Raw genomic sequence first — 109,987 nt, forward strand, 5'->3', positions numbered from 1 at the left:
GAACATTTTCTTCTTTCTCATATTCATTGTTGTTCGCCATGTCCTCCCAACATCCCTTGTCATACTCTTAGGTAATTGTTAATCCAATTACTGTCTCTGTAGATTTACCTATCCTGAATTTCATATACAGAAAATCATACAAAACAAGAACAAATACCCCCAAAAATATGACAAAATAAAACATAGAAAATCCTAAATAGAAAAGAAAACAAAATATTTAAAACTGAAACAACGCTTAAATGAGTCAAAGTAGAGATCAAATGATAAGGTATTTATTACATTTTAACCTAACTACATCTGCCATAAAAGACTTTCCAATGCTTTCTGTCTGAGAGCAAGACTAGTCACATCCCTCATCTATGGTCAGAGGGGATTCCCTCGAGTCTTAATCCCTGTGGGGACCCTGCAAGTGGATTTGTGGCATCCGCTGTCATCCATAGCCTTCTGCAAACTTAGTGCTCAAAATTTATGTTCTGACACTGCTTGATGCTCCGAATTTGGATTTTACTCCTTACAATCCTAGATCACAGGCTGATGTGCTGCTTCTATGTGGAGTGAGTTAATGCCTTACTTAGATGACTGGTGTTTTAAGACAAGTCGTTAGAGTCTTTTTGCTCATTCAATCTGCTACTCTGTTTTTTGACTGGTGCATTTCATACACTAGCAGTCGTTTTCATTATTGATATGTAAGAATTTGCTGCTCTCATTTTTAAAGTCTTTTTTTGTCCAAACCATTAGCTAATCTAGACCTCATACCATTCCATAGTTCAATCATATCAGCAGTGTTTTGCTATGAGTTTCAAAACATTTTCTTCCTTCTTGAACTCCTTAAATCAGCGGGTAACACTCCCCACTTTCCCTGCTGTATCCCCCCAGACCACTTATTCTAATCATTGTCTCTATAGATTCACCTATCCTGGGTTTGATATACTGAAAACCAGAAAAATACATATCAGAGAGTCAAGAAGGCTACCAACAATGACAAAATATAACAGAGACAAACTCCAATACAAAAAAAAAATAACCCAGGATGTTTAAAAACCACAAAAATCCCAAAGTGTATCAAAATGGAGATCAAGTGACAAGATTTTGACCCATCAAGTCAGAGTTATCATTTTAATCTACTATAGTCATTTTTCCAGTATTCTTTTTCTGAAAACTGGGTTCTTCCCATCCCTTAATTATGGCTAGGGGGAAACCAACAGAAGCTTATTCCCTGTGCAGATCCTGCAAGTGTATTTTGGGCTTCTAGTGTCATCCATAGCCATCTGCACAGCAGAATCTCACAATTTAAACTCTGGTGCTATTCCCTCCTTTGGATTTGGATTATGTAATTTAAAATCCCTGAATCACGGATGTATTGGTGTGTTTCTTCCATGTGGATTTAGTTGACATCTCACTTAGATGGCTGCTTTTTTAAACAGGCCTATAAGACCCCAGATTCTATTGTTTCTGATAGCCAGACACCATCTACTTTCTTTACCACACTTTGTATAGTACCCATATCTTCTAGGTTTCCTTCATGAGGGCAAGTATCGATGTCACTCTTATTTTGAACTATGTATCTGTGTGTGTGTGTGTGTGTGGTGGTTCTTTTTTCTTCCAATATTTCAGTGCTCTTTTGTATGCTGTTTTCAGTCTGTTGATTTTTGGAAGGGGTGGTCTTGTGTGTTAATATCAAGTTTGTGGGCTGTTGTTGATTATTTGTCAATAGTACCCTGCTTAGGTTTTTTTTTTTGTAATACTGGTCTTGTTTTTAAAAATCCTTTAATTTCTCCATGTTTGGAATTACTCTTCTTTCTCATATTTGAGATAATTTTCCTGGATATAAAATTTCTTATTGAAAGTTTTGGATTTTGTTGGTTGTTGTTTGTTTTTGGGTTTTTTTTTTTTTTTGCATTTTATAGATGTTATTCCATTGTCTTCATGCCTGCATAATTGCTGCTGGAAAAAAATATCCTAGCTTATTCTTACTGGTTTTCCTCTGTGTGTGACAATTCTTTTGTCTCTGATTGATCTCAGAATTCTCTCCTTGTCATTGATATTGGAAATTTTGATAACAACATGTTTACCTGTTTTTCTTTGAGGGTCTATCCTGTTTTGGGTTCTCTCCCCTTTTATGCTGTTAGGAAAGATTTTTTTTCTAGGATTTTTTATTTGTATGTTTGTTTCTTGCTTTCTTCTTGTTCTGGAATCCTAATGAAGCAATGAAGTATAAATTGCTTCTTTTGGAGTCTATCCTCTCTTGGGTTTTCTCCCCTTTTATGCTGTTAGGGAAGGTTTCTTCTAGGATTTCTTATACTATTTTGCTCTGAGGGGTTTTTTTGTTTGTTTGTTTGTTTCTTCCTGTTCTGGAATCCCAATGAAGCCTATGTTGTTCCTCTTGATAGTGACCCACATAATTCTTAAGCTTTTTTGAGACTTCTTTGTTCTTTTAGTTGATCTCATAAATTGGAATAGAAAGATTTGTTCTCAAGCTCATTAATTCAGATCTTAATTTCTTCAAATCTATCACACTGTCCTTTTACCCCAAAACTCACTACCATGGAGTCAATTATTCAGAGCCACCCTATAGGACAGGGTATATCTACTCTTGTGGGCGTCTTAAACCATGAATCTCTATGTGAGTAAAAAACCTTATCTTTCTCCCTCGGTGCAGATGGTGACTTTAAACTACTGATCTTTTGGCTAGCAGCCCAGTGTGTAGCTCACTACACCACCAGGACCCCTCTGTTCTGTTTTGTATTGTGTATTTCTGTTATCTTAATGTTCATCTTTGGGGTATCTGTTTGGTGTTTCTCTTATAATTTTCTTCATTTAAAAATTATTTCTTTTGTTCTCTCAGACTCTTTCTCCATTCATTGAAAATATTCAATCATCATTCTTCGGAATTTTTTTTTCTGGTGGTTTCAGATTCTTTCTATCTTGAGACAATGGCCATGGGCATTGTTCACTTGTTTCTATCTGCTTTGCTTGTTTATTTGCGTGGATAAAATTTTCTGATGTTAATTAGGTTTCATATATTTTATTATTTTGGGGTTTTTCTTTTTTAAAACATTTTTTTAAATTAGGGGCTCATACAACTCTCATCACAATCCAAACATACATCAATTGTGTAAAGCACATTTGTACATTCATTGCCTCATCATTCTCAAAACATTTGCTCCCCACTTAAGCCCCTGGCATCAGGTCCTCATTTTTCCCCTCCCTTCCCACTCCCCCCTCCCTCATGAACCCTTGATAATTTATAAATTATTGTTTTGTCATATCTTTCCCTGTCCAACGTCTTCCTTTACCCACATTTCTGTTGTCCGCCCCCCAGGGAGGAGGTCACATGCAGATCCTTGTAATCGGTTTCCCCTTTCCAACCCACCCTTCCCCTACCCTCCCAGTATCACCACTCACACCCCTGGTCCTGAAGGGATCATCTGCCCTGGATTCCCTGTGTTTCTAGTTCCTATCTGTGCCAGTGTACATCCTCTGGTCTAGCCAGATTTGCAAGGTAGAATTGGGATTATGATAGGGTGGGGGGGAACCATTTAGGAACTAGAGGCAAGTTGTATTTTCTTTTCTCTTTTTTTTTTTCAAATTTGTAATTTTCATCATTGCTACATCGCACTCACCCTGACTGGCTCATCTCCTCCCGGAGACCCTTCTGTAAGGGGGTGTCCAGTGGCCTACAAATGGGCTTTGGGCCTCCATTCTGCACTCCCCCCCTCATTCACTATGGTAAGATTATTTTGTTCTGATGATGCCTGATACCTGATCTCTTCAACACCTCGTGATTATACCGGCTGGTGTGCTCTTCCATGTGGGCTTTGTTGCTTCTGAGCTAGATGGCCGCTTGTTTACCTTCAAGCCTTTAAGACCCCCAGATGCTATATCTTTTGATAGTCAGGCACCATAAGCTTTCTTCACCACATTTGCTTTTTCACCCGCTTTGTCTTCAGTGGTTGTGTTTGGAAGGTCAGCATCATAGAATGCCAATTTAATAAAAGAAAGTATTCTTACACTGAGGGAGTACTTGAGTGGAGGCCCAATGTGCTTCTGCTACCTTAATACTAAACCTAAAACTATATGCACATAGATCTTTTTCCCCATCCTAATATATAAATATATTTACAAATGTACATGTCTTTATCTAGACCTCTACAAATGCCTTTGCCTCCCAGCTCTTTCCTCTATTTCCTTTGATTTTCCTCCTGTCCCACTATCATGCTCGGCCCCACCAGGGTTTCAGCAATTCCTCTTGGTTACATTACCATTAATCGTGCCCTTCCAGGCCTCCTACACCCTCCTCACCACTGATTTGGGTCACTTGTTCCCTTGTCCCTGGGTTTGTTAACACCACTACCTTACCCCCAACTTTCCCCTCTCCCGTGTCACCCCGGAACTGTCGGTCCCATTGTTTTCTCATCCAGATTGTTCATCCAGCCTATCTTATTTAGACAGACCTGCGGAGCTAATAACATGCACAGAAACAAAACAGAGCAAAACCAAGCAACAATATACAGCAAAACAACAAGCCAATGACAAAAACAAAACAAGAAAGAAAAGCTTGTAGTTAGTTCAAGGACTGTTTGCTGGCCTTCAGGAGTGCTTTCCAGTCCAGTCTGTTGGGTTGTCACGCCCCGGCCCCAAAGTCTACCTTCAGCATTCACTGGGAATGCTGTTCTGTTGTATCCCCTCAGTGCTTTGCCTCGGTGTGGCAGGATCAGATTGGGTGCAGTTCCCACGCTATGTCTCTGGTGTTGTCCCCTTTAGGGCTATAGGTCAGTGAGGGACGTCATGTCTCATAGTGGGACTGGCCATGTGGTCCTCTCTGTCTGCTGGATGCTCTAATTGGGAACATCGTCCTTACGGCCTGGTGGGCCAGGATGTGCTCCACTCTCTCCTCCTCCCCCTTCGTCTGCTCCCGTGTGCTCTGACCAGATATGTCCCTCTCCCAGAGCTGCAGATTCAGTGCCCTCCTTTGAGATTAATTCTTCTGGGGGGAGGGGCAGGTGTCCACTTAGTAGACTGTGGATCAGGACTACATTAAATCTAAAGATTGTTTTAGGCATATGTTGCCATTTTCACATTGTTATGTGGCCCTATCCATAAGCCTGGTACGTTTTTCCATTTATGTAGATCTCATTTACTTTCTTATATTTGTAGTATTTTTCACTTTTCTCTATATGGTCTTTTGTAGCTCTAGTTAGATTTCTTCCTAAGCACTTCATATTTTGAGTGGCTATTGTAAATGGTATTGTTTTCCTGATTTCCTTTTCAGAGTTCTATTCGCAAGTGCATATGAATATTATTTTTGTATGTTGATTCCATATCTGGCCAGGTTGTGGGATCATTCTTTCAGTTCTAGTAGTTTACTTTTTGAGTTTCTGGGATTTTCAATGTTGATCATATCATCTACAAATAGAGATAGCTTTAACTCTTTACCAGTTGTTCTCTCAGACTCAATTGAATGCATTTTATTTCTCCTTTTTAACTTATTTCTCTGGCTAGGACTTCCAATACAATATTGAATAACAGTGGTGGTAAAGGGTATTCTTATCTGGTTGCCATTCACAAGAGGAATAGTTTCGGCCACTCTCCGTTGAGAGTAATTAGCCATTGGTTTTGTGTATGTGCCTTTAATTATGCTGAGGGATTTCCCTTTTATTTCTACTTGGCTGAACATTTTTATCAAGAAAGGGCATTGGATTTTTTTCAAAGGCTTTTCTGCATCAATTGATCTGATCATGATATTTTTTTCTTTTGATTTATTTATGTTGTGCAGTATCTTATTTTCCTAATGTTGGACCATGCTTGCATACTTGGTATGATTTCCGCTTAGTCATGATGTATTATTTTAGATATTTTGTTAGACTCCATTTGCTAGGATCTTGCTGAGAATTTTTTTTTTAAATATGGAACGCTTCACGAATTTGCGTGTCATCCTTGCGCAGGGGCCATGCTAATCTTCTCTGTATCGTTCCAATTTTAGTATATGTGCTGCCGAAGCGAGCACGAGAATTTTTGTATCTATGTGCACGAGGGATATTTGTTTATAATTTTCATATATATATGGTGTGTTTTCCTGATTTTGGCGTTCAAGTAATGCTTGCCTCATAAAATAAGTTCAGGAGTATTCATCCCTTTCTATATTCTGCAATACTTTGAATAAAATTTGTGACACCTTTTCTCTAAATATTTGGTCGAATTCTCCAGTGAAGCTGCTGGGCCAAGACTATTTTTTATTAAAAGTGTGTTAAATAATTTTATCTATTTCTTCATTTGTAATTAGTATTTTCATATTATTACCTCCAGTAGTGTTAGTTTGAGTAAGTATGTGTTTCTAGAAATTTGTCCATTTCTTCTAGGCTTTCAAATTGGTTCATGATAACTCTTCATAATATTCTGTTATTATCCTTTTCATTTCAGTTCGTTCTGCTGTGGCATCTCCCATTTAATTTCTTATTCGTTTTGTTTGCATTTACTCTTTCTCATTGCTAAACTTGCCTACCATGTTTCGGTTATAATAATCCTCACAAAGGACCAAATTTCTATGATGTTCATTCTTTCTATTGTTCTGTTTTCTATTAAATCATCCTCTGTTTGAAATTCTATTTCCTTTCTATTTATGAATGTAGTCTTTTTTTGACAGCCAAAAATACTTTTTGAGATGGTGGGTTATGTTGTTGATTTGCTTCATTCTTCTTTGAGGGGTGCATTTGTTGCTATAAATTGTCCTCTGTGTACTGCTTTCGCTGTATCCCACAGATTTGGGTATGTTGCATTTTCTTTCTTATTTGACTCAAGAAATTTTTTAATTTCAGTTTTTAATTTTTTTCTATTACCCAGTAGTTTTAAGCAGGATGTTACTTGATTTCATATATGTGATTTCTTTTCTCCTTGGTGGTTCTGTTATTTTATAATTTTATAGCTTGTGAGCTGAGACATTATGGTCAGAGAAGATATTTTGTATTATTTAGATTTTTTTAAATTATGATGCTTGCTTTGTTGTCTAATATATGGTCTACTCTGTAGAATCTTGCATGTGCACTGGAAAATAGTGTATATTATGTTGTTGAGTGGAGGATTAATTGTGTTGTTTGAGGTACTTTTAAAAGCTTTTTAAATTATTATTCTCTTTATCTAAAGTGGGGTGTTAAAGTTTCCTACTGTTATTATTGAGTTGTTTGTTTCTCTTTCAATTCTATTTAAGTTAGATTTGTGTATTTTGATGCCCCTTCACTGAGTACATAGATATTTGTTATGGTTATGTCTCCTTATTGGGTTTAATCTTTAATCATTATACAATGTCTTTCCTGGTGTCTAATGCTGGTTTTTACCTACATATTTATTTTTTGATGGCTAAAATGGCAAAAAGTTTTATTATATGGATATTTCTACAAAAATAACAATAGAGTAATAAAAATATTTCTACCTCATGGAGATTTGGGTGGAAAAGAGAAGAGTGTAAAAATTCTAATGTGATAAAATTTTCAGCTGTTTTGGACAAGGTGGATTGTTAATAGGTAAATAAATATTGTGGTGTTCCTAATGTTTCTCCACGTGAGCAACTATGTGGAATCATATAAAAGTCAGGCACAGTGAGAATGGAATGGAGTTGACCTAAGGTGCAGCTATGTGGGAGTCTTCTTTCAAAGATTTGATAGGGCCCCGAAACATTTGAGCTCTGCTTATTATCTTTGGCACTCTTCTCAAAAGAGGACATAAGAGAATTCTAGAAAAGGATCTGTTAAGTTTTAGCACACCCTGGTGTATTTCATGTTGCTGTTGCTCTTAGGTACAAACACGTGTTAGATGCCAGCTGTGTGGTAGGTACAATCAGGTGAGTTCCAACTCACAGTGACCCTATTCACAACACAGCAAAACAAGGCCTGGTTCTGCAACATCCTCACAACTTTTTCTATGTTTAAGCCCATTGTTGCAGGCACTGTGTCAGTCCATCTTGCTGAGGGCCATTCTCTTTTTTGTTAACCTTCTACTTTACCAAGCATGATGTTCTTTCCCAGGCACTGGTCTCTCCTACTAAAATATCTAAAGTACACGAGACAAAGTCTCACCATCCTTGCATTTAAGAAGCATCCTGTCTGTACTTCTTTCAAGATAAATTTGTTTGTTCTTCTGGTAGATTGTTGTATTATCAATATTCTTTGCCAATACTATAATTCAAATGCATTTCAGGCATACCTTAGTCCTCCCAGTGCTCTTTAAGCCGTTAAACAGGTCTATTTCAGTAGATTTGCTCATAACAATGTGTCATTATATTTCTTGACTGCTGCTGCCATGAAAATTGACTTGGTATCCAAATAATACGAAATCCTTTACAACAGCGGTTCTCAACCTGTGAGTCGTGACCTCTTTGGGGATCAAACAACCCTTTCACAGGGGTCACCTGATACATAACAGTAGCAAAATTACAGTTATGAATTAGCAATTAAAATAATTTTATGTTGGGGGGGTCACCACAACATGAGGAACTGTATTAAAGTGTCACGGCATTTGGAAGGTTGAGAACCACTGCTTTACAACATCAGTGATTTATCTACATTTACCATGATGATGTCTATTGGTCCAATTGTGAGGGGTTGTATTTTCTTTACATGGAGTTGTAATCTACACAGAAGGCTGCAAACTTAGATATTCCTTGACAATTCCTTTCAGCAAGCAAGGTTGTGTCATCGGCATATTTCAGGTGGTTCATGATCCTTCCTGATGCCACATTTTTCTTTAAATAGTCCAGCTTTTCAGATTATTTGCTCAGCATACAGATTAAATAAGTATGGTGAAAGGACACAACCTTGATATATACCTCTCCAAATTTTAAACCATGTAGTATTCCTTTGCTCTGTTCGAATGACTGCCTTTTGCTTTATATACAAGTCCCATATACTCCCAATTATGTGTTCAGGAATTCCCTTTCTTCTCAATATTATCCATAACTTGTTATCATCCAGTCAAATGCCTTTACATAGTCAATAAGACACAGGGAAAGATTTTTTCTGGTAATTCTCAGCTTTCAGCCAAGATCCATCTGACCTCAGCAATGATATCCTTATACTACATCCTCATCAGAATCCAGCTTAACTATTTGGGCTCCCTGCTAAAGTACTGCTGCAACTATTTTTAATTTATCTTCAGCAAAATATTAGTAGCATGTGATAGTGATGACATATTGTTTGACAATTTCCTTATTCAGTTGGGTCACCTTTCATCGCTTCTCGGCCTTTTGGCTAAGATCAAGTGTAGTATCAGTTGGGTCACCTTTCTTTCTCATGGGCACAAATGCGGGCCTCATCTACTCAGTTGGGCAAGTAGTTGTCTTTTGAATTTCTTAGTATAGACTAATAAGTGCTTCCTGCACTGAATCAGTTTGTTGTAACATTTCAAGTGTATTCCATCAATTCCTGGCGCCTTGTTTTTCCCTAATGTCTTCAGTGTAACTTGGATTTCTCCTTTCAATTCCCTTAGTTCTTTATGGTATGTTACCTTTTGAAATGAATGCGTGTAGAACAATATTTTTGGTATGGTCATTCTATGTATTTTTCTATCTTGTTTTGATGCTTTCTGCATCATTTAAGATTTTGTCCATAGAATCCTTCAGTATTACAATGTGAAACTTGAACTTTTCTTCAGTTATTTTCATTTAAGATATGCAGAGTGTGTCCTTCCTTTTTGGTCTTTTTTGTTTTTGTTTTCTAACTCTAGGATTTTGCACATTTCACTTTCTCTTCTTGACCTGACTTTGGAAATTTTCTGTTTAGCTCTTTTACTTTATTTCTTCCATTTTTTTAATTAAAAGAATTATTTTGGTCATACTCCCCTTCCTCTTCCAGCTATATTGGATGGTTATATTTCTATTTTATAGCTTAAGTTGCTTTTTCCGTCTGATTTAAAAAAAATGATTACAGTAAATGAGACACAGTTGTCTATGTGATATAGAATACAAAAACAGCATCTTAATTTCTATGAACACGCATTTCCTAGCAAGTCCTGAATAGTTCCAAATTATGCTGAGATCATCAATGTTTTCACTGTTAGATTTAGTCTTTGGAAGGAAAATAATGTGTTCTAAACCTTTGCCATCACCGTGTGTATTATCCACCCTCAACTTTGTGAATAAGTTATTCCAATTTAGATTTTTATCCTGGTTTCTCTCTCACATACTCAAGAATGAGCATGTTTTCCTTTGTTTACTCCCATTCAACTGTATGTTTTATATAGGGCATCATCTAGATGTTACTTGATGTCATGTAATAGCTACTGAGTTCAGACAACCCAAGGCTGTTATTATGCTAAAATTGAAGTTACTTTCAGAAGTTCATAGCCACTTCCAAAATTGGTTTTATCTCCTACTTGGGAACATTCCAAGAAACCCAGAATGGGCTTAATGGTCTGATTCCTTTCATTCATTAATCCTTTATTCACCGGTGGCACAAACGGGTTTTTTTTAAAACAATGCATTATACATAATGCCTCTACCAAACTAAATATAACCTTTTGGGGGTAAGTTAAACGCAGAAAGACAATTTTTCCCCCACTCCCTTCCTCCTATATATAACAAATATAGCTCCCTGACCGCAGAGTAGCCACTGTCTGCCAAACTTTGGTCATTGAAGAGGATTCAGAGAAAAGAATGCAACCATCAATCAGAAAAAGGAGGGATGGCAAACTGAAATAATTAAATGGCAGCCTCGACAGTATATTCAAAACCTCAACTACAGGGGAAAACGGCGTTTCTTTTTCTGTCAACTCTGGGAATTGTTGCTTATCATATGTCTTCCCCAGGGCATAGGAGTTTCTCAGTGCAGCAACTTTGGTTCCAAAAGGTATTATGTGCTTCTGAAGCTTCTTTCTTTCTTTATGGTTCTGAGGCCTCTTGTGTGAGTGGGTGAGTGTGTGTGTGTGTGTGTGTGTGTGTGTGTGTGTGTGTGATTTAAAGTTGTCTATTGTCTCTGAGACATTGACAGGCAAGCTACTGTGATTTCTAGTTTGGCAGCACTGGGGTGCTCACCACCTGTCTCTGGTGGATTTGGTAGTGGGTGGGAGCTTGGGTGTGATTCTAAAATTGCTCATTATGTAGAGCAGATGAGGTCTGGGTGGGTGGGTGTCAGCTGCCATGTGTTCTCAATCCAGTGGTGCTGCCATCTGTTATATAGCCAATGGTTGTGGCACTCATCCAGTGGGCAGGGTAACAGGTGTGGTAGGAAGGGTTGATGGCTCCCAATAATGGGGAACAAAACAAAAGAGGAAGATATTTTTAAAAGAAAAGAAAAACTACAAGGGGAGAAATAAGAACAACTGTAAATAAAGAAATAATAAATGTAGAAAAAGAATGAAATGGTAAAACAAAGAAGAAAGAACTGTGACACAATACCAGCATAAGTGCTGGCCACCAAATGCGATTCTTCCCATAGCAGCGCTACATCACTGCATAGTTCAGGTGCCATAGTCCCCATGACAGTTTCCCTGTGTGGCCCTGTCAGATATTCTGTAAACACCAGCGACTGTGGGTATAACAATACTTTAAAGTGTTTCTGGCCTCTGTCTCTTGATTTGTGTTTAACCTTGCCATACCTCAAACATTACTATTATATCAAACTAAAACAAAAACATCAGTCAGATTCTTCTTGATGATTTCAAAAATAAGGTTAGGCACAACAATAGGGAAATAGTTATGTACACTATGGTACTGGTATGCAATATGAAAAATGGATGCATATGAAAATTGTGGTGAACTAAAATGAAAATTTTTATTTTAAAAAGATTAAAAATAGAGCACAGAGACCAATTATAGCCATGGATGCTGTCATTGTTTTTGACTCATGTGAGCACAGTAGAATGGTTTCCTAGGGTTTCTAGGCTGTGACCTTTTAGAATATCCTCAGCATCTGTGTTTGAATCGCCAGCATTTCGACTCCTAGTTGAGCAATTAACCATTTGGGGCTCCCAAAGTCTACAAACCATGGGATTCATCTTTATAACATGCAGATAGAGATTGGAAAGGCATATGATAAGTAAAAGTAGTTTTTAATTTTGTTGGGAATGTATTTTTTCTTTAAAATAATTGTATAATGTAATTCTGTGCTATAATGCTTTATTCCTTAAGGTATTTTTTAATTATGAAGAGTAAATTCATGTTTGTGGCAAAAAAGTTTAAAGAGTAAAGAATTTTATAAAGGTAAAAATAAACATTACCTATTCATTTTTCACTTACATTTGTTTACAAATATTCATGCATATAGTACAGAGGTGAGCCCAGACAATTAAGGGATCATAGACTCTTTTTCTTTTCTCTTTTAACTCTCTTGTTTTTTATCTATTTCTCGGGCTAGTATCATACAATGATTTAGCTGCCAACTATGTTTTAACCACTCTCAAATCTTGACAGACCAGCTTGCTATCCTGAGTTCTATGCCTTTATTTATACCCACCAGCAAACCATGCAACCCCACCAGAATATTTCATAAACCAAAACCAGCTCATTGCCTTTGTGTTGATTCTAATTCATATCAACCCTAAAGTATAGAGTAGAACTGTGATTTAGGATTCCTTATGCCAGAAATCTTTACAAAAACAGATTGTCACACCTTTCTCCTATAAACCAGTTGGTGGGTCCCGACAACCAACACAATCTTAATCACTGTGCCACCAGGGATCCAGTTGAATATGCCATAGACCCCTCAAACCCAACATTTTTATTATCACCCCACCTTCCAGATGAGCTATTCCTCCATATTTAGTCCCTACGTTAGCTAATCATGGTTAAATAAGTTACGCAAATTACATCATCCAGCTTCTTCTCCCTGACTAGCAACACTTATTTGCTGATTCTACCCATTTTACTTCCACAGTATTTTTGTGATCTAGTTTCTTTCTTTGTTTTTTATTTTTAATAATTTTATTGAGAGCTCTTACCAATATCATCACAATCCATAGTTCAATCACATCAAGCAGTATTGTACAAATGCCACCACAATCTGTTTCAAAACATTTTCTTTCATCTTGAACTGCTCCCACCTTACCTCCAGGAACCCTTATTATTTTTTCCCTATAAGCGGTGGGGTTTTTTTTTTTAACTCATATGCTGTTAAGGCCCACAGAGGGCTGGGGAAGAAAAATAATGGCAATGGGGGATCAGGGAACTAACCCACCCAAGGGGAAGGTATTGTTTATATCTCTACAGGAAATGGAGAGTGAGAGTTGACCTCATTCCGATGTGCCAATCCTTAAGGGCAATGTTCCTGCTCAGAGAAACTCATCTCCAGAGATGACTGCAGGACAAGACATCCTCTCTCTAGATGACAGCACAATAGAGGACAGCCCTGAAGATACAGCTCTGGCAGAGCGGCTGGTCTGACCCTCCTGCAGGGGCCAAATCAAAAGGGGAGTGCAAGAGACCAGCAATGGGAACAAAGCCACAAAGTCCCTGAAGAACCCTGCTTGAAGACTTCTGACTCCATAGTAAGTCTGGGTAGACTAGAGAAACAAATTCATAAACACTCATATGTGCATGAGAAAGGGCTTTACATATAAGAACACTTGAATATTAAGAAAGCATCCCAGCCCAGTCCAGATCAAGTCCATAAGTCTGATATTAACCCTTATGTCCAATACCAATCTATAAAGTCCTCTTCAGACTCGGGAAATACATGCAACGACTCCGATCGCAGGTCAGTGGGTGGGAAATCTTGTGGAGTCAGTGGCATTATAAGCATCTCAGCACTGGCAGGGGTTTCCACACGGCTGTTCCAGCTCAGGACGCTAGCATAGTTCCATGTGTCTTGTCAGTAGAAAGTCTCTCAGAGAATGAGCAGAGATAACGTCTCCCACCTCCAGGAAGGAATTTTCAGAGTTCCCAGAATCCTCAGAAGACCATGCTCACACAGAGACCTCATTGGCTATGACCCAATTGACAGACTAGACTCCACCCCTTCACTCGTAATCTTCTCAAGTCCCAAATTGACACCAGATTATGTAACTACCATATTTAGTGAGCAGCACTTGACACCCCATCTGAACTGGTTGAAGGGACTTTCAGGATGCTTGCCTGTCAGACACGAATGCTGAAGACTAAAAGGGAGTATGAAAAAAAGAAATTAAAAAATAAATAAATAAATAAATAAATAAAAGGGAGTATGAGTTGTTAGGCAAGTGGGACCCGGGATATGCAGCTCTGGAAGAGAGGGGGACTGGACTGATGGTTTTGAACATGGCCTTCTCTCCATCTAACAGAGGGAGATTCATCGGCTCTTTGTCAGGAGCCCTGTTAGTCTTGTGACTCTCTGTATGTTGTTGGGAATTTGGGGTGTCTATCTATACAAGATAGGCAGGACAGGCACTATATAAATATTTTTAAATCATTTTATTGGCAGTGCTTATAGCTCTTATAACATTCTATACATCAATTGTATCAAGCATATTTGTACATATGTTGTCATCATCATTTCCCAAATATTTTCTACTTGAGCCCTTGGTATAAGCTCCTCTTTTTTCCCCTCCCTCCTTTCCGCTCCAACCCTTGTGAATCCTTGATCACCTATATTTTGTTCTTATTATTTTGCATCTCACATTGTCCATTGTCTCCCTTCACCCACATTTCTGTTATTCATCCCCTTTGGGGGGGACTGTATATTCAACTTTGTGATAAGTTTCCCCTTTCTCCCCCTTCCCCCTCCCTGGCCATCTCCTATCCTCATGATATCGCTACTTCTACTACTGTCCCCGAGGGGTTTATCTGTCCTGAATCCCATGTGTCAAGAGCTCTTATCTGGACCAATGTGTGTTCTCTGGTCTAGCCAGATTTGTAAGGTAGAACTGGGTCATGGTATCAAAAGATCCAAAACAAACAACTGTGTTGATGTGAACAAGGACGTTTGGAATGAAGACCCAAAATTCCATCTGTAGACAATTGCACTTCCCCCCACAGAAGGGTTATAAGGAAGGGATGATTCAACCAAGGTGCGTTATAGCACCAACGACATGCACATCATACCTCTAGTTCCTGAATGCTTCCTCCACCACCTCCAACTACCATGATACAGTTTAATCAATCAAATTATATCTTTCATTTTTTAAATGAATATGCAACTACTTATTAACCACTGTTAATTAGTATTTACCATAAAGTAAACAATATACAATTGGATTAACATTCTGATTACTATAAAGTTATTTTTCCTGGCTTTAACTGAACTTTACCCCAAATACTGAGAAGATTGAACCTACATGTAAAGAATGGGTTAGGATAAAAACAAACCATGCAGGTCAGTAGTTGAGATTATAAAGTTGTTCACCCACTTATGCAGCAGGTCCTAAATGGAAACAACTCCAACCATCTTATTAGATTTTCACCAGCAAAGTCTCACGATATTCCATGAATCACGACCTTTTAGTCAATATAACACAGAGATTTCAACTGTCTGTAAAAATACAGTTATCTGAAAGAAAGAAATGCCCACTTAACTAAACCTTGAAGACATGCCAATTTTAGTCTAGTTTTCTTATTTGGGTGGGGAGGTTTTGAGTAATGGTAAGTTGTTGTTTTTTTTTTATTCAGAGACTATGAAAATAAAGTTTCATTTATGAGTCTATAGGTATAGATTTTGAAAAGTTGTTTAACTACTAGATCATTTACTTGATTTTAAAGGTTATGGCTTGCAAGTACCCAGTCATTTTACTTCAGGTGATCCACTTCTTGACTTGCTCAGAAGGATAGCATTCCTGTAATAACAGGGAGATCCCCATGGTTTTTAAGCATCATTTTAGTTTAGAATTGTTTTGTTTTGGGGGACTGTAAAATAAAATGAAATAAAATTTACATACATATTTACACATACACACAAAAAATTTTAAAACCCAGAATGCTCCTCAGGCATACATTATAGGTTCAACAAGTTCTGCTTCAATAATGACTAAGTCGAATTTTCCGATACTTAGAAAATCTATTTTGTAATGCAGAGGAAATAATATACCATTGTATCAAATGTTCTTTTCTGATAAATGAAGCAACTACGGAAAGCTTTATTTGTCTAAAAGGACCAGTGCTATTCATGCAACAATCAAATACCCCCCAAAACTCCCCTAATACCACTTCAAAACAAGCACGCCAAACTTGATTTTCATTAGAATGTAGCTATTTTCAGAATAATAATTCAAAACAAAAAGCCCAAGATCAAATATATATATAGTAATGCAAACAATTGCTAAGCATCATCTTCTGGACAAGAATGCCGAATTAGTCTCACTTCATAAAACAATTATAATTTGAGGGCATTTCATGTTTTGTGTCTCTTGCCAACACTAAGTCTGCCTCATCTAAATGTTTCCATTTCATGAGAAAGATTCATTCCTCACTACTGTCTGTGGTGTCATCTATTCCTTCAGGATCAAGGCAGGCCCCCGACAAAGCTCTTTGGTTTGTCAATAGCTCTTTTCTTCTTCGATTTGCTGTTGTCAGATTTACTGTCAAATAAAGACTTCCTTTTTGTACCATCTTTTTGAGAATTGAGATAGAAACTTCAATCGAAGTTTCAAACTGGACAATCAAAATTTTCTTCAGGTTCCCAAGTATTATCAGCATCTGTAAATCCCTTCCATTTTAGGAAATTCTTTCCATTCTCTATAGGTCTGTCCAATACTTTTTCTACCACACATTCTTCAGGTTCAGCCTCTTAGACTTTTCCACTCTTTCCATTCGGTTTCGATCCCATTTTCTGCACTGTAGTTTTATTGGAGACCTTTTTTAAACATTTCAGACTTGAGGAGCTATTATTCACTGCCTCTGAGCTGCTCCGGGTCTGGTGGCAAGTCTGGGCGTCTGGGTCCTGTCTCAAGCTGGAGCCACATCCAAAGAGGCGGAGGAGGAGCAGGAGGAGGAGGCAGCGGCAGCGGCGGACTGTGGAGCTGCGCTCTGGGCCACGGCAGTGTGAGTTGGTTTAGTTTCTTTTTGCCATTTCCATTGTCAAAGTCATCATCACCTTTCCCTTGGTTTATTGTTATAGTTTCTCCTGCTTCTACTCTTATAACCCCTTGCTACAAACATCACATTGCTGTCAGATTTATTCTTTGGTGAGAAATTTTGAATCATACCATACTTTTTCTCAACAATTCATCTGCAGATTTAAGTTCAAAAATTTTAGTTTAGTTAAACTATCTGGTTTTGCCAGAGTATTTTTTGTACAAAATCCCTCCACAAATCCTAAACTTCTATAATTCCTGTTTGGGGCTAGGTCAGTCAATTTCACACCTCCTAGCCTTTGACTCTAAGAACTTTCAAGCTTTAAATGCCCATGTTCTCCGATCATTAAAATTTTTATCCTTCGGAGCACTTAACTAAAATACTGCCTTGTCCTATTGGCCTCTCTGATGATTAACCACAACTCCTCCCCTGAGCCAGGGCCCTGGGGCTGGAGGAGCCACATGGAGAGCCACACCAGTGCTCAGAGGCTTCCGTTATCACGGGATCCACAGGACTCTCCAACCACTTGCTTGTGATCTTCGTTCATTCGGCATTATTGCATGGCTACGTGAGTCTAAAGAAGAATTTATGGACTAATATCAGACATATTGGCTAATATCAGACTTATGGACTTGATTTGGACTGGGTTGGGATGTTTTCTTAATGTACAATTGCTCTTTGATATAAAACTCTCTCTTACATACATATTGAGTCCTTCTAGATTTGTTTCTCTATCAATACGGACTAACACAAAAAATAAAGCAGAAAAATTTTAAAAACTAGAACAGATTTAAAATGGGTCAAAAGAGGTCACATGATAAGGTGTTTTAACCTAGCTGCATCTGTAATCATCTACTTTCCAATGCATTCTGCATGATAGAAGGCTATTCGCATTCCTGCTCCCTGGTCAGAGGGGGTTCACCAGAGATTTAGTTCCTGTGTAGTTTCCCTTCACTTTTTTAAAAACTGAAACAACTTTAAAATGGGTCAAAGGGAGATCAAATGATAAAGTGTTAAATTTTATCCTAATTACATCTGCCATAACCGACTTCACAGTGCTCTCTGTCTGACAGCAAATCTATTCACATCCCTCAACTACGCTCAGAGGGGACTCACCAGAAACTTAATCCATGTGGGGACCCTGCGAATGGATTTAGGGCTTCCACTGTCACCCACAACCTTCTGCAAACCAGGTGTTCACAATTTAAACTCTGATACCATTCCTTCCTTGGATTACATTATTCACAATCCTTTTATTGTAACATTAAAATCATGACTTCGGAATGACCAGGCAGCTCTCTTGAAGAACTTGAAAGAGGGAAAATTTATTAGCTGGTGACCTAGAGGAACTAACATTCCGAAAGTTCTGGAATGGCAGATGGGCTCAGCTTTTTTTACTTTATCTTCAGGAGCAAGTTCACAGAAGAGAGCAAATTCACAGAAGTCGAATAAGCAGAGATTTCTAGTGCAGATAGGATTTTAGTAAAAGTATCTGAGAATGCGGAAGCTCATGGGTATGGCACTGCTTTGTGTTTCTTTTCCTAACGTTATAATTCCCGATTAAGATTTCTTGGACAATATCACACAGGCTGCGGTGCTTCTTCCACGTGGACTTAGTTGATGCCTCATTTAGATAGCTGCTTGCTTAACGACAAACTTTTAAGACCCCAGATGCTGTCTATTCTTTCTGATAGCCAGACACCATCTAGTTTCTTCATCAACTTTACTATAGCACCCATATCTTCAGTGATCCCTTCATGAGGGTGAACATCAAGCAGGGCCATGTCACCCAAGAACCAGAATACATGAATTGTTGGCTTGTATAGATGGGACACTTAAGTGACTGAAGACTATTTACACAATGGAGCTTGGTGATGAGGCAAAACCTTGAATAATATTCATTCACCACAGTAGAGTCACACCTACCAGATTGATGTCATAATGAAGCAAGGAGGTCATTAAAATGAGAAGTATATGGTAGACCCAAGCCACCATTCATTGGGCACCCTCAAGGCAAGAGATCCAAACCAAAGTCCAGTGACCGCCAGTTAGCAGTCCTATGCTACTTCTCACACTAGGGAGGTTCAGCCTTAAACTCAAGGGATATAGGAGAGTTTGAAGTAACAGAATGTGTTTTGTTGACTTTTGATATGAAGATAAGGCGAGACACCTAGCCCTAGACTCACATCGTTTTGTCCACTAAGGAGGCTACCCTGAATGCAGAGGTGACAGCAGCAATCCTGTCAGAGTGATGAGCAAGACATGATTCATTTATCAAGTAGTTGGGGTTTGGAAAGGAATTGAGAGATCCATCTGTCGAAATCACACTATCCATCAGCAGCATGCTGTCCTTGGCAGACAGACTGCTGTTAGCTACTTACTAATTTTATTTTGTTTTGCTTTTCTTATTAAGGTTCTGTTCTAGGGGATAAAAGAGGCCTCGAATTAAAAAATTCTTTACGTAGACCCATTTTAAGCCTTAAGCAGAACAAAGACAAATCATCTGCATGGGGGGAGACCATCAACACGAGGCTGTAATGGTGTTCAAGGATTCACAGTCACTCAAGCACTTACCTAAGACATGGAGAACAAAGGAAACCGACAGAAAATCATGATTGGTGACAGATCAGTTCATCACTGCTGCAGGCAGGACTAGAGAAGTTGAAAAGGGATCATGATGGGATATACATGTTGCACCTGCTCTTAGGTGTCCTGGGGTTCTTAGGCTCACAAAGCAAAGAATGGACCCACGGCCCACAGACAGCGAACAGAAAGCAACGTTTATTTAGAAAAGCGCTGGACCCCCCGCAGGGGAGTTGCCATTGAATGAGCTACATCTAAAGTATTTCTTTAATGTCAGATGTGGGGTACTTGGGCTGTCTGTGTCTGCAGCTTATGACCAGACTAGTGCCAGGTCTGGTCACATTCCCGGGTGTAGTCAAGAGCCTGCTCACATTCTGTCCATGCAGGAGACTTGCAGGAAGGTGAACAAGGAAGCAAGCAGCAAATTGGTCAGTAAAGAGAATCATGGGTTTGCCGACCTTGGAGTTTATAAAACCAACCTAGGGGTCCAGCGCCTGCTGACTTAAGATTTAAAATTGACTGGGCTGTCAAAATCACCCCTCAAAACATCCTGCCATTCCCAATCCTTCCCTCCGGGCCCCCTCTTTTCCCTCAATCTGCCTGGGGTCTCTCTATCGCCTATCTCTCGTGTCCACTGCTGCAGATTAGAGACACTTCTAACATTTTGTTCAGGGCCCTCTGAGCAAGGCAGTCGTGACTATGAGATCCTACCACGCCACCTTCCATCAGGGGCACTCCAGGAAAATCTCTGAGTTGTTCTCCTCTCTGAATTGGCTAAGTGAGTACTAGTCCTCCCTTGCCAAACACACGTTCACATTGCTGATCAGGAAAAGCTCAGTGGAGGCGGCATCTCTGTGGAGATTCCAAAGGGATGTAAGGCTCCCACTGTAAACCACAGTCTTTTTATAAAGTTCCCACTATAAATCACAGTGCTCAGAATTTAAATTCGAATGCAATTCTTGGATTAATTTTTGGACTATCTGAAAGCCACCACAAATTGTGGAATTAGCATTGCCGCTAATTCAAGAAACTGCTATTCTAGGCACAAGTCTGCTATTCCTGTTATGGAATATCAGGTGACTTCCTCCTGGTGAGCATTAGTGCCTTTAATCGACACAGGATGCGGTTGGTCACACCTACATTTTCTTCCTGCTGTGGCATTAGGTAGGGCTATGCCTAGCACAATTATCCCAGAAAAGTAGTAGGGTCTCAATCAATCAGATCGAAGTAATGGGTGAGAATGATTACGTGCTTGTGTTTAGAGCATATGTTGTTAGTGTTGAGGAACTTCAGAGAGAAAATATGGAGAAACAGGGAATGGCAGATAATTTATGTCTAACTTTGGATTTGGGGGTAAAATCTTGAGATGGATACTGTTTTAATTTCCTAGTGTTGTTCACAGAGTAACCATATTGGGCGGCTTAAAAAAAGAAGAAATGTGTTTTCTCACGGTTTATTAAAAACAAACCCACAAACTCACTGCCATAGAGTTATTTCTCACTCATAGCCTACAGAACAAAGTGAACTGCCCCTACGTGTTTCCTAGGCTGTAACTCTTTACGGGAACAGGAAGCCTCTTCTTGGTCCCTTTCATAGTTTATAGGTGGCTTGAAATCTAAAATCAGAGCATCAGCTCCAGGGGAAGGTTCTGCCCCTTTTGACTCTGAGAGAATAGCCTTTTCTCAACTTTTATCGCTGACTTTACTCACTGCCTTGGAGATCTTTCTTGGCCTCCATCTATCTTCTTTTTTGTGCTTCCTTGCTTCTGTGTCTAATCTGCTATGTCTATAATTTATAAGTGATTAAGTTTAAGAAACACCTTACTTTGTAAATTGTATTTCTTTTAAAAAAATTATTTTCTTTGGGGCTTGTACAACTCTTATCACAATCCATCCATCCATCCATGTGTCAAGCATCTTTGTTCATTTGTTGCCATCATCATTCTCAAAACATTTGCTTTTTACTTGAGTCCTTGGTATCAGCTCCTCATTTTCCCCCTCCGTCCCAGCCCCCCTCTGTTTTATGTGTACACTAAGATCAAACAAATATACAAATAAATTGTAGATAGTGAGGTATATTTCCCATGGTCAGAGAAATAAGTTACCAATATAGATTGAGGGAACATTAGAATAAATTCTGTGGTGTTGGATCAGAATCATAGTCATAAGTTTTACAAGATACCATTAGATATTCACTGAAATTAGATATTAATTTCTTAGAGTTGCCATCACAAAGTGGGTGGCTTCAAACCAGAGCAATTTATCGTTGCAAAGATCTAGGAGCCAGTCATCTGAATTCAGGGGAAATCCTTTCTTTTCTCTTCTGGATTCTACTAGTCCTAGATGCTCCTTGGCATGTTGATGCAACTTCATGAAGCTGTGTTTCCTCTGTATCTTTGGGTCTCATTTCCTGTTTTATAATGATACCACTATGATATAATCAGGAACCATCCTATTCTGGTATGACCTCATGTCAACTGATAATATCTTCAAAGACCCCATTTCTAAATAAGGTCATGTTCAGAAATGGAAGGGGTATTCTTGGAATATCAATATATTTTTTGGAAACACAAAGCAATCTATAATAAATGATAGATCAATGTATGGAGAGAAAGACAAACAGATGGACAGATGAATATAGACATAATTACAGGATATGTGTTAGTATATATACCATTCCCCTCACCTAGAAGACAGGTCTTAGAAAAGCAATCGAATCCAGGATTTCCACAAGAGAAGTACAAGATGAATCTGGCTGATTGGATAGTATTAGAAAATAATAAAATACTTGAGGTCTTCTTTACCGAAGAATTCCAATGAATAAGTGCATAAGAAATAAGATTAAGAGAAAAATAATAAGTAGGTAAATACCACAGTAATAACTGTTGTAGACAAGATCCACAGATTCATGCTAAGATTATAACCTGAAAGTTTGAGAGGAAACAAAATATTCGCAAATAATTTTCCAATATATATTTAATAGTTTGAAGGAGAAAATTATTAACCTTTTAGTGGAGAAAACCCAGAGAAGACAATCTTTATCAACTGATGATGGTTAATATCACCAGTAATACAATATATATATCAACTTTGTATTGATCTATATTATAATACACATTACTTTTATGGTATTGTTGCTGAAAATCCATAACCTCAATCTAATCAAGAAACGGTATTGACCAAACCCAGACTGAAAGACATTCCATTAAAAATTGATGAGAACTCATCAGAAGGGTCAAAGTCATGGAAGACAAAAGTCTGAGTTAATGGTAGATTGGGAATGAGGAATCATCAACAACTAAATGCAATCTGGTTTGAATTACTGTATTCGTTGCACCAATTGATAGGATCGACTTTATCCACAGGACCCATCCACCCTGTCATGTCTAACAGTTGCAGCGCAATGTCACAGAAACAACAGACACACATGAAGAAGCAAGAAAGGCTGGCACAAGCAAGTGACCCGTATAAAATCTAAAGAACTTCCGGAGGAATAACAGGCATTGGAACTGCCAGAAAAAAAGAATTCAGAAGAATGAGGTTCAGGTCGTTCAATGACTGGAAAAAAGATCCAAAGGCCTTCAGAAAAAAAGTAATGAAAAACTAGAAATGGAAAACGAGGAGCTGATGGCAGGGGCTCAGGTGGAGAGTGGGTGTTTTGAGAATGACGATGGCAGCATATGTACAAATGTGCTGGACACAAATGATGTATGTACGACTTGTAAAAAGAGTTGTATGAGCCCCTAATAAAATGATTTTTTTAAAAACTAGAAACCGTACCCCCCCAAAAAAACCAATAAAAAGTCAGAAGAATACTAAGATAATAGAATTAGACATCACTTTGAAAACCAAAGCAGTAGAACTGAAGCAATATAAAGCTGAATTAGTGAGCTTAAAGACAAATCCCATTATTCCGATCTTTGAGAACAATCAACAAATACAAAGGGGAAAAGTCTATAGTGTCCCGGCCCGCGGGACGTTCACCGTGGGTCCTGGGGGAGAGAGTGGGAATTGGGGGGTACAAGAGGCACGGAGAATGAGGACAAGACAATATCCTGATCAAGTCCTGTTTTAATGAACAAAGAGTCACAGCTTATAAGGGCCAGCCAAGGGGGGGAGCCTCAGCCGCACATGCAGATTAGGCTACCTTGGCAACAGGCCAATCAGGGAGTTCAGGGGAGCGTGCCCTGCCCATGAGTCAGTAAGGGCTTACAGTCTTCAATTAGGTACGCAGAGGAGTGGCATGTACATGCAAATCAAGCATAGGGGAAGACAATCTTTTGCCCAATCAAGGGGATGCAGGACACGGGTGCTTATCTAAAGATCACCCCTTGTTTGCTCAAGCTTTACAGCTGCAGTGCTCTGTCATGTAGGCTGGGGTAGAAGAATGCCCAGAGCTCAGGCTAATAAATTCCAAGCAATGGCCGGGCCTCATGGCTCCGGACACTATAGAAAGCCTAATTATGTGGGACACTATCAAGAGGAACAGGGAAAAACAAAAAGAACCCACAGAGAAATAGTCCAAGGACTGGAATAAAGCTTCCCTAAAGTCATAAAAAAGGAGAAAATAACTATCCAAAGAACTGAAAACTTAATCTCCATAACTTATTGTAGAAAACTTTCCAAGATCAAGGATAAAGTGAGAATACTGAAGAGGGGGTGGGGGAATTGCCTTTAAAGGAAACCAATAAGAATAAACTCAGCGTTTACAGTAGAAACCATGCAGGTAAGATGGAAATGAAACAATGTATGTACCATTCTGTGGGGGGAAATGCAAACCAACAATTTTATATCCAGCAAAATTATTCCTCAAATATGAGGGAGAATAGGGGTATTTCCAGACAAACAGACATAAAATTTAGAAGCTTAGATGTAAAGGGCAAATTTCTAGAAATATATTACCTACATAAATTAACACAACTGATGTAGAAAACCTCAACAGACCCATAACAAAAGAGGAAATAAATAAGTTCATGGAAAATCCTCCCGTACCAAAAAAAAGCTAGGACCACAAGGTTTCATCAATTAATTTTCCTGAGCATTCAGAAATGAGTTGGCAGCAATTCTACACAAATTACTTCAGAATATAGAAAAAAACACAAACTCTCAAAAACTCATTTTATGAAGAAGTGAATATAACCTTGATACCGGCCAATATCCCTTATGAACATAGATGTGAAAATTCTCAATAAAATCCTAGCCAATCTAATCCAACAAAATATCAAGAAATTATGATCAAGTGGGATTCACCCCAGGTATAAAAGGAATTTATGGACTAATATTGACATTTGGGGTAATATCACACTTATGGACTTGATCTGGACTGAGCTGGAATGTTTTCTAAATGTACAATTGCTCTTTGATATAAAGCTCTCTCTTACACATATGAGTGACTCTGGATTTGTTTCTCTAGTCAACCCAGACTAACACACTTCAGATTAAACTGAATCTATAGATTGCTTTGGGTAGTATTATCATCTTAACATTATGGCTTCAAATCGATGAGCATGTAACATCTTTTCATTTAACAAATATTCTTTAATATCTTTCAGTGGGGTTTCAGAGTCTGTATTGCATAAGTACATAACATCCCTGGTTATATTTGTTCCTAGTTATTTTATTCTCTTAGATGCTGTTGTTTGTGGAATTTTTAACTCAACTTCCCTTTAAGATTTCTCACCGCTGGTGTATCTAAATCCAGCTGATTTTTGTTTGTTTTGACCTTGTGCTTTGCAACTTTGCTAAATTCCACTATTAGCCATAGTACTTTTTCTGCAGACTCTTAGGAATTTACTCTCTATAGTATTATATTATCTGTCCACGAATAAGGGAAATTTTACTTCTTTTCTAGTCCAGGTTCCTTCTTTATTTTATTTGTAACGGTGCTCATGCTAGGACTTCTAATATAATATTGAATAGAAGTGGTCTTTTGATTTCATAAAAATAAGTTTGAAGCATCAGTTTCATAAGACACTTTGTTAGGAGGGTTATTTGCAATTATATTCATTTTTGCCATAGGTTGGGTACTTCAGGATGTAGATTCTGAAAGAGATTTGCATGCAGGACGTTTATTGGAAAGTGCTCTTGAGAACACTTGAGAAGGAATAAAGCATGCAGGATTTAGCAGACGGAAATGTTGCAACAGGGGACTTGATCAATTACAGGAGGAGATCTGAATTTGGGATGGGCCTTTGGAGAGATGTTTCTGCTCCCCACGTGGACACAGGCTGCCCCTGGGAAGTAGGGCCTGTAACATTGAATAGGGCAGATCCCTCAGATCAGGGCAATTCCTGAGAAGGGAAATCTATTTGGGGCCTTGGCAGACAGCTGAGGGCCAGGCAAAAGTGAAAAAAAGGTGTGCTTTGATCCTTGGGGCAGATCAGGGTGGCACACCCAGAAACCATTACATGTCTCCTCTGTAACAAGCTGCCCTCATTCTACCGACCCTCACACACCGCGAGCTTCAACTGGTTTCCTTCCTTCATTCCTTGCCTTACTCTTTGCTCTGTTATGTCTGTAGCAGGCTTTATCAGAATGTCTGACTGTCTTCGTTTTTGAAATATTACTTTCTTGCAAAACCGAAGAGAGAGAGTCAGACATTCTTGCATAAGATCTGCTGGCAAGGGGAAGTGAGAATGAGCAGTCGTGGCCAGAAACCAGGAAACATTACAACTCAATTCTTAATATATCAATTTTGCATGTTATCTCTTTTTAAGTTTTCTTGGGTGAAAATGTATATAGCAAAAAGATTTTATTTGGAATTACTTTAAAATTTAACATTAAGGGACATTCATTACCTTCCCCGTGTAGTGTTCCCATTACCATTATTCATTAACAAGCATTTTATGTCACCACCTGTCCCAAAGAAACTCAGAATTGCTTCAACAACTACGCTTCTCTCCTTTCTCTGACCCCCATAAATGTTTATCTCTTTATCTTTGAAACATGTTTCTCCTCTATACATTCACTTAGTCTATATATTTCGTATAAATGAGGTGAAGGTTATTTGACCTTTGCTGTCTAACTTACTTCACTCAGCAGAGTGAAAGCTCATATATACCATTAAAGAATTTCATTTTTATTATGATTAATAAGATCCCATTGTATGTAAAAAAGAATACATAAAAACGTATTACTAAAATTTTTTCATCTTTTATTTTTTACCAGCCTCCTCAAGCAATGTTCTAATAACGTTTAAAAATAGTTTTATTGGCACATAGAAGATTTGTACAAATACCACCACAATCAATTTCATCATATTTTCTTCTCATACGAATTGCTAGCTCCACATTTTCCCCATCCTGCCCTGTCATGCTCCTATCCAGTTACTGTTTCTATCGACCTACCTATCTTGGAGTTCATATACAGAAAATCATTCAAAAAGTCCACTATCACACAAAATCACCCAAGGCAAACAAACCAACAACAATTACTAGGCAAAACATAGAAAAACTTCCAAGAGAAAGCAAAAAGTATAAGCAGCTTTAAAATGGGTCAAAAGAGAGATCAAATGATACGGCATTACATGTTTACATAACTATATCAGCCTTAATTGAATGTACTGTGCTCTCCGTCTGAGAGCCAACTTGTTCACCTCCTTCACTTATGGTCAGAGGGGATTCACCAGAGCCTTAAACCATGTGGGGACCCTGCAAATGGATTTGGGGCTTCCATGTCATCCAGAGCCTTCTGCGAACCGGGTGTTCACAAGTTGAGTTTTGATACTATCGCGTCCACAGTAGAGGGACTCGAGGTTCTGAAAACTTTATGCGTAGCTTCCCAGCACTGTCAGACTCCAAAGCCCTACTGAATGGAAGGAGAACTTTGTAGCAGATAGTGCCTGAGAATGGGCCCTCTGGCCAGAGGGCCACTCTAAAGGTGACTAAGGAGGAGCTGATGTCTCGGAATAGAGTTGGCCATGAGTCCAGTGATGTGAGTCCCGTAAAGTCTGTGGGAGCAGAGCCTTCTGGATCTTCACTTGCCGATGGGGCGCAACTCAAGGAAAGGAGGAGCAGCTGCAAAAATATGCTAATGATCGGAATAAGGAAGGTTTGTTAACAACCTCACATATGTAAATGACCCAGCCCTGCTTGCTGAAAATGAGGAGGACTTGAGGCACTTGCTGATGAAGATTGAAGACCGCAGGCTTGAGTATGGACTACAAAGCAATGGAAAGAAAGCCCAAATCCACATAACTGCACCAATAGGTAGCATCATGATAAGTGGAGGGAAGTTGTCAGAGATTTCGTCTTGCTTTGATTCACAACCAGTGCTCATGGAAACAGCAGTCATGAGATTAAAAGTTGCATTAGGTAAATCTGCTGCCCAAGACCTCTTTAGAATATTGAAAAGCAAACCTGTGACTTTGAAGACGAAGGTGCACCTGAACCCAATTACCTCTTGTGCATGTGAAACCTGGACATCGAATAAGGAGGACTAAAGAAGAACTGATGCATATGCATGGTGGTGCTGGAGAAGAATATTGAAAGTACCATGGACTGCCAAAAGGATAAATACATTTGTTCAGAAGAAATAAGTCCAAAGTGCTCCTTAGAGGTAAGGATGGCAAGACTTCATCTTACATGCTTTGGACATATAATCAGGAAAGACTAGACCCTGGGGAAAGACATCATGCTTGGTAAAGCGGAGGGGCAGCAAAAAAGAGGAAGGGCCTCCGTGAGAAGGGTTGATATAGTTGCTGCAACCATGGGCGCGGGTGTGGAATTGATTGTGAGGATGGCGCCGGACCGGCCGGGGTTTCGTTCTGTTGTGCCCAGGGGCACTATGGGTCAAAACAGACTCATGGCACCTAAGAACAACAACGACCCTATAGCCAGTAATTTAGCCTCCTTCCCCTCCCAAACCTGGTAACCATCGAAGGGTGTTTCTTTTAATGTCAAATGTGGGTCTTTGAGACTGTTTATAGCAGTAGAAAGCCCAGTCTTTTCCCTAAGGAGCTGCTGGTGGTTTCAAACTGCCAACCATGCATATCACAATCCAACACATAACCACTATACCACCAGGGCTCCTGCATAATTCCCAATGCTGCCACATTTTATTCTATTGTGTGTCTGTAACAATAGTTTGCTTCTCCATTCTTCCATTGATGGGCATTTAGATTGGTTACAGGTTTTTGCTGTTGTAAATAGTGCTGTGGTGAACATATGTGTGTGTCTTCCTGTCACAGCTATGATTTCTCCAGGATATATATACCAAGTAGAGAAATTGCTGCATCATATGGTATTTCTCTATTTCTAACTTTTAAGGAAATGCTATGCCGTTTTCCATCATGTTTGTACAATTTTACAGTCCCGTCACTAGTGTATGAAGGTTCCAGTATCTCCAGCCCCTCACAGACCTTGGTTATTTTGGGTATTTTTGTTTTAAGTTTGCTATGAAGACTAGCATGAGACACCTCATCGTGGTTTGGATTGGCATCTCTCTAATGGTAAAAGACCGTGGTCATTTCTCCATATGTGTGGTGGCTGATTGACTGTCTTCTTTAGTGAAGTATCTGTTCGTGCCCTCTGCCCATTTAAAAATTGTGCTTCTTGTACTTTTCTTTTTGTACAGATCCTGTTAATTTTACTTAAAAATATTGTTACTGTGCCATAATCAATATACCATACAATTCAATAGTTCAATCATATCAAGAAGGGTTGTGCATCATCACCACCATCGGCTCTGGAACCCTTTCTTCCATCCTGCCCCAGTGATGCTGACTCCCTCTTTGTAGATTTCTTATTGAAGTGCTGGCATTTTCTATACATTTTAGGAACTAGTTCCTGGTCTGTACGATATATCATTGCCAACTTTCCTTTTAGGCTCGGGTCCTTTTTTTTTTTTTGCTCTTGTGTTGAGGTCTTTTAATGCACATATGTGTCCAATTTTTAGGAGGTCTCAGTTATCTAGTTTGTTTTCCACTATTTGTGTTTTCAATTATGTTTGACCGCGTATGTATGCCACGTTTTAAGGCCCATAAAAGTTTGTCACTATTTTTGTATTGATGGTCTTTGTAGTTATACATTTTACATTTAAGTCTTTAATGCACCTTGAGTTGGGTTTAGTATATGGTGTGAGATATGGGTCTTGTTTTCGTTTTCTATAATGGATATCCAGTTTTGACTGCATCATTTGTGAAGGAGACTATATCGTCCCCATTTAATGTATTTCAGCCTTTTGTCAGAGATCAGTGTCCATGGTAGGTCCACAACTTCTCCTATAGAAGGGCTTTTCTGCCAACATTGAGAAAAATACTTTTTTTGGAGATAGTCCAAGAGCAGTGGAGTCTTTCCACCATGTAGGGCCACTGCCGATTAACTGGAACGGGTCATGCTCAGTTCAAGTGTGAAGATGGTGAAGCCCAATGGTGAGACGCTGTATGGATTTGAGTAGCATTTCTCAGGCTCTTCATGAGCTGGAGTTGAACTTAGGCCTAAAGGCTCAGTTAAAGAAACTGAATATAAAAACAGCCAAAGAAATTGTTCCTCAATTGAAATCTTTCCAGAAAATCCAAGACTGGCTAGTACATGAACAAAATATGTAGTGGAAAGCACGTTGTGTTTACTGCTCAGAGGAGAATTCTGCCTAAACCAACTGGGAAAAGCCATACAAGAGTAAGCAAAAGTGTCCCAGGAACCACACTCTGCCAGTGGCGCACAATGCCATCCTTGAAGACTTGAACTTCCCAGGTGAAATTATGGGCAAGAGAGCTCTTGTAAAGCTGGACGGCAGCAGGCTTATAAAGGCTCATTTGAACAAAGCCCAGCAGAACAATGTAGAACACATGGTGCAAACCTTTTCTGGAATTTATAAAGTTCACAGGCAAAGATGTTAATTTTGAATTCCCAGAATTGCAATTGTAAACAAAAATGACTGAATAAACTCTCTCTCTCTCTCTCTCTCTCTCTCTCTCTCTCTCTCTCTCTCTCTCTCTCTCTCTCTCTCTCTCTCTCTCTCTCTCTCACACACACCAGATCAGCTGTCCATAGGTGGATAGGTTTACTTTACTTCTGTTCTATTTGTCTATGCACCATTACCAGATTGTTTTGAATACTGTGGCTGTGTAGTAGATTTTGAGACTGGAAACGAGAAACCTACATTCATCCATCTTCTTAGCAGTGGTATGCTTTTCCGGGGTCTCTTTCCTCTCCATATGAAGTGGGTGATTACTTTTTCCATTGCTTTAAAGACTCATGTTAGAATCTTGATCAGGATTGCCTTATATCTGTAGATAGGATTGTGTAGTATTCCACTGTCTTATAATTAAGCCTTTCTAGCTGCAAGCGTGGAATATTCTTCCTTCTGTGTCTCTTTTGGTTTCTTGTAGTAGTGTTTTTCAGGGTTCTTTGTTTGTCAGGTGTGTCTTTAGTTTGTAATGTTAGATTTATTCCTAAGTATTTTATTTTGGGGTGGCTACTGGCAATGGCAAAGAGCTTTGGTAGCATTACACAGTGGGCTCCTAACTGCAAAGAAAGCAACTGCAAACTCACCAGCCTTTCTGTGGGAGAAAGATGAGATGTCCTGCTCCTGTAAAGTTTTATAGCCTTGGGCACTACTCTGTCCTATGGGTCTCTGTGAGTTGGAATCAACTCAACTATAGGGATAGTGTTAGATGCCATCAAATCAGTTTTGACAGTGAGAGAACAACCTGCTGCTCCTGCACCTCCTCACAATTGTTCTTCTGTTTGAGCCCATTGTTGTAGATAAGTGATGGTTAGACATAGTAAGTGATATTGTTTTCCTGCTTTCTTTTTCAGAGTTCTCTCCATTAATGTAAAGAAATCTGACTAATTTGTATGGCTTAATTGTGTACCTTGCTACTGTTACTGGAATTCATGTTCTTATCTTATCAAGAGGAAGATTTATTTTGGAAGCCATAGGGCACTGCAACAGCATTTTATTTAGAGACTCCGAGGAAAAAAGAAAACCTTACCAGCCAGCATGGCCCGGCTAGGTTCCTTGTCACAACACCCCCCATGCATACCAAGCATTTTAAGGGTTCCCATTGCATATAAGAATCCATCAGGGTAGCAGGGGGTTCTGGGAAATGTTGTCCAAGATATTGTCATGGACTCTACACATGCTCTGTCCAAATCACAACCTTTTCTCCCTTGCCCTGTCTCACCACTTTACTGAACCTTTTAATAAATTTTTGAGGGGCGGGGTGGCGGGGTAGGGGGACGGGAGACCCGGTGAGTCTTTGAGATTTTCTATGTATAAAATCATATCATCTGCAAAGAAAGAGATGTTTATTTGTTTCTGTAGTTTATTTATTCTGAGTTGTGTGGAGGTTATATTTTAAATCATCACCTCTGCATTCAGTAGTTCAAACTGCTTGTCCATCCCCCACAGGAGTCAACCCCACCCCCAATCTCCTGATTCTTCTTCTCCCTCTTGAAGATCCGGTCCTCTCTTTCACCCAAGTGAAAACCTGTCATTCCTGCAGTCCCTTACTTTATCTTCCTTCCGTTGTTCTCGCTGCCTTGGTGGCCTCCGCAGTCAGTTCTCTATTGTATGTAAACCTTTGCCTTGGTTTTTATTCTTACAGTAGTGGTCTTATACAATATCTGTCCTTTCGTGATTGACTAATTTCACTCAGTATAATGTTTTCCAGGTACATCCATGCTATGATATGATTTCATGTTTTCACCATCGATTGTTAGTGATGGACTAGTACGTACTGGTTTCTTTATCCAGTCTTCTTCTGATGGGCATTTGGGTTGTTTCCATCTTCTTGCTATTGTGTACAGTGGTGTAATGAACATGGGTGTACCTGTGGCTATTTGTGCTATGGCTCCTACTCCTTGACATGTATACACACAGCAGGGTTATTGCTGGCTCACATAGAATTTCTATTCCCAGTTGTTTGAAGTAGTGTCATATTGCTTTCCTCAGTGGCTGTCCACTATGTAGAATCCACCATCTGTATAAGTGGATTCCAATCTCTCCCACATTTGTTATTGCATTTTCTTGAACTGATTGGCAATGTCATTGTTGATGCAGAAGTGTCTTATTTTTAGCAGATACCAGCCATCGAATATGTCTTCTATTGTGTATTTTCTTCATTATATTTGGTAGTACGATTGTGCCCAGCACGAGGGTCCTTAAGTTTGCCTCCATTTTCACATCGACGAGCTTATAGCTCTGGGATTTACATTTCGGTTTTTGAACATCTTGAGTTCATTTTTGAGGAGACTTTCTCTTTCTTAATTAATGCTTTTTGGCCCTCTGTCAAAGATCAGCTGTCTGGATCTCTATTCTGTTCCATTAATCTAAGAATCATTGTACCAGTTCTAAGATGCTATTCTGCTCCATTCTTGCCCCATTCCTCCCTTGACTATGTTTTCTCATGTCCTTCAGTTCTGTAATTCACTGTCATGTTCCACAGAAACTCACAAAACATTAGGCAAATGTTTCATGTGGTAGTGGGTGCTGTGCAGTTCCAAATCCACAGGTCAGCCAAATGCAGTTTCCAGAGCCAAAAGCCAAAAATATCGAAAAGTTACATCATGTCTTCTTGCTTCTACCAAAGCTCAGTCAGGAAACAGAGGTATAGATTTTTAGGGATTGGGCGTAAGGAAAGTACAGCGATTCACTGAACACAGAGATGAGTTTAAATATGTTTTGTTTGTATTAAACCCATGCATATATGAACTGGAAACCCAGTAGCAATACTTTTTTACTTACCTTCATATACCACATTTTGTTTATCTGTTGATCTGCTGATCAAAATTGAGTTTTTCTACATTTTGTCTAGTGTGAATAATACTGCAATGAACATTGGTATACACGTATTTTAGAGGTTATCTCTTACACAAGGAATAAGGAGCTGTAGTTGTGCAATGGCTAATCAGCTCAGCTGCTAACCAAGAAGTTAGCTTTTAATCCACCCAGCTACTGTATAGGAGAACGATCTGATAGAGATCTTGCTTCTGTAAACATTACAACTAAGAAAACCATGCAGGGTGGTTCTACTCTGTCATATGAGGCTGCTATGCTAACGGGCACCCAATAACAACACAAAGTATATTCTTTTATACAAGAAAGCATACTCTTTTATATAAAATCTGCCTGTCTCCATCATACTGTATACCATACTTAGGATTGTTTAGGATCCACAGGGGAGGTTTTGTGTTCACAAATTAACGTCAGACAATTGGTTATTAAGTTATAAAATACTTGGAATCTAGAGGAAGTAAGCAATAAAGAAGATACACATGTGAAAAATATGACCAAATATATATTTTGACAGTAGAGCTGTGGTAGCATGGCTATGCAACGGGTTGCTAACCACAAGGTCAGCAGTTCGAAACCACCAACAGCTCCACAGGAGAATGATGAGGCATTCTACTCCCATAATTATTTTTAGCCTTGAGAGGTATAAACATAGTTGAGTACATATGTAAATGCATTAATTAATAAAAATAGAGGTATTGGGCTATGTACATATATTTATATGGCAATACACTGAGGTAGTGCTTGATACGATTGATGTACAGATAGTTATAGGAGCTGTAAGACCCTGTGCCTGATCTGACCCCACCACACTGAGGCAAAACACTAAGGATGTGGCAACAGAACAGCAAGGGAAGCTGAGCAACGAAGTCCTGAGATCATACCAAAAATAGACTTTGAGTCCAGGGTGTGGCACCCCATCAGACTCGACTGGAAAACACTCCTAAAGGTCAACAAACAGACTTTGAACTATTTATAGGCTTTTCTTTCTTTGTCATTGTTTTTTGCTGCTGTTGTTTTCTTTTTTGCTGTTGCTTTTTTTGGGCTATGTCTTGTTTTTTGTGTATATTATTATCTCTGCAGGTCTATCTAGATAAGATAGGCGAGATAAACAATCTGGAGGAGAAAACAATGGACGGACGGTTGGGGGACAAGGGTGAGGGGGAGGTGGGGAAAGGAAGTGGGTGTTAACAAACCCAGGGACAAGGGAACAACAAGTGATCTAAAGTCGATGGCGAGGAGGATGTAGGAAGCCTGGTGGGGCTTGATCATGGGCAATGTAATTGAGAGAAATTACTGAAACCCAAATGAAGGTGGAGCATGATAGTGAGACAAGAGGAAAGTAAAAGGAAATGGAGGAAAGAACTAGGAAGAAAGGGGCATTTATAGAGGTCTAAATACAGGCATGTACATATGTAAGAAGCAACAAAGTCCACATGGAAGAAGCACACCAATCCGTGTGGCAATGAGGTGTCGATAGGATCAGATATCTGGCATCAAAGAACAAAAAAATCATGTCATTGTGAATGAGGGGGAATGTGGAGTAGAGACCCATCTGTAGACAACTGGACATCCCCGTACAGAAGGATTGAGAGATGAGCCAGTCAGGGTGCAGTATAACACTGATGAAACATATAACTTTCCTCTAGTCCTTTAATGCTTCCTCCCCCCACTATGATGACACCAATTCTACCTTAAAATCCGGCTAGACCAGAGGATGTATACTGGTACAGATAAGAGCTGGAAACACAGGGAATCCAGAACAAATAACCCCCTCAGCACCAATAATGAGAGTGGTGATACCAGGAGGTTAAAGGAAAGGTGGAGCGAGAAAGGGAGAACGGATCACAATGATCTACATATAACCCCCTACCTGAGAGACGGACAACAGAAAAGTGGGTGAAGGAAGACATCTGTCAGTGTAAGACATGACAAAATAATAATACTTTATAAATTATCAAGAGTTTGTGAGGGAGGGAGGGTGGGAGAGGGAAGGGGGAGAAATGAGGAGCTGATACCAAGGGCTCAAGTAGAAAGAAAATGTTTTGCGAATGATGATGGCAACAAATGTGCAAATGTGCTTGACACAATGGATGTGTGCATGGATTGTGATAAGAGTTGTACTAGCTCACAATAAAATGATTTTTAATAAATAAATAAGAGCTGTAAGAGCCCCCAATAAAATGATCTTAAAAACAAAAAAAGAGTTACAGCCTTGGAAACTCAGCCCCAGAGGCAGCTCTATTCTGTCCTGTAGGGTCACTATGAGGCAGAGAGCTAGAGAAAGACAGAGAAAGAGAGAGAGCTTTTGACAGCGCTAGAAGCCACAAAATCAAGGTAAGGTATACATCTGAAAGTTTACACAGATATTCATTTGGAAAGAAAGGTCAATCACTGTTTATTTAGAGCATTGGCTATCTTTTTAAGTATCAGAGATTTGTTCATAAGAAATTAAAAATTGTAGCGTAGTAAAGCATTAGCAAAGTTGGCTTGACTTAGAAAATTATGGGAGTTTAAGGCACAAAGAGATCATCAAGGAGCTCATTAGAGAATTAAATATTAATAGAAAATGGTATCAGGATTCCTCTGCCCAGTCATATGGTACACTTTTTGGTTCACGGATTTAATCAGGTATTGCAGGTTTTGCTTCTGCCATGCAATAGAAGCAGGAAGTGTGGTATTCAGGAAAGGAAAATAACTCACATCAGTTTGAGAATCTAGATCATAAAAACAGATAAGCCAGATTAGATGGATTCAAATCTCTGATTCTACACTTAATGCCTGTGTATCAAATTATTTCGTTTCAATAAGTTTTGGTTTTCTTATTTGTTGATAGGTGATAAACAACCTTCCTATGCTCAGGTTGTTTAATGGTTAAATGAGATAATTCAAACATGCTGTTATTAGTGGCTCTCAAGTCAGCCTCCATCCCCCCTCCAGCTTCACTGTGATCCCCATACATATTGGAATGAAACCTTGCTCAGTCCTGCACCATCCCCATAATCATTTGTGTTTCAAACCATTGTTATCTATAGGGGTTTCATTGACTGACTTCCAGAAATAGGTTGCCAGGCCATTCTTCCCAGTCCATCTTAGCCTGGAAGATCCACTTTTTATCACCATAGCAACATGGGCATGTCCAATGACAGACAAGTTGGGGCTGCACGTGAGTTACATTAATCAGGAATCAAATCTAATTTCTTCTCATGGAAAATGAGAATTCTTTAACTGATTCACCAAGTACACTGTACAGAAAATTTGGATTTAATATTCATTCTATTTTGTCTTCTCCCAACTCTCCCACTTACATTGTGGTTTTAAACAAGTTTCCTAAGTTTAAAGTTACTCATCTGTGAAGCAGAAATAAGAATACACTACAACGTCAAATTAGATAAGACATATTTTTCTTTGTGTCTATTTTTGCACCTAGACTAATGCTTAGTATATAGTGAGGGCATCACCAGCATTTGTTGACTGAATATTTTGCAAATTTGAAGTCAGGGGTAAAGAAGACTGGATTTGGAATTAAAGGATTGCAGTTTCTGTCTTGGCTATGCTCCAAGAGATAATCGGTAAATGGGATTGTTAAGAGTTTTTGTAGCATTAAAGGAAAGAATGCATATGAAATTCTTTGTAAATTATAAAGCACTAAATTTAAGGTATTATAAGCAATCATTAGAGTGTGTGTGTGTGCGCGCGCGTGTGCACGCGCAGCTTTGGTAGTGTAGTGGGTTCTACATTGAGCCATAAAGATTTAAAGTCTGTCCTATAGGGTTGCTATGAGTCAGGAATCGACTCGATGGTAGTGACTTTAAATATATATATATATACATATATATATATGTCTGCTAATGCTTATTGGTTAATATAGGTAAGGTTAAAAGGCAAATAAGCATGAGTATTTTACTATAAAAAATGAAAAGAGTAGCAATTGTACTGTTCTAATACATATTCTGAATGGGAGTACCGGTATCATGAGGGTATGGGGAGGGTGGGTGGGGAAGGGGAGGAAGGGGGAACTGATAGCAGTGATGGATGTATAACCCCCCCCCCAACTCAACCGGGGGACAAATAACAGATATGTGGGTGAAGGGACACAGTAGACGGTGTAAGATATTATATATATAATTTAATAAGGGTTCACGAGGGTGGGAGAAGGGAAAAAAGAGGAGCTGATACCAAAGGGCTCAAGTAGAAAGATAATGTTTCTAAAATGATGATGACAACATATGTACAAGTTCGCTTGATATATTTGATTTATGGCTCTTTATAATATCTGTAAGAGCCCCCAATAAAATGTAGGAAAAAATAAACAAAACTAACCAAAACACCATATTCTGTGGCATAGAGAGCAAGGCCACTTGTGCTAGACAAGGATTACCACAGAAGTGGTAGTCCTAAGACATCATAATACTATTCATACTTCATTACTTTATTTAAATTATTGCCAATACAATACTCCATTTCAGTGTCTTGCCTTAGAATATTTATTTTCAGAGTAGCTATTCCATTGCTCCTGCTCACTTCAAGCTAGTAGATGGATCTTTAAAACTCTTGATCATTTGTTTAATGTTAAAAGAACCACGGTGTTTCCCAAAAAAAGTGTGATTATAATTTTGAGCTGCAATTCTTATCATCTAATCAAATTAAAATCTTCTACTTATAGAGTACACTGACCTGGGTCAGTCAAAAAGCAGAAACGAGTGAGAACACGGAGAAAACCATCATAAACCAATGCAGCGTATGAACCAGGACAGAGAACTTGCTCAAAGCTCGTCTCACCAAAGGTCTGGCTATTGCTATTATCTATTACTTACATTTCCCTGAATCTCTGCGTGGATTTGGTATGTTTCTGTGCAGAACAAGGAGTGCAAGAATTGGCTTTGGGGAAGGAAAATAGATTTATAGAATGTCAAAATTGGAAGAACATTTACGGGGCAAAATCCAGCTGACTTTCTAGATGTGGAAATTCAAGTTCAGAAACTGGAAGGGACATGCCAAATGTTACCCAATTTGGGCGGGCCGGGGCGGTGGAACGAGGTTTCCCAACTTTCAGATGATAGCGCTTTAAAAAGAGGCACTGTTTTTCAAAGAATCCTATTTTCAAAAATCCGAATTGCTGCATTACTTGTTAGCAATTTAGATTCTCGGGTCCCATCTCACATCTAAGGGATCAAAATCTCAACGGTGGGCCATGACAAGCTGCATGTTCACACGCTCTACAATTTCCGGTCCTTCATTGGGAAACATTGCCTCAGACACGCTTACCACAGTGCACACACTAATAAAGGGCCTTTTCAAGTATTTAAAGAAATCAAGTCGCAGTGGTTCTGAAATCCTGTCACCATCTTCACAGTCACACGCTGTGGGTCTGAACCAGTAAAACCAAGAAGCGCTCTCATGCTCAAGCAAACTCGGGAAAAGCTTGAGGAGGTCCGGCTCTTTAGCAGCCTGCTAGGCAGTTTGAGTTGCCAGGAGCCATGGTGGCGCAGTGGTTAAGCGCTGGGCTGCTTGCTGAGGCAAAGGTCGCGGTGCTGGGAACCTCCCCGCGGGGCTGTTCCATGGAGTCCGCCGCAAGGGCGCCAGTTCCATGGGCAAGGCTACCTGCAGGTGCAGCTGCTGATCCATCATCTCCCTTGCCAGACACGAAGTCTGAAAACACGGGCCCTAGGTGTGTAATCTTGTTTTCCTGGCTCTGCTGATCACCGCATGCTGAAAGTCTCCCGCCTCCCCTGCCCGCCCAGGACGCCACTACCAGGCCCCTGGGTCGCGGCCAGCGTGCCAGGCTTACAGGAACCCCATGCGGGCAGGCGACGCAAAGGGTTAATTACCCCCGCCGCGCTCGCGGAGTGGCGGAGAGAGAGGCCAATGGGGTGCTCTTGGAGGCAAACCGGCTGCTGTGAGTGGGAGGACGCGGAGCGGAGCGACGGAAATCGATTTCAGCCGGGGGTGAGAGGGCAACCAGGGTTCGATTCTGAGCTGGAGGCCGGGCTCCGGGGTGCGGTGGGCCACGTGTAGCCTCGGCCCCTTCTCGCGTGCATCGATCAGGGCTGATTGCAGCGGGGGCAGCCCGGGACCCGGTGTATGGCCACGGATTTCCATTTTCTGGACTCCATGCCTTGTCACAACCAGCAAGTCATTTCTGCCTCTGCTGCAAGCCCCGAGTCGCTGCAACCTGGTGACCCGACCCCGGACCATGCCGGCGTAAGCACTGCCTCCACGGCCAAGCCGGCTCTCTGCGCGGGGCGCCCCGCTTCCAGTGTGCAGGCGGAGCACGACTCCCCGGCCTGTGGCGGCGCCAGCCTCGACTCGGAGAGCTGCAGTGGTAGTGGCCACGGCGACACCCCGGGTGCTGAGACGCTCCTAGCGGACTGCGAACTCTCCCGGCTGATGGGGGCGCAACTTAAGTTGCTACCTATGAATGATCAGATCTGGGAGCTGCAGACGATCATCCGGGACAAGTGAGCAAGAGAGCGGAAGGGGAAAGGGAGGTAGAGAGACTCTCTCGCAGGGGGCGGGCGGGGATTGGAAGTAAAGAGCTAAGGGTAACATATATTTTTAGACCTTTAGCAAACAAGTCTCTCTCTGTGTCTCTATCCATCTATCATCTATCGTGTGCATATGTATGTATGCATGCGTGTGTGCATGTATATATATAAATTTGGCCTTGGCAAACAGACTTTGGGGAGGTTAGGGCAGACGGGTTGAACCTTCCCTTTGGGCAGGGGTGGGTTACAGGACTCAGGCCTCCAAACCTCTATTTCCTAGTCTCTGTGTGTTGTATATCTTTGTGTAGGGAGGAATCCTTTTAGTAAGCCTTTGGCCGAGCCCTAGTGGCATAGTGCATTACGCATTGGGGGACTAACTACAAGGTTAGCAGCTTGAAACCACCAGCCACTCCGCAGCAGAAACTTGAGACTGCCCACCCCCTTAGAGGTACAGTCTGGGAAACCCCCAGGGACCGGTGTATCATGTTCTATAGGGTCGCCAAGAGTCGGACTAGACTCCATGAAGGTGAGTTTGAGGGCTTCCCTTCAGAATGATCAGTCCACAGTTGTTAGTTGCCCTCTAGTGGATTCCGACACTTGGCGCCCTATCTGTGCAGAGCAGAACTGTACCATATGGTTTTCAAGCTGTGCCCTTTGGAAGCAGATAGCCAGACCTGTCTTCCCAGATGCCATGGAACAGCTTCCAACTACCACCTTTTGTGAGCTTCACCATTTGCCCCACTCAGGGCTTCCTGCTCAGCAGCTTGCACTGTCGGCCCAGTGCCTGAGTTCAATGGAGAGTCGATCATCACCAAGGTGATGCTGTGCCTCCAGTCACCTCGGGCCCACAAACGGGGTGAAAGCATTTTCACAGGCATGCTCTGGTATTCAGCTTTTTAGTGTCTGCTACTGCAAATGTGTCATTGATCTAGTCTTTTCGTCTGGGAGTTCAGGTTTACTCAGGAAAGCACTCTTGTCAAGATTCTTCAACCGAATTTACATAGAGCACCAAATGTCTAGTGTACACTTAGAGGAGTGAAAGGAGCGACCAAGAGCCTTTGATGCCTCCTGCTCTCAACTAATGTGGCGAAAACGGCATGTTCTCTGTTGCGGGTGGTTTCTAGACCCATGTTGTCTGTGGGTTTCCACAAGGAAGAAAAAATTCATGGTTAACCACATCTGGTTTCCTTACTGGAAGCACTTCAAATGCATAGCAACTGCATGCTACCATACCTCTTTTTCTGTGGGGAGCATGGCTTGTTATTTTTTTAAGTGACTAGTGAATGTAAGGATGCCACTTGGTAAATCAGACGCCTGTAACTTTTTCTTTTAGCTACTGTAGTGTATTCTTAATTTGTTTCCCTGCGCCCCTCTCCCCGGTCTTACTCTCTTGCACATGTGCACTCCCACATTATTCCACAGTCTTCCTAAATGAGGGGGCTTCAAAGAGTTCATGGGAAAATATTATAAAATATTATTAAAAGATAGTGGGATTTTTCTATCAACTTTTTGACGCCCTCTTGTGGCTTTGATTAATTGCTCTGTTCAGCAGCCTTCTCACTGTCTACCAGGTAAAGCCCAGGCTCCTGACAGTGATCTGACAGCCCCTCCTCCAGCGTCCTAGGAATCCTCTGAAATGTCCTGCTTCTGCTCTTCCCTGGAATTCCCTCTAGTCCCTCCCTGCATGTTCAGATCCTACCTGTTCTTCCAGGTTGGACTCAGTGCTCCAAGTCCACCTCTGCCAAGAATTTTGCCTTTAACCATTCTTCCCTGCAGATTGTTCCTGGTTCTTCGAAGGCAAGCCTCCTCACTTACCTTTCAAGTTGTTATTTATATTACCATTTTATCTCCCTTATTCAATTTTAAGTTCCTGAGAACAGAAACTGCTTTATTAAAATATGTTTGTATTTGAACAGTGCCTTGGAAATAAATGATAGTCAATTATTGAGTCTTCCCACAGCTTAAAATGATACCTACAAATTTACATGGTTTCACTTTGTAGAATTTATTTGATTTTTGTTGATGTTGAGCATATCCATAGCAAAGCATGAGGATTCAACAGTTTCTACGTGTTTAACTCGACTGATTGCATTCTTCAAGTTGTATAGCCATTCTCACCCCCTTTTCCAAATTGATCTTTCTGGATGAACATAAACTCACTGCCCCCTAAGTTTACCATCTACTCTTTTGAGATGCTCTAGTCAGTATGATCTGATATAATTGTTCGTGTTTTAATGAATTGAAAGCTACTTTAATCATGTGCTCTAACAGATGAAGGAGTGAACTTAAAAAATAATGTTCATATTTTATGTAAATGATGTCACTGAACAATTTGTATAGAAATTGCTGAGTTGGAACCAAAACTGCTATTTAACCCATCACCGAAAACACAAGAAAATATCATTTAAAAAATACAAGGCATACACTTGATAGTCGTGGTGGGATGATGGAAATTAAGCAAAGAAATAGGATGATGATTTTTGTTTCTATGGAGCAGGAGTTCCAAACCTTAGGTCTTGGAACAGCACTTTTCCTGTAGATGGGCTGCTGGGCTTCAATGAATCCTCAGAAATAATTTGGAAAACATTGTTTATAAGAGCACTTAAAATACTTATTTTGTTAAAATATGAGTGTACAACAAAATATGCTACTTTAACTGTATTACTTCAGTGACATTAATTATAATCACAATTTATGCAACCATCACCTATATGCACATTTCTAATGGTTGATTTGAAATAGCATCTTTACCTGGAATACAATTCACATGCCATATCATTCATTCATTCGAAGTATACAATCCAGTGGTTTTTGGCATATTCACAGCTCTGCAACCATCAGTTCAATGCATTTTAAAGCATTGTCAGCATTCCCCATTTCCCTGCCACCTTCAGAAAGCCCTCACTCACACCAATCTCTCTGCCATCCAGACAAGGCTGACTCCTAGCCACCGTATCAGACAGGGTCTGATCAGACTGCCCCGGAAGTTTTCAAAACTGGAAGTTCTTTGCTCTTTTGACGTGGCATTATCTGTGTGTACTATGGAAATGTCTGATAAAAGAGGCCATTGGAACACATTTATTGCCTCTGGTCCATATTATTTATCTAGTGAACAGATTGCATTATGAATTGATTTTGACATGCAGAAATATTATTGAGTCAGGGAGACAACCTGTTGGTATTTAGTTGTTTTTCCGACAGGCAAGAGTAAGAACATTATCTGGGCTGGTTGAAAATACCTTTTTATATTTTAAAACATGCAAGATTTGAAACAATATGTTGGTTGCGTTATTGAGTTTCAAGGAACTAGGTTTTTCTCTTTTTTGAGAATGTAGTAATTTTAATTCAAACTAAATGATCAGATAATTCACTCAGCCACAAGGTCACTGGGGCACTTGAGAAAAGAAGTTAGTCCTTGATTTGTTTCTTTTGGTTGTAGTGGATTCAAATTTCACATCCTTCTCTTTTTGCGTCTGTTATGCACTAAACCTAGCAAAATCTGAGTGCAATGTATTTTTCCTTTAAATATAGTTTACCACTTCATATTCAAGACAATGCAGTATATCTAAAAGACACCCCTCCCCCATCATAATGATTCAGGGAGAAGGGTTAGATAGATGTTTATTGTAATTATTATCAGTAAGGTATACGGCTGCAAACAGTTAAATGACCAAAAGTTATGAGGTCGATCTACTTACTACAGGGACCAAAAATAAAGAAATAAATAAAGTGGCTACGTGAGGATGCTTCTGTATAAGCAAACACTTCATGGGATATGATACCTTGGTTTGGAAGTTAAGGGTCTTGACTTCATGGGACATCCTAATTAATTGACCTATTAATATATTTAGTGCTTTTGTTCTGTTTCCTCGTTTGTTGTATACCGTCGGTCTTAAAAGCAGGGCTTCAACCCACTTCATTGTGGTTTAACCCCTGAGTCAGAATCTACAGTTTAACAAGATCCTCAGGTGACTCTTAGGACCATGTAAGCATCACTTGATGATCCATAAGAATCACCTGGGGATCCCGTTAAACTGTAGAAATGCAAATTATTCGTTTGATTCAAACTGGAAATAAATGGTTTAAAGCTCTGGGAGTAACGGAAGGAAGAGAGTTAGGCAGAGGAGGAGGATCTGGAATGTGGGGCTAACTTCTTCCATGAAGAACTGCCTCCTTTGCCATGAGACTTAAGAATTGGATGGTGCCTTGTGATCATTACCAAGCATTTGATCAAAGATTCCCTAGATGAATCTTGATTAAAGGGGTAGGGGGATAGAGCACAACAGAATTTGAAATTCTGATTAAAGGCAGCCTCCCTGGATGTTGGATACACTCCTGAAAATACAGCCCTGAGATATTAAAGGAGCCCTGGTGTCATAGTGGTTAGGCATTGGACTGTGATCCTCAGGGTCAGCAGTTCAAAACCACCCGCCACTCTGAGTGTGGGAGAAAGATGGGGCTTTCTATTCCTGTTAAGAGTCACAGCCTTGGGAGCCCACAGAGGCTGTCCCACCCTGTCCTATAAGTTGGCATCCACTCGATGGACGTGACTTTTTTGGAGTTTGAGATAATATTTAAACCTTAAACCAAAAGTATTCCCCGAAGTCTTCTTGAGATAAACAACAGCTTCACTAATAAAACATGTCTGCCTTCACCAGTATGCTTTCTTAAGAACGATGTAGATGTTGTCACGGCGACAACAATCATTTGAAAAGTTTAGCTGGGGAACTTAGGGGGCAGTGGGTTTGTAATTTACAAGGAAGGGATAACTCAGAAAAGCAGGATGAATGTGTTAGTGCAATTCCAAGAACACCATCAGTGTGATTACATTGTACATGTAGATTAGAAACTGCTCAAAGTGGTACATGATTGGCTGTCTGTATTCTCAACAACAGAATACATAAAAATATTTAAGCCCACAATTTAAAAAAAAGCACCGATCACCCCTTGCATGCATGCACATGCACACGTGTGTGTACACACACACGCACACACTTTCCCTGTTTTCTGTCTTCTTTTGTCTCAGCACGTTACAGTAAGGGCGCTCTGTGGGCTGTGCAATGTTTGCTGTATCTGCGCTGGGAGGGGCTTTGCTATGGCGTCAGCAGGCTGCTTTGAGGAAAGTTGAGTAAACTTGAAGTACTTAAATCTGTGAAGTCGAACATCAACCTTGATGTTCCACAATTAATCTAGGATCAGTGAGCATGTTTCTTTTGAGTACAGCCTCATGCGATTTGAGTCCTGTTATGGTGTTATCCATGACTGTATCTGAAGCATTTGTGGAACTATTCTTTGTTTATTTGTAAACTTTGATTTTGACTCGAGGGAGGGTTTACAGGACAGATCATCAACTTTACGTTTAACCATTTAGACATATTTTTGTTTCATCTCATCCCTTGCCATTGCTCAATGTAATCCCACCTACCCTACTTTCTCCCTATAGCTCCTGTTTCCGTATCTCCTCCGAACCTGTGGTGCTTTGGACTTGTCTGTGGTTTTAAATACAAATTTCCGGCCCTCATCGTTTGTTTGAGTACTCTTTACTGAAACCTGATTATCTGTAGCTTTGTAAACACAAGTGATGATGTTGTGCTCAGGCTGAGTCCCAATCCTTGGCAGAATTGCTTGTCTGCTTTTTTGATTTGCCCAGATTCGAGGTGTGGAGAACCACATACTGAACCAGTTAGAGGTGTAAGAGCCATCAAAACCCATGACATTGTCTATGGGTTCTTCTTGGTAACTGGCAGATCAGTATAAACCCCTCATCTGGTGTTTCCAAATTGTGATCAGTATAAACCAGTGGTTCTCAACCTGTGGGTCGCGACCCCTTTGACAGGGAAGGGTGTCGAATGACCCGTTCACAGGGGTCTCCCGATTCATAACAGTAGCAAAATTACCATTACGAAGTAGCAACGAATATAATTTTATGGCTGGGGGGGGCGTGTCACCACAACATGCGGAACTGTATGAAAGGGCCGCGCACTAGGAAGGTTGAGAACCACCGGAAACCCTTGAGAGAGAACTGGAGCAGGCTACTTTATCCCATGTGAGCTTGCCAGTAAGCTATCACAGGATTTTAACCAACAAACACTCAAGAAATTGAATCTGTTCTTACTTTAGCGAGCGAGGGAGAGGCCTTTATTGTTTGGTTTTGCAACATTTGGCACCCAAGCCCCTAGGACCTAGACAAATAGGGCAAAGGTGAGGGCTGGGGGCGGGGGGGTTAGGGAGGCGCCTCACAGCCCATCCGCAAGCATTTTATTCCCTAGTTCACAAGCCCCTTCCCCCTGTCCCTCACTGGCTGCGTACTGTAGAGCTAACAGTCTTTCTTGGACATAACAGACTTTTCTGCTCCCGCCCCCAGCCCAGCAGATTCCCTCCCTGTCCCACTTTCTTAACTCAATCCAGGATTGCTCTAACAGTTCCCCTTGGCGTCCTGCTTAGTTAGCAACGACCTGACTCTGCTCTCCGCTTGCCGAAGATGGACCAGTCTGTAACATTGCGCGCAGGTGCTCTGGGCGGCCCCCAGCCTGAGATGCGAAGAAACCCAGAACTTGTCTTCCTTTCGACTTTTACAAAACCAAAATCCCACCACAGAAAGAAGCTAGCCTGAGAAGTTGTTGAAAACTTGGACATGTTTTTGGTGTTTCTGTGTTTTCCATGTGATTTTATCACAGGCCTTTAGGGGAGGCGGGAGGAAGTTTCCTTTAAACGGCCCATCCCCGGTTATAACATTTATTGGGCATATACTAATGCCGGCTTACCAATTTGGGGGAAGCAGCAAGAGGATCTGGCTTGGCACTGTGCCTGGTACATGGGGCCATTGATGCAGCAATAGTAATATGAATTAATTTCTGACTGACCCAGCCCTGAGTTCTAGAGGAGATTGATTTGATAGCTTCTCTTATTTTCAACCGCATTTCGAATGCTGATGTTGAATTCTGTTTTGAGGTGTCAGTAAACGATTACTACCGCTCTGTTTTACCAGCCTATTGTAATCCGTTGCCTTCCAATGGACTCCGACTGATGGCATCCTCATGCGTGCATAATGGAACTGCTCCATATGGCTTACCAAACTGTGATCTTTCGGAAACGGGGCACCAAACCTATCTTCTGCACCTCTGAGCGGTCTAAGCCACCCACCTTGTGTCTAGTAGTCAAATATTTAACTGTTTGGGCCACCCAGGGACTTACAAAAGCTTATTATGTTGTTGTTGTTGTTATTGTTATGTGCCATTGAGTCAGGACAACGGAATGGAATGCTACCCAGTCCCGTGCCATCCTCGCAGTCGTTGCTATGGCTGCGGCTGCAGCCCCAGTGTCAGCCCGTCTTGGTGAGGGTCTTGCTCTTTTTTATTGGCCCTCCACCAAGTATGATTCCTTCTCCAGGGACTGGCCCTTGTTGATGACATGTACAAAGTATGTGGGATGAAGTCTTAGCATCCTTGAATCGAAGGAACAGTCGAACTGTACTTCTTCCACCACTGACTTGTTCGTTCTTCTGGCAGTCTGTGCGGTATTCAGTATTCTTCACCAACACCAAAATCCAAAGGCATCACGTTTTCTTTCTTCTGCTCTTGTGTGCACCTTGATCCTCAGAGTAACATCTTAAAAAAAAATACTTAAACGCGTTAAAAAAGAGAGACCTTTTGCAGCAGATTTGCAAAATGCAATATGTCACAGCCTTTTTAAGGAGATGCTAAAGATTTGTGGGAGTCTTTAGGAGAGGTAATATGATCACCATGCTTGCGTCGAACCAAAAGGTTGGAAGTTTGAGTCCACCCAGAGGTTCCTTGGAAGAAAGACCTGGTAATTTACTTCCCCAAAAAATCAGCCATGGAAAATCCTATGGAGCACAAGTCTGTTCTGACACACATGAGGTTGCCATGAATTGAAATTGACCTCATGGCCACTGAGTTTTAAATTTTGTGTTTAGGATTTGTGGCCCTAGTGACTTACACTGAGCAGGTAGTTACAGAGAGGTTCACTTTTTGTATCTGATTAGGTTTGCGCAAAGTACTTTGCTGGGGGGTTCCTTTCACAGGGTGAAGGGAAGAGGGAAATAATTTATAAATCATTTACAAGCCATAGCAAGCTGTGAGGCCTGCCTTTATTTTGATGAATGTATAATAACAAAGGAGCTATGAAAGTAGAGCTTATATTTTCAGAGCTTTCACTAAAAATTAATTATAAATGAAGCATTCCTTTGGTTTAGACTTGTTAGGAATGTGTTTATGTTCCACTTCTCTTTAACCTGTTATTTTAAAAAAACAAAAGGAAAAAATGAATTGAGTTTGAGCTAATTGAACTCTTTCTTCTCAAACTTAAAGTTATCAGATAAGATAAAATGTGTTGTGTCTTCCAAAACTATGTGTTGAATTCTTTGCTCTTATGCCTTGGGTCGGAACCTGTTTGGAGATATATGGGTTTCTTTGCATTATTTTAAGGTGGGGATCAACTATAAGCCTAATCGCTCTAGTTTTAAGTAGAGAAAAACAGACACAGACACACATGGGGAAAGAGAGATAACTTGTGAGGGTCATTTATAAACCAAAGATTGCCCAGTAGATGCCCAGCAGAAACTTGGGGAGAAGTTCACAGAAGGAGCTGACAGGGCTGAGACCCTGAATTTTTCTGGATTTTACCCTCTAGAAATGTGAGAAAATAAATTGATATTTGCTGAACCCCCGCCCCTTGTGGTACTTACAGCAGTCCTAGGTAGCTAAGACATGCAGTTCATTTGAGTTTATCGAAATGATGGATAACTTGCACACACACACACCCTACGAAAACCACAAACTAAAGTCACTTCCATCCAGTTGATTCAGACTTACCGAAACCCTGTAAGTCTACCCTCAGAATTGCATGGCATAGAACTCTGACATTAAAATTTGCCCGGGCATCCTAGATTTGTTATTGACTGGATCTGGACAGCTTTGCCCAGCTCCCCCGTACCTGGCCCCTAAGGGAGGTGTGCGTGCTTGACATTTTTTAAGTGATCGCTAATACAGTGAGTGATATTAGGCTTTGATTACAATTATGACTCAGAAGTTTGGATTTAATCATAGTTGGTAAATTCTGCCACATGATAGTTTTAGTACATGGTCTTTACAATCCTCTTCAGAAGGCACATTTATTTCCATTATGTTTATTTGCCTACTACGCTCTTTGTTTCATTGTTTGTATTTTATATACATGCTGAACTGATTCTCCTGGAGAGAAATGTTGCTGAAATACAGATGAAAAATTACCTTTGGGCAAGCATTCTGCTCTTAGAGCAAAATATATGTAATGCCAGTGCTACAGGAGTGGGAATGAGAGCGAATCAGGCTGGGGAAGCCTTGATGTCCATCGTCTTTGTAAGTCTCACTATTCTCATCTCTGAAACGACACCTCTAAAGGTTGTGTGACTGTGGCATGAGATAATGCACCCAAAATGCTTAGTACTTGGCCCCACGGAGGATGCAGGAGGCTTTCAGTGAATTGTGGCTCTGGAAAAGAATGGAGTAATGTATAATAATAGACCCTTGCTTTCATTTACCAGGAGCCCTGGTGCCTCTGTCAGGTAAACATAGCTGTTAATTTATAAACCTTCAAAGAAGAGATTTACAAATAAATCTTTGTAAGCTTGTCATATTATTTTTGTTTAAAAAATTAGGGATTTCAAGTAGATTTTGAATAGCAGTGAACTAAAGAGTAATCATCTAGCAATTTGTGCTGTGGGAATTGGTGTAATAAGCGTCCCAGGGGAGGTTGCCCTCCTGCAGCAAGACAGGGGCTCCCTCCTGAACGCAGTAAAGCCCAGTGAAAAGAGGGAAGACGCTCTCCACTCGGAATCTTAAGTGTTTTAGTATTATAAAAAAATCTCTCTCCCCCTATTTGTACGTCATGTGAATGTTATATTACTACCAATTAGCCTTTTGAAAGAGGACAGTGAGACCGTTTCAGAGGTTACATCTGGGCTTGGGGTTGCAATGAGATGTACTTGTTTTAAAATATATACAACTGTACAACTTCTCTAGACTCGTTAGAGTGTTTTATAAGACAGCTCCATTTAAGTTGGGAGGAGGCAGGTTTGCCAATGTGTGTTAAAATGAAGATTTGGTACCCAGTGTAATTCTAATTATTTTCTTATTTCAGTGCGAAGATAATCCCCCCCCCCCCCCAAAAAAAAGCCTTTGACTTTCACTTTCTGGTTAAAAGTGTGTGACAAATTATATATATATATAGTTTAAAAGATCTTCTCAGATATGGTTAGGTCTGCATTGCTAAGCGTGCCTGGGGTTCATACAAGTTGAAAGTCACTCTGGTTAACATTTAATTAGAAAGAATCCGCTCAATGGCAGTGAGTTTGGTTGGTTTAGGACTACGGGTGCTCGAATATCACTGTCTATTTAAATATTTGATCATTTGGATCTGTTTTGGAGTATTCCAGGGGTGTGTGCTTGTGTTTTTTTTTTTGCTTTGTGATTGCTTTTATGTGGAATTGTTATCAGATGGAATCCCTGGTGGTACAAATGGTTAACGCATTTGGCTGCTAACCGAAAGGCTGAAAGTTCAAGTCTACCAAAAGCTGTCTTGGAAGAAATCTACCTCTGACAAATCAGCCATTGGAAATGCTATACAGCTTTCAACCACATCAGGCATTGGCAATGGCAACTGGTGATCAGAAGATAAATAAAATGTCTTTCTAAACATTGGTTCTAGTAGAAACAATTATTCATGGTTTTAAGGCAAAAGTGAATAGAGTTATGATTTGAATCAAATGAACCTGGGGTCTGGTTTACATGAAAACATGTTTATTAATAAATAACTTAGTATGGGCTTAAAGTAGACACACAGGGAATATGAGCAGCTTGATCACACAAGTAAATATCTGCTTTATGAGATGCTAGGATTAGGAATGCTAAGAATTTAAATGTGACTATGGAAGGCCACTGTGGATTTTTAAAAAATGCAGTCAACTCTGTATTCTAGCTGTGCTTTAGTGTTTTAATTGATTTAAAGTAAACAGTATGGATTTGAAGTCTATCCAAAACAGCAGGAGATAGACTAGTAATTACTGTTGGTAGTGGAATACCTTAGAACAGTGAATGCTTGAGTTGGAAGTTAAATAGATGTCAAGAGATGACAGTTCATATTAGGTTCTCATAGTGTGTGCATCATTTGAATGCAGAGAAGGTGCTTATTATGCAAAGGTTATCAGCTGAGGCTGACAGAGTGAAATAATAGATTTGAACAGCTCCAATCACTGTATGCAAAACAACTTTTCTATGTATACCTACTCCTCATTTATCTACTGTGTTAGGCTGGGTGGACAAGAGAAACAAATCCGGTGAGCCTCATAGATGTGTAAGAAATAGCTTTATATCAAGAAGTAATTATATATCACAAGAAACACCCCAGCCCAGTCCGATTCAAGTCCATAAGTCCAATACTCGTCCATAAGTCCCTCTTCACACAGTTACAAGCAATGATGCCGAATGCTGGAATCTCATCAGCCAGTGATGCAAAGTCTTGTGGATCCAATGGCGGTGGACCCATCTCCAGGGCTCGGGCAGCACTCAGAGTGGCTCGTAGGCAGGAAGGTGAAGGCAGACGGGGAGGTCCCCAGAACCCTCCTTGTGAGAAGGCCAAGCCCACAAGGAGGCACTATCAGGCAGCGATCTGATTGGCAGGTTGAACTCCACCCCACATGCTTTTATATATCTTTAAGTTGACGGGAAATTATGTAACTGCCACATCTCTTCTCTTTCTTTCTGACATTCCACTTTATAACAACAGTTAGGTATCTGGTGATCTGAAATGTAAATCCCTACCTCATTTACAATAAAAAAGTTGACCTGACCCCAAAAAGTATATCAGAGTATTTTGTGTATTGACAGTATACTGCAGGCAGTAACAGATGGTGGGGTGTGAGGCGAGCATACTGCTAGTTGTAATGGTTAAGGTGACATAGCATCATGGCTGGGCTGTAATTCTCAGTGGTTTGACAGTTATGGAATGATGTCATCTGGCAGTTAAATAATACTGTAGTCATCTTCCATTTTGTGGTTGAATGCAGTCATTCCTCTATTTTTGCTTAATGCTGATTTTCGAGTAATGATCTGTTGTTGGTAATGAGCACCTAACTGATAAGTGAGGACAAAGTATAATAAATTCATGTGCAATGGTCAAAATTTTAAAAATATGTATATTCCCAAGCTATATTATTGGATTTTTTTCAAGAAAAAATGTATAGACTTTTCCTCCCTGTTGAAAAGTTGGATTTTAGCTACCTAGATCCTTGATACAGGTCTGACAAACAGCAATGGGCTTCAATATATTTGGGGAATTCACCGCCTTTCACTTCCTTGACAAGCACGTGAGGATTAAGTATAGATATGAAAAGTGCTGGGTCATAGTATAGTCTCATTTGAAAAACCACAGATGGAACAGCACCTGCTTTAAATGTGCTGTGTATTAGGGGTATGTGTGTACGGATGAATTTTTCTGAATGTAGATAACATTTATAAATCCCACAGAACCATATGGCTATTGCTCCATTGTCGTCAGTATTTTATAGAGTCAATATTTATAATATGATAGAACTGGTTACTCAGAAGAAACCTAATGCCACTTGTGTTAGAGACATTTGATTGCTTTCTCAGAGAAACTGAATGCAGCTTGAAAAGTAAGAATGGTGATTAATGGTAAACTGAGAGAATATGTGCTTGCCTCTGCCATTTTGCTATTGTATTTGGGAATGTTTTAAGAATGTTACAGGAACTCAGATGGCGATGTTGAAGTACATAAAATGTAAATCGCTCCTGTCATTCAGATAATTTAGCTTGTGTGGGTAAAGGAGGAAGAATACTACATTTTTACTTATGGAAAAACAAACAAACAAATAAGCAACCTTTTAACATTCCCTTTTTGGCTAGTTAGCAGTTTCTGGGTAGGTGCATCTGGAAATTATTCCTCCAGTACTCCAGCATATGACCCAAAGGGAATATTCAAGAAAAGAGTAGCAATATTTAGCAACCAAGTAATTAGAAAACAGGCAAATGGGGAAAAGTTATCAATAGCTTGAGAAAAGTTTTGGAAATTGAGTTGCTCGTTCTTGAAAATAATGGCAAAGTGGAAGATTTATGTATGTGTTTGTACCCATTCTTATTTTAAAAAGTATTTGTGACAAAATAGATGGGTCACTTTGAAAATATGAGTTTTAGATCAAAGTGAGTAGAGGGGAAGTGTGGGGAGAACCTGGGTTGTTTACTGTAAAGCACCCCTTTACTTTTAACTTTACGCTTGCTTCTGGGGAAGCTTTTTTTAATCTTTGAGTTGAGTGATATGTGGAGGGGCTGCATGATCTTTTCAGTTCTTATATCTTTTTGTTGATGTCAGGGAAGCATGTTCCAATGGTGCTGATCTACTCAATCCATTTAGGTTCTTGTATCCTAGTGAAAAATAGCTGGCCTCAATCATCGTTTGGACATGTAAACTTCCAAGCTCTTAGTATGTAATAGGCTTTAATAGAATTATTACTATTTGTTTTGAATAATATTTTACAGTAAAATTATAATTTAGACTAAAATTTGTGCTACTTTTTTTTAGGACAGCCAGTAGAGGGGACTTCATGTTTTCTGCGGATCGTTTGGTAGGTGGAGGCTTTCCATTTTCATTTCATTGTTGTATCTGATAAAAAGGGCCAAGGGACTTATTTGTTCAAGAACATTCTGAAAGTGAGAAGGTTTGTAACAAGTAACTAACATTTTGCTAAGCTTCTGAGGTATTATTTCCACTGTTTACTAAACCTCTGTGCCAATCTTTTTCACCCCAAACCATTGTTCACAAACTCATTCCCTGTAAGTCTTAGATACCACTACTTTCCAAATGGATCTTGGAAACCTGGTCCTCAGCAACCCTTAACTGCCTCATCTTAGGGCAATGAAGTGATGGATTCATTGAAGGAAAAGCAAGAACGTAAGGAGACTTGATGTTAACCCTTATAATATCCAACCAAGACATAAAAGTTAATATTTATATATTTGTAGTTTATATGTAGGAATGTTTGTATTGCTCATTCTTTTCTATACTATCTTCACATATGATATAATCAGTTTCATTGCCTGTACTTCATGCAGGGACTCCGTATTAAAATTGACCAAGCCCAGTTCTGTTTAACAAGTATAATCTCAGAAAATTTTAAGCCAGATTGATAAGTACCATGTTTCCTTCTTTTGTTTCTTTCTAAACTTTACGTTCTTCCACTCATCTGTCACTGTGTCCTTCTGTTATGGCTTATGTGTTGCTGTGCTGCTGGAAGTTATGCCACCAGTATTTCAAATACTAGCAGGGTCACCAATGGCAAACGGGTATCAGCTCAACTTCAGACTGAGAACAGACTGAGGAGAAGGCATATGCTGCCCACTTCTGAAATACTAGTCACTGAAAACTTTATAGGTAGCGGTAGAACATTATCTTACACAGTGTCAGAAGATATGCTCCCCACAGGGCCCACATGGAAGAAGCAGACCAGTCTGTGTGATCACGAGGTACAACAGGGTAAGGTTTCAGGCATCAGAAAACCCCAAACAATCATATTGATGTGAACAAGGGGTCTGGAGTGGAGACCCAAAACCCATCTGCAGACAGTTGGACATCCCCTCACAGAAGGGTCACAAGGAAGGGACTACCCAGCCAGGGTATGGTATAGCACTGATGAAATATACAATATTTCTGTAGTTCTTTAATGCTTCTCCCCACCTTCCCCCTAACTATCATGACCCCCAGTTCTACCCTACAAATCTGGCTGGACTGGAGTATGTACACTGGTACAGAAAAAAATCTCTGAACACACTGAATCCAAGACAGATAACCCCCTCAGGAACAATAATGGGTATAGCGATACCATTAGGGTAGGGGGAAGGTAGGTGGGGAGAAGGAGGAACCGATCACAATGATGGACGTATAATATTCCCCCACCCCAGAGGGGGACAAACAACAGAAATGTGGGTGAAGGGAGACAGCCGACAGTATAAGATATGAAAATAATAATTATAATTTATCAAGGGTGAGAGGGTGTGAGAGGGAGGGTAAAAAGAGAAGCTGATACCAAGGGTTCAAGTAAAAAGAAAATGTTTTGAAAATGATGATGGCAACCTATGTACAAACATACTTGATACAATTGATGTATGGATAGTTATAAGAGGCCCCAATAAAAGTTTTATATATATATAGTAAGCTCCAGGTTGGTGGTACTTAAAATACAACTGTGGAAGAACTGCTTCCTCAAAGTAGCATTGACCTTAATGTTGTGGATGGAGCGAGCCTTTCAGGACCTTCATTTGCTGATGTGGCAACAGTCAAAATGAGGAAAAACATCTGCAAGCATCCTTTAATAATCAGAATTTGCAATGTACAAACTGAAGAAATGATAGAATAAAGGAGCTGAACAGAAAATTTCCAAGGGCAGTTCAAGAAGGCCAATTATTGTAATGAAATATGTAAAGACCTGGAGTTGGAGAGTCAAAAAGGAAGAACAAATTCAGCATATCTCAAGTTGAACAAAGTGAAGGAAAAATTCAGTCTTTGAGTTACAATATTGAAAGAAAATGGAAGAAGTACAAGAGTAACTGTACCAAAAATTATTACCGTATATACTCGTGTATAAGCAGAGTTTTTCAGCATAAAAAATGTGCTGAAAAACTGGGGTTCGTCTTATACATGGGTCGGCGGTACCCCAGCGAGGTGTAACATCTCACGGGTGATTGCTGTTCCTCCACTGTTCATTGAAAGCCCCACTGACACTGCAGGGCTTTGAATGTTTGTTTACTCACATCTAACCAATCAGAGCCGTCCTATGATGTGGACGGCTCCAATTCACAGAAGCATCCGTAGTGATTCACTTACGCCGGCAGCTGAACTGGTAAGGATGTGTCTGGGGCTGCGCTCCGTCTCTCCCCTCTGGTCTCTGTGTTAATTCACATCCTGCATTTCGCACCCTAGGCTTATACTCGAGTCAATCAGTTTTTCTGGTTTCCCAGGTAATAATTGGGTACTTCGGCTTATACTCGGGTCGGCTTATATTCGAGTATATTGGTAGTTGATATTTGATCATTTCAAATGGTACTATATGATCAAGTACTGATTGTACTGAAGGGCAAGCTGCACTGAAGGCATTGCTAAAAGCAGGCCTCCCATAACTGACAGAACACCAATTGAAATGTTCTGACGGATGCAGCAGCAGACACACTCACTAGTCTATGCCAGGAACTTGGGAAGACTGCAACCTGGCCAACCAAGTGGAAGAGATCGGTATTTGTGACCATTCCAAAGAAAGGTGACCCAGCAGAATATGGAAATCATCATACAATGAGATTCGTATCACATGCAAGTAAAATTTTGCTGAAGATAATTTTTTTAATGGGGACAGTAGTACATCAACAGAGAGATGCCAGAAATCAAGCTGCATTCAGAAGACATGACATAAGGGATATCATTGTCAGCATCAGATGGATCTTGCTGAATGCAGAGAACACCAGAAAGATGTTTCCTTGTGTGTTATTGACTATGCAAAGGCATTTTACTGTGCAGATCATAATAATTGTGGGCAGCATTTCAAAGAATAGGAATTCCAGAACACTTAGAGGCAGTGGAATGAACAGAGCAAGGGAACAGTGTGGTTTGCAATTAGAAAAGGTGTACAACAAGGTTGTATCCTTTCACCATGCTTATTCAGTCTGTATGCCAAGCAAATACGTTGAGAACCTGACTACATGAAGGAGAACACAGCATCAGGATTGGAGAAAGGCTTTGTAACAACTTGATATGCAGATGACACAACTTTGCTTGCTGAAATCATAGAGGACTTAAAGGACTTGCTGATGAAGGTCAATGATTAGCATCTTAAGTGTAAATTTCACTGTAGTGTGAAGAAAACAAACATCCTTACAACTAGGCCAGAGGAACCATCAAAGTAAATGGAGAATAGACAGAATTTGTCAAGGCTTTCATTGGGGGGGGGGGCGAACAGTCAACACTTATGGAAGTAGTAGTCAAGAACTCAAACAAACATTGGGCAGATCTGCAGCACAAGTCCTCTTTGAAATGTTAAAAAGCAAATACCCAAAGCCATGGTATTTCCAGTTACCTCATATGCATGTGAAAGTTGGACAGAGAATCAGGAAGACAGAAGAATGGATGCATTGGAATCGTGGCTTTGGTGAAGAATATCAAAAGTAGCACGAACTACCAGAAGAACAAACAAATCTCTCTTGAGAGAAGTACAGCCAGAATGCTCCTTACAAGCGGGGTTAGTGAGACTTTTCCCATACTTTGGACTTGTGGACCTGGGTATTCTGATAAAAAAAGAGTAGTCCCTATGCTTGGTGAAGTCCAGGATCAGAGAAAAAGAGAATGGTACAGTATCAGGTAGTATTTGTTCTGTTGTACATAGGGTCACTATTAGTCGGAACCAAGGCATTCAACAACAGCAGCAGCAACACATGCTACATGCTTAAAATGAGGTTGCCACATTTCCTGCTGAAATTATTGGTTTCATTCACTTATGACATATGTACCAAAGTCATGTATTTCTACTTCATTAAGGTGGACTCTACTCTGGAGAGGCAGCTCTTCCCCAGTCTTACTTTGAATACCTTCGAACCTGAGGGACTCATCTTCTGGTACTATGTTAGACAGAGTAGTACATAAGATTTTCTGTGGCTATTTTTCGGAGTTGACCTTTTATTCTTCTACCTAGTCTTTCTTAGTGTTGCAACTCTGTTGAAACCTATGCACCATGGGCAGCCCTGCTGGCATTTAAAGTAGCAGTGGCATAGCAACATGCAAGCTACCACAGTACAACAACTGACAAATGACTAGTGAAAGAGCAGTCTCCTCAAAGTACAGTTGAGCTCAATGATATAGATGAAACAGAGCTTTCTTGACCTTTATTGTTGAAAGAAATACTTGTATCTATCCATTGATAATTAGAATGCAGAAGGTACAAAGAATGAGAATTGGAAGTTGGGAAAATGGAATGCAAAAGATTGAGAAATTATCTAGACAGTGAGCTGAAAAGGACTGGTAATGGCCATTTGAATCAGATAATCAGATGGCCTATTGTCTCTGGAATGACAAATTGAAGAAGAATGTCATCACATTCACCATAAAAAGAATATTTCTAGATCTATTCTGAAGTACAACACTGTCAGTGATAGGATAATATTCAAACATCTACAAGGAATTTACAAACCAACCACTAATGTCAAAGATGAGGAAATTTAAGAATTTTACCAACTTCCATAGTATGAAATCGATCTAACATGCAATCAGGATGCATCAATTGGTGACTGGAATGCGAAAGTTATTAAAGAAGCATCAGTTGTTCGAAAATATGGCTATGGTGAAAGAAACTACACCAGAAACCAAATGATAATACTTTGCAAGACTAGTAACTTACTTATTGCTACTACATTTTTTTCAATAAAATTGTGATGATTACATGTAGGGTCTGCACACATAGAATACACAGGAATCAAGTTGACTACAAGTATAGAAAAAAGTGATGGAGAAGTTCAATATCATTGGTCTGCACAAGGCCAGAGCTGACTTCAGAACAGACCATCAATTGCTTATATGTAAGTTCAAATCGAAGCTGAAGAACAAACATTAAGACAAGCCCATGAAGGATCTATGAGTGCCCTCCTCCCTGGGGGATGGACAACAAAAAAGGGGGTGAAGGGAGACGTCGGACAGGGCAAGATATGACAAAATAATGATTTATAAATTATCAAGGGCTCATGAGGGAGGGGCGAGCAGGGAGGGAGGGGAAAAACAGAGGACCTGATGCAAAGGGCTTAAGTGGAGAGCAAATGCTTTGAAAATGATGAGGGCAAAGAATGTACATATGTGCTTTACACAATTGATGTATGTATGGATTGTGATAAGAGTTGTATGAGCCCCAAATAAAATGTTTTTTTAAAAGGCAAGTCCATTAAAGCCAAAATATGACCTTGGATATATTCCAACGGAATGTATAGGCTAAGAATAGATTTGATACATTGACTACTGATGACAGAAGATCAGATGAGTTGTGGAATGACGTTAAAGACATCATACATGAAGAAACTAAAAGGTCATATAAAAGGTACAAAAGAAAGAAAAGACTAAAACAGATGTCAGGAGTGACTCCAAAGCTTCCTCTACTATGTAAGGAAACTAAAGTGAAAGGGAAAACATGAACTAAGAGTTGGGCAGAATATTTAAAGGGGCAGCTTGAGAGCAAACAGAGTAAATATTATAATGGAATGTTTAAAGGCTTGGAGTTAGAAAACCAAAAGTAAAGATTATACTCAGCATTTCTCAAGTTGAAAAAACTGAAGAAAAAATTGAAACCTCAAGTGGCAATAATGAAAAATTCTTTGGATTAAATGTTTTTTAAACTTTTAAAAACGATTTCTTTTTTATCATTTTATTGGGGGCCCATACAACTCTTATCACAATCCATTCATATATCCATTGTGTCAAGCACATTTGTACATTTTTTGCCATCATCATTCTCAAAACATTTGCTTTTTACCTGAGCCCTTGGTATCAGCTCCTCATTTTTTCCCATCCCTCCCCATTTCCCCCTCTCTCATGAACCCTTGATAATTTATAAATTATTGTTTTGTTATATCCCTTTCCTAACCTTCTGAACTTCGTCATTAGGTAAAGGTTGCCCTTTTGATTTTAAATGGTTGATTATTCTTTCATGTTTGTTTTTAGTTGATTATTCTAGGGCGGTATTGTTCCCCTTATAGATCTGTCTATTGTTTGGCTAAACATTGAGTCCTGGGAGTGAGTTAATTTGTAGAACTGAAGGGTGACTTGGGCCATAGTTTCCAGGGATCCACCAGTCTATCCAACCAATAAGTTTGTTTAATTTTTATGATTTTGAGTTTTGTTCCAAGTTCTGTTGTCCTTCTATTACAGGACCTTCTAACGTGATCCCTTTCAGAGCAGTTGTTAGTGATCACCAGACACCATGAAATTCTTCTATCTAGTCTCAAAGTCATAGAGATTAATATTAACATGTTCCATTAGTCCATTTGACTAATTATTTTATGTGTATGAGCAAACATTCAATGACACAGAAAACATCAACAGAAGATAATAAGAGTATAAAGAGTTGTTGTACCCTATGAATTGGTTGCTATTTAACTGTTTAGGAGGTGGCATATGATCATGAAGGAAAAAGTTCAAGTTGCAATGAAGGCAAGACTAGTGAAAAACAAGACTCCAGGAGTTGATAGACTAACAATTGAAATGCTTTATCAGGTGGATGCAGTGTTTGAGGTGTTTTATGCCAAGAATTGGAAAGAGAGCTACCTGGCTAACCAACTAGAAGAGATTCTTTTGAGTGTCCATTCTAAACAAAAATGATCTAATAGAATATGGGAATTTTCCAACAAGATTCATGTCACACAAAGACAAACTTTTTGTAAAGATACCTTGAAAATGATTGCTTTAGTACACTGATAAGGAACTGCAAGAAATTCAAGCTGAATTCAGAAGAAGACATAGAATGAGGAATAACACTGCTGCTAGATCTTGGCAGAATGCCGAGAATCCCAGAAAGATGTTTACCTGTGTGTTATTGAGGCATTTGACTGCCTACATCATAAGAAATTATGGTTAACACTGTGAAGAGTGGAAATTCCATAGCAGCTGTGTTCATGCACAACTTGTACATGGAGACAGTCATTTAAACAGAACAAGATCATGAAAAGGTTGTATCCTATCCTCAAAATTATTTAATCTGTATGCTGAACTGATACTTCAAGAAGCTGGCCTAGATGAAGAAAAATGCAGCATCAGGATTGGCAGAAGATTCATTAACATGTAAATAACATGACCTTGCTTACTGAAAATACAGAGAACTTGAATCATTTACTGGTGAAGATCAAAGACTACAGCCTTCATGATGAATTATACTTCAACATAAAGCCTCACACATGGACCAAGAAACAATCGCATAATAAAATAGAAAAGACTAAAGTTGTCAAAGATTTCATTTTACTTGGATCTATAATCAATGCCCCTGGAAGTAGCATTTAGGGAATTAAATGACTTATTACGTTGGCACTCCTGCTGCAGAAGATTTCTTTAAAGTGTCAAAGGGTAAAGATGTCCCTTTGAGTACTGATGTATGTCAGATCCAAGCCATAACTCACTGCCATCAAGTTGATGCTGACTTATAGTGACCCTATAGGACAGGGTAGAACTGCCCCTGTGAGATTCTGAGACTGTAACTTTTTAGAGGAGTAGAAAGCCCCATCTTTGTCCTGGAACCCCAGCTGTAGTATTTTTAATCACCTCATATACATGTGAATGCTGTACAATAAATAATGAAACCAAAAGAAGAATGATGTGTTTGAATTGTGTTTATGGAGAATATTGAACTTACCGTAGACTGCCAGAAGAATGTCTTGAAAGAATTATATCCAGAATGAGTCAATGAAAACGAGAATGGTAAGACTTGAAAGGAGTGAGTCCTCGGGGAAGGACATCATGCTTGTTAAAGTAACAGGTCAACCGAAAAGAGGAAAGCCTTCCATAAGATGGATTGACACAGTAGCTGCAACAGTGGGCTCAAATATTGGAACAGATGTGGGAATGGTACAAGGCATGGTAGAATTTCATTCTCTTGTACATAGGATTGATATGAATCATAACTAGCTTGCCAACACCTGACAATATGCGTGTCCAACACCATGCTAGGCTGTGTTCATGGGGAGGTGAGGCTGCAGTAAAGTATATAAACATATTTCAGGGTTGTGTGGAGCATAAAATCTATATATTATTGCTAGCATTTGGTATTTGGTTTGGGAAAGAAATATGTTTTTAATATCTCAGGTATAGTCAGATTGTAGGATATAGGTTATTAATGGGTATGTGGGAAAATTATCATTTAGCTTTTAGTTGGAGAATTTATTCCAAAAAGTATAGACAATGCCTATTCTACTTTTGCCTAAAATCCTTGTTACACACACCAGTTTATTTAAAATTATTTGAGTTTCTGGAGTCAGTAGTAAACCCTGGATTTTACCATGATAAATGTAGTTGGCATTGTTGATGTAATAGTTGGGTCATTCGCTTTTTATGCTTTTATGAAATAAAAGGAACAGATTGAAGGAGGAAGGAACTTGTGTCTTAATAGGTTCTGGAAAGTCTTGGTGGCTACTGGTAGAAAATGTATCCTCTTACTTTTGTTTTCCATGTTGCCCATTTTTCTATAGAAATTAGAAATTAAGTTCAAATTATTACAAAATGCTTCAGTGAAAGAGCAACTGTGATATTAGGGGCCTAGATCATGCTTTGGTGGACACATTGCTTATTTGCACGTCTCTGTTCTCTGAGGATTCTCACGTTTACTGGGGAGACCGAGTGGACAGTCTGTTGTGGTCGTAGAAACCTAGAGCTCTTTGGGTTTCCAGTGTTGAGGATTTTTAGAGCACTGTCTCATCTAACACAAGAATCCCATTATAAATGACATTCAGTCTATCCTGGATTTGCCAGGCTTGGTTTCCCTGGCCCTCACTCACTCTTTTTCTGTTTTTATGTTTTCCTATAAATCTACACACATTGTTATTTCTGTCTCAGGGTTGCAGGGAATGGAGTGGGACTAAAAACTTTTATAATAATATGCTTAGGTGGAGGAGGAATAAACTCTTAAAAGAAAGTAATTCTCTTTTACCCTTGCATTTTGTTCATAAGAGATATATATGAGGGATACCCTTACCCCCAAAAAAATGGGAAATAGCTCTACCGAGCAGAGCTTTCTTAATATGCATTTTTCCCACTAGGTGAGCTTTGCGCCACTAGCTCTGAGTTATTGTACCCAGTGGCATTGTCTGGGAAGGTTCTCTCTGGTCATAGTGACTTTTTTTGGGGGTAAAAACAGTTTTGCTTGAACCTCGTTTTTTGTGATGGTTGATTTTAGAGAACAAACAGCATGTAGCTGTGAAATTTTGTTTCCTGCTCAGGAAAAATGCCATAGAAACTGTCGTGATGTTGAACACAACTTACAAGGACAGCGGTATGGGAAAAACTCAAGTGTATGAGTGGTTTTCTCATTTCAAAAATGGTGAAATGTCAATTGATGACAAACCTCGTTCTGAATGTCTAGTCAACTTCCCAAATGGATGAAAATGTCAACTCGTAGTACTCATTCCACCACTGTTAATCAAGCTTTCTAGTTAGAGGTTCTGAAAGGATTGCATCACAGTGTGTGACAAAAAGGCCTGATCTGTGGCAGACAAGGGACTGGTTTTACCACCAAGACAATGCACCTGCTCACACAGCCATCTCAGTGCACCAGTTTTTGGCAAAAAACAGCATGCCTCTCTTGCTCCAGGCGCCTTACTCACCTGACCTCACTCTGGCTGACTTCTTTTTGTTTCCTCCAATGAAGAGGGCATGAAAGGACAGCAATTTGATGGTGTAGAAAAGGTGAAGAAAAAAAAATGTGGAGGTGCTGTCAACCGTCCAAACAGATCAGCTTGAAAAATGTTTCCAAGAATGGAATAGCAGATTTGACAAATGTATTAAGTGTAATGGAGAGCCCTTTGAAGGTGATAAGGTTGTTTTGTTAAAAAAAAATTAAATACATTGCTTTGAAAAAATTCTGGGTTTTTTTGGAGGGTGGGGGTACCTACTCGTATATCTCCACAGAAGATGGTGGCTAAAGTCAGGTGTGTGCATGTGTGTGCACACACAATATTTATGAGGTTAGTGGGCTCTCTATAAGCTGCTGCAGACTAACAGAATATCAGTCTAGTTACCATTGATCCTTTTTAATTGCAGCAAAGAGTTGTGTTGTGATAACAGTCAAATAATATAGCATAGAGCCTGGCAATGTTCCTTTCTGTTCCTGATCAATAATGAAAGATTAATTGAGGGAAATATACATTACATTGTAGTAGACCCTGGTTGCATATGGAAATACCACATCTTGTTTTCAGAAGCTGTTCTGAGTGATTCTTTACTCTGTACTCATTACTCATGATTATTGGGAACCTCTTCTTTAACTGAGAAGCCTAAATGTATTTGACCGGGTCCTTCTTAAAGCTCAGGAAGTTGATTTCACCTGTCCACTAATTTAAGCAGGAAGTTTGGGGCTTTATATTGTCATGATTCTTTTTTAGGCGACCTGATGGCACAGTGGTCAAGTGCTATGATGTGAAAAAAAAAAAGTTGGCAATTCAAACCCACGTCCTTGAGGAAAAAAAATGATACGGTAGTTTGTTTCTACCAAGATTTACAGTCTTGGAAATCTTATGGGGCAGTTCTACCCTATCCTATAGGGTAGCTATGAGTTGGAATAGATTCTGTGTCAGTGATTTATTTATTGTTTTTTTGTTTGTTCTTTTATTGTAAATAATTCAGCTTAGCAACTTCAAAGGTATTGAACAGGCCCAAGCAGTTACCAATGGACCCTACTTCCAGAGTAACCAGTAATATATACAGGTACCCAGGGATATATACAGGACCTAAGGGTACTTGTAATGACTCTTGACATTGGTAATTTGGCATTTCTCATAATGTAGCCTAAATCAGGGATCAATAAACTGCAGTTCTTGAGCCATAAGTAAGTACATGTGCCCCTGAAGTAAAATTGAAAAATTTAAGGGTTATTATTTAGATAATGGTGATTTCACTTGTATGTAAAATATATGTATTTATGGATCTTGAATAATTAATTTTTTAGTGGTTGGTCAGGGACATGATTGACTCTTCCATCTCAAACGTTTGCCGACCCCTGGCCTATAGATTTATAGGATCACAAAGGAACAATTATGAGGATGGCATAGAACCTGGCAGTGTTTCATTCTGTTGCACATAAGAGTTGCTAGGGATTAGAACTGACTCAATGGCAACTAACACCAACAATAGGTTCCCAAACTTAGTTTGACCTATTGCCTCCTTTTCAGAAAAGAAAGAAAAAAGCACTCAACGCCCCCTGGGAAAACATTTGTACTGTAGCCCCCAATCCAGGATAAATGTAGGTGTCTTTTTATGTAGCCCCACTGGATCATTCATACGGTCACTATGAGTCAGAATTGACTTGATGGCAGTGAGTTGCTCTTGGTTTGGGGATCATTGTAGCACACACACACCACCCTGACAGTGTTGTTCACTTTGGGAAACACGGACCTAGATGAACTAAATGAAGATCAGAAAGTATATTTCAATATGTTGGTGGCTTTCATGTGCTTAAAAGGATATGGATACCTAGTAGCAAGCAGCCTGGCAACTGGAGAATCCTTGCCTCACTAATGATAAGGACCCACTTCCTACCTTCAAAAGCTAATAAAGTGTTCCTTGGTGTTCTACTGATTCTCTATCTAGTGTTTGTTCCATGAGACTTATAGCTAACAATAGGTTCACATCCGGTTCTTAACTTAGTCTCTCTTTGATTCTCTAGATCAGACTTGTTGTGGAAGAGGGATTGAATCAGCTGCCTTATAAAGAATGCATGGTGACTACTCCAACAGGTAAACAGAACTGTTACAATTCTGAAATGGACTTAGGGGGAAAGGAGCAAAAAGCAGTCTGATTGCAAATCAGCATGCATGAGGAGCTGATACCAAGGGCTCATGTAGAAAGCAAGTGTTTTGAGAAGGATGATGGCAACAAATGTACAAAAGTGCCCGACACAATGGATGGATGGATTGTGATAAGCACTGTGCGAATCCCCAATAAAAATTTTTTAAAAAATAATGAAAAAATTACCATGCAAAATGCGCAGTCTAGGTGAGGCTTTTCTTAATAAACTTGGAAACATTATGTCAGTGACTTTTGTTGATGGTTTTCTTGTAAGTTCAAGTTAAATGCTAATAAATATTCTTCAGCATACAGAATCGGTTAGTGGGATCAGAGGTAAGAATTGCTGGCAGCTTATTTTCACCTCTGCAGGGAAACAGTTGTGTTACTAAATGTTTTGAATTGAAACTCTAGGTAAAAATATGAGACTGAAAACAAACCTAACAAAACAAAAAGCAATACAAATTTGAGATGAGGCTTTGTTTTACTCTTTAAAAGAAAGCAGCCAAAGTTTGGAAGTTCTGGTTTGGTCTCTAGTTGCAAAAATGGAAAGTTGTTCTATTCTAGGAGTTGCTTTACGAAAATAGAGAGATGAGCTTGTTGCATCGTGATTGCAACAAATTCACAATGGGACGGAAGTGTGAGCAGAACTTCGTTACTGACTTTAGCCTCTCCTCTACGTTTAAGGAAGAATCAAGGCTCATAGAAAGGAATAAAATGAGGAAGCTCTCTACTGTTAGGCTCCATTTTGAATTCATGGGATGTCTAGTATTCTCTGAGTACAGTGATTTTCCTCTGAATCCAACTTGAGAAATGTGTATGAATATCATGCTACAAGAACGATTTTTCTTTGATAAACCCCCTTTTTTACAATGATCTCCACCAGTTTTGATGAAGAATTAAGAAATGACTATGGAAAAGCATGATTAATTTCATTACGTCCATAGTGCATCTGGAGAAGAGTTGCCCTGAACCTATCTGATTTAAATTATAGTCACCTTATAAAGTAAGTAGGATGCTTCACTGATGAAAGATAAAATTTTAATCCCCTCCCCCCCTCCCTAACAGGGTACAAGTATGAAGGAGTGAAATTTGAGAAGGGAAATTGTGGTGTCAGCATAATGAGAAGTGGTAAGTTTGCATGTGTGGGATTATTTTTTCTTTTCATGCACAAAACCAGTTGCTGTTTTTGAGACGGAAAGTAGGCTTGGCTGTCTTAATTCGAGCCAACTTAAGCTTCAATCTCACCACCTATATTGTCTCTTCTTCTGGTGCCTTCGGGTCCTGATTGATGTGTTGCTGAGTTTGGCTAATTTTAGCTGGAGAGCATCGTCCCTAATGGCATGCACTCAGGGACAGGCCAACTTTAAAAGAGATTGATGGGAGGGTGCTCTGGAAAAACTTAATTCTTTTAAAAAACATATAAATATTCCATTTATCTCTTCTGGCTATGAACAGTTGATTGCCTCAAGTAAATCAGGAGGTGTTTTGCTTTGTTTTGTTTGTAAGAGGCATCTCTTAAGCAATGACAGAGTGTTCAACCTTTAAAATTTTGAATGGAGACGAACTTTTCACTCAGGACAATGTTTTCAAGGGTCAGTTTGTTCCTTAAAGGCTAATTTTCACAAAATGCAGCCCTAGCGTATCTAGATCACTTGGTGTGAGTGATGCACAGACAGAGTTATTTTTAATACTAATAGTTTTTGGTGATTTTCATATATGGCAATTCTTCTGTAAGTATGATTACAAAAACCCTTATTAAACAAAAATACCAAAACATGAAGTGATTGTTGATATAGCTTCCGTCTAGGTCTATACAAGGAGCCTTGGTGGCATAGTGCATTAAGAATTGGACTGCTAGCTGCAAGGTCAGCATTTCAAACCTACTTGCTGTCCATTGGAAGAAAGATGAGGTTTCTGTTCCTGTAAAGATTTACAGCCTCAGAAATTCAAAAGGGACTGTTCTATTTTGCCATATAGGGTCACTATAGGATGATTCGTAACCTATTTGCTAAAGTCACTCATTTGATTTTTGTTAAAGCAGAACTAGAACCTGATGAGAGTGAGTGGTTTTGGTTTTGGAGGTCTACAAGGGGGTACACCACCAAAGAAAATTGGAATCTCCCCCTCACAGTTATGTATTTAAATTTATTTCCCAAACAACTTTATCACCTTCAAAGGACTCTCCATTATATCCAATACATTTGTCAAATCTGTAATTCCATTCTTGAAAACATTTTCCAAACTCATCTATTTGGATGGCTGACAGCACCTCCCACATTTTTTCTTCACCTTTTCTACACCATCAAATTGCTGTCCTTTCATGCCCTCTTCATTGGAGGAAACAAAAAGAAGTCAGCCAGAGTGAGGTCAGGTGAGTAAGGTGCCTGGGGCAAGAGAGGCATGCTGTTTGTTTTTTGTTTTTGACAAAAACTGGTGCACTGAGATGGCTGCGTGAGCAGGTGCATTGTCTTGGTGGTAAAACCAGTCCCTTGTCTGCCACAGACCAGGCCTTTTTGTCACACACTGTGATGCAATCCTTTCAGAACCTCTAACTAGAAAGCTTGATTAACAGTGGTGGAATGAGTACTACGAGTTGACATTTTCATCCATTTGGGAAGTTGACAAGACATCCAGAACGAGGTTTGTCATCAATTGACATTTCACCATTTTTGAAATGAAAAAACCATTCATACACTTGACTTTTGCCCCACAGTCCTGTCCTGTAAGCTGTGTTCAACACCGCAAGTTTCTGTGGCATTTTTTCTGAGCAGGAAACAAAATTTTATAGCTGTACGGTGTTTTCCTAAAGCATCCATCACAAAACACGATGTTTGAGTGAAACTGGCTTTGCAAAAAAAAATCACTGTGACCAAAGAGAACCTTCCCAGGTGATGCCACAGGGTGCACTAATTTAGAGCGAGTTGCATGATGCTCGCCTGGTATGAAAAATGCATACTACGAAAACTCTGCTCTGCCCAGTGCAATTCTAGGGTTTCTTTGGTACCCCCACATATACAATTCTGAATCTCTAACCCTTCCCCCCAAAGAATTCTGTGCTCTTTGATTTACATCATGTCAAAATGACAGTTTTAGCATCTTTGAGATACTCAGATTATGTTCCTTGTAAATGTTCTTTGAGTTTGGGGAACAAAAAAGAAGTTTTAAGGGGCAAGATCAGGACCGTAAATTCAAAAGTGTAAAGTAAGTTTTCTTAGTGAAATTTTAATAGGGCAGCCCTTGCTGCCCTTGAAGAATGAGCAAGTGCTTTGGGTGGGAAAATTCCATGGCACACCTTTCCTGGCCTTTTTTTCACCAATGAAGTTTTCCATTTTACTAATGCTTCGTAGTAAACCTTTGTGATTTTCTTTGAGAAAAATCTATCACAATTACCCATTTAGAATCCCCCCCCACACACACACACAAATTAGTTGCCATAACCTTCTGATGCAATTGCTTTTCCTTGAATTCAACTAGCCAGCAGATTCCCTCTGTCATAGATTGAATTGTGTCTCCCCAGCATTTGTGTCAACTTGACAAGGCCATGATTCTTAGTGGTTCGGCAGTTAGGTAATGATGTGATCTAGCGTTTATATGAGTAATTTTCCTCTGTTGTGACAAATCCATAAGAGGAGCGATACATGATCCTTAAGCCCATCATAATCCTGATCCAATCAATGTAAGGGAAATTGACTTGGTGTGTGGCCCGAAGTACCTTTTTCATCTTACAAGAAATAAAAAGCGAGAGAAGTGAGGAGAGAGGAATCTACTACCACCAAGAAGGAAGAGTCAAGAGTGGAGGGCATTCTTTGAATGCAGAGTCCCTGTACTATGAACCTCCTCAAGTCAGAGAAAGTTTGATGCCCAGATACATGGCCTGTCCACACTGTCATGAGGCTAAGATAGGATTGGCTGACTTTTCGAAATACTTCCTTATAGGGATTTGGGCTCAAAAATAGTTCTGTTCAGAATCTAATCACATGGTGGTAGTGGTGCTTTACACTGTGTAGAGGGCACAATATACTACTTTTGCATTGTTTGCCCAGAAAGTGTTGAATTCAATGTTGAGTTGATGCCACCTTTTCAAAAACATCCTTCAGTCTTTATTCCCCAGTCTTTCATAAATCTTTCATATATTTTTCAAATGAAAATAAGCTGATAACAATCTGAAAAATATATAAAAGCTTTATGAAAGACAAATAAGCAACCAAATTGATGTGAAGGGGCATGAATGTAGTGGAGTCCCAAAACGCACCTGTAAGATAATTGAACAGTTCCTCTCAGAAGGGCCACAGGAAAGGTATGATATATCCAGGGCGTGGTATAACACCAATGAAACACATAACTATCCTCTAGTTCTTTAATATTTCCTTCCCTTACTATTATGGTTTTTATTTGTTTTACCTACCATATATACTAGAGTGTAAGCTGAGTTTTTCAGCACTTAAAAAATCATTTTATTGGGGGCTCATACAACTCTTATCACAATCCATACATCAATTGAATCAGGCACTTTTGTACATATGTTGCCTTCATTCTTTTCTAGACATTTACTTTCTATTGAGCCCTTGGTATCAGCTCTATTTTCCGCCTCCCCTCCCACCCTCATAACCCCTGATAGATTGTTCATTGTTATTATTTTCATCTCTCACACCAACTGCTGTCTCCCTTCCCCCATGTTTGCTGTTCTTCTCCCTGTAGAGGGGTGTGTGGTTATTTGTCGATCATTGCGATTGGTTCCCCCTTTCTCCCTGCCTCTTCCCCTCTTCCTCCTACTCGTCTAGTATCACTATTCCCATTCCTGTTCCTGGGTTCTGTGTGTCATGAGCTCCCATCCCTTTCTATACCTGTGTACATGTTCTGTCTAGTCTGAACTGAGAAGCTGCACTGGACCCAGAGGAATATAGTATATTTCATCGATGCTTTACTGCACTGTGGTTCAGCACATTTTTAATGCAGTTTTTGTGGTAAAATTAGGTTCCTGGGCTGATATTCAGGTCGGTTGATCATCAAGTATATACGGTAATTAATCATGTTAGATTTATATATGTTGATTTGTATATTTAAAATCATTTGGCAACGACTGTACAGATGTGCTTTATACAATTGATGTATGTATATGTATGAACTGTGAAAAGAATTGTATGAGCCCCAATAAATTGTTAAAATAAATAAATAAATAGATAAATTTTAAAAAATAAAAATAAAATAAAATCATTTGGCACGACTTTGGGCCCAGGGCATAGCACCCCATCAGACTCGACCAGAAAACAAACAGAAACTGAAGTATTTACAGGCTTTTCCTTTTATTGTCATTGGTTTGTTGTTGTTTTGTTTTGTTTTCTTTTGTTGCTTTGTTTTGCTCTGTCTTGGTTTCCTGCATATTATTATTTCTGCAGGTCTACCTAGATAAGATAGGTGGGATAAACAATCTGGAGGAGAAAACAATGGGACTGACAGTTCCGGGGAACATGGGAGAGGGGGAGGCGGGGGAAAGGAAGTGGTGTTAACAAATCCTAGGACAAGGGAACAACAAGTGGTACAAAATCAATGGCGAGGAGGGTTTAAGAGACCTGGTAAGGCTTGATCAAGGGCAATGTATTGTGGGACAAGAGGAAAGTAAAAGGAAATAGAGGAAAGAACTAGGAGGCAAAGGGCATTTATAGAGGTCTAAATACAGGCATGTACATATATATAAATATATTTTATATGATGATGATGGGAAAATAGATCTATGTGCATATATTTATAGGTTTCGTATTTTTTTGGTAAATCATTTTTAGGGCCACATACGACTCTTATCACATTCCATACCTTCATCAATTATGTAAATCACATTTGTACATTCATTGTCCTCATCATTCTCAAAACATTTGCACTCCATGTAAGCCCCTGGCATCAGCTCCTCATTTTTCCCCTTCCTCCCCACTCCCCCTCCTTCATGAACCTTTGATAATTTATAAATGATTATTTTGTCATATCTTACACTGACTGACATCTCCCTTCACCCAATTTTCTGTTGTCTGTCCCCCTGGAAGGAGGTGATATGTAGATCCTTGTAATCGGTTCCCCCTCCCGACCCTACCCTCCCTCCACCCTCCTGGCATTGCCACCCTCACCACTGGTCCTGAAGGGATCATCTGCCCTGGATTCCCTGTGTTTCCAGTTCCCATCTGTACCAGTGTATATCCTCTGGTCCAGCCAAATTTGTAAGGTAGAATTGGGATCATGATAGTGGGGGAGGGGGGAAAGCATTCAGGAACTAGAGGAAAGTTATATGTCCCATCGTCGCTACACTGTACCCTGACTAGTTTGTCTCTCCCGTGACCCTTTTGTAAGGGGATGTCCAGTGGCTTTCAGATGGCCTTGGGTCTCCACTCCGCACTCCCCCTCATTCACAATTATATTATTTTATGTTCTGATGATGCCTGATACCTGATCCCTTCAGCACCTTGTGATCATGCAGGCTGGTGTGCTTCTTCCATGTGGGTTTCTTGCTTCTGAGCTAGATGGTCGCTTGTTTACCTTCAAGCCTTTAAGACCCCAGACGCTGTATCTTTTGATAGCCAGGCACCATCAGCTTTCTTCACCACATTTGCTTATGCACCCGCTTTGTCTTCAGCGATTGTGTCGGGAAGGTGAGCATCATTGAATGCCAGTTTAATAAAACAAAGTGTTCTTTCATTGAGGGAATACGTGAGTGGAGGCCCAATGTCCATCTGTTATGTTAATACTGAACCTGTACATATATGTAAATAGATCTATTTCCACATCCTCATATATAAATGTATTTACATAATGCATGCCTTTATTCAAAGTTCCTTATATGCCCTTTGCCTCCATGCTCTCTCCTCCATTTCCTTTCACCTTCCTTCTATCCCACTATCATGTTCAGCCTTCATTTGGGTTTCAGCAATTCCTCTCTGCTACATTACACTTGATCACGCCCTACCTGGCCTCCTACAGCCTCCTCACCACTGCTTTGGATCACTTGTTTTTCCCTTGTCCCTGAGTCTGTTAATACCACCCTTCCCCCCTCCCCTTCCCCATGCCTCCCACCGAACAGTCAGTCCCGTTGTTTTCTCCTCCAGGTTGTCCATCCAGACTATTATCTAGACAGACCTGCAAAGACAATAACATGCATGAAAACAAGCGAGAGCAAAACCAATCAATAAAAGAAAGCAAAACCACAACAAGCCAATGACAAAAATAACAAACAAAACACAACTACAAGAAAGAAAAGCTTGTAATTAGTTCAAGGACTCATTGTTGGCCTTTAGGATTGTTTTCCAGTTGAGTCTGATAGGGCGCCAAGCCCTGGTCCCAAAGTCGATTTTTGGTATTTCCTGGGGACTTCGTTGCTCTGTTCCCCTTGCTGTCCTCTTGCACGCCCTTAGTGTTTTGCTTCTGTGTGGTGGGATCAGATCAGGTGGAATTCCCACACTGTGTCTCCAATATTGTCCCCTGTAGTGCTATGGGACAGTGAGGGATGTCTTGTCTCATAACAGGGCTGGTCATATGGTCTTCTGTGTGGATTGGCTGCTCTGAGCGGGAATCTTATAGTCAAAGCTTGGTGGGCCAAGATGTGTTCCACTCTCTTCCTCCCTCTTCATTTGCTCCCGTGTGCTCTGATCAGACATGTCCCTCTCCCTGAGCTGCAGATTCAGTGCTGTCCTCTGAAATAAATTCTTCTGGGGGGATAGGTTTAGTATTAAGGTAGCAGATGGATATTGGACTTCCAGTCAAGTACTCTCTCAATGCAAGAACTCTTTGTTCTATTAACCTGACACTACATGATGCACACATTCCCAACACGATTGCTGAAGCCAAAGTCAGCGCATAAACAAATGTGGTAAAGAAAGCTGATGGTGCCCGGCTATGAAAAGAGATAGCGTCTGGGGTCTTAAAGGCTTGAAGGGAAGCAAGCAGCCATCTAGCTCAGAAGCAGCAAAGTCTACATGAAAGAAGCACACCAGCCTGTGTGATCACAAGGTGTTGAAGGGATCAGGTATCATGCATCAAAGAAAAAAATCATATCATTGTGAATGAGGGTGTGTGTGGAGTGGAGACCCAAAGCCCATCTTTTAAGCAACTGGAAATCTCCTTACAGAAGGGTTTCAGGGAGGAGACAAGCCAGTCAGGGAGGAGACAAGCCAGTGCAGGGTAGCAATGATGAGACAACTTTCCTCTAGTTCTTAAATGCTTCTTCCCCCAACCCCACTATCATGATTCCAATTCTATAATTCTACAAATTTACAAATCTGGCTAGACCATGGGATATACAGTGGTACAGATCGGAACTGGAAGCACAGGGAATCCAGGGCAGATGATCCCTTCAGGACCAGTGGTGAGAGTGGCGATACCAGGAGGGTGGAGAGAAGGTGGGGTAGAAAGGAGGACCCAATCACAAGGATCTGTCCCTGGGGGACAGACAACAGAAAATTGGGTGAAGGGTGACGTCAGATGGTGTAAGATATGAAAAAAAAATTTATAAATTATCAAGGGTTTATGAGGGAGGGGGAATGGGGAGGGAGGGGAAAATGAGCAGCTGATACCAAGGGCTCAAGTAGAAAGCAAATGTTTTGAGAATGATAATGGCAACAAATGTACAAATGTGCTTGACACAATGGATGGATGTGTGGACTGTGAAGAGATTTGTATTAGCCCCAATAAAATTATTTTAAATGTTTTTGATATTAAAAACTCAACAAAAGTTTAGTAAACCATTTAATAGTTTTTGCAATCATAGAGGCATGGCGGCTCTAATAAAACTGGCTTATCTTATTGTCATGGACCAGCCCTTAACTTAATTGTGTAGACAGCCCTAAGTATAAAATATGAAAATATCAGAAATAGTAGCTACTGAGTTTAAAAAAGAATTGCTTTCCTCTTACAATGGCCTTTCTGTATTTTAACAATTATGAAGTTTGTTTTGTTCTATTCTTGGACTTTCACCCTATCTCATTTCAAGTCTTTTTTCTTTCCTTTTTTAAGGTGAGGCAATGGAACAAGGTTTAAGAGATTGTTGTAGATCCATTCGAATTGGAAAGATCCTGATTCAGAGCGATGAGGAGACACAAAGAGCCAAAGTATATTACGCCAAATTTCCCCCAGATATTTACCGGAGAAAGGTCCTTTTGATGTATCCAATTCTCAGTGAGTGACTTGAGTTTAATTTGTAAATTTTGGATTAGGCTTTAAATTCCCTTTGTGCCTTTCTCTTCAGATTGGTTTGTATATATTATATGTCAATAGAAAATGTTACCCTAATCTTAAAGGAAAGTGTAATTTTTCTCATTTTTTTCCTCTGTTGGATTTCAAGTTACTGGGGAATGGTCAGGTAAGCATAGGAATGCTAACCACAAGGTCAGAAGTTCAAACCCACCAGTTGCTGCAGGAGAGAAACTCTATAAAGATTGCTGTGAGTATGAATCGACTTAATGGCAGCAAATTTGGTTTGGGAGTTTTATTAAGAGAATAAACACTAGTCAAACTTTATTAACTCCAAATAGCTTCTATCTTGACATGAACACATTGAAACAAAGATGTATTATACATTGAATTCTGCCTCCCCAACCCATCCTGACATGGCCAAATATAATATGAAGCACTACCCCATATGTTAGTGGAGGTGATCCTGTTTGGAAATAAAGTTTTCATTTTGTTAATGAAGTCATGTCAGAGTAGGGTGAATACTAAAACTAATCGTTTCTGAGTGTAAGCTTATAAACAGGCAGAGTAGACTTGGAAGTGATACATGGGGAGAATCTGGATCCCAAGACTGTCAAAGATCGCTAACAGCTAATGGAAACTCAAAGAGACTGAGATGGCTTTTTCCCTATAGCTGACACCTTGAATTCAGACGTCGAGCCTTCTTCACTTTGAAAATAAATTTCTGTCCTTTAAAGCGACCCATCATGGTATTCTAGTATGGCAGCAATAGGTAATGAAGACCGTCACTTCTCTGTCAGTTTATTGTAATGTGGTGGCTGGTGAATGTCTGTGTTGCTGGAAGTTATGGCACTGATATTGCACATGCCACCAGGGCCACCGGAGTAAACAGGTTTCAGTGGAGCTTCCGGTCTAAGAACAGACACTGAAGAAAGACTCAGCTCCCTATGTCAGAGGAAGGAACCACTGATAAGCCATGCACAGCTTTCAACACTCTCTGATACTGACAGCCTAATGAATGGAAGCAGAGCATTGTCAGAGAGGGTACCGCGGGGTGGGCCCTTTGGATCTGAAGACACTTGAACTGTGACTGAGGAGGAGCTGATTTGTTGGAGTGGAGTCGCCCATGAGTTGTGTGACAAGAATCTGGTAAAGCCTGCGGCAGTGGAGCCTTCCAGGTCTTCATTTGCTGCTGAGGCACAACTTCAGGTAAGGAGAAACTGCTGCAGAAATCTGCAAATGACCGGAACTTGGAAAATATGCAGTGTGAATTTAGGAAAATTGAAAGTGGTCAAAAATGAAATGAAACACATAAAGATCGATATCCTGAGCCTTGGTGAGCTAAAATGGACTGGCATTGGCCATTTTGAATCCGAAAATCATATGATTTACTAGTCTGGGAATGACACAATCAAGAGGACTGGCCTGGCATTCATTGTACGTAAGGACACTGCAAGACCAATCATGAAGTATAGTGCTGTCTGTCAGGATTATTTCTACCTTCAAGGAAATCCAGTCAACAAAAAAAAGAAATCCAGTCAATACAACGTATTTAAATTTATGCACCAACCACAAAAATTAGTGATGATGAAATTGAAGAATACTAACAATGACTTCAAACATGCAATCAAGATTCATTGATAATTATTGGTGATTCGAATGCAAAATTTGGAAACAGTGAGGAACAGTAGTTGGTACATAGGACTTGGTGATAGAAACATAGCTGGAAATTGAATGATAGACTTGTGTAAAACCAACGACTTGTTCATACCAAATACGTTTTTCAACACACGAACAGCACCTATTCACATGGACTCCTCTAGATGGAATATATACATCTGTAGGAACAGAAAATGGAGAAGCTCAATCTCAGCAGTTGAAATAAGGTTCAGGGGCTGACTATGAAACAGACCACCAATTACTCATATGTTAGCTCAGGTTAAAGCTGAAGAAAATTAAAACAAGTTCACGAGACCCAAAATACGACTGAATCTATTCCACTTGGATTTTGAGAACAACTCAAGAACAGATTACAGATTTGACATACAATTTTCCTCTAGTTCTTGAACGCTACCTCTCCCCCACTCTCATGATCCCAATTCTACCTTACAAATCTGGCTGGACCGGAGGATGTACACTGCTACAGAAAGAAACTGGAAACACAGGGAATCCAGGACAGATAAACCCCTCAGGACCAGTGCTGAGAGTAGCAATACCGGGAGAGTGGAGGGCAGGTGAGAGAGAAAGGGGGAACAGATTACAAGGTCTACATATAACCTCCTCCCTGGGGGATGGACAGTGGAGAAGTGGGTGAAGGAAGATGTTGCACGGTGTAAGATATGACAAAATAATAATAATTTATCAATTATTAAGGGTTCATCAGGGAGGAGGAAGTGAGGAGGGATGGAAAAATGAGCTGATACCAAGGGCTCAAGTAGAAAGCAAATGTTTTGAGAATGATGAGGGAAACATGTACAAAAGTGCTTGACACAGTGGATGTATGTATGGATTGTGATAAGAATTGAACGAGCCCCCAATAAAATGATTTTTTTAAAAGAAGAACAGATTTGAGCCATCGGACACTAATGACCGAAGAGCTGTGGGAGGACACAAAGAACATCATTTATGAAGAAAACGAAAGGTCATTAAAAAGCCAGGAAAGAAAGAAAACAGCAAAGCGGGTGTCCGAAGAGACTCTGAAACTTGCTCTTAATCGTAGAGTAGCTAAAGCAAATGGAAGAAATGGGGAAACCAAAGAAAAGAGCTGAATAGAATGTTCCAAAGGGCAGCTCAGGAAGACAAAGCCAAATATTATAATGAAATGTATAAAACCCTAGAGATAGAAAACCAGAAGGGCAGCACATGCCCAACTTGAACTAAGAGAACTCGAGGGGGGGGAAGCCAAGCCTCGTATTGCAATCTTGAAAGATTCTATGGGCAAAATATTGAATGATGCAGGAAGCATCGAGAGAAGATGGAAAGACTGCACAGAGGTGCGGTATGAAAAGGAACTAGTCAACATTCCACCATATCAGGAGGTAGCATATGAGCAAGAACCAAAGGTGCCCAAGCATAGAAGTACAAGTTCCACTGAGAGCATTGGCCCAAACCAAGGAATTGATGGAATACCAATTGAAATGTTTCAACAAACTGATGAAGTACTCCTCTGTACCAGGAAATGTAGAAGTAAGCTACTTGGCCACGTGACTGTAAGAGATCCATGTTTGTGCCCATTCCAAAGAAAGTTGATCAAATTATAGAACCATATCATTGACAACTCATGCAAGAAAAAATTTGCTAATGATCATCCAACAAGGGCGACAGCAGTGAATTGCTAGAGGACTGCTAGGAGTTCGGCCTGGGTTCAGAAGAGGACGCGGACTAAGGGATATCCTTGCTGATGTCAGATGGATCCTGACTTGAAGCAGAGAAGACCAGAGAGATGTCTACTTGTGTTTTGTTGACTGTGCCAAGCCATTGTGGATCATAACAAACCATGGATAACTTTGAGAAGAATGAGAGTTTCAGAGCACTTCATTGTGCTCATGTGGAACTTGTCCATGGATCCAGAGGCGGTTGTGCGGACAGAACAAGAGAATACTGCACGGTTTCAAACCAGGAAAGGAGGGCATCAGTTTTGTATCCTCTCACCAGACCTATTCATTCTGTATGCTGAGCGAATTATCAGGGAAGCTGGATTATATGAAAAAGAAATGGCTTCAAGATTGGAGTGAGGCTTATTAACAACCTGCGATATGCAGATGACACAACCCTCCTTCTGAGAGCCAGGAGGATTCGAAGCACTTGCTGATGCAAATCAAGGACTGCAGCCTTGAGTGTGGATTACAACTCACTGTAAAAAAGACCAAAATCCTCACAACTCGACCAATAGATAGCAAGATCATGATAAAAGGCGAAAAGATTTTAGTTGTCAAGGATTTTATCTTACTGGGATCTACAATCAGTGCTCATGGAAGTAGCAGTCGAGAGATCAAAAGATGAGTTACATTAGGTAAATCTGCTGCACAAGGCCTCTTTAGAGTATTGATGAGAAAAGATGTGACTTTGAGAACTTGGATGCTCAAGCCTTGCCATTTTCCACTGCCTCGTATGCATGTGAAAGTTGAGCCAAAGAAGCATAGATGCATTTGAATTGTGGTGCTGGTGAAGAATATTGAAGGTGCTATGGACTGCTAAAAGGACAAACCGGTGTGTCTTGGAAGAAGCATGATGTCTTTCTTCAGGGATTGGTCCCTCCAAATAACATGTCTGGAGGACTGGAGACAGAGTCATGTCAATCTCGTCTCCAAGGAGTATTTCCCAGGAGTATCTGACTTAGGGATGGTCATATCTACCCTCCCCTATCTTTCCTATTGCCAGGAGCGATGGGTCAGACATAGCTCCATCCATGTTCTATCCTTTTTTCCCTATTCTGATACCAACCATTCCTCTTATAGGACTCTACTTCTATACTGGGTTCAAAAACTTCTTGCAATTATCTCATAGAGAAGCCTCACAATTATGAGAGTTTATTAGACAAGTTAGTAGGTTACAAATCAGGATCAGTCAACAGTAAGGATATAATCACTGGTTGATAAGAACACCTCACCTCAGCTAGCAGCCAGGTCTCGCTCCGAGTCCTTAGCCTCTCAGACACATGGTCCCTTGGCTGCTGCCTCTTTAGGCCAGGAAGCCAGTCCACCTGTCCTTGTCTCACAGTTTCATAGAGAAGGCACCGCGTAATCTGGAAGGTCCTTCTCTAAATCTCCAGGCCAGTTTCTGGTCCCTCTGGTCGTGGCCTCCACCATGTAATAGAGAGAGCTGGACTGCGCCGTGCTGGTGGTCCTGAGAGTTCTCTCCTTGCTACTGCTTCACTGATGACTCATCCGAACAGCAGGGTGTGGTGGGGATAGGGGGGTGATGGTAATAAAAACCAACCAATCCCTTCTATGAGTGTTACCTACTCTCCATTTGCACACACCCATTTAGTGGGAGTTAGTGGCGTGCATGGAAGAGTCATATTAAGACATTTCACTCAGAACATTTCAGAAAAAAAAAACTCCAAAATTAAAAAAAAAAGTTGAGTCAAAAAAACCAATAAAGAAATTAAGATTTCTTGGGCCAAAAAGAAAGAAATCTCATTCCACAACAGCTGCACTGCAAAACCGATGTGTTTGTTCTTCTGGCAATCCATGGGACTTTCCGTATTGTTCAACAATACCGTGATTCAAATGCGTCAGTTCTTCTTTGGTTTTCTTTTAATTGCCCAGCTATCATATGCATAGTCCAAAACACCCAACAACAAGCAAATAGCTCAATTCTGACTCGTTGCGACCCTGTAGGACAGGGTGGAATGGCCCCTGTGCGTGTCTGGGACGGTGGCTCTTCATGGGAGGAGAAAGGCTTATTGTTGCTCCTCAGGGTGACTGGGGGTTTGGAACTGCTAAAGCCCAACTACAGCACACGCACATTGCTGCCGTGGCTGTTAGGTGTCATCGAGTCTGTTCCTACCAGAACAACGCTATGCCAGCAGAACAACACACCGCCCCATCCTGCGTCATCCTCACGATTGCTCCTATACCTGAGCCCAGTGCTGCAGTCACTGTGTCAGTCCAGCGCGTCCTTGCCCTGTCCCTCGACCAAGCATCATGTCCTTCTCCAGTGACTGCTCTCTCCTGACAATATGTTCTTGCCTCTCTAGTTCAATGAGTGCAGTGGTGATTTTCTCAAGGATTTATCGTTTCTTGGCGTCATATATAGATTGGCCCCCATGGGTTTCCAAGGCTATCCATCTTTCTGGAGGCAGGCTGCCATACCGTTCTCTGTGGAGGAGATGGTGGGTGTGAAACACTGACTCTTGCTTAGTAGCAGATCACTTAACCACCATGCCAGCATGGCTCCTTTGATCAAGAATAAATTAAAAAACCAAACTCATTACCACTGTTTTCATTCCAACTCATAACAACTTTATGGGACAGAGTAGAATTGCCCCATAGTGTTTTCAAGTCTGTAACCTTTCTGGAATCACGCTGTCCTCTCTTTCTCAGAATGGCGGATAGGTTAGAAGCGCCCCCTTTCCCTTAGCAGCTGAGCACCTCACCACAGCACCACCAGTCCTGGGGCAGTTCTTCGTTGTCCTCAACTCAGCTCAATGCACTACTATCGAGTCGATGCCGACTCATAACAACCCTGTAGGACAGGGTAGAACTGCCCCTGTGGGTTTCTGAGACTGTACCTCTCCATTGGAGTAGCAACCCCAGTCTTTCTCTCGAGGAGCGGCTGGTGACTTTGAACTGATCTTACAGTAAGCACCCCAATTTATTACCACTAGGCCACCAGGAATCTCTTTCCGTCCCATAGAGTTGCTATGAGTTGTATTGGACTCTCTGGCAGGGCTAAAGAATTCAAACTAAAAAGCAAACCTACCATTGTCGAGTCCATTCTGATTCATAATGACCCTTTATAGAGCTTCCAGGCTGTCGTTGTTGTGGTTCCCTCCCCCACCCCCCACCAGGCTAGAGATTTTTCTGAGAGCCGATAGCTTTATCTTTCTCCCATGGAATGGCTGGTGGGTTTGAACCACTGACCTTGTGGTTATCAAGCCCAACTCACCTAATGCTACCAGAGCTTTCAAATGAAGCTTTGCCTTGTGGTGTCTTATTTAGATTGCTGAAGTGCTCATACATCAAAAACATTTTGAGATGGATATTAAAGTTGCTAATGTATTTGGTTGCCATTTTATTTCAGGCACTGGAAATACCGTAATTGAAGCTGTAAAGGTTCTCATAGAACATGGAGTTCAACCTAGTGTTATCATCCTACTCAGTCTGTTCTCTACTCCTCATGGTAAGTCCAGCGTGGGGCAGTAATTCCCCTTTCTCTGCTCATCTTCTTCCTCAAAGCTAGAGTCGTGAGTTCTACAAAAGTTAACTTGCTTTGACATCCCAAAGCCATTATGTATGTATTACATCGTGTTCTGGTTGGGAAACCATCATAATTACATTGTTCCAATCTGAAAAATAAAATAATGTGTTGCTAAGAATTTATTACTGAATATGTGGGGCATTGTCTTGTTGGTTTTTAGATATCAAACCTTAGTAAGTAGAAATTAACTGAGTCTAATTAAGTATCCTAAATATAACATTCCTGAATTCTTGCTGTTGCTGCCGTCAAGTCAATGCTGACTCATAGCATCTTTAATAGATCAAAGTAGAACTGATCCTTGGAGTTTCTGATAATGTAACTTTACGGGAGTAGAAAGCCCCATCTTTGTCCTGTGGAGCAGCTGGTGCTTTCGAACTGCTGACCATGCAGATCACAGCCTAGCATGTTACCACTCTGCCACCAGAGCTCCTTGAATTCCGACTAGTGTTACCAAAATTCCTGCCATAACAACAGTTTTCCTTTTATCTTTTGAAGGTGCCAAATCAATCATTCAAGAGTTTCCAGAGATCACAATTTTAACTACTGAAGTCCATCCTGTTGCACCAACACATTTCGGACAGAAATACTTTGGAACAGACTAAATTCTTGAAATCATCTTGTATATTACAGTTATATTTTGAGTTGCCACTTATCTTACTAAATCACTGAGGAATGGCAAAAAAAAACTTGTTTAGAGGTGCTTTTAAATTTTGGAAATTAGGGGGAAAAGGAACTATTTGAAGTGCGATTTCTATAGTTGGCACCAAATTCAGTAATGAGGCACATCCAACTCTTAGAAAAGATGAACATTGTAATCATAGGCTTATGCTAATTGCTAGCTCCTCAGTGCTTTGAAATTGTACCCTGATCTGGGATCTGCTCCATTGGGAGGGTGCTTACAACCACAAATAAACCCAAATGGGAATCCGTTCTGTGGCCCATTGTCATTGGCATTTTGCTTTGGGCTTTAGGAAGATCACATACACGGTGGCTGTCGCTGCCCTCTTTGCTCCCTGGCACTGCACCTGCCAGTAGGGTGGAGAGGATAGACGAATGCACCCTGGAAACTGACACTTCCAGCCCTATGCTTCCAACGTGTCAGACTCGGGACGTGTGGTTAATCGGCCCATTATGTTCTTCACGGCTCTCTCTCTCTCTCTCTCTCTCTCTCTCTCTCTCTCTCTCTCTCTCTCTCTCTCTCTCTCTCTCTCTCTCTAACACCGCCAGACTGAAGTGGAGAAGATGGTGACTCACTTTCAGCAACCATAATCCTAACACAGACTGAACCAGGAATGTCAGAATGCTGATAAGGGAGAGCTAAATATTGTTAATCCTACAGAAGGGAATTTGGGATGAAATCTTTTGAGGTGTGAGAGGGAAAGGTGGTTTCTTCCTGGGTTGTAAAGCCAATAAGTCAATCAAAATACTGTATTTTTAATTTTTATTTTTCTAGTAGCAAATTAGTTATTTGGCCCATTTGTCAACTGTATATTACAATGGGGGGGGAACCCAGCTATGCTTTAAAAAATGTCTTAAGATGTATGTGTTCATATTCAAGCTTTAGAAACGGGGAGAAAACATTTTCCAAATCAATATATGTGTTCTGAAACCTACTTGTAAAACCCTAATCTTATTTTACTTTGATATTAAAACATTTTAGCAATAGTTGCTGGCTGATGACTTGGTGTATTCACATAGCCCCATTGGCGGCTGGTGAGGGCCACTGGTCACATCGAGAGCAGAAGCCACTGTCTCTGACACAGCCAACGCTGATGAACGTCCTCCAAAATTGAGTGAGAGGAAGCAAGCATATGCAGAATGGCCTGTCCGCTCTCTGTGAAACCTAGGAATACTAGGAGAATATTGCTATCGCCGAAGACTGTGATATAATTAAACTGAGATTAATTCTTCCAGTTCTCATGGAAATTGTCATCTATACTTGTCAGATAACTGTTTTGAGACAATGCAGATATTGTCTGTTCATGATTTGTAGAAGTTGTAATTAGAGCCCATTAAAGCCGAACTATTTATCCTTTTGTCTCAGTAAATATGTGGCCAGCAAGATTAAAGACAGACCAGATCTACTTTAGGTTAATTCATTTAATTTTAATTTTTAATGGCACCTAATCTACATAGCATACACTTCAATTGTTAATGCATTGAATTAGTTGGGAGGTGGTTTTGTTCTGTTCAGAGTTAGTTCTTGTGTTAGGACTTTGTTTTGTTTGAAGTGACTTTCCACAACATCAGACACGTGTGTTTAAGTATGTTTAAAGCAATTGATTGTTTATGTCATCGGACATATGTAACATGCCTTTATTTTGTCAGGAGACATGATTGTCATTGATGAAATTGGATCCCACATGAAAAGCCTAGCAGGTACAGTAGGAATGAGTGGTTGGGGTCATATTGTCCATTGATGTTTGTCCTCTACCCTATTCAGATTCCAAGATAAATTATAACTGCATCTTCTGAAATTTGAGCCTTTTTAAAAACAATTGAAGCATTATCTGTAGGGACTCTTTGAATGTGGGACAGTTTCTAAACTTAACTATATGATTTGATTATGTCTAGTCAGAAGAAGATTGATTTTAACGACATGAACTTGAGAGCTGTATAAACAGCGTGGAATGACTATTGAAGAAAAAAACCGTAACAATTAAAACAACATTCCAATAGCATACAGCAGCGGTTCCCACATTAATTAGGTGCCGAATCACCTGGAGGGCTACAGAGTTCTGAGTCTCAACCTCAGTTTCTGAGTGGGCAGGTCTGGAGCAGGGCAGTTCCAGTACATTCTCAGGTGTTGCTGGTGTTGCTGCCCTGGGTGAGGATCACACTTTGATTTCAAACACCTCTTTTCTAATACAGGTTTTCCCTGCTACTTAAAAGTAGAGCATTTCTAGGAAACTTTTCATAAGACAAAATGGTGGAGAGTGAAAAAGTTATTTCTCAAACAAATACCTAAGTGTTCCCTTCATACCAAATAACACACAACACTTAAAGTAGCACTAACAGAGTGTTCGCAGACACAGGTCAGAGCTGTGGCATCGTGATGCTGAGGTGCTGCATGTGGTTCCTAAGAAAGGAGCTTGGAGATGCCACTCTCTTACTGCTTAGAGTGCATCCCCACCCCCATCCCTACCCCCCAAACAAACAAACGTTGTTAGTCTGGGTACGTTAGAGAAACAAATCCACAGAAATCATATGTATATGAGAGAGTTTTTATATAAAGGGTAAGTGCACATCAAGAAAACATCCTAACCCAGTGCTGCCCAAGCCCACAAGTCCACCATTAACCCATATGTCCCACACCAATCCACAAAGTCCTCCTCCATCTCACAAAACACACGCAGGAGGAAAGCCAACTGCAGGAGGAAAGCCAAGTCAGTGAATGTGTAAGCATCTCATCGCTGGCAGGGGTCTCCACATGGCTGCTCCAGCACCCAGGGCTGCACCAGGGCAGGTGCATGCGGCTTCTCAGGAATGTCTTGCAGGAATCAAGCCTTGCAAGCTGAAGCAGGGACTGGCTAAGGTAGCTGCACCCTGATCCAACCATCACAAAGCAAGAGACCCAAGAACTAGAAAGGCGAGCCTCACCGAGCCATTTATCTCTCCGCCCTTTAATTAACCCCACATGTGTTTATCGGCCAGGTTGGCACAATAAACTTTAACTCTCTCATAAACCCATGCCGTTACTCGTGGTGACCTAATAATCTAGGGTTTCTGAGGCTTTGTAAATCCTTATGAGAGTAGACAACCTCATCTTGCTCCCGGGGAGTAGTTGGTGGCTTGTAATCGCCAGCCTGGTGGTTAACAGTCCACTGCTTGGCCAACAACCATCAGGGCTTCTTAGAGTGCATGTCGCCGCTTTAATGCCTTTCTGCAAACAAACTAAATGGTACTTGAACTTTTCACCTGTTTTACCCTGTTTTGAGTGAAAATGAAAATTTTCTTTTGAGTTCTTTCAGTTAATGAACACAGATCTTGGTCTTTTGTAAAAGCAATGTGGCAGTAAGAAAATTTTCCAAAACTAGGAGATACTTGGAAATAAGCATTTTAAGTGATATGCCAGTATATCAATTTAGTTGTATTCTGCAAATTTTAATATGTATTGTGTTTATCTTCTTTCACAAATACCTTCTCATTCCCCTTTTGTTTTCTGTGATCTAGAGTTATTTATAAGGATGATACAATCATTCCCTGTGTTCATAGGGTTTTTCAGCCTTCTTTTATTGTGTCCTAACTTAATTCCATTGTGAATCTTTGAAAATTTATTTAGATTTGCTTTGTGCCCTCGAATATGGACTCTTTTGGTAAGATTCTTTGTGCACTTGGAATGCACGCATATCTTATTGTTTGAGGTTGTAATGTTTTATAAATATCAATTAGTTCCCATTAGTTGACAGTATTAATAAGATCTATTTACTTCCAGGGGTTTAGGTATTTGTTGTTGTTTGTTTTGGGCTACTTGTTCTAGCAATTACTGAAAACAGTGTTGAAATCTCAGACAAAAAATTGCATATATGTCTGTTTCCCATTTCACTTCTACCAGCTTCTGCTTCATGTATTTTGGAGCTCTGTTGTTAGTTGTCTAAACTTGCAGGATTTATGTATCGTCCAGGAGCTTTTCTTGCGTAGGCTACGTGTTGGGTCACTAATTGTGAGCTCAGCAGTTGGAACCTGCCGGCTGCTCTGCGTGAGAAAGGTGAGGCTATCTACTCCTGTGAAGATTTACACTCTTGCACTTGCTGGATAGTGTTTGTATGAGTCAGAATCACCTCTATAGTAATGAGCTTTAGAGTATGGTAGAGTGACCTTTTTGTTAATATGATGTGTTGTTAAATTTTGTCTCATGATATTATTTGCTCTAACATCTATTTTGTCTGAGTTCACATAGGTAGTCTTTCTTTTGAATAGTTTAGCATGGCTATCTTTTTTCCATTTAATGATAGACTATTTGTGATTTATATTTAAACTGTTCCTTTTTAGGCATTCTGAAGTTGAGCCTTGCTTTATTTTTTAAAATCATTTTATTGGGAGCTCATATAACTCTTGTCACAATCCATACAAGCACATTTGTACATTCCTTGCCCTCTTCATTCTCAAAACATTTTCTTTCCACTTGGGCATTTGGAATCAGCTCCTCACTACCTCAAGAACCCTTGATAATTTATAAATTATTATTATTTTTATCATATCTTACACTGCCCGACATCTCCCTTCACCCACCTTTCTGTTGCCCATCCCCCAGGGAGGTGGTTCTATGTAGATCCTTGTAATTGATTCCCCATTTCTACTCCACCCTCCTTCCACCCTCCCGGTATCACCACTCTTGCCACTGGTCCCGAGGGCTTCATTTGTCCTGGATTCCCTGTGTTACCAGTTCCTATCTGCACCACTGTACATCCTTTGGTTTAGCCACATTTGTAAGGTAGAATTGGAATCATGATAGTGGCAGGGTGGGAGCATTTAAGAACTAGAGGAAAGTTGTGTGTTTCATTGAAGCTACACTGCACCCTGAGTGACTCGTCTCCTCCCCCACTATCCCTCTGCAAGGGATGTCCAGTTGTCTACAGATGGACATTGGGTCACCATCCTGCACTCCCCTCATTCACGATGATATGATTTTTTGTTCTTTGGTGCTTGATACCTGGTCTCTTGGACCCCTTGTGATGATGCAGGCTGGTATGCTTCTTCCATGTGGGCTTTGTTGCTTCTGGGCTAGATGGCCGCTTGTTTACCTTCAGGGTCTTGCTTTTTTAAAAAATCTGTGTTTACAGTCTCTGACTTTTAATGGGTATGTTTAGATCATTTTCATTTAATGTGTTTATTCATATTATTAGAATTAGGCCTTGCTGTTTATATTCTTTTTTGTCCCATTAGTTCTTTATTCAATTTTTTCTTCTCTTTCTACCTTATTTTGATTCTACTGGGTATTATTTATGGTTCCATAGTATTTGGAGGGGCTTACTTGATATAATACTTTCTTTGTTTAATTGGGGCTTCAGGTGATATAGTATACATCTTTAATTTCTCACCATCTACATAGAATAATTAAAACTATACTTTCATGTTTCCTTTCCTTGCCTTTGTGCCATTCTTGTCATACATTTTATTTCTGTACATGTTATAAACCCTAAATTTATTGTTATTTTATTTGTTTTCAGAATTTATTTCTTAAAGAGATGTAAAATTTTAAATGTATTTTAATGCTTTTATTAGGGGCTCTTACGTCTCTTATCACAATCCATCCACTCCTCCAATGTGTCAAGCACATTTGCACATATGCCGCCATCATCATTTTCAAAGCATTCTCTTCCCACTTGAGCCCCTGATATCAGCTCCCCATTTCTTCACCCTCCCTCCCTCACCTGCCCTCCCTCATGAACCCTTGATAAGTTATAGATTATTTTTTTCCATATGTTACATCATCCTCTGTCACCCCTCACCCACTTTGTTATTTCTCCCCCTGGATGGGGGTTCTAGGTTGATCTTTATGATAGATTCCCACTTTCTATCTCTCCCTACCCTTATCCTCCTGGTATCTCTACTCTCCTTGTTGGCACTGAGTGGTTTATCTATCCTGGGTTCCCTGTGTTACGGGCTGTGGCAGTGTGTATGCTCTTGTCTAATCCGATGTGTAAGGTAGAGTTGAGGTCATGATAGTGGGGGGAAGGAAACACCAAAGAGCTACAGGAAAGTTGTGTGTTTCCTCGGTGCTATACTTCACCCTGACTGGCCCATCTCTTCCCTATGAACCCTCTGTGAGGGGATGTCCAATTGTCTATAGATGGACATTGGGTCTCTACTCCATGCCCACCCCCATTCACCTTGGGTATGGTTAAATGTATTTTTTTAACTTACCCACATATTTAACATTTTTGGTGCTTTCCATCTATTTGTGTAACTCTAGATTCATCTATCATTTTGCTTCTGTCTATATGATTTTCTGTAATATTTCTTATTTTGTTCTCTCAGTGATGCATTCTTTCAGCTCCTTTGTGTCTGGCAGAGTCTTTATTTCATGGTCATTCTTAAAAGAGATTTCACTAGTATAGAATTCTAGGTTGGCAGATATTTTCTTTCAGCACTTTAAAGATATTGCTTCCCTGTTGTCTTTTTAAAATAATCGTTTTATTAGGGACTCATACAACTCTTATCACAATCCATACATCCATCAATTGTGTAAAGCACATTTGTACGTTCATTGCCCTCATTATTCTCAAAACATTTGCTCTCCACTTAAGCCCCTGGAATCAGGTCCTCATTTTCCCCTCCCTCCCCACTCCCCCCTGTTTTTATTAGAAGTCTTTGTTATTCTGTTTACATATGATGTAATTATTATTAAGGTAGTATGTACATTTGACCTTTTTCTACTTAAGGAACTCCGTTGGCACAGTGGGTTAAGTGTTAGGTTGCTCACCAAAATGCCAATGGCTCAAACTCACCAGTCACTACACAGGAAAAAGGTGTGGCAGTCTGCTTTTGTAAAGCTTACCACCTCAGAACCCACACAGAGACATTCCACTGTGCCCTGTAGGGCTGCTATCTTTCATAATCAGCTCAATGGGAGTGGGTAGGGTCAGCTCTAAAAAATTTGCTTTCTAATATGTCTTACATGTTCTTGGTTCCTCTGCTCCTACATTACTGTTGTCTTTTACATTAATTAGTGGTATTCTAGTGTATCCGTGTATTCAAGGCCACCCTAGGACTCGTCATCATTATACTTACTGTTATGTTTTATTACAGCCAAAATACGCAAAACAAAATCAGCAAAGGTAAAAGATACCTAGGCAAAAACCTGGGTAAAAGCAGCTGTACACTTTCAAGAAGCTTCTCCTAGTGAAGTTGCACAGGATGCTATTAATTCCTCTAGCAAATTATAACAATATGGGTGAAGTGCTATCTACCAGAGAGACTCTCTTAAGCCCGAATTCAGAGTTTTTAATTATGGTTTAGTCAAGTGGTAGGATTCAAATAATGTTATAACTGGTTCACTGCCTGTATAGACAGGGTTTTCTGGAGAAACAAAACCAGGACACTTACAATTTTATAGATAGATGCTAGATAGATAGAACACAAAGAAATATCACCTAAGTTGTCCACGGAGCAGCACAGAAGGCTCAGTTCAACTCACTTCCGTGGGATAGTTAATACACTGGCAGTCCTTCAACTCACGAGGACTGCTGAGGAAGCAGACAACTGCATCTTCGGTAGAGCAATGTGGGAAGTCTGCCCACAGGCAGCAAACAGCAGGGCAAGTCACCAACTGTCAGCCAGATGACAGGGTCCGACAGTCTCCAGCTCAAGTGATACTCCAGCAGTGTGGCAAAGCAGGTCTTGAAAGAACCTCAAGCTATAGCGACACAGTCCACAGGTTGACTTTCCTACAGGTAGTGTAGCTCTCAAGTTGTGGCAGAAAACTAGCTAAGGTAGCTGCATACTGGTCCAATCATCAGATAGCAAGAGACAGAAAGGCGAGGCTCACCAAGCCATTTTTCTCATTGCCCTTCAATTAAACTGCAACCTTATTAACCTCACATGTGTTGGCACAATAATCCTACCTATCATACTTCCCTAAAGACCATTTTAAGTATAAAAAACAAAAGGTAGTTTATTATTTCATACAGTTAATACTTACGAGCAATAAGGGGTACACAATAGTACATTACGCAATAAGGAAGAGTTTCACAATATTAATGAAAACATCAGATCATACCTCACTGAAAACAATAAAACTGTTATTTAAAATAATTCCCTATTGATTGTTCTCATTTGCAATATTCTTGGCTTTTATCCAAGCATCATCAGCTGTGTGATTTATCCTTAACCATCTTTTCACTGTAGGCATAGGATCCCATTTCTTTAAAGGTAGGCCAATTAGACAATAGTCATTGTGTTAGATTACATAGCTAAGTGACTTCTTTCTCTGAACATATTATATTTATCTTTGAAACAACTCTTTACTCTTATGATAACTGTACAGCAATTTTTCTGAAAATATTTTTAGCTCTTTGAACACTTTCAGGAATTGCATAATTCACTCATAATGTCTTATGGGAATTTGGGCATAACACAAAGCTGAAACATTATGATGTCATATGTCATTGTCTGGTTGTTTGGCACTGGTTTTCTTTATATATGAAGTAACAAGGGGATAAAAATGTAGTATTTCACCAAAAATATAATGAATTTTTTAATAAAATATTATGAGCATAATTCTGGCTAATTTTTTATACTCTGGACACTTGTGCAGATGAATGTTTAAAAAGAGTAAGAAATGTACATTTTTTATTTCCACATTATAGCCACCCACCTTTAGCAACCGGTTCGCCGAACTCAACAACAACAAAAAATAGATATCAGTTCTGCTGAAATGGTACAAACTGGCTGAGTCCCACCACTGGTTTAGTCTCATAAAAACACAAGACCTGTATGATTTATCACAGTTTCTGAAATTCCAAACCTCCAGAAGAAAAGCCAGTATTCACCATAAATCACATACATTTTGCGGACAATCTAGACAAGCTCGTATACTATGGTTCAAATCTTCAAGCATATAAAACACTGCTATCAAAACATTCCGCCCGGGAGGGGGAAGATGGCTGACAGGAACACCCCCATACTCTGAGAGCTCCTCCAAACAAAGCGGGATTGGCGACCAGGTAGCTAAATAGTAAGAGTCTGGTGAGTGAAATATCCCCCTGGGACAGCACCCCAGTCCTACCCCACGTATTTGTCCGGAGCAGGGGTCTAGGTGAAAGAGGACCGGACTAGTGGGACATCTCTGGCCACTAAGCTGCCGTGAGCTCACTGGCGACCGGCTTAGGCTCCATCCCAAAACCCGACGCCAGCCCAGAGCCGCTTGCCTGCCCTGCCTACTCCAGCGGCCCACTCCCCACTCCCTATCGCGGATCCCCACTGGGAGAGAAGCTTTCCTCTCCCGCAGTTCCCCTCTCCCTGCAGGGCAGCGATCTGCCCTCCGGCCCACATCCCTCCCTCCATTCATCCAAGCTCAGGGGAGCAGACCCGCGGGTTGTCTGGCGACCCCCACGGGGGACCATCCACCCGCACCGCTGCCGCGGACCTCTCCACCTGCCCCCCGTGCGCCGGCCTCCCACCCCCGCCCGCCCCCGCCAGCCCCTGGCAGCCTAGTGCCAGCTCCACTCCTGGCCGGGACCCTGCGCTGAGCACTTCCCGCCAAAAGGAGCCATAGCCCAACCCGCGCCTGTCCCGGACCCTGAGCTTCCGCGGAGCGCCGCGCCCCGCGCTGCTGAGTCTGCCCACCAAGGGCCCCCCCCTGCGCAAGGCACAAGAGTAGGTGCCCTCCCCAGGGTGCTGCGGGGACCCCGGCGGCCGCGACTCTGAGCCTGAGCAGAGGAAGGGCGCCATTGCCCCTGCGGTTTCGCGCCAAGCCTCCTTTGCCGGCGCCATTACCCCCTGCGGTTTCGCGCCAAAAGGGCGGAGAGCGAACACCATTGTTCCCTGCAGTGTCCCGCAGCTGCCTGCACAGCTATCCAAGGGGCCTCCCCGCGCCCGCTCACAGCCCGGGCAGATCAAACACTCCACCTGCAGTGGAGCCTGGGTCTCGGCTTTGCAGTACCTGAGGAGCCGTCAGTGAGCTCCAGCCAGCTCTCACCACCTGGGGCCCTGTTGGGTCCCCAGTGCCAGCCCTAAGCCTGCCGCAGCCCGCCCCAGCCACCCCAGGAGACGGCACAGTGGCCTGAGCCTCCACACAATAAGGTTACTCCTGTCTCCCAGAAGCATGGGGCCTATTAAAGGATCAAGGAAAAATCAACAGACCACATCACTCCCAACAAAAAAATCAGAAAAACGAGGCACTTTAACAGACCTAACGTCACTCATAGAAGAAACAGATATAGATCAGCCACAAAAGGAAATCTTCAGAACTCTGCTTGCAGTAATACAGGAGCTAAGAGAAGCAAACCAAAATAAGGATGCAACGATAGAAGGGATGAAATGCACAATAGAGGGGATGAAGTCCACAATAGAGGGGATGAATACTATCCACCAAAAGGAACTGCAGAAACTAACAGAGGAGGTAGCAGAGGCCACACAAAAGGTCACAGAAGCTATATCTAGGCTTGAGGAGGCTGAGAACCGTATCAGTGAACTCGAGGACGCTCAAACCAAACGAAGCAAGCGAGAAAAACAATCAGATAGGAAAATTAAAGAAACAGAAGACAGCCTGAGATCAATGACAGATGCTATGAAGAGGAATAATATTCGAATAATCGGTCTACCGGAACACAACATAACACACAAATCGACCGCCAAGATAGCAAAGGAATTCCTGGAAGAAAATTTCCCCAACCTAACAAAGGAGAATCCGACTCTCATACAGGAAGCAGAGAGGACGCCGGCTAAGCTAAACACCAAGAAGAACACGCCAAGGCATATAATTGTAAAATTATCCAACTTAGAGGAAAAAGAGAAAATTCTACGAGCATCAAGAGAAAGGAAGACAGTCACATACAAAGGAGCGCAGGTAAGGTTATGCGCAGACTTATCAGCTGAAACCATGAAGAGGAGGAGAGAATGGAGCAACATCTTCCAAAAACTGAAAGATGAAAATGCCTCCCCCAGAATCCTATACCCTGCCAAGTTATCCATTAAGATAGAGGGTAAGATAAGGGTCTTCCAGGACAAGGAAGAACTCAAAAAATATACTGCAAGTCACCCGACCCTGCAGAACATACTGGCTGACTCACTATGGCCAGAAGATCAAGCTCCAACTAGAACCACCAGGAGACCACCATATAGCCCATCTCCATCTAGAAGCCAACATGCCAGCAACATGTACCAGGACAACACGGTCTCAGATGAAAAAGAGGACAGGATAGAAACCCTCCACTCAAACGCAGTACACTGATATGAAGGAAGATAGGCAAAGACCCAAAACACAAAACAGAATATGGCAACCATGAAGCCAGAGATTGTAATAATCACTTTGAATACAAATGGGCTCAATTCATATGTTAAAAGAAAGAGGCTGGAGGATTGGATTAGAAAACATAACCCATCAATCTGCTGCCTGCAAGAGACACACCTTAAGCAAGCAGACAAGCATATGCTGAGAATAAAGGGCTGGCAGAAAGTTTACCAAGCAAATGGTAACTCCAAGAAGGCAGGAGTGGCTATCTTAATCTCCGACAAAATGGATCTCAAGATCCAAAACATAAAAAGAGACAAAGAGGGACATTACATAAAGCTCAAAGGCTCAGTAAACCAGGAAGCAATAAGCATACTGAATATTTACGTACCTAATAATGGTGCGGCAAATTTCGTCAAACAAACTATTAAAAAAATGACAGAAGAAATCACGGAAACAACAATAATAGTGGGGGACTTCAACACTCCACTATCAGAGAAAGACAGGTCACAGGGAAAGAAGCTCAGCAAAGAGGCCAGAGAGCTAAACAATGTAATTAGGCAACAGGGCCTGATAGACATCTATAGAGCCTTTCATCCAAAAGCAAAAGGTTTCACATTCTTCTCCAATCCACACGGATCTTTCTCAAGAATAGATCACATGCTGGGGCACAAGGCCAGCCTGAGTAAATTCAAACACATAGATATTATCCAGACGTCTTTCTCAGACCACCATGCCATAAAGCTGGAGATTAATAGAAGGGCACCCAGAAAAGCAAGGGCCACCAATTGGAGAATAAACAACGATCTCCTGCGACATGAATGGGTTAAGGTCCAGATCAGAGAGGATATCAGGAAATTTCTAGAAACTAATGAGAACGAGCATACAACATATCAAAACTTATGGGACACTGCAAAGGCAGTTATCAGAGGTAGCTTGATATCACTGAATGCATACATGAAAAAAGAAGAAAGGCGTATGACAGATGTTAACACAAAACCTCCAACAACTAGAACAGAGTCAACAGAACTACCCCTCCAATAGCAAGAGAAAAGAAATAATAAAAATCAGGGCGGAGTTAAACCAGTGGGAAGACAAAAGAACAATGCAAAGGATTAACGCAACTAGAAGCTGGTTTTATGAACGAATTAATAAAATTGACACTCCCCTGGCAAAGCTTACCAAAGATAGAAAGGAACAATCATCAATAGCCAGGATGAGGGATGAATCGGGGGCAATAACAACAGACCCCAATGAGATAAAAAGGATAATCACAAAGTACTATGAAGGTTTGTATTCTAATGAATTCAGAAACCTGGAAGACATGGATAAATATTTAGAAAAACAATCTATCCCTAGATTATCTGAGACAGAGATCAAGAACCTCAACAAACCCATAGCGAAGGAAGAAATAGAGAGTGTCATCAAAAACCTACCAAGGAAAAAGGCCCCAGGGCCAGATGGCTACACAGCAGAATTTTACCAAACATTCAGGGAAGAGCTGACACCGATCCTCCACAAAGTATTCCATAACATAGAAAAGAACGGCAAGCTCCCAAACTCATTTTACGAAGCCAGCATTACTTTGATACCCAAACAGGGAAAAGACCCCACAGGTGTAGAGAATTATAGACCAATATCTCTAATGAACATAAATGCAAAAATCCTTAACAAAATATTGGCCAATAGAATACAAAGGAACATCAAACATATCATTCACCACGACCAAGTAGGATTCATCCCAGCGATGCAGGGATGGTTTAACATCTGAAAATCCATCAATATCATACACCACATCGAGAAGAAAAAGGATAAAAACCATATGATAATATCCATAGATGTGGAAAAAGCATTTGACAACATCCAGCATCCATTCCTAATCAAAACACTCATGAAGATAGGATTGGAAGGTAAGTTCCTCAAGCTCATACAAGCTATCTATGAAAGACCAACAGCCAACATCATAGTCAATGGAGAAAAGACAAGAACAATACCACTGAAAAAGGGTACAAGACAAGGATGCCCCCTGTCCCCTCTTCTATTCAATATCGTTTTGGAGGTTCTGGCTAACAACATAAGACAGCGGAAGGACATCAAAGGGATCCAGTTGGGAGAGGAGGAGGTGAAACTATCGTTATTTGCAGATGACATGATCCTATACATTGAAGACCCCCAAAACTCCACAGTTGGAATACTTACAGCAATAGAGGAATATGGAAGAGTAGCAGGATACAAGATCAATAAACAGAAGTCGGTAGGGTTTCTATACACATCGGACAGGGCCATGGAAGAGGCGATTAAGAGGGAAGTACCCTTCACAGTAGCCAAGAACAAACTGAAATACCTAGGAATATACTTAACAAAAAATACTAAAGACCTATATAAGCATAATTATAAAACCCTATTACAGGAAACCAAAAGTGACCTTCACAAATGGATGAAGCTCCCCTGCTCATGGTTAGGTAGGCTGAACATAGTAAAGATGACAGTTCTTCCTAAAGCACTCTACAAGTTCAATGCTATACCAATCCAATTACCATCAACCTTCTTCAAAGAATTGGAAAAACTGACCATCAACTTCATATGGAGAGGGAAGAAACCCAGAATTAGCAGAGAACTCCTCAAGAAGAAGGACACAATTGGAGGACTCGCCCTACCTGATTTTAATGCCTACTACACAGCTACAGTGGTCAAAACAGCATGGTACTGGCACAATGATAGACACTCAGACCAGTGGAAAAGAATAGAAAGCCCAGGAGTAAAATCATCAGCATATAGACAACTGATCTTCGACAAGGGTCCCAAAAACGTCAAGTGGGAAGCAGATGCCCTCTTTAATAAGTGGTGCTGGAAACAATGGATATCCACATGTAGAAAGTTGAAACAAGACGTCTACCTCACCCCATGCACAAGAATACACTCAAGGTGGATCACAGATCTAGAAGTCAAACCCCAAACCATTAGGACCATTAAGGAGGGAATCGGGACTAATCTCAGAGCACTGGCCCAGGGAGCACATAGGCTCACTGCAACAGGGAAGGGGACACACACAGGTGATCTGGAAATCGACAAATGGGATCTAATAAGAATAAAACACCTGTGCACCTCGAAAGACTTTGCCAAGAGGGTGACAAGGCAACCCACAGACTGGGAGAAGATTTTTAGTAATGACACGTCAGACAAAGGGCTCATTACTAAAATCTACAACACCATCGTGACCTGCAAAAAGAGGAAAACAGTTAACCCCCTAAGGAAGTGGGCAAAAGAAATGAGAAGAACTTTCACTAGAGAGGAGATCAATATGGCCAATAAATATATGAGAAAGTGCTCGAAGTCCCTTGCCATAAGAGAAATGCAAATCAAAACAACCATGAGATACCACCTAACACCCCTCAGGCTAGCTCAGATCAGTAAATCAGAGATTAACAAATGTTGGAGGGGCTGTGGTGAAATAGGAACCCTCCTCCACTGCTGGTGGTCGTGCAGATTTGTACAGCCACTGTGGAAAGCAATCTGGCGATACCTAAAGAAAATGGAAATTGATCTACCTTACGACCCAGCCATCCCTCTACTGGGCATATACCCGGTTGAAGCAGCAAATAAAACACGACCAGTCATATGCGCTCCAATGTTTATTGCGGCACAATTCACAATAGCAAAGACTTGGAAACAGCCTAAGTTTCCATCGATAGACGAGTGGATTAGCAAACTTTGGCACATACACACAATGGAGAATTATGCAGCACTAAAAAGCACCGATGAGCACATGAAACATGTTATTTCATGGGAAGAGCTGGAAGGAATTATGTTAAGCGAGGTAAGCCAGACCCAAAGGGACAGGTACAACATGAGTCCCCTGAGGTAAGTACAATCAGCATGACAGAAATGGGGCATTAATCCACCCAAGGGGAGGGTATGGTTTATATCTCCACAGGGAAAGTGGGACCAGACCTCAACCCAGTGTCGCAAGGTGTGAATGCAATATCCCGGCGTGGAGGACGGAACCGGTGGAGAGGTCTGGGAGGCTGGCTCCAGCACCATAAATTAAGTGGATTCCTGCCCCTCCCCCGAAAAGAACTTGTTCCAAAGGACGACATTGACCCTGCAGCTATGGGAGATGGACATATTTGATCAGAGCACACGGGAGCAGATGAAGCGGCAGGAGGAGAGAGTGGAGCACAGCCTGGCCCACCAGGCCGTGATGATGATGTTCCTGAGTAGAGCAGCCAGTCCACAGAGAGAACAACATGGCTGGCCCTACTATGAGACATGATGCCCCTCAGTGACTAAGGGCGATACAGGGGACAGCACTGGAGACACAGTGTGGGAATTGCACCTGACCTGATCCCACCACACCGAGGCAAATCACTGGGGGAGTGCAGCGGAACAGCAAGGGAATGGAGTGGCAAGGTCCCCAGGGAATGCTGAAAGTGGACTTTGGGGCCAGGGCGTGGTGCCCCAACAGACTGGACTGGAAAACGCTCCTAAGGGCCAGCAAAGATCCCTGAACTAACTACAAGCTTTTCTCTTGTGAACTGTTTTGTTCTGTTCTTTTTCAGTGGTTTGTTTTGGTTGTTTTGTTGTCTGGTTGTATACTGTTGCTTTGTGTTCCTCTGTCTAGTTTTCGTGCATGTTAGTGACTCCACAGGTCTGTCTGAATAGGACAGGCTGGATGAACTATCTGGATGAAAAACAACGGGACCGACAGTTCCGGGGGCACTTGGGGTGGGGGGTAGGGGGGGTAAGGAAGTGGTGTTAACAAACCCAGGGACAAGGGAAAAACATGGGACCCCAAAGGGTAGAGAAGGGGGAGTGGCAGGCCTGATGGGAAATGATCGAGGGTAAGGTTGCTTAGAGAAGAGGTATACTCTAGCCCAGGTGGCGATGAAGCATGGTAGTAGGGCAGGAGGAAGGTCAAGGGAGATGGAGGAAAGAGCTAGGAGTCAAAGGGCATTCATGGAGGTCTAGACAAAGACATGTACATGCAAATATATATAGGAGGTTGGGGAAATAGATCTTTGTGTCGATATTTATAGGTCAAGTATTAAGGTGGCGGAAGGACCTTGGGCCTCTACTCAAACACTCCCTCTATGCATGAATACCTTCTTTTATTAAATTGGAACTCTATGATGCTCACTCTCCCGACACAACGGCTGGAGCCAAAGTGGGTGAACAAGTAAATGTGGTGAAGAAAGCTGATGGTGCCCGGCTATCAAAAGAGATAGTGACTGGGGTCTTAAAGGCTTGAAGATAAACAAGCGGCCATCTAGCTCAGAAGCAACAAAGTCCACATGGAAGAACACACCAGCCTGTGTGATCGAGTGGTCCCAAAGGGATCAGTTACCAGGCATCAAAGAACAAAAAATCATATCAGTGACTGCACACCTCCATGATAGGATCGCTGAAGACAAATGGGTGCACAAGCAAATGTGGTGAAGAAAGCTGATGGTGCCCGGCTATCAAAAGAGATAGTGTCTGGGGTCTTAAAGGCTTGAAGGTGAACAAGCGGCCATCTCGCTCAGAAACAAATAAGCCCACATGGAAGAAGCACACCGGCCAGTGCGATCACGAGGTGCCCAAAGGACCAGATATAAGGCATCATGCAAAAAAAAAAAAAAGATATAAGTGTGTGTATGTATGTGTATATATGTGTATATGTATATATGTATGTGTATATATATATTATATTAAATGAAGGGGGAAGTGCAGAGTGGAGACCCAAGGCCCAAGTGTCGACCAATGGAGATCCCCTCATAGAGGGGCCTAGGAGAGGAGATGGGTTAATTAGGGTGTGAGGTAGTATCGATGAAGAACACAGCTTTCCCCCAGATCCTGGATGCTTCCTCCCCCCAACTACCATGATCCGAATTCTACCTTGCAGGGCTGGATAGGACAGAGGCTGTACACTGGTACATATGAGGGTTGGAGGTACAGGGAATCCAGGGTGGATGATACCTTCAGGACCAAGGGCGTGAGGGACGATGCTGGGAGAGTGGAGGGTGAGTGGGTTGGAAAGGGGGAACTGATTACAAGGAGCCACATGTGACCTCTTCCCTGGGAGAGGGACAGCAGAGAAGGGGGGAAGGGAGACCCCGAATAGGGCAAGATATGACAAAATAACGAGGTATAAATTACCAAGGGCATATGAGGGAGGGGGGAAAGGGGATGGGGGGGGAAAAAGAGGACCTGATGCAAGGGGCTTAAGTGGAGAGCAAATGCCTTGAGAATGATTGGGGCAGGGAATGTATGGATGTGCTTTATACAATTGATGTATGTATATGTATGGATTGTGGTAAGAGTTGTTGGAGTCCCTATTAAAATGTAAAAGAAGAAAAGAGAAAAAAAAATGATTAGGGCAAAGACTGTACAGATGTGCTTTATACAATTGATGTATGTATATGTATGAACTGTGAAAAGAATTGTATCAGCCCCAATAAATTGTTAAAAAAAAAAACATTCCAAGAACTTAATACCCAGAAGCCAGACAAGGCTATTGCATGAAAGCAAACCCTTCTGGGTCTTATACGGTTTGAGCAACTAAGACCTCCTGATTGAACTCTTTCATGCACAATCCACTTCCTGACCCCTGGTCCAGACTCTGTTACAGGAAAATGATCATGTTTTCCTAAGCATTCATATAGCATTTACATAACAGATCAGGTACTAATATTAGCATGAATATGTCAGCATATTGGAGAAGCCAGTGTGGGCCAGGGATAGACGTGAAAAAGCAACTAATTGAACATATAAAGCTTTACCTCATGGGAGGGTCATTTCCTATGTAAACTTGATCCAACCATGTAATGCCTTATTCGAATAAGAAACCTATTGTTTCCATTTTATTTCATAGCTGTCTACTGAGAAATATTTTTATACACAGCACCCTGTGGTATTAGAACATGGAGATGCTATATTGTCCATAGTAGATAGCAATCTTTCTAAGTGGTTATGATGAATTCTAGTTACACAGAGATCAATATATCCAATGTTGTATACATCATACATTGGCGATCTGACAAAGAGGAAAAATGAAGTTATTTTTCAAAGGGTATCTATTATACCAGCAGATCCCAATGAACACAGACTAGAAAGAAGGAGCTGGCAATCCACTTCTGAGAAACTGCACACTGCCAATCTTATGCGGAGAGCAGCAAAACATTGTCTCAGACAGGGACAGAAGGTGCTCAAAATGTACCCGGTGAAGAGCTGCCTCCTAGAAGTGAGACTTCAATGATGTTATGGAGGAACTCACTCAAGACCTGCATCTGATGATGTCGTGACTCAAAATGAGAAGAAAAAGTTTCAGGCATTCATTAATCAGAAAGTGGGATGTAGAAAATATGAATGTAGAAAACTTGTATATGGTCAAAATGAAATGGAATTCATAAAGATAGACATCCTAGTCATTAGTGATCTGAAATGGAAGGAAACTAACCATCTTGACTCAGACAATCCTATGGTTTCCTACACCAGGAATGAAATTCATCAGACATGCAATCATGACTCATTAATAATTACAAGTAATTGGAACGGGAAAGTTAGAAACAGGGATAAGCAGTTGGAAAATTTGGCTTTGATGATAGAAACAACTCTGGAGAAATCATTATAGTATTTTTCAAGAGCAACAACTTACTGCGATCGCCTTTTAAAAGAAATATAAACAGAAATTACACAGTTGACCTTATGGAAAGAAAGATACAAGAATCAAATACCTACTTGTGGGAAAAGGTGAGCAAGAAGCTCCATTCGCCAGCTCAAACAAGCTGAGACCTTGTGGACTAGACCTTGAATTTCCACTATGCAAGTTCAAGTTGAAGCTGAAGAAAATAAAAACCAGTGCATGAGAGCTAGTTAGAACCTTGAGGGCATCTCACCTTAACTTAGAGAACATCTCAAGAACCAATTAGACACAGTGAGCTGTAATGACAGTAGATGTGAGGAGCAGTGGGAGGACATCAAGAACATCACACATGAAGAAGGAAAGGGTCTTTGCCTCCTCTTTCCTCCATCTCCCTTGACTTTCCTCCTGCCCCACAATCATGCTCCGTCCCACCTGGGTTTCAGCTATACCTTTTCTTTACCTTACCCTTACCTTTGATCATTCCCTACCAGGTCTGCCACTCCCTCTCACCACCATTTGGATCCCATGTTGTTCCCTTGTCCCTGGGTTTGTTAACACCACTTCCTTACTCCCCTACCTCACCCTGTCCCAAGTCCCCCCGGAACTGTCGGTCCCGTTGTTTTTCCTCCAGATAGTTCATCCAGCCTGTCTTATTTAGACAGACCTGTGGAGATAATAACATGCACAAAAACAAGACAGAGGAAAACAAAGAAACAGTATACAACCAGGCAACAAAACAACAGCAAACCACTGACAAAGAACAAAACAAAACACATCATGAAAGAAAAGCTTGTAGTCAGTTCAAGGATCGTTTGTTGGCCCTTAGGAGTGTTTTCCAATCCAGTCTGTCGGGGCACCATGCCCTGGCCCCAAAGTCCACTTTCAGCATTCCCTGGGGACCTTGCCGCTCCATTCCCTTGCTGTTCCGTGCACTCCCCCAGTGCTTTGCCTCTGTGTGGTGGAATCAGGTCAGGCGCAATTCGCACTGTGTCTCCGGTGCTGTCCCCTGTAGTGCCATGGGTCAGTGAGAGGCATATTGTCTCATAGTGGGACCAGCCATGTTGTCCTCTCTGTGGACTGGCTGCTCTAATCAGGAACATCATCCTCACGGCCTGGTGGGCCAGGTTGTGCTCCAGTCTCTCCTCCTTCCCCTTCATCTGCTCCCGTGTGCTCTGATCAGATATGTCCCTCTCCCAGAGCTGCAGAATCAATGTCGTCCTTTGAAACAAACTCTTCTGTGGGGAGGGGCAGGCATCCACTTAATATTTGGTACTGGGGCCAGTCTCCCAGACCTCTCCACTGGTTCCCTACTCCCCGCCGAAATGTTGCATTCACACACTAGGAGGCAAAGGGCACTTATAGAAGTCTAGACAAATACATGTATATGCAAATATCTATATGAGGATGGGAAAATAGATCTATGTGCCTATATGTATAGGTTTAGTATTAAGGTGGCAGAAAGACCTTGGGCCTCTACTCAAGCACTCCCTCAATGCATGAATATTTTTCTTCTATTAAATTGGCATTCTATGATGCTCACCCTCCCGACACAACCGCTGAAGCCAAAACGGGTGAACAAGCAAATGTGGTGAAGAAAGCTGATGGTGCCCAGCTATCAAAAGAGATAGCGTCTGGGGTCTTAAAGGCTTGAAGATAAACAAGAGGCCATCTAGCTCAGAAGCAACAAAGCTCACATGGAAGAACACACCAGCCTGTGTGATCACGTGGTTCCGAAGGGATCAGTTATCAGGCATCAAAGAAAAAAAATCATATCATTGGGTGCACACCTCCATGATACAATCGCAGAGGACAAAGGGGTGCATAAGCAACTGTGGCGAAGAAAGTTGATGGTGCCCAGCTATCAAAAGAGATAGTGTCTGGGGTCTTAAAGGCTTGAAGGTGAACAAGCGACCATCTAGCTCAGAATCAATAAAGCCCACATGGAAGAAGCACACCAGCCTGTGCGATCACAAGGTGTCAAAGGGATCAGGTATAAGGCATCATCAAAATTTAAAAAATCTTACCATAGGGAATGAAGGGGAAGTGCAGAGTGGAGACCCAAAGCCCATTTGTCGGCCACTGGAGATCCCCTCACAGAGGGGTCTAGAGGAGGAGATGAGTCACTCACGGTGCAACGAAGCACCAATGAAGAATGCAGCTTTCCTCCAATTCCTAAATGCTTCCTCCCTCCCCCCCCCCACCCACTACTATGATCCGAATTCTACCTTGCAAGTCTGGATAGAACAGAGGTTGTACACTGGTGCATATAGGAGCTGGAGGCACAGGGAATCCAGGGTGCATGATGCCTTCAGGACCAGGGGTGTGAGGTGCGATACTGGGAGGGTAGAGGGTGAGTGGGTTGGAAAGGGGGAACCAATTACAAGGATCTACATGTGACCTCCTCCCAGGGGGACATACAACAGAAAAGGGGGTGAAGGGAGAAACCGGATAGGGCAAGATATGACAGAATAATAATTTATAAATTATCAAGGTGAGAGTGGGGAGGGAGGGGAAAAAAGAGGACTTGATGCAAAGGGCTTAAGTGGAGAGCAAATGCTTTGAAAATGATGAGGACAAAGAATGTACAGATGTGCTTTATACAATTGATGTATGTATGGATTGTGATAAGGGTTGTATGAGTCCCTAATAAAATGTTTTTTTAAAAAAGACATATGGTCCCAACCCAGTGACTGCCAAAGAAGAAGAAGAAGAAGAAGGAGAAAAAGGAGGAGGAGGCAAGGGTCATTTAAAAGATAGGAAAGAAAGAAAAGACCCAAGTGGATGGCAGAAAAGACTCTGAAACTTGCTCTTAAATGTAAGGGAGCTAAACTGAATGGAAGAAATGGTGAAATAAAAGAACTGAATAGAAATTTTGTGATGGTAGGCCAAAAAGACAAAGTAAAGTATTATAATGAAATGTGCAAAAACCTTGAGTTAGAAAACCAAAATGCTCAGCATTCCTCAGGCTAAAATAATTGGGGGAAAAACTAAACTTCGAGTTTCCATATTGAAGGGTTTTATGAGGAAAACACTGAAAAATGTCCAAAGAGTCAAGAAGCTGAAAGGAATACACAGATTCACTGTACCAAAAAGAATTGTTTGGCACTCAACCACTTCAACAGGAAGGATTTAATCAAGAGCCTATGGTATTGAATGTCAATTCACTCAACTATGCCAGGAATTTGGAAGACAGCTACTTGGCCAACTGACTGGAAGAGATCCATATTTTTGCCTATTCCAAAAAACGTTGACCCAACGGAATACTCAAGCTCTAGAATATCATTGATATCGCACACAAGTAAAATGTTGCTTAAGATCATCCAACAACAGTTGCAGTAGTACATTGACAGGGAACTGCCAGAACTTCAGGCCAGATTCAGAAGAGGACATGGAACAAGGGATATCATTGCTGATGCTCCAAGCAAAGTATACCAGAAATATGTTTATTTCTGTTTCATTGACTGTGCAAAAACATTTGACTATATGGACCATAGTAAACTGTTGATGACCTTGAGAAGAATAATTCCAAAACAATTCATTATGCTCATTCAGAACTTGTATGTAGATCCAGAGGCAGTTGTGCAAACAGAACAAGGGAATACTGTGTGGTTTAATCAGGGAAGTTGTGCATTAGGGTTGTATCCTCTCATGGTACTTATTCAATCTGTATGCTGAGCAAATCATCAGAGAAGCTGGGTTATATGAAGAAGAGTGTGGCATCAGGTTTAGAAGAAGGCTTGTTAACAACCCACGGTATGAAGCACTTGCTAATGAAGATCAAGGATTGTAGCCTTCAGTATGGATTATGACCCAATGTAAAGAAGAGCAAAATCATCAGAAATGGACTAATAGGTAACATCATGGTAAATGGAGAAAAGGTTGAAGTTGTTAGGGATTTTGTCTTGCTTGGATCCACAATCGATGGTCATGAAGCAGCAGTCAAGGGATCAAAGGACATGTTGTGTGAAGTAAATCTGCTGTTAAGAACAAGGAGTTTCCCCCTCCCCCCCACTACCATGATCCGAATTCTACCTTGCAAGTCTGGGTAGAACAGAGGTTGTGCACTGGTGCATATAGGAGCTGGAGGCACAGGGAATCCAGGGTGGATGATACCTTCAGGACCAGGGGTGTGAGGTGCGATACTGGGAGGGTAGAGGGTGAGTGGGTTGGAAAGGGGGAACCGATTACAAGGATCTACATGTGACCTCCTCCCTGGGGGACAGACAACAGAAAAGGGGGTGAAGGGAGACGCCGGATAGGGCAAGATATGACAAAATATTAATTTATAAATTATCAAGGGCTCATGAGGGAGGTGGGAGCGGGGAGGGAGGGGAAAAAAGAGGACGATGCAAAGGGCTTAAGTGGAGAGCAAATGCTTTGAAAATGATGAGGGCAAAGATGTACAGATGTGCTTTATACAATTGATGTGTGTATATGTATGGATTGTGATAAGAGTTGTATGAGTCCCTAATAAAATGTTTTAAAAAAACAGAAAAGAATTTTTTTTTAAAGAACAAGGAGTACGGTATGCCTGTGGCAGTTACATAATCTGTCAACCTGAGAAGGGGTGGAGCCCAGCCTATCAATCAGGTCGCAGCTTAATAACCTCATTTGGAGGCGAGATGGAGATAAATAGCTCACTAGAGGCCAGATACACTTTCTCATTCATCTTCCTGTTGACAAGCCACATGGGGACTTGCTGAAACCTGTGAGGAGCCCCTCTCTCTGCTCCACCTTCCTGAGAGAGCTGGAGGAGCCACGCGGAGAACCACACCAGCACTGAGATGCTTCTACTGCCATTGGAGCCACAAGACTTTGCACCCACTGGCCTGTGATCTTCCTGCCTTCAGCATCTTTGCTTGTAGCTGTGTGAATCTGAAGAGGGATTATGGACTGGTATCAGACTTGGGGGCTAATATTGGATATATGGACTTGATTTGCACTGGGCTGGGATGTTTTCTTAATATAAAATTACTTTTTAAAAATAAATCATTTTATTGGGACTCATACAACTCTTATCACAATTCATACATACATCAATTGAGTAAAGCACCCTTATACACTTGCCTTCGTCATTCTCAAAATTTAAAAGTACTCTTTTATATAAAGCTCTTTCTTATACACATATGAGTGTCCATGAATTTGTTTCTCTAGTCCACCCGGATCAACACAATGTGAAAGTTAGACTTTGAATAAGGAATACTGTAGAAGTATGGTTGCATATGAATTGTGCCGGAGAAAAACTGTCAAAGTCCCATGGACTGCTAAAAGGACAATTGAGCTGTATTGGAAGTACTAAAGCCAGAATATTACTTAGAGCTCTGGTTCTCAACCTTCCTAATGCCGTGACTCTTTCACACCATTCCTCATGTTGTGGTGACCCCCCCAACCATAAAATTATTTTTGTTGTTACTTCATAACTGTCATTTTGCTATTGTTATGAATCGGGCAACTCCTGTGAAAGGGTCGTTTGACCCCCAAAGGGGTCACGACCCATTGGTTGAGAACCGCTCCCTTAGAGGCAAGGATGGCAAGACTTTGTCTTACTTACTTTGGACATATTATCAGGAGAGATAAGTCCCTGGGGGAAGGACACCATATTTGGTATAATGGAAGGGCAGTGTAAAAGAGGAAGTTCTTCAGTGAGCTGGACTGACATAGTGGATGCAACAATGGGTTCAGGCATAGGGACAATTGTGAGGATGGCACAGGACCATGCAGTGTTTCATTCTATTGTGCACAGGGTCATTAAGGACCATAACCAATTCCATGCCCCCAAACAACAACAACAACATGGTCTTGATGGAAGTCCAAGCTGCATCACAGGCATGGGTGAAAAACAAGGCTCCGGGAATTGACAAGATACCAATTGAAATGTTTCAATAAACTGATGCAGCACTTGAAGCATTCACTATGCCAAGAAATTTGGAAGACTAACTGGCTAACTAACTGTAATAGACATATTTGTGCCCATTACCAAAAACATAGTGACCCAACAGAATTCAGAAATTACCAAAGAAGATCATTGATATCACATGCAACTAGAATTTTGCTGAGAATTCAACAATTGTTGCAACAGTACATCAACAGGGAGCTTCCAGAGATTCAAGCCATATTCAGAAGAGTTCTTGGCACGAGGGATTGCTGCCATCAGATGGGTTTTGGCTTAAAGCACAGAACACCAGAGAGATGCGATCTTGTGTTTTACTTACTATGCGAAGGCATTGAACTGTGTGGAGGATACCAAAGTATGATAACATTGCTGTTAGGCAGAAATGGGAACGGGTGGGGCAGGCAAGTGGAGCAATACCCTGTACGACAATGCTCAACAACTCCTGGCCATGGCCTTTGAAGCCCCAATACAGATGGATGGCAGCCCTGAAAGCATTCTTACATTGTTACTGAGTTTTAACTGCTCACCTGGCAGCACCGCCAAACCAAAGTGGAAAATTCCCCAAACTGCCCCTACCCCAAACCAGTACTATAAAACCCTTCCTCTCCCTCCCATGCAGCACGACTTCACGGGCTCCCAGCTGGGAAGCCGTGGACCTTGCCTGGGAGCTCAGGATGCTCCCTTCACTTTCTCTGTTCTCCCCTCCCTCCCGGGAACTCTGAAAGAAACCTTTAAAACCGTTTTCTATCTTTGTCTTTCTTTCTCTCTGCCGCCAATTAAATGTTACAATTGCAAAGAATTAGAATCACAGAACACTTAATTGTGCCCACAAGAAGCAAATATATAGGCTAAGTTGTTCAAGCCGACAAAGGTGCTATTCTGCATGGTTTAAAATCAGGAAAGGTGTGTGTCAAGGTAGTATCCCTTCACCATACTGTTTCAATCTTTCTACAGAGCACATGATCTGAGAAGTTGGAAGATATGAAAAAGAACATGGCCTCAGACATGGCGGGAGGCTCACTAACAGCCTGTGATCTGCAGATGACACAATTTTGCTTGCTGAAAATCAAGAGGACATGAAACACTTACTAATGAAGATCAAAGATTACAGCCTTCAGTGTGGATTGCAACTCAATATAAAGAAAAACACACCCTCATAAGTAGCCCAATAAACTACATCATAATAAACAGAAAATATGGAACACATACAGATTTATGCTTCTTTGGATCCACAATCAATACTCATGGAAGCAGCAGTCAAGAAATCAAATGACGTATTTCATTGAGCACAGCTGCTCAGGACCTATTTAAATCATCGAAGAGCAAAGCTGTCACTTTGGGGACTAAGACGTGCCTGACCCCAGCTGCCTCCTCTGCACGTGAAAGCTGGACGTGATAGAAGACCAACCAGAGAAGAATTGAGGTCTTTGCACCAATGTGCTGGGGAGAATACTGAAAGCACCGTGGACCGCCAGAGAACAAACACACCTGTTGGGAGGAAGTACAACTAGAACACTCCTTAAAAGTCAGCTGGCAAGATTTACTCTCACATAACTTTGGACATGTTATGAGGAGAGTCCAGTCCCTGCACAAGGACATCAAGCTTGGTAAAGTAAAACACCGGCAAAACCACAAAAAATCCCAGGAAGATCCTCAATGAGCTGAACTGACACAGGTGCTGCAAAAGTGGGCTTGACCATAACGACTTTACTGATGACGCAGGACTGGGCTGCGTTTTGTTCTGTTGAATATACAATTGATATGATTTGTAACCAAGCTGAAGGCACCTAAGAACAACAAAGGCATGGGCAAAATACTGAACGATGCAGGAAGCATCAGGAAAAGTTGGAAGGAATACAATGTAAACCTTCACAGTAAAGTCTCCTTTTCTTCCCACATTGAAGCTGGTGGTTTTGAATTGCTGACCTTGAGGTCAGCAGCCCAAAGTGGGCTCCACTCTGCCACCAGGCCTGTCTAGTTTTTGGCTGGAAGTTGATCTGTGGGTTGAGCTCAGTTCCAGCCATAAAGTGTGCCTAAAGTCTATTGTTTCTGGGGTTCCAGAAGACCAGTAAAGGCCCCCCCATAAAGTGATTCATAAAAAAGAGAAAAGGCTTCCTATTATCACCTTAACTTTAAACGAAGCAAAACGAAAAATACAGTTGTTGTAAAGCCTATTCCTTCGTAACTATTATCTTCTTTTTGTCAAGACAGTTATAACACACAATGTCTCTGTTTCCAAAGTTGAAATCTATAAGAAAGCAGACTGATATATCTTTCTTCCATAGAGCAGCTTGTATGTTCAAACTACCTTTTGCTTAGCAGCTGAGTTCTCTATAAACATTGCATTAGCAGGACATATTTTAATAAATAATTTTATTGGGGCTCTTACAGCTCTTATAAAAACCCATACATCAACTGTGTCAAGCACATTTATACATATATTGCCATCATTATTTTCTAAACATTTGACTTGAATGGTTAAAACCTTGTAACTTGATCTCCCTTCTGATACACTTTGGGATTGATCTAGTTTTTAATATTTTCTGTGGGTTTTCTTAAATACATATTTGGGGTTTTCTCTGTTGCATTTTGTTTTTGCTGGTAGCCTTCTTGAATCTGTTATGTGTTTTTCTATGTTTGGGGTATATGAAACCCAGGATGAGTGAGTTTATAAAGACAACAACTAGAATAAGGGTTTGACAGAGGAGGGGGGCAGGTAAGGATGAGCTGATATCAAAGAGTTCAAGAAGGAAGAAAATGTTTTGAAATTGATTGTGGTAGTGATTGTAAAACACTGCTTGATATGATTGAACTATGAAATGATATGATGTTTGGAGTAGCTCCTAATAAAATGGCTTGGAAAATATTTCCTTTCTGAAGAATATGCTTTTTGTTATCATAAATTTTTATCCCTGTAGAGTTAGAAGTCTAAATATTGGAATCTGTGTGAGAATGAATGCTTTAATATTCTAAGAGAAACTGAATTTTGAATGTTATTGTTATGCCGAGAGAATTGGATTTGAATAATGTTGTTGCTTGTAACATGAAGAAAATGCCTATACATTTTCACACACTCCTGTGTGAAATATTATACATATATACTTATATACGTATAAATGAAAGTTTCCTTTGAA

General features: G+C 40.8%; 1 protein-coding gene, 1 non-coding gene and 2 pseudogenes across 5 annotated transcripts; 2 read left to right on the forward strand and 2 right to left on the reverse strand.

Annotated features, from left to right (window-relative positions):
* Positions 1-5,900: 5,900 nt before the first annotated feature.
* LOC142435193 (U6 spliceosomal RNA) lies at positions 5,901-6,007 on the reverse strand. The gene has a single exon (XR_012781298.1). It is a non-coding gene; the product is annotated as a U6 spliceosomal RNA (small nuclear RNA).
* A 3,212-nt stretch (positions 6,008-9,219) lies between these two features.
* On the forward strand, positions 9,220-9,427 carry LOC142435156 (U2 spliceosomal RNA; annotated as a pseudogene).
* Positions 9,428-16,211: 6,784 nt separating this feature from the next.
* Positions 16,212-26,861, reverse strand: LOC142433467 (chromobox protein homolog 3 pseudogene; annotated as a pseudogene).
* Positions 26,862-37,978: 11,117 nt separating this feature from the next.
* UPRT (uracil phosphoribosyltransferase homolog) lies at positions 37,979-82,698 on the forward strand. Of its 4 annotated transcripts, none has more exons than XM_075538610.1 (7): positions 37,979-38,072; positions 53,370-53,412; positions 65,230-65,299; positions 66,417-66,479; positions 74,343-74,504; positions 81,267-81,365; positions 81,939-82,698. In XM_075538610.1, the coding sequence occupies exons 1-7, from the start codon at positions 38,020-38,022 to the stop codon at positions 82,043-82,045; spliced, it is 597 nt and encodes a 198-aa protein (XP_075394725.1). In that variant the 5' UTR covers positions 37,979-38,019; the 3' UTR covers positions 82,046-82,698. The 4 variants fall into 4 exon arrangements, with proteins under 4 accessions (XP_075394725.1, XP_075394724.1, XP_075394723.1 ...); XM_075538608.1 differs by lacking the exon at positions 37,979-38,072 and adding an exon at positions 39,216-39,746; XM_075538612.1 differs by lacking the exon at positions 37,979-38,072 and adding an exon at positions 39,229-39,489.
* The last annotated feature ends 27,289 nt before the right edge of the window (positions 82,699-109,987 follow it).

This window comes from Tenrec ecaudatus, chromosome X (genome assembly GCF_050624435.1).
Source record: "Tenrec ecaudatus isolate mTenEca1 chromosome X, mTenEca1.hap1, whole genome shotgun sequence".
Classification (NCBI taxonomy): domain Eukaryota; kingdom Metazoa; phylum Chordata; class Mammalia; order Afrosoricida; family Tenrecidae; genus Tenrec; species Tenrec ecaudatus.

Bases quoted from the DNA above. Each gene is read 5' to 3' on its own strand.
- UPRT (XM_075538608.1), top strand. From the start codon at position 39,370: ATGGCCACGGATTTCCATTTTCTGGACTCCATGCCTTGTCACAACCAG. The intron at 39,747-53,369 runs GTGAGCAAGAGA...ACTTTTTTTTAG, and splicing joins CAGACGATCATCCGGGACAA to GACAGCCAGTAGAGGGGACT. The intron at 74,505-81,266 runs GTGAGTGACTTG...ATTTTATTTCAG, and splicing joins TTTGATGTATCCAATTCTCA to GCACTGGAAATACCGTAATT.